Consider the following 144,179-nt stretch of genomic DNA (forward strand, 5'->3'; position numbering starts at 1 on the left):
GGCAGGAGTTGGGCGGGACATGAGCTGGCTTAGACTTAGTCGTACAGCATGTATAACCAAAAGTTATACAGCCCAGGATCAATGGAACTTGGACGTTGTTACTTAGACCATATAGTCACAAAAAACCACCTAAAGTCATCAGATAAGCACTGCAAACACATAAAACAGACCCCCACACACTACCCCAGTGATCACCGACACCCCCCAACCCCATAAAAATCGTAATCACATCTTTAAAATTCAACCTTCAGACCATCATCATCTGGCAGCCCGGCATAGGAAAACCTAGTCATCCAGCACAGAGGCAGCTTATGCTGTCTTGGGGGTGGGTTAGGGACTCATGGAGAGGAGGACCCATGCCCATAAGCCCCTATAATCACTGCATTGATACTTAAACATGTGCATTCTTCTATACACCCCCAAACCCTTTTGTACTGGCATATAAGTGGCTCCTGCAGCCATAAGGGCTATTGGGGTGGTAATAAGTGGGTTGAGGGGATTCTGGAGGTGGTTTGGGGAGCTCACTATGACCTATAAAGGAGCTGTAGTGAGGAGAAGACATGGCACCCTTTTTGTGAAGTTCACAGCAGTGCCCTGTAAGGTACCCCACTATTTAGGTGGCATGTCTGGGTGTTCAGTCCATCACTTTGCAGACCCCTCCCACGTCCAACAGGGCTTGTTCTAGGTGTTTTTGACTTGGATGAAAAGTTGGCCGAAAATGTGGTATAAAGATGAACAATCAGATCGGAAGGACGTATACTTAGACGATTTTTGAAAGAAAAAAAAAATTTGGACGTATTTTTCGAAAATGTGTCCTAGGCTGTTTTTTACTTTGGAGGACTTGCGACTTAAACGAAAACGGACTTAGACGTTCCTTTTGATTATGTCCCTCCACCTATATTGTATTGTATTGTAAACTGTTCAAAATTGTTAAAACACATGCAGACCGTGAAAAATTGCAGGAAGGCCTTACGAAAATGGAAGAATGGACATCCAAAGGCAGATGAAATTTAGGGTTCCTTTTATCAAATGGTTATAAAGGATTTTACTGTAGGCCGATGAGGTAAAACCCTCAACTGCAGTTTGATAAAGTCAAAATTAATGTAGACCAGTGTTCTTCAACCTTTTTACACCCGTGGACTGGCAGAAATAAAATAATTATTTTGTAGACCGGCAAACTACTAGGACTAAAATTTAAAAACCCCATTTACGCCCCATCTCTGCGAGCTCGGTCCCCGCAAACCATCTGATCCCATCTGCGCAAGCCGCAGTTATGATTTTATATTGAACGTATTTTATTAAAGTACAAAAAGAAACAATATTCTGAACAATTGTGATTTTATAAATACAAATATACAGAGCACGGACCAACAAAACCCCTGTCTCCCCTCCCCTTCACATATATCCCCTCTACTATCAAGAAAACTGAACAAGCCAAGTTCATAGAAATATCATGCTACCAGAATACTGCAGTTCCCAGTTATGTCTCTAGCAGGATATATATTTCAAATCTGATATATTCTAATCACAAAATAGAAATAAAATTATTTGTTTCTACCTTTTGTTGTCTCTGGTTCTGCTTTCATCTTCTTTTCACTCTCTTCCTTCCAGTGTCTGCCCTCTCTGTCTCTTCAATCCAGCATCTGCCCCTTCCATCTACTGTCTGACCTCTCCCCCTTCCATATGGTATTTGTCTTCTTTTTATGCCCCTCTCCCCTTTCCATCCAGCCTATGCCCCTCTCTCCTTTTTACACGATTCACTCCAGCTTCACTGCTCTCTTCATTTTTATATCTCCTACACCAGATCTAGCATCTTTGTCCCTCTCAATTTCTCTGCTGACCCCCCTTCCCATCTCATTCCTGTCTCTCCCCTTCCCCTCCTCTAATCTCCCTGCAAGCTGTTTCCTTCCTTTTTTCTTCCCCCTTCCCTCCTCCCCCTGTCCAGCAGTAACCTTTCCTTTCCTTTCCCTCCTCCCCTCCCAGCAGCATCTCTCTTTCTCCCTCTCCAGGTGCAGTAGCAGCTGTCCCTTTTTCCCCCTTACCCAGCAGCTTCCCAGACTCCTTTCCTTCCTCCCCTCCCAGCAGCATCTTTCCTTCTCCTTCTCCAGGTCCAATAGCAGTTGTCCCTTTTTTTTTCACCATGCCCAGCAGCTTCCCAGACTCCTTTCCCTCCTCCCCTCCCAGCAACATCTCTCCTTCTCCCTATCCAGGTCCAGTAGCAGCTGCCCCTTTTTCCCCCTTACCCAGCAGCTTCCCAGACTCCTTTCCCTCCTCCCCTCCCAGCAACATCTCTCCTTCTCTCTATCCAGGTCCAGTAGCAGCTGTCCCTTTTATTTTTTCACCATGCCCAGCAGCTTTCTCCTCTCCCAGCAACTCTCCTTACTTGCCAGCGCTGCGATTCAGTAAGGCAGCCTTGGGTCCTTTGTTGGGTCGCACCGCCTCTGAGGAAAACGGAAGTTTCATCATCAGATTCGGCCCGAGTCAGCAAAAGCTCCAAGGCTTCCTTCTTCAATCACTGCGTTTGTAAGGAGAGCCGCTGGGAGGGGAGAAAGCACAGTTTGAGGCTCCCTATTATCTCTCCGGCCCTGTGCAAAGGACAGCTTCTCGATCTTGCCGGTCCTGCGCGGACCGGCAGGAAATTGAAGAAGTTGATCTCGCCGGTCCTGCGCGGACTGGCAGGAATTTTCTGCGGACTGGCACCGGTCCGTGGACCAGCGGTTGAAGAACTGTGATGTAGACAATTGCAAACTGATGCACATTGGGAAGAATAATCCACATCATAGTTATCAGATGCTAGGGTCCATCTTAGGGTTCAGCATCCAAGAAAAAGATCTAGGTCTTACCCAGTATGGCTATTCTTATGTTCCAATTTACTTGGAGGGGGGATTGGACATGTTGGAGGGAGTTAGGAAAGGGATCAGATTCCTTGGATAGAGCTTACAGGAGGAATGATGCAGGGTATATTTTAAATTGGTTTTTGGATGTGTAAATTCTTTGATCTCAAGACAATGTTACACAATGAGCATTTGCCACATTTGCTATTTCCTAAACTTGTACCGAGCATGTGGAATAGGGCATCAGTTCTTCAGGATTCAGTAATCTTGATGGAACACGTTTATCTTTCAGGTTTTTGTTTCTAGAGTAAGCTGTCACAAGATTTTTGTCTCTGAAACATTGATGGCCTTCAAGAATTTTCCAATTGGTTCTGATTTTCTGGATATCCTTGGATAGATGTGTGTATCTTAAATATCGGGAGCAGAGCGATTAGTAGGTAGGAGAAGATCCTCTCTATGACAAGACCTAGCCTTTTTGTATCCTGCCTTAATGGATGCTGCTGGGTAGCCACATTGTTTAAATCTCATGGCCATTTGGTGTGTATTATTTTCAAAATCAGAATTGTACGTACAAATCTTCTTGAATCTTAAGAACTGAGAGAAAGGTAGGTCCCTTTTTAGCAAAGGATTATGATTGCTGGAAAAATGTAGATATGATTGAAGTCTACAAAATCCTAAGTGGTGCAATGGGTACAAGTGAATTGATTTTTTTACTGCATCAAGATTTACAAAGACTAGGGGACACTTGCTGGATTTACAGAGTAATACATTTAAAACCAATAAAAGTGAAAATAGTTAATCTTTAGCATGTGTTGCCAGAGGATGTGACAAGAGCAGTTAATGTAGCTGGTTTTAAAAAAGGTTTGGACAAATTCCTGGAGTAAAAGTCCATAAACTGCTGTTGAGAGAGACATGGGAGAAGCCACTGCTTGCCCTGGATCGGTAGCATGGAATGCTGCTACTATTTGGGTTTTTGCCAGGTACTTGTCACTTGGATTGGCCTCTGTGATGACGGGATACTGGGCTAGATAGACCATTGGTTTTATCCAGTAAGGCTATTCTTATATTCTTATGTTTATAGAATCAGGGTCTTACTGTCTGCAAAATAGGTAGCAGTAAGTGCTAATGTGATAATTCTCTTTAATAGCCACATACTAATGGTAATATTAGCACATCCAAATTGAAGATCTTTTGTAGACCTCAGCGGTGCAGCTGCACCACTGAGGTCTACAAACGATCTTCAATTTGAATATCTAAGATGTTTGTTTTTGATACTGTTTGACTGGAGACCTTAGAAAAAGCGTGTGTATTATATTTTCTGCCTAAAATATTAGCACATGACATTAATTTTAAAAAAAAGAAAAAGGAAAATCAGCCATTTTACAGCTATGGTAAAATGGCCTCAGTGTGCACGAAAAACACATAAAATAATAATAATAATAATTTATTTCTTATATTCCGCTATACCGTGAAGTTCGAAGCAGTTTACAATAAAGATACATTTGTCAGTACATGGGATGCAAGTGGGTTACAATACAAGTGGTTTATTATCAAGGTGCATTTTGTCAGTGTAAGGGATACAGGTGGGTTACCATAAAGATACATTTAACAGTACATGGGATAGAAACGGTTTACAATAAAGATACATTTAGTCAGTACATGGGATGCAAGTGGTTTACATTAAAGATTCATTTTGTCAGTACATGGGATACAAGTGGGTTACAATACAAGTGGTTTACTATCAAGGTGCATTTTGTCAGTGTAAGGGATACAGGTGGTTTACCATAAAGATACATTTAGTCAGTACATGGGTTACAATAAAGATACGTTTTGTCAGTACATGGGGTGCAGGTGGATTACAATAAAGATACATTATGTCAGTACATGAGATTCAAGGTGGAAAGTATAATTAGTTTTGGGCCTTGGAATTAGGGGGCGAGGTGGAAGAGTCATGGCGAAGAAGAGTTAGGTATGGGAATTTAGAATTTGTTAAACAGTCGAGTTTTCAGGGATTTTCTAATGTCTGCGTATGTAATGGCCTCAAGTATGGGCTTACCAAGCCATGTGTTCAGCCTAGCTGCCTGGAATGATAACATTCTATCTAGAAACTTTTTGTATTGGTAAGATTTCAAGGAGGGGTAATTAAATAGGTTTGTTCTGCCTCTTGTTGGACTCGTTGGGGGAGAACATGGGCATATTACGGCTACTTTATGTCACAGCTTAGTAAACAGATCCCTTCAGTTTTTAAAAACATTTCTCTTGTTTATCTGATTCATTTTGATATATGACTTAAAAATATTTTATGCATGAAAACATATTTTCCACACATAGAATCCAGACAGGATGCATATCATTGATTCTTATGTTCCTAAGTTCTCAACTCAAATGTATTCACATAAAAAATGTACACTCATAAATGAAATAGAACTAAAGAAATGAAAAATACATCTGTAGTCTGTTGCGGAAAGCAGTCAAGGGCTTATTGACCTTGTGAGTAGAGTAGCAGTGCTCAGCCTTTAATCCTTGCTGAGGTTATTGTTCTCCAATGAGCTTCTCTCTGAGAAACAGATAGCATTTACCTTTCTGGGGAGAGTAGGTGGATTAAGATATGATAGAGAGTTGTGTTTAAGAGACACAAAAAAGGTTGATAAGGTTGGACTGACCGTATTTCACAGATCTATTTTCAATCCCTGGAAATTCATGATGGTTGAGAGAGAGAACAGAGCTCTTAGATTGCCACAACTTCAAGAACAACCTTTCCCTTTAAACCCTTCTCTTTTTTAATTGAATGCTCAACATCTAAAAGCTTCATGTCTTTTTAATTTGCTGCAGGAATTACAATAATTAGTCATCTGAGAAATTACAAAAAATTCAGAGAGAAGTCGGGGAATTTATTAATACTGTGCCACATATTGTATCACACTGTTGTGCTGGGGGAGACCTTATTTGCAATCAAGAAGAACACCAGATTCATTTGGTGTGATATAACATTAGCTGAGCTGATGTCACCTGCTGGTAATATTTATTGGTTGGTGGTGTGGGTGAAATGGGGGAGGGGGGGTTCAGAGGGTGAGGGGAATATATGACGTGATATCAAAGGTCTGTAGAATAAGGATTGACAAGTTTATAAGAGGAGATAAGAAAGGGTTAACAGACAGAGCTTGTAAGAAAGAAAAAGGTTTGGGGAGGTTTCTGAGGTAATGGTGGTGGAGCAGTCATGGGTTGGATGTTGTGGCAGGTTGGAAGGAGTTTTGTCTGGAAAGGGGAAGAGTAGAGCAGTCTCTTTAGGAAAAAAAATATATCCCTCCCTCCATCCCATGTGTGCTGGTGGTATGTTTTGTATCAGTGTTGGGGGGGGAGGCATGGCGGGTTATAGGTTTCATGTGGACTTGGATGGGTTTGGTTGAGCTTTTGGGGTTTGGGGAGGCAGTCATAGCTTTGGGTGGGGTGGAAAATAGGGTTTGGCCCAGTTGGAGCTCGGAGATAAGCAGTTAATACATAAATAAATGTAACACTTATAGACGATACCACTGTGAGGGGAAGCATGGCCTGGTATCACTGTGAGTCACGTATGGGGGAGGGGAAGCATGGCTTGACATCACTGTGGGTCATGTTTTGCATGAGGGGAAGCATGGCCTGGCATCACCATGGGTCATGTTTGGGGGAATGTTATAAGTTTAAAGACTTAATGGGAGCCAGTTTCAACACCAAATAGCTCCCTGAGGGGGTGTGAAATATGCATTGGGGATTTATTGATTTTGTATTGTTTTATAAGTGAAGATAATATTAAGATAGATAATAAAGCTGCGGCCAAATATTTATTCCAATAAAATTGAGTTGTGCGATTATTGATTGATCGTGTTTAGCTTTAATTTACAGGTGACAGAGTGCGAATGCTAATGTTAGATTCCTTCATAGTGTAACCTAATATAGAGCAGACAGTTGATAATGCTACTCACTTACTAGTTTTAAATGATCTGAGGGTATTTCATTTTGTTACACGAAGAGAAAAGCCCTCTACTTTCTTAATTGAAAAAAATTAGAGACAATCAATAGCTCTAGAATATCCAACATAAATGTGTAGAGTTGAACTTTAGGCAGCTAGTTTCTGTGGAAACTTCCACATGAAGTCACCTCCACCAATGTGTTTCTGAAGCATCAAAACTCTAAAGCAGGGGTGCACAATACGTTGATCGCAATCGACCGGTAGATCGCGAAGGCAAAGTGAGTTGATCGCGGAGCCCATCCTGGGCTCTGTGATAGACTCACATTGCCTTCACAATCTACTGGGCCGATCAGCCTTCCTCTCCCCGACATCAATTCTGCCGTCGGAGAAGAAGTTCCGGGCCAGCCAATTACTGCCTGGCTGGCCCAGAACTTCCTCCCCGAAGGCAGAATTGACGTCGGGGAGAGGTATGCTGGTTGGCCCGATGCTTCTGTAGGGAGAGCTTGGGGTGGCGGTGGCTTGGGGGAGGGCAGGGAGAAAGAAAGAAAGGGGGCAGACAGGGAGACAGAAGGAAAGAAGGGAAACAGAAAGAAAGAAAGGGGGCATGAAGAGAAAAAAAAAAGAAAGGAAGGCAGGGAGAAAGAAAGGGCAGGGAGAGAGGAAGAAAAAATTAGGGGAGGGAATGAGGTCTAGAGGAGAGGAAGCATACAGGCTGAAAGCATATAGGCTGAAAGAAGGGAAGAAATATTAGATGCACAGTCAGAACAAGAAAGTGCAACCAGAGACTCATGAAATTACCAGACAACAAAGGTAGTAAAAATTATTTTATTTTCAATTTAGTGATCAAAATATTTCAGTTTTGAGAATTTATATCTGCTGTCTATATTTTGCATTTTGGCCCCCTTTTACTAAACTGCAATAGCGGTTTTTAGCACAGAGAGCCTATGAGCATCGAGGGCAGCGCAGGGCATTCAGCGCATCTCCCTGTGCTAAAAACCGCTATTGTGGTTTAGTAAAAAGGGAGGGGGTATATTTGTCTATTTTTGTATAGTTGTTCCTCGATGCTCATAGGCTCTCTGCGCTAAAAATCGCTATTGCAGTTTAGTAAAAGGGGGCCATAGTGCAAAATACAGACAGCAGATATAAATTCTCAAAACTGAAATATTTTGATATTTGCCTATAATTTTTAAACATGCACACTGATTAGTGTATTTTATCATCTACATGTGTACATATATGATCAACCCACACTATGTCCCTAATCTACCTAATATACACCTACTGACAAAGTTTGCACCATCATATCAAAAAGTGCACTTATATGTTGGTCAGTATTTTTTATGAGGCCATTTATATGTGTATGTGACCATATAAATGCAAAAATGATTTTATAAATGTAACCCTGGTCTCACTCAAAGAGTCTAAGAGCACCAGCTAGTTCTTTGGATCAAGTACCTGTGACCAAAGCTCACAAAAAGGAAGTCTGTGTTTGAGCTGGGCGAAGACTGGGGTCAGATTAAGCCCCACTAGGCCAGAGGATAATCATTGATTCAATCACTCCATACAGTCCTTTACTCAAATGGAATAATTCAAGCTGAAATTGAGGTGCAATTGATTACTTACATTTTTACTTAAATTCTTGATTTGTAGTTCTAACTGTCAAACTTTAACATCTTGGTTTCAGAGTACAGAAGTTGGTAAAAGCTCCTATAGTAAAGTTGACCCAATTATGCCTTTGTTGTGTTTCCCAACCTCTTCACATAAATCTTCCAATTTTCATGGTGAACCGCTCCGGGTCCCACCCTCTTCCCTCAGCCTAGGACTATGCTATCTTACCACCAAGCTAAAACAATACAATGAGGCTCAACTACAAATGTCATTGCTCACTCTTCCTTTACCCCCCCCCCCCCGGAGGTGGGTATCCAGACTGCCTGTCTCTGTCCCCTCCTAGTGCCCACCCTCAGGTGTAGGGTCCATCTGTATTAACGCTCAGTGAGCCACTCTAGGTCTCACCCTCAACCCTGGACCACCCTTTCTTCCCCACTAAGCTGAAACAATTTTTTGCTTGCTCTGCTATCAAACTCACTCAGACCTCCATTACGCAAGCTAGAAATACTTCCAGGAGTCTCTTTCAGTATTGTGGCCTCCGGAGGGAGATCGGGATAACCAAAAGCCCTGCATCTACTCATCTTAAACTTTTAATACACTTGTCCATCCTCCCTTTCAGGTCAGGATCCTCCATCTCCTTTCACTTAATATTAGTGACTCCACAAAATATCTTTCCCCCCCACACACACACACACTCTGTAGTAGAGGCATTCTTGAAAGGGGCACATTAGAAAGAAACATAGAAAGATGACGGCAGAAAATGACTATAGCCCATCAAGTCTGCCCATTCTACTGACCCATCCCCTTAAGTCTATGCCCTAACGACCAATTCCTTAACTTGACCCTTGTAGGGATCCCACATAGGTATCCCATTTATTCTTAAAGTCTGGCACGCTGCTGGCCTCGATCACCTGCACTGGAAACTTGTTCCAATGGTCAACCACTCTTTCTGTGAAGAAATACTTCCTGGTGTCGCCATGAAATTTCCCGCCCCTGAGTTTGAGCAGATGCCCTCTTGTGGCCGAGGGTCCATTAAGTTATATCTTTATGGATATATTCTGACATCTCCTCTGCCCCTCTACTTACCTGTTTCTTAAATATTTTGAATAATATCTGACCATTAGGAATGCACCAATATTATTCCTGTATTTTTTTTTTACAGTATAAGGATAGGGAAGTTACTGTATGTCTCCCACTGAACATCTGCTCACATCTTAATCCCTCTCTCTGAATATCTCATAATACCCTACAAATCTTCTTTAGATCCTTGTCAACATCTGTAACAAATCATCTGATAACTTTAAAATTCCAACTGTTGGAATTTTAAAGTCAATGGGTTGTACCCTCGGATTCATGGAATCCCGATATATAATGAAATATCAAATCTGATTTCAAGTTAGACCTTTCTCTCCCTCAATAAGTCCTTTTCTAATAATAAATGTTTGGGAAATCCTGACTACCTCACTCTTTTTCACAAGTGGATGCCCATATATACCAACACATACCCTCTGTACAACACAGAGCTGAATTATTCAATTTAATACCCTGTTGTATTTAAATTAAATTTACAACAGTTTAGATATCTAAATGTAACTATCCTTTTTTCTTTGATATCATTTGATATTTAAAATTGTAAAGCTGCATAAATAAATTTACAAAAGAAATACAAAAGGAATCTTAACCAATAAAAAATACGAGTGAACAACAGTAATAAGAGCAAATGGCAAATTGTTACATAGCTCAAATTATGATAGAAATTAATCTCAAAGTAAATTCTATTGAATATGAAGTAAGTTCACAAATGTTAAAAAAGGATAGCATTGTCTAACGGGCTGATCTAGATTGGGAACAATATGGGGCTTATAATAATAATTAAAAAAAAACAACATCTAAAAAGTGGCCTAAATGGGTACTTGGACGATCAAAAAGCCTGATCATCCAAGTACCCATAATCAAAGCTGGTTTTAGACGTATCTAAAACCAGCTTAGGCCTTTCCCCTGCCTCTAAACGCACAGAGAAAAGAGGCGTTTTTAGAGGTGGGGAAAGGTCGGCCGGTGGGCAGGAAGTGGGCCGACCTACACCTAGACGTACAATACGCATAACCAAAGATTTTGACAGGTTGCCTAGTTGGCACTAATACGTTGTGACTTAGACCAAGTGAAAACAGGTATAAGTGCCGAAAAAGGGGCCGCTGAACTGATGGCGGCTGGCGCGATCAGTTCAGCGGCCTAGCAACCTACCCACCCCCCCACCGCAACCATCGCGGCAGGAGAGGTGCCTCATCTCCCCTACCGCGATGCAATCACCCCTCTACCCAAACTGCCGCAACCCGCAGCAGAAGAGATGCCCAATCTCTCCTGCCGCGGGTTGTGGCAATTCGGTAGAGGAGTGATCACATCGCAGCAGGGGAGATGGCCAATCTCTCCTGCCGTGATACATCACCCCCCCCACACACACACTATCAGGGCAGGAGGGAGCCCAAGCCCTCCTGTCCTGGTGAACTGCGACCATCTGCTGACATCGGGGCAAGAGAGAGCCCAGGCCCTCTTGCCCCGCAGCACCTCTGAACCCTCGAAACGATCAGGGCAAGAGGGAGCCCAAGCCCTCCTGCCCTGGCGAACCGCGACTCCCCCTCTGACATCGGGGCAAGAGGGAGCCCAAGCACTCTTGCCCCGCAATCCCCAACCCCCCCCCCCCGCCGAGTCCAATGGAGCCAGGAGGGAGCCCAAGCACTCCTGGCTCGACAACACCCTCTAACCCCACCCCCCCCACTAAAATACAGGCAGGAGAGATTCCAAACCCTCCTGCCCTTGACATAACCCCCCACGACTGCCCCCCGAACCCCTGATCGGGCCCCCTGCCGACCCCACAACCCCCCACCCCACCCCCCTTCCCCGTACCTTAAAATTGTTGGTCGGATGGACGGGTGCCAAGCCCATCTGTCTGACAGGCCATCCATCTCGGGAATGGCTGGCTTTAGGGCCTGATTGGCCCAGGCAGCTCAAATCCCGGCCACAGGTGGGGCTTGAGGCACCTGGGCCAACCAGAATCGGTCCAGTTGTCTTAGGCCCCTCCTGTGGGTGGGGCCTTAAGCACATGGGCAGGTTGGGTCCATGTGCCTAAGGCCCCGCCCACAGGAAGGCCTAAGAGAACTGGGAGTTTCCAGATTGCCTCACTTTTCATCTTCATCTTTGCTTCACCAATTCCAGTTGGCCCAGGCACCTCAAGCCCCACCTGTGGGTGGGGTTTGAGCCATCTAGGCCAAACAGGCCCTAAGGCCAGCCATTCCCGAGATGGCTGGCCTGTCAGATGGACAGGCTTGGCACCCGTCCATCCGACCAACAATTTTAAGGTACGGGGAAGGGGGGTGGGGGTGGGAGGTCATGGGGTCGGTGGGGGGTCGCGGATCAGTGCGGGGCCGATCGGGGGCTTGGGGGGCGGTCATGGAGGGGTTACATTGAGGGCAGGAGGGCCTGGGATCCCTTTTGCCTGTATTTTAGTGGGGGTGGGGGTTAGAGGGTGTCGCCTAGTTAGGAGGGCTTGGGCTCCCTCCTGGCTGGATCTTGTGGGGGGAGGGGGGTTGGAGATCACCGGGTCAGGAGGGCTCTCCTGGCCTCATCAGACTCGGTGGGGGGGGGTTGGGGATCGTGGGGCAAGAGGGCTTGGGCTCCCTCTTGCCCCAATGTCAGCGAGGGGGTCACAGTTCGCCAGGGCAGGAGGGCTTGGGCTCCCTCTTGCCCTGATCATGTCGCGGGGTTCATGGGTGCCACGGGGCAGGAGGGCTTGGGCTCTCTCCTGCCCAGATCATTGTAGGGGGGGGATTCTGTAACCGGTGTTGTTTTTGACAGACACCGGTTATAGAATCCAGCTTTTAGGCGAAGGACTGGCTCCTCCTTCGCCTAAAAGCTCTTGTTTTGGACGTTTGGGGCTTAGGATTTTTTTAGGTTGATTATATGGTGTAAGTTTAGACGTAGTGGTGGTCTGGGCATTTCAACACCTGAATGTAGAGGCAGGCCATTATAAAAAAAAAAACCTCCTTTTGGACGTTTTTTTTTGATAATGGACATTTTCCCTGCTTCTACTTTCAACGTTTAAGGCCTTAGGCCAAAAGGGGACTTAGACGTTTTTTTTTATTATGCCCCTCCACGTATCTAGGTTACTCCAAACTCTAAGAAATGACGATACCCTATGTTTTTAACATCAAAAATTAGCTTTTATTTTAAAATAGCATCCTAATTTGTAGCATGAAATAATTTTTACAGAAATTTGATATTGGTGATAAACCCCCCTTTTACAAAACCAAAGCATGTTTTTTTAGCGCCAGCTGCAACGGCAATGTCTCCGACGCTCATAGAATTCCTATGAGCATTGGAGCTGTTACCACCGCAGCTAGCACTAAAAACTGCGATACAGTTTTGTAAAAAAGGGGAGGGGGAATGTGCACCCAATTATTTTGATAGAGTACTATAGAGTGGATACTTATTTTTCACATAATTCAATAAACAAACAAACATGACATTGATTTTGACTGTGCATAGGGCTCTTCTCAGCAGTACACATTGAAGCAACAATAAAATTATGAGAAACAGTTCTTGCCATTTACTGTTGACTTTCACCATGCTCAATCAATGTTGCATGACAGGAGGAAGAAGAGCAAAGGTTGAAAGATGTCAGACAATTTGTAAAGGTTAAGCATTCAGGTATGGTAAAACCCAGCAGGATTCATTGTGCTACAGAAAATATTATTTTGTTTCACTACGGAGGTGGCATAATCAGTTCTGCTACTGGATGTAAACTCTAATGTTCCGAATCGATGCCTTGTTCAAAAATGCAAAATTTGTCAGCCCATTGTCCATATTTCTGTACTTATGTACTGCTTCACTTTCAAATATTGTACTCAGACAGGGGAAATATGTGGGTTTTTAAAACTCTGAACAAATATTTGGGGGAAAAAATAATCAAAATATTTATTGCAAGCATTGAAAAAATAACTCCCTCTACTAACTCATAGTATGGGTTTTACGCCGTCAGTGGTGGTAACTGCTTTGATGCTCATAGAATTCCTATGAGCGTCAGAGAATTTACCACCGCTGCCGGTGCTAAAACCTGTCCTTTGCGTTAGTAGAGGGAGTTGGTAAAAGAGGGGGGTAAGTGTATAAAATACTGCTATTAACCTTAAAAATAGACAAACAGGGTAGCCTGAATTCATTAATAGATTTTTAATACCCCTCACCTCTCAACGTACTCTTCGGTCATCTAATCAAAATCTGCGAACAATTCCATCACTAAAAATTATCAATACTATGTGCAATAATATTTTCCCTGTTACTGTCCCCATGCTCTGGAATTCAACAACAGCTCACCAGCGAGAGATTCACACGTTAGATAATTTCAAGACCAGCTTAAAAACAATGCTTTTTTAAAGATGCTTTTGCAGTATGATTGTCCTTTTAAGGACAATCTTAACTGATCACTAGCCCATTCTCTGTGGCAAGTATAGCAGCTCAGAAAAAAAAAAAAATGTACCCCTTACATTTTGATTTTTCCTTAATTATTCTTTTCTCTCAACTTATTGTAGTTCTACCCTTTTCCTTTCGTGTCAGTTTGGTTTGTGAGATTTTGTACTTGTCTTTATTGGATATTAATTAGCTTTTAATTTTAATGCGTCTGAATTACCCTGTTTTTTGCTTTTTATTGTAAAGCCGCTTTGGAATTTTGAAAAGGCAGGATAACAAATTTTTAATAAACTTGAAACTTGAAGATTTTGTAGAAACTCCATAGATGTCTACAGATATGTACTTCAAACAAACCGCTGCATATTCCTAGGATAAGCAGCATAGAATCTATTTTGCTACTTGGGATCTAACTAGGTACTTGAGACCTGGGTTGGCCACTGTTAGAAACAGAATACTGGGCTTGATGGATCTTCCATCTGTCTGAGTATGGCAATTTTTACGTTGATTCTATGTTAATTTCCTTAATCTATGACTGCTCTTAGCATAGTTCAAGGTATGTTTATATTACTGGATTAGTAATATAACAAACTGTCGCTAGCTTTTACAAAGCTGCAGTAGAGGTAGGTAGGTAAATGCTCCGACGCTCATAGAGCATTTATCTTGCAGGCCCACGGTAGGAACCCCTATTGCAGCTTAGTAAAAGGAACCCTAAACTAAACTAAACTAAACTAAATCTTAGGTTTGTATACCGCGCCATCTCCGCAAGCGCAGAGCTCGGCACGGTTTACAGAAGTTAAGAGGAAAGGAACTACAATGAAGGGATAAAGGAGAGGGACTAAGAAGATAGAGAGGGACTGGATGCTAGAGAACGGGAGGTAATTAGATTTTTGAAAAGAGCCAAGTTTTCAAGTGTTTGCGGAAGGATTGGAAGGAGCTTGAATTTCTGAGCGGGGGTGAGAAGTTGTTCCAGAGTTCTGTGGTTCTAAAGGGGAGGGATGTTCCAAGTTTTCCTGCGCGGGATATACCTTTTATAGAGGGGAAAGACAGTTTCAGTTTTTGTGAGGGTCTAGTGGGGTGTGGGTTTGAGGAGTTCCAAACCCTGTATTACAAAAAGAATTCCTCTGATATTTACCCTCCATGGTTGGTGTTGCTTTATAACCCTCACAGAAAAATGTGGGATGTATTTATCAATGTGGTTACCATAAAGCCATGCTATTTTGCCACTGACTCGAGCCTTTTTTTTTTTAGCACAGGTCCCACTTTATGCAAAGAGACCCAATTGCTAATAAATTGGGTTAACAGTAAAATAACAAGTCTTAAAGATAGCCCATATTGTGGGAGTGTGTGGCACAGTGGTTAGAGATACAGGCTCAGCACTCTTGAGTTTGTGAGTTCAAACCCTGTGCTACTATTTGTGACCCTGGGCAAGTCACTTAATCCCCCATTGCCCCAGATACATTAGGCAGAATGCGAGCTCACTGGGACAGATAGGGGAAAAATGCATGAGTACCTGAATGTAAACCACTTGGAGGGGCATAATCAAAAGATACGCCTAAGTCCATTTTGGGCCTAAGTCACTAGTCGCCCAAAGTCAGACATGGGAAAAGGTCCTTTTTCGAAAAATACGTCCAACATATTTTTTTCCCCCGAAAATTGTCTAACTGTGTGTCCAGCCTTCTGATCGTCCAGACCTCTAAATCGTCCATCTTTATACCCCATTTTCATCCAAAAATTAATCGTAGTCAAAAACGCCTAGAAAAAGACCTTTTGGACATGGGTGGGGGTCAGCAAAGTGATGGACTGGCCATCCAAACATTGTACCAGAGTAGTGGGGTACCTTACAGAGTACTGCTGTGAACTTCACAAAAAGGGTGCCAGATACACATCTCATCACAACAACCTTATAGATCATGGTGAGCCCCCCCCCCAAAAAAAGAAAAAAACAACAACCCTCAGAACCGACTAGACCCACCTGTCTACCACCCCAATAGCCCTTATGGCTGCAGGTGCCACTTATATGGCAGCACATAAGGGTTTGGGTTTTTTTTTGGGGGGTGCATATGTTTCACCATGCATGCAGTGGTTATGGGCCTGGGTCCTCCTCTCCATGGTTCACTAGCCCACCCCCCAGACCACTTAAGCCACCTCTGTGCAGCTCTACTCAGCTTTCCTATAGCAGGCTGCCACGTGATGATGTTCTGGAGGCAGATGTGCAAAGTTGTTATTATGATTTTTATGGTGGGGGGGGGAGGGTGGGCAGTGATCACTGGTGGAGTGTGTAGGTGTCTTTACTTTGTCAGTGGTTATCTGGTCACTTAGGATACCTTCTTGTGACTTAGTCCAAGTTCCGTCTAGGTAGTGTTGTAAAACATTTGGTCATAAATGCAGTACGACTAAGTTTAGGACAGCCCACGGTCCGCCCAAATCCCACCCTCACCACTCCTCCTAAAACGCCCCTTTTAGCTCTGGGAGTACTGCAGCACTGTGAAGGTCTAAGTTATTTTTAGATACATCTAAAACCCAGTTCGATTATCGGCATTTGGACGACTTGTCTCACTGATCGTCTAAGTGCCGATTTAGGCCGGTTTTTAGATGTATTTCCGTTTCAATTATGAGCCCCTTTGGCTATAAGTAGCGTATAAATACTTAGAATAAATAAATATTGAGAACATCCACCTTTAAAGTTATATCAGAATAATCACTGCTGGCTGGTACTAGGACACCAGAACTGAATATCTAGGTACAGACTGACCACCAAAATCCATTGGAATACTATTGATACTCGGTACACTGTTCCCTATAAGCTGAGCAGGAGTCTTCCAACAACTTAGGTGGCAGTGGGAAGTGGTGCTATGGACAGGCAGGTAGGTTTCCTGGAGTCCTGCAGAGCTTGCTCTCTCTCTCACTATTGAAAATGAGATAATGAAACAGCTCCCCGCCCCCCTCTCCCCCCCACATAGGCATTTGAATTGGGGGGCACAGGGGTAATGGCCTCCCCAAAAATTAGTGATGGTTCGGTTCCCTCACCTTACCACCTGGCAGCTGTAATTTAACATTTTTAAAAATCCTCCTCCCCCCAACGGGACCTTGTGGCATGACCTTTTCAGCCCCCCCCCCACACACACACACTTGCCCACCCCCCAGGTCACTGTTATTTTAAAATGTTCAGGCAGCCACGGTGCATGAACCTTCTGCTGTCGTATTGCCCTGAAAGTCTTAATTTAGCAGCTGCCCTGCCCTCCTAGGCGGGAACAGGAAGTCACTGCTGAATTAAGACTTCCACAGCAGGCCGATGGCAGAAGGCTCATTTCGTGGACACTGTGCCACAGCTGTCAGAACATTTAAAATAACAGCGACTTGGGGGGGCAGGTGGGGGGGAGTTCAGAGCTGAAGAGATTGTGCTGCATGGACTGGACAGATGCTGCATGGATGGGGTGCTGGGAAGGGAGAGAAAGAGAGATGGTGCCAGTGGGGGAGGGAAGAGAAAAAGAAAATTGTACATAGGTAAATGGAGTAGGAGGGAAAGGGAGATGATATGCATGGGGAAAGGAAGAAAGAGGGAGAATTGTTGACATGATAGTGGTGGAGAGGATGGAAAGAGATACATTACACTGGGAGGGAGGACAGATGACTTAAAGAAGGGAGAGGTGTCAGATTCTGGAGAAGGGTGATAGAAGATTTGTCAGATCACTGGAAGGGGAAAGAGAGATGCCAGACCAGAGAAAAGAAAGAGATACCAGACTGCGAGAAGGAAATGATAGAGATATTAGACCATGGAAAGAGGGATGGAAGGACAGAGAGATGCTAGACCATATGAGGGGATAAGTACATAAGAAGTTGCCTCCACTGGGTCAGACCGGAGGTCCATCTCACCCAGCGGCCCGCTCCCGCGGCGGCCCACCAGGTCCTTGACCTGTGAAGTGAATTCTTAACCTTTATAATCTACCTCTACTTCTATAACCTACCTCTGCTGCTATCTGTACCCCTCAATCCCTTTATCCTTTAGGTACCTATCCAAACTTTCCTTAAACCCCTTTACTGTGCTCTCACCTACTACAACCTTCGGAAGAGCTTTCCATGCATCCACCACCCTCTGGGTAAAAAAGAACTTCCTAGCATTGGTTCTAAACCTGTCCCCTTTCAATTTCTCCAAGTGACCCCTGGTGCTCGTGGTTCCTCGCAGTTTGAAGAATCTGTCCTTATCCACTTTCTCTATGCCCTTCAGGATCTTGAAGGTTTCTATCATGTCTCCTCTAAGTCTCCTCTTTTCCAGGGAGAACAGCCCCAGCATTTTCAACCTGTCGGCGTATGTAAAGTTTTCCATACCTCTTATCAGCTTAGTCGCTCTTCTCTGGACTCCTTCGAGTACTGCCATGTCTTTCATGAGGTACGGCGACCAGTAATGGACACAGTACTCCAGGTGCGGGCGCACCATTGCACGATACAGCGGCATGATAACTTCCTTTGTCCTGGTTGTGATACCCTTTTTGATGATGCTCAGCATTCTGTTTGCTCTCTTTGAGGCTGTCGCACACTGCGTTGATGGTTTCAAAGTTGTGTCCACCATCACCCCCAGGTCTCTTTCAAGGTTGCTCACCCCTAGCAATATTCCCCCCATTTTGTAGCTGAACATCGGGTTATTTTTCCCTACGTGCATGACCTTGCATTTCTCTATGTTGAAACTCATTTGCCACTTTTTTGCCCATTCCTCCATTCTCGTCAGGGGGATAAGGGGGAAGACAGAGATTTTAAACCACTGGAGAGAGAGAGGGAGGCGATGGTGCACAGTAATGGGTGTGGCATGGAAGAGAGAGAGAAAAAAATGCTTCTTATAGGATAGATGGGAATAGGGGAGAAGAAAGAGAGAGAGAAGATGGTACTCATGGATAGATGGGAAGGGAAGATAAGACATGGAAAAGTAGATTTTGAGAATAAAGCAGGAAAATGTAAGAAAGTTGAATGTTAAAAGTTAATGCCAAAGATGAATGTAGTCCAGTTATCAAGACCCAGGCTAAAGTCACATTCACCAATTCTTTAAACTTGCTTATAGGGAAGCCTCAGCCCCACCACTCCACCGCTAAATTAATGTTTCATTGCGGGAAGAATTATGTGAGAACTCATCATTGGCTGCCTGTAGCATTTTTTATCAAAAGAGTTTTCCATCCAAAATATATTTTTAATAATAAATATATGGTATTTTAAAGAAACTTATTTAGCTTGTACTTAGCTTGTTTAATCAGCCAACGTCCGGGAGTGGAACCCGACATGCATGTTTCGCACTATAAAAGTGCTGTATCAAGGGTCTCCCAAGAACGCCCGTGTCATCCGACTCCACCAATTTTAAGTTCTTGGGCGTTCTTGGGAGCCCAAGCTCTCCTAGCCATGGCGACCCCCCGACTGGAATGGGCCAGGAGGGAGCCTAAGCCCTCCTGGCCCTGGCGACCCGCTATCCCTCACCCCCCACTATAATACGGGCAGGAGGGATCCCATGCCCTCAATAGAACCCCGTCCCCCAACAACTTCCCCCCCAGAACCCCTGATTTGCCCCCACACCGGATTGGCCCAGCCGTCTGAAACCCCGCCCAGAGGTGGGGCCTAAGGCGCCTGGGCCAATCAGAATAGGCCTTAGGCCCCTCCTGTGGGTGGGTTTTCAGATGGCTGGGCCAATCCAGAGGGGGGGCCAATCGGGGGATCTGGGGGGGGCGGTTGTTGGGGGAGGGGGTTGTGTCGAGGGCAAGAAGGCCTGGGATTCCTCTTGCCCGTATTGTAGTGGGGGGTGGCGGGTGGAGGGTAGGGGGTCGCCGGGGCCAGGAGGGCTTGGGCTCCATCCTGGCCCAATCCAGTAAGGGGGGTCGCTGGGGCCAGGAGGGCTTGAGCTCCCTCCTGGCCCAATCCAATCGGGGGTGTCGCCGGGGCCAGGAGAGCTTGGGCTCTCTCCTGGCCCGTTCATGTCAGAGGGGGTGTTGCTGGGGCCAGGAGGGCTTGGGCTCTCTCCTGGCCCGTTCATGTCAGAGTGGGGGTCGCCGGGGCCAGGAGGGGTTGGCTCTCTCCTGGCCCGTTCTTGTCGGAAGGGGGTCGCTGGAGCCAGGAGGGCTTGGGCTCTCTCCTAGCCCGTTCGTGTCAGAGGGGGGGGTCAGAGGGGACCAGGAAGGCTTGGGCTCCCTCCTGGCCTGCTCGTACTCAGCCGGGGGGGGAGAGGGTGAGGGGGGGTTGGGCAAGATCACCGGGGCAAGAGGGCTTGAGCTCCCTCTTGCCCCGATGTCATCGGGGGGGTTGCGTTTCAATGGGGCAAGAGGGCTTGGGATCATTCTTGTCCCGATGCCATCGGGGGGTCACAGTTCGACGGGGCAAGAAGGCTTGGGCTCCCTCATGCCCCGATGTTGGGGGGGGGTTTCGCAGTTCGACAGGGCAGGAGGGCTTGGGCACCCTTCTGCCTGGATCGTTGTGGGGGGGATTCTGTAACCGGAGTTGTTTTTGACAGACACCGGTTACAGAATCCAGCTTTTAGGTGAAGGACTGGCTCCTCCTTCGCCTAAAAGCCCTTGTGTTGGACGTTTGGGGCTTAGGCGTTTTTTTGGTTCATTATGGGCAAAAAGTGTAGATGTCGTGGGGGTGTACTTGTAGACGTAGTGGTGATCTGGGCGTTTAGTAGAGGCAGGCCATAATCAAAACAAAACTCCTTTTGGACGTTGGAGACCGCTGACCTAAACTATACCCCACAGGATATTTGCAAAAAAGCCATGACATGTGCTTAAATCAGGCTTTGGTGAGTATACAAAGTTTAGAAAATCCACTCCATCCTGATTTGAATCACACTTTTGGTTGCAGTATCAGGGGGTGGGGCGGTGCTAGGGGGCCCAGTTTACTTGTGTGCCTAGGGTCCCTCGAAGAATTAATCCTGCCTTGTCTGTGTGCAGTACAAAACCAGAGAAATAGAAAGAAATATTTTTCTTCCTGAGTAGTCACAAGACTCCTAAACTGCCTCTTGGAAATTTAAAAAAAAATGGATATTCATCAATAAATTATAATTAAATCTTCCAAAACGGAATTCCTATGGAACCGCAAAGAACACTACAACTACACCCGTCTTTCACTGTGCTGGGACTCGACTACCATAACTGCAAAAGACCAAGTGTGCAGCCTATCGCTTTCCAACCATATCTCTCAGGTGGTATCTTCCTCGTTTTACTACCTGCGACAACTCCAAAAAATAATGAACTACTATCAAAGTTTGACTTCACCCAACTACTCTATGCTTTAGCATTCTCCTGCAATGCCCTATTCAACAGTCTCATGGCGAAGAACGTATGACGTCTCCAACATGTAGAAAACATTGCAATCAGTCTTCTGAAAAACCTCCATGCCTGCGACCCTGTCTCCAGGCTCTAGCAGCAGCTCAATGACTGCCTGTAGCCAAACATTGTGTCTTCAAGGGCCTGATGCTAGCATTCATATCCTTGCACAACATGGCACCAGGCAATGTAACATAGTAACATAGTCAATGACGGCAGATAAAGGCCCAAATGGTCCATCCAGTCTGCCCAACCTGATTTAATCTAAAAATTTGTTGTTGGTTTGTCTTTTTTTTTCTTCTTCTTCTTAGCTATTTCTGGGCAAGAATCCAAAGCTCTGCCCAGTACTGTTAAGTTCCAACTACTGAAGTCTCCGTCAAAGCTCACTTCAGTCCATCTATACCCTCCCAGTCATTGAAGCCCTCTTCAGCCCATCCTCCACCAAACGGCCATATACAGACACAGACCGTGCAAGTCTGCCCAGTACTGGCCTTAGTTCTTCAATATTTACTATTATTTTCTGATTCTAGATCTTCTGTGTTGGCAAAGCTTCCTCCGTACGTGCCAAAGAGGTCCCTCCTCTCTCAGGATGAAATACATCTCAAAACGCCCCTTGGTCGTGCCCTTCAACTGCAAACTGCCATAAAATGTTCCTACTCCCACTTCATACCGAGCCACTGCAATCAATTGCCCCCGTAGATCAGATCCCTTGAAAGACTCCTCAACTTTAGGAAAGCAATAAAAATATACCTCTTCACCTTACTCCCCTGCCGATGATGGATTACAAAGAAATGCACATTGGTACTAGATTCCAGTATATGTCATGTTAGGATAGAAATTTGTATTGAAAAATCTTCAACTGTAACTGGCAAATTTAAACTGTAAACTGTACATTATGTACAGTATTTTGGTATTAGATCTCTTCTGTGTGTGTGAAGTTAGGATAAAAACTTGAATTGAAAAAACTTAAGGATAATTATGTCAAATTGTAACCTGTATATATATTGGTATTAGACCCATAGTATTGTATCGAGTTAGGATAAAAACTTGTATCGCAAACTTGCAATTTAATTATGGCATAACTGTATATGATGTATGTTTAACCTGTTATGAGATTTTGGGGGAAATCAGGATAGGAAATGAATTAAATAAATAAAAATGTCTATGAGAATCAGGAGCAGGACAGAGAATTCAACGTGCTGGCCTATGCTAAACATTGCTATCGTGGTTTTGTAAAAGGGGAGTGTGTGGGGAGGGGGGAGGAGGGAGGGTAAATTAGCGCAGGTCAAAAAAATCCAGATATTCAATGCAGGTCACCAGAAATGGCCCAGCATTTAACATTCAGGTTAAATGCCCGCGTCCGACAAACAGCATACTCCCTGGCACTGGATGAATATTCATCCAGCATGTGTTTACCCCTTGTAAACTTCCACTCTGCCATTGTTTTGGTTCTTATAACTTCTACTGAAAGTCTGTTCCAGGAATTCACTGCTCTCGTAGTAAAATATTTTTTTTTCCATATCTTTTGTGCTTTTCACCTTTCATGTGAAGTCCTCTTGTTTTTCTTAGAATATTTTAGATTACATTGGAAAGCAATATTCTTTATTTTTTTAATTCCCATTTTCATTCAGAACACTTGTCCTTTCCTAACAACTCCAACGAGCTTTTTTTGTTTGTTTTATTTTGCTTTTAGAGTATATTTTAAAGCCTGCATTGTTAACTGTTCAGCAAGCAATTTCAATAAGTCAAAGCTATTCTGATTTTTTTTTTTTTTTAATTAATAGCAGTCAACAAATTACAGGCTCTTCAAGCTCCACATTACACAGCTTTGCACAATAAAGTCATTTTTTTTCCAGAAAAGAGTTTTAAACCTTGTCCAGGTTTTATGTCTCCTCTTGTGGCACAAAACAGGACAGGATTATGTCAATGACAAAGTGTGGATTTTAACAAGATAAGGGATGAACATCCCACTCTTGTTATTGGTGATGTACAATATAAACTGGAACACTGTTTGACTGGACCCATAAATTTGCACATAAAAGTGTCTTCTATTCACATTAAAATTAATATGAATTCCATCAGATTCCCAATACCTCATTATTTCTTTTTGTTTATTCAATATATTGAGGACCTCTAATTGCTTTGCACTGGAACAGTAAATCAGAATATGTAAACTACTTTCACATTTTATTACAACTTTCCATTGCTTTCATCTTTTTTTTTTTTTTTTCAGGCTGATCACCAAGCTAAGCGCACTCCTGGCAAGCCACATATTAAACAAAATAGTGAACCCCATGTGACTAGGGATTTGTAAGACTGGCACTGTGTGTGGCACAGTGGTTAGAGCTACAGCCTGGGTTCAAATCCCATGCTGTTCCTTGTAACCCTGGGCAAATCACTTAACCCACATTGCCTCAGGTACATTAGATAGAATGTGAGCCCACCAGGACAGATAGGGAAAATGCCTGCATACCTGAATATAAACCACTTAGGCTATAAGTGGTATATAAATATTAATAATAACTAAAGATTTAGAAATGGTCTAGAACAATGAAATCACTAGAAATTAAGTTTTCTAGTTGCTAACATGTTCTCATTTACAGTATAATACTTTTCTTCCTTCTTGATAGTACAGTGGAACCTCGGTTTATGAGTAACGCGGTTTGCGAGTGTTTTGCAAGACAAGCAAAACACTCAGCAAACTTTTGTCTCCCAAACCGAGCAATACCCCTGATAAACGAGCACTTACAGCTTTAGGAAGCGCTGCTTCGGGGGATTCCTCTTCCGTCCACCGGCCAGCCTTCCACCCCAGGTGCCTTCCGCATATTGGAGAGCCTCTGTCTGAGCCCACGCAGCCGAGTGCCGTCCCACCTGCACGTTGTGTATGATCACGCACAATGTCAATCATCGATGTGCGTGATCATACGCAACGTGCAGGTGGGATGGCACTCGGCTGCGTGGGGTCTCACAGGCTCTCCAACATGCGGAAGACAACCGGCGTGGAAGGCTGACCGGCGGACGGAAGAGGAATCCCCCTGAAGCGGTGCTTTGTGGGCTCAGGGGTTCTCCAGCGCCTGGTGGACAGACGAGGCATCCCCCCTGAAGTGGACTGCGTGGGTTCAGGGGTTTTCCAGCAGCTGGTGGACAGACGAGGCAACTCCCCAAAGCGGCACTGCGTGCGCTCAGTTCTCCAGTGGCTGGTGGATGGAGGAGGCATTTCCTTCAGATGGCGCTGCAGCACCTGGCACCCGAGAGGTACACACCCCTGGGCCACCCCTCGCCACTTCCTTGGCACCTTTTGGGTTGTGGAACGAATTGTCAGCATTGCCATTATGGCCTATGGGAAAAGTTGCTTTGATATATGAGTACTTTGGATTACGAGCATGCTTCTGGAACGAATTATGCTCATAAACCAAGGTCCCACTATATTTCATATTCCTTGTTGCTCTGAATACATTATATCTACCATAGTCTTTTCTGTGATTTAGAATTTCTAGTAAGGAAGGCTGAACTGGGTATTAGTTTCTGGGACAGGAAGGCAAGAAACAAGTTGGCATGTGTGTGCTTAAAGGGTCACATAGACAGACCTTTGAGAAAAGTCTGCTTAACAGCAGTTATATCTCATACACCCAAGGGGGTCAGCCACAATCTCTCATTGACTGGCATCCCAGTCCAGTGGTGACAGGAAATGCTTCATAAAATGTCTGCTAATCCCACAGCAGCAGGAAATGATGTTTTATAAAGTGTTTTCTGCTGCTTCTGGACTAGGAGGCCACTCATTTTGACTCTGAATACTAACCACCTGTGCCAGAGGCAGAACAATGGGAGGGGCCAGGTAAAGCAATGGGCAGACTGGGCAGAATAATTGGCAGGGATGGGTGGAACAATGGATAGAGTAATGGGTGAAGTGGGGCAGGCAGGAGCCTAGGGAAACTGGCTAATGGGAATCTTAGGCCATTCCCAGTACATCCCAGAATGCACTGCAAATGGAGCCTAAGATTAAGGTTGACCTAAGTGCCTAAGGCCCCTCCTATGAGAGGGGCCTTAAACACCTAGGCCAATAAGGGCCTAAGGCTCCTCCCCAGTGCATCACACAATGGGTAGGCCCGCCATACCTAAGAAGGCGGGTCAGCTGGCTAGAGGCAGGAAGGATGTTTCAGTCTGGTCAACATTTTAAGGTAGGGGGTTCCTAGGGGGCTGATGGGGTCCGGGGGTAGAGGGGGGTCCAATGGGGGGATGTCCACAATGTTCAGGAGGGTGGGGGTTCTGGCAGGACGGACTGGACATCACTCCTGTCAGCTATGTACGGAGGCGGGGAGGTTCTGGCAGGAGGGACTGGGCATCTTTCTGCTGGTAGTATTTGAGGGGGAGGGACAGGTTGCCACTAAACTTATCGCGGCAGGGAGATCCCTTGCCACAATAAGTACAGCGGCAACTCAGTTCTCTAACTGGCACCTGTGACATGGACACCGGTTAGAGAATTGGGTTATTAGGTGGGCTTAGGTGTCTTCATCTCCCCTACCGCGATGCCATCACTCTTCTACACGAACTGCCGCGACCCGCGGCAGGAGAGATGCCCTATCTCTCTTGCCGCTGGATGTGGCAGTTCGGGTAGAGGAGTGATGGCATCACGGTAGGGGAGATGAGGCATCTCTCCTGCCACGACACATCACTCTCCCCGCTCCGACAACATCGGGGCAAGAGGGAGCCCAAGCCCTCCTGTCCCGCGATCTCTAATCCTGCCCCCCCCCGAGTCCGATCCGGCCAGGAGGGAGCCCAAGCCCTCCTGGCCTCTCGCCCCCCGCCCCCTACAAGATTGGGCAGGAGGGAGCCCAACCCCTCCTGCCCAGGTGGACCTCCTACCCCCACCCCAATACGGGCCTGAAGGATCCCAAGCCCTCCTGCCCTCGGTTTTTAGACGTATTTCCATTTCAATTATGAGCCCCATAGTATATATTAAAGCCAATTATGATTGTACATCTTCAATAACTAATCCTTAAAAACAACATAATACAGAACAACGTTCAAATTAAATAGATAAATAATTACAGATATGAATCCATATATAAATCAATAAATAACGGATCACTTGCCCATCTGTTTTCTAGGCCTGGGAAGTCCCTGTCCAGCTTAGAAATCCCAAAAAAACCCAAAACCCTGAATCATCCTCAATCACCTTTTTCCAGTTGCTGTACCTTTTTTGGGAAAATACTGCTCACCCATGAAATGGTATCACGTAAAGCACATCATTTTCCAGTGTGGTATTTGTAGCAGGCTAGATTAAATTGTCACTATGATTTGCCATATAGAGTATGTGGGAAATAGTTAGTATTTTGCTATATGGGACGTTTTTGTTTATTCTGTGCAACATCACTTGGAACAGGAACTTATTTACATAACTAGGCACATATGCCTCAGGGACTAGACCAACATATGGCAACTGCATATCATTTTCCTCTTCTCGGTCATCCTTACAAATAGCAGACTTGCTAGCACTGCATAATTTCTCCTCTCAGCAAATGCTGGCTTCATTGGACCTTTCTGAAGAACCTCTCTGTGCTTTTCATAAGATCAGAGCTTCACAGGGGTGTTTCTTTTTAGATGGATGTAGAATATTTGTCTAAAGCCCTGAAAATGAATGTTTGTGCCTAGAAAGCATAATAGCACAGAAATGGCATGGCATGGACGTGCTTCGGTCCGGCAGTTGTTACACCGCTGCGTTTGGGAGTGTGTTGTCTCTGCTCGACACCCATGTTTTCTTCCTCTTGAGAAAGCCTTTTGAAACACGATCTGTGTCGAGGAAGCAGAGTGTGTATGCAAATCAAGAACTTTGAGTGACTTATTGTGTTGGGGTTTTTGCCTTTTTGATTTTTGTTTTGAGACTACATTTATTGTGCATTTCACTGTGGATTTTGGGGATTTGGCGATACACAAATTTTGATGCCAGTTGGTTAAGGACATCATTGCACTTCATGCCTTAGTGCCCCCCTGCTTGGATATCACAAGTGCTTATAAAGATCCATTGAGTTAAGTAATTTAATATTTTTTACATCTTTAGTCATGATTTTATATATTATGAATGTACTTACAATGGAAGCAGGGATGGCTTGTGCAGTGATGTAAGGAGTTGAACATCTTCCAGCCTCCCAGTGGCATTTTTGCATGTTCACGTCACTGAGCACAGATCAATTTAATTTATGTTAAATTCTGTTTATTTAAGGGCTCCTTTTACTAAGCTGCGCTAGCGGTTTTAACACATGCATAGCGCTACAATGCCACGCGCCCTAGACGCTAACGCCTCCTTTGAGCTGGCGTTAGTTTCTCCACATAGCGCGGGGGTTAGCGAGCACTAAAAACACTACCGCAGCTTAGTAAAAGGAGCCCTAAATTCTCTAGGGTTAGGATGGAATGCTTCCACCTTCACAAAGAAGAAAAGGTTTTTATTTTTGTTTTTTTATTGGGTGGACCTGGAAATCTCTTTCTCATATTAGCATTCTGGGCTGCAACTCTCCCTTTTGTTGTCTCCTGTTCACACCATTTCCCCCCTCTTGCTATAACTTGCCACCTAAAGATAGGTGTTGAATGCACATAAAAGTTATAGAATACTGATGCATATAAATGCTAGGCATTGTTCTATAATTTACTAGTGAAGAAGTGCAAAATGATGCATTTGTCATTTGTCATTAGCCTTGTTAGTTTTATTTTTGTGATTTTGCTTTTATATTGTAATTTTATCATTATGTACATCGCTTTGAATTTAGATAAAGCGATTAATCAAATCTGTATTAAACTTGAAACTTGAAACTTGATTTGGGGTGTAGAAATCCAAAAAGCAGTATTTATTTATTTAAACATGTATATTCCGTATATCCTGCCATTCTATGCAGAGTACAATGAAATATCCAAATAAAATATCACCTTCTCATGCAATACATATTTCAATAAAACAACAGAACATAATAATACAATGGGCTTATTACAATACAACAAACAAACATATAACAATAGAACCAACAATAAATAGACAGCCACAAAACAAATAAGACCAGCATGCACTAGCAGTGGCTTAGCTAGGGTGAGAGGTGTATAGGGCAGTGGCATCACTCTCTCCCCCTCTTTCTGCTGCCCCCCCCCCACTTCCCCACTCCCCCTGCCACGTGCGCACGCACCTCTTCCCTACCACGTACCTTTTAACTTCCCCGATGCAAGCAACATCACTAACTCACTGCCCGCATTGGCGTCGGCTCTCCCTCTGATGCGGGACCCGGAAGTGACACCAGAGGGAGAGCTGACACTTGTACGAGTAGCAGGTTGGAGCTGCTGCTCATACCAGTGAAGAGATCGAGGTACAGTGGGGGGAAGTGAAAGTGCGCGGTGGGGTGAGGAGTGGGAATGAGAGGTGGACTGCCCCTCCCTTACTATTTCACTGTGCACTAGGGGTGAGAAACTTGAATGCACAGAGCAGGAGACCTTGGGGTGATAGTGAAATGATTAGTAGTACAGTCAACTCCGCTTAAGTGCAAGGCCTACGGACCGGATCACCACGTGCACTTTAAGTGTAGTGTGCACTTAATAGGAGTACCACTTTTTTGTCAGGCAGTCATTTAGCCAGTATCGGCAACAGTGAACAGTGCTGAGAGGAAGGTACTGGTGAGTGCTTGGCGTGCTGGCGTAGGTCTCCCATCTACTTGCTGCCTAGGACGGCTCGTGATGCTGTGACATTCCGAGGATGGGGGTGGGGGATAGTAAATAATGTGCAATAAATGCAGAGGGTCCATGATTGCATTTAACCAGAGTCAACGTAACGTGAAAGAATAGAGGTGGGACCTAGGACATCAGTGTGCATAAGCGGATTGTGTGCTTATCAAAGTGCAAATATCCGGAGTTTATGTCCATTAACTTTAATGCAAGAAAATGGGACCGTGGTGGTCAGGTGCGGATAACCGAAACGTGCGCTTATCTGACGTGTACTTAGGTGGAGTCGACTGCAGTAGTGAAAGTGTCTGAGGATCTCAAGGCAGTGGCTGTAGTTAGAAGAATGGTAGGCTGCATAGAGACATAACTAGCAGAATTACGGAGGTGTTGCCACCCCTGTACAAGTCATTGGTGAAGCCCCACTTGGAGTATTGTGTCCAGTTTTGGAAGCCTTATCTCTTCAAGATTTGAGGAGATTCAGAGAAAGGCTACAAAAATGGTTCAGGATTTGTGCCATAAGACATATGAGATGAGACTGAAGGGCATAAATATGTATACAAAGCCCAGAAACCTAACTAGAAATTATATTTGCTTTCTTCAGCCCTTATCAGGATCTAGTTTCTTAGAAATAATGGAAGATGAATTATATATGACCATAGAGCTTTTATCTGTGAATACAAACAAAATAGCGCATTACAGTACAACTATTTAATTTTTGATAACATGTAGAGAAAAATGCTGTGCTTAAGGCGATGTAGGTGGACTTTGCCTACTTTATGGCCAATTTGCTCCTAGAGAAATGGGAAGAGGATAGAGTGTGGAATAAAGTAAGTGCTCATTTTCTGTTGAGAATAGGGCTCCAGGGACTTTCAGTGACTTTTTTTTAACCTACATGAATGATTGTACATGCATTGTGTAAAATCTAATAATGCAGAATAACCATAAAGGGTTCTTTTTCTTATCTGTCAGTTCATAGTTTTCAAAAGCAGAATACAACTTTAAATGCATAATCTTCAAGGAATACATTTGTGAAAGGTATTAGATTGTAATAAAGAACTTTCACTGTAACCCCCCCCTTCGCCCCCCTCCCAACACATAAATCCACATATTAAGGTCGAAGCAGTCGGTGGCTATTTAAATGCCTACTGCCATGGGTGAAATAAATCCAGAATTTCAGCGGCAATATCTAATTAGTGGCTTCCGCTATTTATCCAGAGCAGCACTGACCAGGTACTATACAGTTAGGATCTGATTCTATATATAGTGCCTAAAAATTGGAGCTGATCAGATCAATGCTTAATACAATTCTATAAAAGAGACACACCAAATATAGAATCACACCTAGGAAAAAGGAATGGGTCTTGTAGACTGCCTTTTTGTTGCTGTGGCATTTCAAAGTTGCCATTCAAACGGGTGGGCACTGGAGAATTAAATGACTTGCCAAGGGTCACAAGGAGCAGCACTGGGGATTTGATCTCACAACCTCTGGCTGAAGAGGAAACAGCTCAACCAGTGAGCCACAGCCTTTCCTCCTTTGTAACAGTACATGTCACTAAGATTTAAGTGTACCCATTTAGGCCCCCCCGTCAAAAAAAAACAACAGACCCCATAACCTGTGCCTAACTTGTGCACGGATCAGGTATATTCTTTAACAGTGCACTTAACTTTTAGGAATGCCCACAATTGCATCATGCTCCTCTTCCCTTTTTGAGATTCATGCACCAGAACTGATGCACACCACCTTATAGAATATGCTGACCAAGTTGTGTGTATAACTTTTAATTAGTACCAATTAGCATCAATTAGTCTTGTTAAACAATTATATTGTATGCTCAAATTGGATTTGTATATGCAACCTGTGGTGCTAAATACATAATTTTTTTTTTTTTTTTTGGGGGGGTAGTGATAATAATCAGAGCACTGAGCAGCTAGCTCTCAGGATAAAATAAGGACGGCTGCTATCTAGTCTGCTCTGCCTAAAGATCTCCCCAGCACTATCATCGATACAGATAGCAGGATAAACTCTATTATAAAGCAACCATGTGTTTTTGCCTGAGATTCCTATTTTCTGCCCTGCTTTATAACTCTCGTAGAGATGCAAATAAGGTAGTTCAATGAGTATCTGCACATAACTCTTGGTGATGGCCCCAATATGGTGGAACTCCCGAGGGAATTAAAACTAGAAAAGGACACTAAAAAGTTTAAGAAAGGAATAAAGAAGATACTCTTCACAGAACACTTTAGCAAATAAAGAAACAATTAGAGGGAATAGCAACATGGGGGAAACAGGCTACCCACTTGGAACATGACAGGGTGAACTCATGAATAATACAAAAAATGATGAATCTATGACAAACAGAAAATATAATAAATGTAAATAGAAGGAATATATACCGTGTTTCACTGAAAATAAGACACTGTCTTAGAGTAATTTGGAGCCCCAAAAAGGCACTAGATCTTATTTTAAGGAATGTCTTATTTTTTTTTTTTTTTCATGTAATGATCATCTCTCCCTTACTCTCCTCCATCCCAATTCTTCTTATTTTCTTTCTCTCCTCCACAAGTGCATCTTTCTTCCCCTCTCACCCATACCCTTGTGCACCAATACCTTATAACGGCAGCAATCTACTCAGGCTGCTTGGCGGCCTTCTATCTCCCGGGCATTCTTTTGCCACATTGCTGATGACATCAGTGATGCGGCAGAGGAACGCCTAGGAGTTAGAAGGCCACGAAGCAGCCAGTGTAGATTGCTGCCAATGCTGTTATAAGGTATTCCTGTCTCGCGGTTTGGATGGAAGGGAGAGACAGGTTAGCGGGGGGGGGAGGGGGGGAAGAAGCACTGCTGCTGCCAGCAACTAGGGATTATTTTCGGGGGTAGGGCTTATATTAAGACCTACCTCGAAAATCATGCTAGGGCTTATTTTCAGGGTAGATCTTATTTTTGGGAAAACACGGTAGTATATAGGTAAAATATACATATATTTAACTCGTGTATTGCAACACCTTTACTGAAGCTCATGCAAACCGCTCTGAATTGACTCCCCAGTCATTAGTAATGGTACAGAAGCTTCTAATAAACATAAATATAACTCTGTAACTTTTCACATCCCCAAGGAATAGATATATAGGACGTCTAAATCTGAGTTTGTATGTTTTGGGAAAGACATCCAGAAATCCAGTAGAGAAAATGTCCATTCTCAAAACAGCAAGAAGTTTATCTTTTATTTAATGACCTATGTAGACGTTTTGGTCATTCTCGAATATAAATGCGTCCATATGAAAAATGCACAAAAGAAAGTATTTTCAGACCTCAAAGCAGCCAGAATTCTTAGCGAACTGTTCGCAGAGAGCTGAGCACAGTAGAGAGGCACTCTAGCGGGTAAAGTGGTACCTCGGTTTACGAGTGCACCGGTTTGCGAGTGTTTTGCAAGATGAGCAAAACATTTGCAAAATCGGCGCCTCGGAAACTGAGCGTGCCTCAATTTACGAGCACCCCGCTGCGATCTGAAGTCCCCCAGACCCATCCGAACCCGCTTCTTACTTTCATCTCGGCCTCGGCACTGGCACCGGCATGTCCTGTGCGTTGGTGCCGGTGCCTGAAGATCAGCCTCCTCTTCTTTGAGCATCTGCGCATGCTCAAGGCCTGTGAGTTCACGCTCTCTCCGAGATTCTAGCATGAACTCGCAGGCCTTGAGCATATGCAGATGCTCAAGGCCCAGCAAAGAAGAGGAGGCCGATCTTTGGGCACCGGCACCAAAGTACAGGACATGCTGGTGCCGGTGCCAAGGCCGAGATGAAAATAAGAAGTGGGTTCGGGTGGATCTGGGGGACTTCAGATCGCGACGGAGGGGTGCCAGATCGCGGCGGGGGGAGTGCCCGGTCGCAGGGGGGGGAGGGTGCCGGATCACGGGGGAGGGCCTTCAAGGGGAGCAATACCGGTTCTCGTGGGGGGAAGATAGAGCAGCGCCGCTGGCCTCGGGGGGGTAGGAACATATCAAAGCGAGTTTCCATTATTTCCTATGGGGAAACTAGCTTTGATAAATGAGTATTTTTGTTTACGAGCATGCTTCTGGAGCGAATTATGCTCGTAAACCAAGGTACCACTGTACTGCAGTGACTGTCACATTTCAAAGTCCCAGGCACGCATGTCACTATAAATTGCTTACATTGTATGGTGAGCCCTCCAAAACCCATCCAAAACTTACTCTACCCACTTGTTCACCACAACAATAGCCCTTATGCCTGCAGGTGTCATCTTAATATAGGTACAGTAGGTTTTGGAGGACTCGCCACACAATAGAAGCATGATATGGTGACATCTGTACCTGGAACTTTTAATGTGAAATTCACTGCAGTAACCTTTAGAGTGCCTCTCTGCTCTCTGTGCTCAAATGTCTGTGTTAACATCTGAAGCTGCTTGGGCACAGAACTTTTCAGCACCCCTTCCTAATACAGGCTAAAATATACTTTTGTTTTAAACATCTTTGGATGGTGGGAGGGAGGTTGGTGACCACTGGGGGAGGAAGGGGGGTTATGCCCTAATCCTACCAGTTGTCATCTGGTCAGTATGGGCACCTTTTTAACATTTAGATGCTTTTAAAACAGGTCTAGCTGCAAACGTCTAAAAAAAACCCCAAAAACCCAGGACCTTTTGCTAAAGGTTTGATTATACCTGTCGAGCATCTATGTCCTAAGCCCACCCTAAACGTGTCCAAAACATGCCTCTAATAGCCCCCTTAACATTTGAATGCACTGGAGACAAAACAACCAGAAAGACATCTAGAAAGTCTGTTTTGAGAATGCCCACTTGGACGTTTTGACAAGTAAGACATCCAAGTGCTGGCTTATGCTGGCTTTTGGACGTCTATCGTTTTTTATAATGAGCCCCAATGAATTATTAAAACAACAGTACAGGTTGGAAAATTTTCAGGATACAAGATAAATTGGAGTAAATCAGAAGTTCTTCCACTTAATGTACATTGTACAAAAGGTTTGTTTGATTTATTCCTCTTTCTATGGAAGGAGGATAGAATAAAATATTTAGGCATTTGGATAAAAATTATGCTGGAAGACATAATGAAAGTGAATGAAATTTTTTTATTACAGAAGGTAACAGAAGTGTGTGAGCAATGGAATCCTTTATATCTTTTGTGGTAGGGGAGAGTCCAAACTATTAAAATGATGATTTTGCCTGTGGTTTGTTATCAAATGGGTATGTTACCGTTTTTTTTTTCCCAAGGGTCCTTTTATAAAAAATTAAATAGTATTCTTACAAAATTGATTTAGCTAGGTAAAACTCCTAGAGTTGCTTTAGTATCTCTACAAAAGCCAATTACAGAGGGAGGGGTAAATTTTCCCAATTTTTATAGGTATCATCAATCCTATATTATGTGCCAGGGTATGTATTGGGTTCTCCCAGAGCTCACTGAAAATATCCCAGATTGGTTATGGTTGGAATGGTGACTCATGTTTCCTCTGCAATTGTGCCATGCTCTCAGTATCAAAATGCCTAGATTATATAAAGATAATACAATATTAGTAGACACATGGAAAACCTTAAGATATGTGAGTAATTTAACACCTATTCCAATTCACAAATCAACAAATCAAACTAAATGGCTGAACTCCAAGATTCAAATTGACGGATTTAAGATCATCTGGAAGCATTGGATGATAGCAGGTATACGTGTATTAGATGATGTTATTTCTAATGGTAAGCTGCTTGATTTTTCACAGTTGCAACATAAATATGGCAACAATAAATCACAAAGTTTTAGATGGATGCAACTGAAGCAGGCCATTCAGGTGTGGTTCCCTGAATGGAAAAATCTTAATAATCAATATAGCTTAGAGTTCTTATGCTTTCAGGTGGACTTCCTGGGGCACCAGGCCGCCCAGTGGTATAAATTGTTAACTGGATTTATTAAAAAGAAACAAAAAACTGGTCTGAGAGACATTTGGAGCATTGAGGTTAAGCATCAAATTTCTGCGTCTCAATGGACACGAATTTGGACTTGGAGGATGAGATGGACAGTGTCTGCATCTATGAGACAAACTTGGTTTTCTCTGTTACATAGAGCATTATGGACCCCTATTCGGTTACAAAAGTTGGATAGCTCTAAGTCTAATAGATGTTGGCACTGTCATCTTGAAGCAGCGACTTTAGATCATTTATTATTCTATTGTCCATTTATTATGGCTTTTTGGAAATCAATTTGGGGCCATATTAATTGTTTATTAGAAAACCCGGTGGCATTGACCTATGATACTATATTATTTGGCATGTCAATGAGGGCAACGAGTCAGATATCTTCAAATAATAACAAGCTTTTACTTATAATGACAGGGGTCGCTATACAACAAATTACATGCGATTGGAAAAACTGGAGTAGATTGAACTATAATTTTTGGTGTAACTCGTTATGCCATATATATAAAATGGAAAGAGCAAAATCTACACAGAAGGGGTATTTAAGGAAGTTTCAAGATGTATGGGAGCCGTTAACAAAATATTGTACTGAATAGATACCATTTTTCCCTTAAATTTACATGTTCGATACTGGGGGAGGGTGGTATTATTAGTTTATTTTTTAACAATATAAGAATGATAGGGGAAAAATTTTATCATATGATACATATGTTTTATATTTGCTATGGAAGGGTGGGGAGGGAGGGAGATAATTTATATGATTTGGACTATTGCTGATTATTAAGTGTTCTATTTAATGTTAAAATGTTTTAACTCACTGTCACACTTATTGTAAGTTTTAAAATGAATAAATATTTTATTAAACAAACAAACAACAGTACAGGAGGGCTCACAAAATAAAGAGAAGGATTGGTGGACTATTCTGAAAAATATGAATAAAACAGCCATTTGCTATTTACAGTACTTTATAATATACTGTAGAGCCTATATTGACAAATAAGAAGTTGATAGAAATTTAATGGAATACATATACAAAATTGTTAAGAACAGTGAGCTATACCTAGGTGATTCTGATCTGTCAGCTGTTGATTGGGATTGCCTAGTGGCAGTGTATGGTTTGCAGCTTGCATAGAAAAACTGGTATAACAAACATATGTAGATTTGTAAGAAAGTGCTGGAAAGAATCACTCATCTCATTGCAAGTTTTGATGGCAGATAATTTCTACACAGAAAGCCACAACAAGGTGGTACATCTCATTCATTGGAAACTTTAGTGTTTGTCTCATATGTTTTTTTCAGATTGGCTTTGTCAAAACATGTACCATGTTGGATTCTGTCCTAGATTGCGCTATTGTTATCCATACTTGAGATCCACACTTGCGCTATTGTTATCCACACTTGAGATAACAAATGTCCAGAAATGCACACCATTAAAAAGTGGATGTTTGGGAGTAGACAATGGTAATATAACATAGAAACAAGATGGCAGATAACGGCCAAATGGCCCATCTAGTCTGCCCATCCCAAGTAGCCATTATCTCTTTCTCTCTCAGAGATCCCACATGCCTATCCCAGGCCCTTTTGAATTCAGACACAGTTTCTGTCTCCAGCACCACTTCTGGGAGACTGTTCCATGCATCTACCACCCTTTCTGTAAAAAAGTATTTCCTTAGATTACTCCGGAGCCAATCACATCTTAACTTCATCCTATGCCGTCTGATTGCAGAGTTTCTTTTCATAGTAACATAGTAACATAGTAGATGACGGCAGATAAAGACCCGAATGGTCCATCCAGTCTGCCCAACCTGATACAATTTAAATTTTTTTTTTTTTTCTTCTTAGCTCTTTCTGGGCGAGAATCCAAAGCTTTACCCGGTACTGTGCTTGGGTTCCAACTGCCGAAATCTCTGTTAAGACTTACTCCAGCCCATCTACACCCTCCCAGCCATTGAAGCCCTCCCCTGCCCATCCTCCTCCAAACGGCCATACACAGACACAGACCGTACAAGTCTGCCCAGTAACTGGCCTAGTTCAATCTTTAATATTATTTTCTGATTCTAAATCTTCTGTGTTCATCCCACGCTTCTTTGAACTCAGTCACAGTTTTACTCTCCACCACCTCTCTCGGGAGCGCATTCCAGGCATCCACCACCCTCTCCGTAAAGTAGAATTTCCTAACATTGCCCCTGAATCTACCACCCCTCAACCTCAAATTATGTCCTCTGGTTTTACCATTTTCCTTTCTCTGAAAAAGATTTTGTTCTTTGTTAATACCCTTTAAGTATTTGAACGTCTGAATCATATCTCCCCTGTCTCTCCTTTCCTCTAGGGTATACATATTCAGGGCTTCCAGTCTCTCCTCATATGTCTTCTGGTGCAAGCCTCCTATCATTTTCGTCGCCCTCCTCTGGACCGCCTCAAGTCTTCTTACGTCTTTCGCCAGATACGGTCTCCAAAACTGAACACAATACTCCAAGTGGGGCCTCACCAATGACCTGTACAGGGGCATCAACACCTTCTTCCTTCTACTGACTACGCCTCTCTTTATACAGCCCAGAATCCTTCTGGCAGCAGCCACTGCCTTGTCACACTGTTTTTTCGCCTTTAGATCTTCGGACACTATCACCCCAAGGTCCCTCTCCCCGTCCATGCATATCAGCTTCTCTCCTCCCAGCATATACGGTTCCTTCCTATTATTAATCCCCAAATGCATTACTCTGCATTTCTTTGCATTGAATTTTAGTTGCCAGGCATTAGACCATTCCTCTAACTTTTGCAGATCCTTTTTCATATTTTCCACTCCCTCTTCGGTGTCTACTCTGTTACAAATCTTGGTATCATCTGCAAAAAGGCACACTTTTCCTTCTAACCCTTCAGCAATGTCACTTACATACATATTGAACAGGATCGGCCCCAGCACCGAACCCTGAGGGACTCCACTAGTCACCTTTCCTTCCTTCGAGCGACTTCCATTAACCACCACCCTCTGGCGTCTGTCCGACAGCCAGTTTCTGACCCAGTTCACCACTTTGGGTCCTAACTTCAGCCCTTCAAGTTTGTTCAACAGCCTCCTATGAGGAACTGTATCAAAGGCTTTGCTGAAATCCAAGTAAATTACATCTAGCATATGTCCTCGATCCAGCTCTCTGGTCACCCAATCAAAAAATTCAATCAGGTTCGTTTGGCACAATTTACCTTTTGTAAAGCCATGTTGCCTCGGATCCTGTAACCCATTAGATTCAAGGAAATACACTATCCTTTCTTTCAGCAACACTTCCATTATTTTTCCAACAACTGAAGTGAGGCTCACCGGCCTGTAGTTTCCTGCTTCATCCCTGTGACCACTTTTATGAATAGGGACCACATCCGCTCTCCTCCAATCCCCAGGAATCACTCCCGTCTCCAGAGATTTGTTGAACAAGTCTTTAATAGGACTCACCAGAACCTCTCTGAGCTCCCTTAGTATCCTGGGATGGATCCCGTCTGGTCCCATCGCTTTGTCCACCTTCAGTTTTTCAAGTTGCTCATAAACACCCTCCTCCATGAACGGCGCAGAATCTACTCCATTTTCTCGTGTAACTTTGCCAGACAATCTCGGTCCTTCTCCAGGATTTTCTTCTGTGAACACAGAACAGAAGTATTTGTTTAGCACATTTGCTTTCTCCTCATCACTCTCCACATATTTGTTCCCAGCATCTTTTAGCCTACCAATTCCATTTTTTATCTTCCTCCTTTCACTAATATATCTGAAAAAATTTTTATCTCCCTTTTTTACATTTTTAGCCATTTGTTCTTCCGCCTGTGCCTTCGCCAAACGTATCTCTCTCTTGGCTTCTTTCAGTTTCACTCTGTAGTCCTTTCTGCTCTCCTCTTCTTGGGTTTTTTTATATTTCATGAACGCCAACTCTTTTGCCTTTATTTTCTCAGCCACTAGGTTGGAGAACTATATCGGCTTCCTTTTTCTCTTGTTTTTATTGATTTTCTTCACATAAAGGTCCGTAGCCATTTTTATCGCTCCTTTCAGCTTAGACCACTGTCTTTCCACTTCTCTTATGTCCTCCCATCCTAACAGCTCTTTCTTCAGGTACTTTCCCATTGTCAAATGAAAGAGTCTCGACTCATGCACATTTATATTATGTAGGTATTTAAACATCTCTTTCATATATCTCCTCTCCTGCCTTTCCTCCAAAGTATACAGATTAAGATCTTTAAGTTTGTCCCCATAAGCCTTATGATGAAGACTAGAGAATGACACGGTGAAAAAATTGGTCCCCGTCACCGCCCCGTCCCCGTCTCACCATCCTCTGCACCGCCCCGTCACCGCCATTCCCTTCACCGCCCCGTCACCGCCACTGCCACCCCATTCACCGCCCCGTCACCGCCACTGCAACCCCATTCACCGCCCCGTCACCGTCACCGCTGCATATATAAAAGCCTCAAACGGGTACGATTTTAAATACTTTTCTTTATTTACGTATAAAGGAAACATTCTTTAAAACTTTAAAACTTAGTTAAATATTAGTTAATAACTATACAAAAACAAACACGACATGTACTTTTAATGCTTACAATGTTAGCCTACATGGTAAGTAGATGCGGCCGCTGTACCTAATCGCGGCAAATCGTGTACCTAATCGTGTACCAAATCGTGTACCTAATCGCGGTTACTATGCTAATCGTGATTAGCATAGTGACCGCGGCTACGGCTGCAAGTCTCCCCTCCCCCCAGCGATCACGGCAGGAGGGCACCCAACCCCTCCTGTAGACCCCCCCCAACGGCCCTCCCGACAATCGCAGCAGAAGGGTACCCAACCCCTCCTGCTGGACCCCCCCCCAACGAACCCTCCCACCCCGGAACCCCCTTAGTCTTACTTTCCAAGTTGGACCGGATGGCTCCTCACACGTATGGCCAGCAGGCTTGCCTCCATCCAAATGAGGCGGGCCCGCCCCTACCCTGCCCAACCCACAGGATCCTAGGGCCTGATTGGTCTAGGCACCTAAAGCCACTCCCGCTATAGGAGGGGCCTTAGGTGCTTGGGCCAATCAGGCCCTAGGATCCTGTGGGTTAGGCAGGGGAGGGGAGGGGCGGGCCCGCCTCATTTGGACGGAGGCAGGCCTGCTGGCCAGACGAGCGAGGAGCTGTCCGGTCCAACTTGGAAAGTAAGACTAAGGATGGTGTTTCGGGATGGCGGGGTTTGTTGGGGGAGGGTCCGGCAGGAGGGGTTGGGCACCCTCATATTGGCGATATAGGGGGCCGTTGGGGGAGCTGGCAGGAGGGGTTGGATATCCTCTTGCTGCGATCGTCGGGAGGGCCGTTGGGGGGGGGGGTTGGGGTAGGCAGGAGGGGATGGGTACCCTCCTGCCGCGATCGTTGGGGAGGGCTGGTTCTGTCGGCATGAAGGGCTGAGCACCTTCCTGCCGGCGATCGTCGGGGGGGGGCAGGTTCTATTGGCAGGAAGGGTTGATCTGACAAATGAGGAGCCAGTATATTGGGGGGCGGAGTCAATGCGGCAACGTGCAGGTGAAACACAGGTAAATAGCGGTTCCTAGAAGGGGGGACATTGGCCTGCGGGGACAAATCTATTCACCGTTTTTGCGGGCGGTGAAAGGAATTGTCCCCGCGTCTGCGGCGATTTGCTAATGAGGTCACCATAACCCGCAGCCAAACCGCAGCCACGAAGCGGTTCGCTGCGGGGATCGCTCCCCGTGTCATTCTCTAATGAAGACCACAGGGCAGGGCAGGGCAGGAAAGTGCATGTGATATATTCTATATGCATTGACATTGATATTTCCATTAGCTAAGGAAAGTATCCCAAATAGAAGAAAGCTACCTTTTGGGTTCTGAAGTGATGATGATAATAATAGCTTTATTTATTTACTAGTCTTATAGCCCGTTACATTAACGGGTGCTAGAATATATGTGTGTGTCTCTCTCTTTATTTCTTTCTCTCTCTCTATCCTTAGCCGCTTTCTTTCTTTCTGTCTTTCTTTTTCCTTGGCTGTCCATCACCACCCCTTGCCTGCTCCCCCTGTCCATTCTCCCTTCCTTTTACCTCTCCTGTGTCCACCACCACCCCTTCACTGCTCTCCTTATGCAGCAGCAGCCCTTCTCCCTTTGTTTTACCTCCCCTCTGTCCATCAGCACCTCTTTCCTTCTCCCCCTGTCCAACATTAGGCCTCCGTTCCTTTTCCTTCACCCCCCTGTCCATCAGCACCTCTTTCCTTCTCCCCCTGTCCAGCAGTAGGCGTCCCTTCCTTTTTCTCTCCCTCCTCCTTCTTATCCCTATGATACACTTACCTTGCTCTGCCCCTGATCAGAGGCTCCCGACAGCCGCCCAGTTGCACCCATTGGAAAAGTTCCCTCTGCGGCATCCCGCACCCCTCCTGACGTGACTCCCGCTGTCTTTCTTTCTGTCTGTCTCTGTCCCCCTTTGTCTGTTTGTCTTTCTGTATATCTCCCTGCCCCTGTGTCTTTTTTCTTTTCTTTCTGTCTCCCTTCCTCCCTCTGTCTGTCTGTCCGAAGCAGCATTCCCACCCCCTCCATTTCCCTCCCCTCACACCAGTTCCCTGTGCACCTGCCCCTGTGTCTTTCTGTCTCCCTTCCTCCCTCTGTCTGTCTGTCCAAAGCAGCATCCCCTCCCCCTCCATTTCCCTCCCCCCACACCAGTTCCCTGTGCACCTGCCCCTGTGTCTTTCTTCTTGTCTTTCTGTCTCCCTTCCTCCCTCTGTCTGTCTGTGCAAAGCAGCATTCGTTCCCCCTTCCATTTCCCTCCCCCCACACCAGTTCCCTGTGCAGCAGCATTAGCGTTTCCTCTACCCCCTTTCCCTTCCCACAGTTGCGACTACAAATGCGGGCCCGAGTCCTTTGCCGTCCCCCCCTTCCCTTCCCGCGGGCCCGACTCCACATGGCGATTCAAGCAGCTGTGCAGCAGTCTTCACACGCTGCTTCGGGTTCTTCTACTGCCCTGATTTACTCTGGCACGTCCGGAGCAAATCAGGGCAGTAGAAGGGCCCAAAGCAGCGTGTGAAGACTGCTGCACAGCTGCTTGAATCGCCAGTCGGGCCCGCGGTAAGGGAAGAGGGGGGGGGGCAAATGACTCGGGTCCCGGGCAGCGGAAAGTTGCTAGGCTCGTCGGTGGGGGCGCTGAGTGGCCGCAAACCCTCTCCTCACAGACCCCTCCCCCCCGGAGGAACGGAGATCGGCGGCTACAGCCGTTGGCTTCGGCGTCTTCTATCCACTGCGGCCAACCCTAGCGGAAACAGGAAGTAGTCAGAGAGGGCGGGCCGCAGTGGACAGAAGACAGCAAAGCCAGCGTTAGCGCAGTGCAGCGCTTTTCTCTTTATTTTTAAAAGCGGGTGAAGCGGGTGAGCCGGCAAGAAGGAGGAGGTTTTGGTTTTGGCAGTGAGTGAGGGCGGGAGGGGGCAGTGAGTGAGGGCGGGAGGGGGGGAGTCGCCGGCTGTGCTGTGCTTTCCCGATCTGTCCGCCGCATACGCACTCTGGCCACGGACCTACAGATCACGGATCAGGGATTACAGATCACGCAGGTCTGAGTGCGCATGCGCGGCTAGCGTTTTATTAAATAGGATAGCCGGTCTACTTTTCAGTTCAAGATGGTTTAAAACAAGAGAGGCTGCAGGAACGCAGTGAAGTTATATCAAGAGCATGAAGTAGGAGTAAACAAACAGGCGTGTAACATAATTATATATATCAGAAGGCAGGAGCATGCAAATAAATGTAGAGGAAATCATTTGAAGATGTTTAAACAAATTTGTCAAATAAATGGATTTTCGTTGATCTTTTGAATGATTGGTATGACGATGAGTTAAGTAATAAGTCACTTAGAGTATTGTTCCAGACTCCTGCTTGGAAGGAAAGTGTCTTGTCAAGGAATCTTTTGAATTGGCATCCTGTAATGGTTAGGGCTGGTCCTGCTGTTTGGCATATCAGTACATGTGGTCAGTCCATCTTCCGCAGTCTTCTGCCCTCATAATCCCTCTTAAAGCCTTCTGTAGCACCAATTCTACCCTACCTGCTCTTCTACGGCCCTCTCTCTCTCTCTCTACCACACTCTACTTTCTAAGCCCCTGTTGCTCTCTAACTTCTATACTGTACAGTCCCTCCTCCCTCATATGCCAAAGTTTGTGTTCTAGTGCCAGTCTGTGTGTATGTATGTGAATGTGTGAATTGCTATACTGGGACAAACAGAAGGTACATCAAGCCCAGTATTCTGTTTCAAATAGTGGCCAACCCTGGCCTCAAGTTCCTGGCAAGATCACAAGGAGTAAAACAGATTATATGTTGCTTATCCTAGGAATAAGCAGTGGATTTCCCCAAGCCATTTCAATGTTGTAGGAAATTATCCAAACCTTTTTTTAAGCCCTGCTAAGCTAAGTGATTTCACCACATTCTCCAGCAATTAACTCCAGTTTAATTACATGTTAAGTGATGTAATATTTTCTCCAGTTTGTTTTAAATCTACTTAGTAGTTTCATCACATGCTCTCTAGTCCTAGTATTTTTTAAAAAAGAGTAAGCAAGTGAGTCACATCTACCCTTTCCACTCCACTCAGTATTTGATATTGTAGACTTCTATCATATCACCCCCTAAGCCGTCTCTTCTCCATGCTGAAGAGCCCTAGTTGCTTTAGACTTTCCACATAGGGAAGTCATCCCATCTCTTTTATAATTTTTGTCATCCTTCTCTGTACCTTTTCTAATTCCACTATATCTTTTTGAGATACAGCAACCAGAATTGCACAAAGTATTCAAGGTGCAGCCATATAATAGAGCAATACAAAGGCATTATAACATCGTCATCTTTGTATCCATTCCTTTCCTGATAATTCCTAACATTCTATTTGCTTTCTTAGCCACTTACACACATTGAGCTGATGATTTCAATATATCCTCAACAATTACACCTAGATCCATTTCCTGGGTGGTGATTCCTAACATGGAACACTGACTATCATATAGCTATAGTTCAGGTTCCTCTTTCCCACATGTATCACTTTGCACTTGCGCACATTGCTCCTTCTGTCAGTGTTTGTATGGATCTGTGGTTATATCCCTGTTTATCTTTTATTTATTAGAAAAAATACTTATAACTCACAAATTATACTCGGTGGCTTACAAATAAAAAGTTAATACAGACAATACATAAAAATATCATGAAAACATCATTATTAGAGGTTAAATCCAATTTTTTCTTAAATTTTGCCATCAAATGTAAGCTCCAGGAATAAAGTTGGTCTCCATTTATTTGCCAGAATAAATATGTTTTCAATTTTCGCTTAAACAATTCTACAGTTTTCAAAGATCTTAAAAGTTAACGGCAAGTCATTTTGTAACTTAGATTCTAATACCTTAAAGCTGATAAGCAGTATTCTTCCAATCTGATCCCTTTAATGACAGAATTTCTAAATATCAGCAGACAGCTCCGCGCAAGTGATATGGAGGTGCATTTTTGACACGACGTCTAAATCCAAGTTTAGATGTTGTACGAAACACACAAAAAAACCAGTGCCGCACTAATTTTTAAAACTAGAAGACATCTATCTTGTTGTTGTTGTTTTTTCAAAAGTAGATGTGTTTGCCTTCAGTGGACCTGATTCTCTAAAGGATGCCGATATCGGCAGCCACCTAAGCGGCCACCGATCGCGCGTCAATCACACATCGGTGTCCTGTAGAGAATTGCATCTGCTTTCACTAACAGATCCCTTAAATGCAGGCCAGCATTTCAAGCCGACAGAGATGTGTAGGGATGCTTATGGATGTCCAAGGCCACTTTCAGTGGAGACCATGCCCATGCCATGCCTTGGGCATCTGTAAGCATCTCTACGTGCTTTCTTAGGCACACAACATATGCCTACAATGTAGGTGTCTTTACCCTCCTGCATTATTTTTTTTTAATGTGCGTCCCGGTTATGAGATGGTGGTAGGATGCCTTCCGCCACCTACGGTACTGGGGTTTAAGAAAGGATTGGACAATTTCCTGCTGGAAAAGGGGATAGAGGGGATTACTGCACAGGTCCTGAACCTGTTGGGCCGCGTGAGCGGACTGCTGGGCACGATGGACCTCAGGTCTGACCCAGCGGAGGCATTGCTTATGCTCTTATGTACAATCAGGATGCATGTTTATAGAATCAGACTTGGTGTGTATTTTTTTGAACCATTAAAAAAAAAAACTATGTCCAAAACAAAAACACACAGAACAAGCCTTTGGGGATATAAGAGAGGCCAGCATTCTTAGAGCAGTGGTGCAACCTAGGGGGCACTACAGTGAACTTCACATAAAAAGAACCACATACACATCTCACTATAATCACCTTATATTGTATGGTGAGGCCTCCAAAACCCACTGTACACCAAATCAATAGCCCTTATACCTACATGTAACACCTATATACTTTTCTTTTAGCCCATCCTCCCAAAGGAGCTCAGAATGGGTTACAAATCCAGAACTGAAGACTACAAAAACCACACTGCATTGGGATATAAATTCAAAATCAGAATTGGCCCAAACGTCCCTTTCTTAGAACTGGCAATTTGGCAGCTCTCATTGTCAGGTAAGCTATTTTATACATAGATGCACATGTCATCCTTATAAAATAGATGAAACCTATGGGGCTCGTAATCGAAAGAGAAAAACGTCCAAAAACCGGCCTAAGTCAGCCCTTGGACGAACATTTCTCAAAAACATCCAAGCGCCGATAATCAAACCATGTTTTGGACGTATTTCTAAATGACTTAGGCTGCTCAACGTCCAAAATGAAACGGGGAGTTTCAGGAGGCGTGTCGAGAGCGGGAGTTGGGCGGGACGTGGGCTGGCTTAGACTTAGTCATACAGCATATATAACCAAAAGTGATACAGCCCACAATCGACGGAACTTGGACGTTGTGACTTAGACCATTTGAAAAATGGTCTAAGTCACAAAAAACCACCTAAACTCACCAGATATGCACTGAAAACACATAAAACAGACCCCTCACACCCCCATAAAAATTTTAATCACAACTTTTAAAATTCAGCCTCCAGACCTTCATCACCTGGCCGCCTGGCACAGGAAAGCCTAGTCGTCCAGCACAGAGGCAGCTTAAGTCATCTTGGGGGTGGGTTAGGGACCCATAGAGAGGAGGATCCATGCCCATAAGCCCCTGTAATCATTGCATTGATACTTAAACATGTGCACTGCCCTATATATCCCCATAACCCTTTTTTACTGGCATATAAGTGGCTCCTGCAGCCATAAGGGCTATTGGGGTGGTAGATAAGTGGGTCTAGGGGATTCTGGAGGTGGTTTGGGGGGGCTCACCATCACCTATAAGGGAGCTGTAGTGAGGAGAAGCCATGGCACCCTGTTTGTGAAGTTCACAGAAGTGCCCTGTAAGGTACCCCACTATTTAGGTGCCCTGTCTGGGTGTTCTGTCCATCACTTTGCAGGCCCCTCCCAGGTCCAACAGGGCTTGTTCTAGACGTTTTGGACTTGGACGGACAGTTGGATGAAAATGTGCTTTTAAGATCGACGTTTTAGCGGCTTGGATGATCAGATTTTCAGGACGTATAATTGGACGATTTTCGAAAGTCAAAAGACGTTGGACGTCTCTTTCGAAAATGGGACTTAGGCTCTTTTGACTTTGGACGACTTGCAAAATGGACGTAAACGGACTTAGACGTCCCTTTCGATTATACCCCTCCATGTCTCTATCCCCCTCTTTTACTAAGGCACACTAGCCGATTTAGCGCGCACTAAATGCTAACGCGACAATAGAATAGAAAAGACGTGTTAACATTTAGCATGCTCTAAATCAACTAGCGTGCCTTAGTAAAAGGACCCCTATGTGCCTTCCCTGTGTAGATATCCTGTTATATGATACCTTCATTATGAACCAAGCAACATTATTTCATTTCACTTCATATATTAATATGTATAATATGCCTATTTCATTTTTCTAGGTAGAAAATTAGTCATTTAATCCTATGTCTAAACATTTTTTTCTATTTATATTCCAATTCATATCAAAAGGTTTGCTATTCAGAAATGATTTTTCTATATTTTAAAAGTAAAATTAACTATAATGGGCAATCTTATTGATTCTAATTAGGTAGCAGGAAATAAATTATTTGATCTGATATATTAAAATGTATTTATTCCCAGTCCATCACATGATTAAGCCAACAAAACAGTCATCTGTTCTTAGTGTAAAGGTGCTAAAATCCATAGAGCATTAGAGAAACTATTTGCATCCTATGCTAAAAATAATTACTCACAGGCCTGGCAGATCATAATCATTTTTTCATAAGCATACTTTACAAAAAGCTTTATTAAGCTAGGTTTGGGTACTTGGCATGGAATCTAGCTACTTTTGGGGACCCAGCAAGGTCTCTGTGACCCGGCTTGGCCATTATTGGAAGTAGGATAGTAGGCTTGATGGATGCTTGGTCTGACCTTGTGGGCCAATATCTTGTGTTCTTACTCTACCAATGTAATTGACAATATTCTCTGTAACATCGCTGTCTATGTACAGTCTCTTCCTCTGTAAACTGCTCTGAACTGCTTCTGATATTGCAGTATACAAAATAAAGTTATTATTATTATTACTGTCACTCTTAAAGCACATGTAATTGGCAGTTTTGTAACCATGAACATGCAGTTGAACAGGTCTTCTGTGCATAAGTGCAGTGAAAATAGGCACTAAGGCTCCGATTCTGTAAATTATGCTGGTTGTGTGGCAATCGCACTTAGTTTAGTTTATCATTTCTAGCCCGCCTTTATCCAAGGTGGGTTGCAAAATGCACATACATAATAAAACAAATAAACACACATACACAATTAACAAAACAGCTCACCCATAATAATCAAACTTCTCAACAAATGACATGCCCCATACCATATTTAGGCGCCATTAAGAGAATCATGGCTACCGGTGCCTAAGGAAAAAACTTAGACACCAGTAATATAGGCCAGGGATCTAAAGGCCCACATTTCCGGTGCCTAAATTTTTTTTGAGAATTGCGCATAGCGGTGCCTAGTGATGCCTAAGGTCATCTCTGCCCCTAAACATGCCTACCTTAACCTTAGGTACTCGGCGCCACGGTGTAAGTGCGTTTCCAACAGCTACTCCGGTAGGCATCTAGTGGCACCTACTATTTTTTAAAAATATGTTTTTAATCAGTTTTAAATGTTGTGTTCAATTACCATGCCAATCAAAGCAGATTACATAGAAACATAGAAACTGACGGCAGAAAAGGGCCACGGCCCATCCAGTCTGCCCACACTAATGACCCACCCCTACCTACCTCTATGAAGAGATCCCACATGCCAATCCCATTTTGTCTTAAAGTCTGGCACGCTACTGGCCCCAATTACCTTAGTTGGAAGTTTATTCCAGCGATCAACTTTCTGGTGTCACTATGAAATTTCCCACCCCTGAGTTTCAGTGGATGCCCTCTCGTTATCGCGGGACCTTTGAGAAAGAAGATATCTTCTTCCACCTCGATACGGCCTGTGACATATTTGAACGTCTCGATCATGTCGCCTCTCTCTCTGCGTTCCTCAAGTGAGTATAGCTGCAATTTATCCAGCCGTTCCTCATACGGTAGATCCCTGAGACCATCCGAGTGGCCATTCGTTGAACTGACTCAACTCTCAGCAATTTTGTAAGGCACCGGTAGGCGTAATCTAGGCACCTTACCGGCACCTAAATTTTCAGTGTAATTTACAGAATTTGGCCCACAAAGCATAAGTACACTACATACAAGGGAGCAAGTAAGTACTCAAACCCCCCCCCCCTCTCTTTTACTAATGCGTGGTTAAAGTTTCTACCATGGACCAGAGTGCTAAATTCTCCGATGCTGCTCTGATGCTTATAGAATTCTATGAGCGTCAGAGCAGTGTTAGAGCAGCGTCAGAACATTTAACGCTCTGGGCCATGGTAGAAACCTTTACCGTGGCATAGTAAAAGGGGGGGGGGGGGGCGGTAATTTGTAACTGCATGATGGTATATATGTGAATGAAGCATGGGTGGGGCACAGGCATGTCTCAAACATGTATGTTTAACTTCCAAAATACTGTAGGTACATGCACTGCTTGTTTCATTTTGGCACACCTGTCTATGCTTGCCAATGATCTAATTTAAGTAGGCCTGCCCACCTCTAAGCTTCCCAATACAGGTTTATGCCAGTATTATATAATGAAATCTGGGTACCCAGATACTGTTATAAAACAGGCACTCCTCACACAACATCGAGGCACCTAAAAGTTGGTGTCCAGTTATGGAATTTTCCCCTATGAGTTTTCCACACACACAATTTTTATTTTAAATATAAAATTGCATGTAAAAAGTAAAAACAGTGGAAAAAAAAGGTGTTAACTTTCCATGGGGAACTTCAAGCTGCTAACACATGACTGGATGTTTCCAGAAACTTACAGTGGACATTGCATAGGAAAATATACCTCCTGAATCTACAGTCCCATAAGAAATAAGACTTCCTCCCTCCCCCACACACATACAGTACACACATAGAAACCCAGTCCTTTCTGAAGTTTTAGGTTTATTTAGATCTTTATATACCACTCAAGCAAACTTTCTGAATGGTTTACAATTAATATTTAAGTATGAAAAAGAACTACATACAATGATAGGAAAGAAATATCCAAGTATAGAGAAGATAGAACCATACATTTATTAAATTATTAAACACCATCCTTTTCACAGACTACTTTTGCCAGTAATCCAACATAGAAGAGATAGTTGACTAGTCCTCATGAGGAACATAACAGGAAGAACACAATCAGGGAAATTCTATAACCTGAGCCTAAGTAGGTGTGGGTATGCACCCTGCCGATGCCTAAGTTAATTGAAAAATGCCATCAGAAACAGCAAAGAACAGCAGTGCTGAAGTGCCTACTGATGCCTAAATATAAGATGGCTGGCAACATGGCTAGATAGCCACTTTAGGCCGTGGAACACCAAAGTAGGCATGGCCAACACTGGAAGTGGCGTTAGATGGGCTAAAGCAACTACCTAGCAGCAATTCACTGCAATATAGGCGGCTGAAATGTAAGCCTGGAAAACCCTGACCTACATTTCAGTCGCCTATCTATGCCACCGCGGGATCCTAAAGTCAGGCCACAGCAGCCATAAGCTGATTGCAGCAGGGCAAGTTATCTCCTATCAGCTGAGCTGGCAGTGCTCCCTGAAGCCGTAGCTTCAGGGAGACCTAGCAGCTCAGCTGATCGGGGGGAAATACCCCTGTCACGATCAGCTGAGTGGCTGCGGCAGGTGACCCCCCTGGCATCAGCAGGAGGAATACCCACTCCCTCCTGCTTGAACCACCAAAGCAGCCCCCTGCGATAGGCAGGAGGGATGCCCACTCCCTCCTGCCTGCAGGAACCCCTGAACCCATGACCCACCTCAACACCAATACCACCAAACTCCCTACCCTGATACCTCCAAACCCCCACTGAATACATGAGCCCCCCAACTGCTGATACTCCTGAACCCCCACCCTGACACTCCCGAACCCCAATCCCTAATCATTTTGTTCCATTTTTTAAATCACCAAGCAACAAAGGTAAGAAAAATGATTTACTTTCATTTTAGTAATCTGATAATTTACTTCTACTGTCCATTTGCCACTGTATGAGTATAGAAGGAAATGTGAGGGAGGATGTTTTATGCAATTAAAAATTTTAATCACAATTAATTCTGATTAATTGATGTGCAACTCTACTTTCAAGTATTTAAAGATATATATCATATACCCCTGTCCCTCCTCTCTTCTAGAGTATACATATTTAGGTCTTCTAGTCTCTTATCATATCTCTTTCTGTACAAGCCCCATACCATTTTCATCACATTCCTCTGTACCGTTCCAAGTCTTTTTATATCCTTAGCTACATATATACAACTTCCAAAATGGAACACAATACTCCAAATAAGGTCTCATCAATGAAAGTACAGGGGTCATCAACACCTCCTTTAGTCTGCTAGTTACACCTCATAGAGTGGTATAGAACATTTGAGCATCCTTCTGGCTACGGCCACCTCCTTCTCACATTATTTTGTTGCCTTCAGATCTTAGACACTATTATTCCAAGGTCCCTCTCCCCATCTGTGCATATCAGCCTCTCACCTCCTAGCACACATGGCTCCTTCAAATTTCTACTCCCCAAGTGCATCATTCTGCACTTCTTCACATTGAATTTTAACTGCCAAACATTAGACCATTCTTCTAACTTTTGCAGATTCTCTTTCGTGTTATCCACTCCCTCCGGGGTGTCCACTTTATAACAAATCTTGGTATCATCCTTAAACAAGGCAAACCTTATCTTCAACAATGTCACTCACAGAATCAGCCCTAGCACTGATCCATGAGGCAATCCATTCATCACTTTTCCTTTCTCCAAGTGATTTCCATTAAACAACACCCTCTGACATCTATGTATCAACCAATTTCTAAACCAGTTCACCACTTTAGATCCTAACTTTAGCCTATCAAGTTAATTCAGGAGCTTCTTATGAGGAACCATGTCAAAGGCTTTGAACAAATCAAAGTCAATTACATCTAGCTCACATATCCAATTTTGTGGTCACCTAGACAAAGAATTCAATCAGATTGGCATGATTGAGCACATATGTGTGCACAAATTTGCACATGTACACTACATAGTTGGTAAATAAATGTATATTGATACGTATTGTAGAATATAGTTACTAACAGGGATTCATTCAGGCCACGTACATAAACAAAGTTGACATAACATAACAAAAAAGTATTAAATCGGAGAAAAATAAACCTCAATTGTGAGAGGTTGGGACTACACAAGTACCCAGCCCTCAACACATCATCACGGGTTTATAAAAAAACTCCGCATACATAGAAATAAATCGGGCTTCCATTCATATCAAGTTACATTTTTTTCAAGAACTTTTTTTGTAGCTATAAACACCCAATTCTATGTGTTATATATGTCAATAATTCGTGACCCGAACCCCAAGTTTGACTATAGAAGCAATGAAGGCTACAGCTCCGTTTCAATTATGTAAGTCGTTTTGGAGGTACAGAGTATAACAATCACAGTTAAGGAAAAAGTACACTCATCTGAACGTATGACATTTCAACAAGGGCTTTCAACTCGTAGTCCCGACAGAAAAGACTTTCTGTTTCGCCCCAGAACGGGCTACTTCAGGGGATGTATGCCATCTTTGAATGTCTCCTTGCTTCTTACAATCCGATGGAAATGAAGCCAGCTCCTCTCAAAATGGAGTTATGTTATGTCAACTTTGTTTATGTACGTGGCCTGAATGAATCCCTGTTAGTAACTATATTCTACAATACGTATCAATATACATTTATTAGTCATTACGATTGTATCCCAGAAATTTGTTAGTTGTACCACTACATAGTTGGTCCATCTGATATTGTCGTTCTTTGGTTCCACGTCTGTAAGAACCTTTTGAGACTGAGCTGTTGCCCTCATTACTGTTTTAGATAGATTGGGCTTCTATTCACCCTTTTTGATAAACGAGATTAACTGTATGCTGAAAATATAAATCCTTTTGGACATGATTGAAATGAAAGTATATATGTTTGTACGGAGTTTTTTTTTACAAACCAGTGATGATGCAAGCGGCTTAGGGTACTTGTGTAGTCCCGGCTGCTTGCAGGTGAGGTTTGTTTTTCTCCGTTTTTTGTAATTATTATTTTATATACAAAATTGTGTTATGTCCGTATTTTTTCTGATGTGGTATGAATGAAACTCTTCTACTAAACTTAATATACAATATGTTTTGGATTGGATTATTTTTTGTTATACACGATTGTATCCCTTGATACATTTAGTTGTTTTCCCTTTAAATAATACAGTAATAATAATAATAATAATAATAAAAAACCTTAACGTCCCTGTTATTTATAGAGTGATGTTCAATTTAATACATTTTGTAGACAGGCTATGATCTTCAACATGATTGAAAAATCTAACATTTTGACCCTCTTGAAAAAATGAACAACTTCATTATAATTTCAGTACTTTGACAAATGTAAAACACATCTAAAGACTCAGCAGTAATGCATATTTTCAGCCCACTCAACTGGAAAAAAAACAACCATATCCCATGACAATAATACTCACCTTTGCTCTCCTTTAGAAACTCAGGCAGTGTTCTGTTCTCTTTATTACAAGAAAAAAAAGTTATACTTTGTTAATAACACAAAAATGACTAACATAAAGATGTTATTTGGGATTCAAGGGGTCTTTTACTGAAGTGCAACAAAGCTTTGCAGTTACCACGTCCACAATTGGCAAAATTAATATGCAGTAACTGCAAGCCTCTTATTAATAAATAGAGAACTACCCAGCATTTACTCTCATAATCAACAGAAAGAAAGTAAATTTTGCAAATTTGAACTGTGCTGCAGTGACTTTAATACCACCTGACTATGTGAGGCTAAGGGGGTAGCTAACAAGCTGTATTAAGGCTGTAATGTGTGTTATTTGCTCTTTAATGCATGTTACATGGTAGTAATGTGAGTTTAATTATCATAATGGATTACATCTTCAGTTAGTATGGGATACCTACTAATGAAATGCAAAACATGTAAATGTATGTAAAATAGATCATTAGTATGGAAATTCAATAATGCGATTTGTAATGAATATTATGAGCAGTGTTAATGCAGGAAAAACACTTTAAACAAAAGACTAGGGCCATGTTTCCAACCTGGGAGTTTGGGGATATAAAGCCCACTCTATATAAACACTCTATAACGTACCCCAGGGCACTTTTTAAAGGGGCCAGCAAAATAGCTCCCCTCCCCCATTAGACCCCTATCCTGAGGATCTTCTCAATATGACCTCCCCCCCCATTCAGAAGTCCACCTGAATGGAGGGCCATCCCAATCAGCCAATGGCTCCCTACTCTCCAATAGGTCCAGCAAAGTCTACCTTGGAAATCCCTGAAGTCTAGTGGGGCCTGGGCAGAAGCAATCCCCAGTCACTCCTGCCCTTGTAGCATGATTCCTAGTGGTAATACCAGTACAATTGTTAGCCCATTGTTGGTAAGGGCAGAAACAGCTGGGGTTCTCTCTATCCCAGACCCGACTAGACAGGGGTTTCTAAGGAGAGCTTGTGAGGTAGGGGCCTTCATTTCTTATTTTAAAGTCACGTGTCTATCCATTTTAACCAAAATCTAAATCTGAAACACAGATATACACTACCTTTCCTGCAATCAAACTAATTGAGGCTGATACTCAGCGCTATTTAGCTAAACAGCACATAACTGTATGTCTGTGATATTCAGCAAGAGATAAACAGCTTAGTGGATTGGCTGATCACATAGACAGTCACTGCCAATATTCAGCAGCTCGCCAGCTAAGTTTGGCGGACAGATAGAGCTGCCTAAAAGGGTGGTCCAACATTATGGAATGATTTGCCTGATACAGTGCATATTTTCTCTTTGCTGTCCATGTTTAAAGCCCAACTAGAGGCCTATCTATTTTGAAAATTATTCCTGGGCTTGATTGATTATTCGGGATGGGGAGGAATCTGTGACCTGGTGTTCTTTTCTATCTTTTTAATTTTGAATTGTATTCCGTTTGTATGAACTGTATGTCCTTTAAGTGGTTAAGCAAATCTAATAAAAATCTGAAACCTGTTCTATCTTTGGCCATTGAGACTTAGCTGGATATGCATTAAATATTTGTCTAGCCAGTATGTCTCGGCTGGCCAAAAATAGACTGGAAATTCAAGGCTGGTCACCAGATACAGCACTGCAATGAATTTATGGGTTCAACGCAGACCATGGGAGATCACTAGAGATTTCCCCACAGTTTGAATATTGGGGGGCTAGAGTCTAAACTTCTCCATTTTAACACTTTTAATATCTTTCCTAAGTTCATCTATTAATTTATCAAAATCTTCAACAATAGTCTCAAAACTGTTATCTTCTGTGGAGTATTCAAAGAATATAGGAATGGAGATCTTTGAATTTTGAGCGGGGCTCAAGCTCTGTGGTTTCTACAGGATAAGTGAAATTAGCATATTTTACAATTTGGCAAATTTGGAACTCTTCTTAGATGCTTCACATAGTATCTACATATATAAAAAGCAGCATAGACCAGCAATTACTACTCTGGGGGCCACCTTTTTTCTTCGATATCCTTGTAAATGTATAGTACATTATAAGTCGCATAAATTTGTTTTCTTTGAACCCTCACAACTGACAACATTCCTATCACTGTCAAGCCTGGAGAAAGCGCAAGATGGACAAAATGATAAATGACTTCCTTGCACAGATTTACCTATAACTGTTTTTTCTTATCATTGATGATTGTTTAAACTCCGTTTTTACTTAATCTTGGATTTCAAATGATGAGGACTTGAGTGAGATTTAAGATAAAAACTTTTTTTTTTCCTTTTATATACTATATATTAAGTTTGAACTATTTTCTTTTTTTATTTCTTGAATTTTGCTTTCTGTACAAGTATATACTTGATTGTTATATTTGAAAAATTCACAAATAAAAAAAAAAAAAAAAAAAAAAAGCAGCATTTACATATGTAGATTACACATACAAGTACATCTTGATTTCAGATTAATGCTTTTAAGATGTGTAGATGCCCAATATATATGCACAGATTCAAAAGAGCTTGGTTTGGGCAATCTAAAAATTATGCATATATTTCCTATTTTACAATGGGAAGGCACAGGTATTTTCAACAAATTTCCCCATCAGCTTCTGCAGCTCTAATGAGAAGTGCACACATTTCGACTAAAGGCTTGTTTTGAGCAGGGCAGTGTAGTTGAGTGTAATTGTTATCATCTTTGAAATGTTTTGTTTGTTTGGTTTTTTTTTTAGGGGGGTGGGGGTGAATTCAACCTCAATTGATCAAACTTATACATACAGTGGCTCATTTTCAAAAAAAGAAATGTCCAAGATGTGGCATAAAGGGGCAGATAGATGTTTTTTCCCCCCAAACCCTTCCAATTCACTCTTTTCAAAACCTATTTTCTAGATGGATTTCTATGGTACTTGTTCACAGTGCATCTAAATTTCAAGGGGGTGTGTTAGAGGCATGGTGTGGGTGGGACAAGAACAGGCTTATAATTTGGAGGTTTTTCTGCAATAATTGACATGTTAGAAAATGTCCAGAGCGAAAAAGGTTCCCAAACTGACCAGATAAAAACTAAAGGGATGAAGACATACTCCCCCTCCTCCCACAGACACACTCCCCCAGTAGTTATTGACCCCCCTCCCATCCATCCCCAAAGATGTGATTGAAACAGTACATACCTATCTGTATGACAGTTTTCTATATTATGGCCAGTCCTAGTAGAGCAGCAAACAGGTTTCTGGAGTAGTCTGGTGGGCAGTGTGGTCAACCAGAGAGATAGGAACTCAGACCCATACTCCACTCTAACCATTACACTTATGGTGGAATATGTGAGCTTCCAAAATCCACCTAAATTCTATTGCCCTTACCTGTAGGTCACACCTGCAGACATAACGGCTGTTGGTGTGGTGTACAGTTGGGTCCAATAGGGTTTGGGTGGATTTTAGAGGGCTTACGAGTCTATACCCTATAAGAGGGTTATGGTGAGATGTGTATCTGGGACTTTTTATGTGAAGTGCCCCCTAAGGTGCCCCACTGTTCTACTAGGTTGTCTATGTTGCCAGTCTATTAAAAAAGAGGGCCCCTCCTACATCCCAATAGCTGTTTTATGTGCATTTTTCTTTTGGATGTGTTTGTTTTTTGGGTTTTTTTTATTTTTTTTTTTAATGGTTCAGAAAGATAGATGCACTGAGGACATGCACATTTGAGAAATGACCATTTTTGAAACAAAAAGATCGGTGTTTTCTGTTTTTTAAATGATCATGTTCGTTACTGAATCTTTGTACATCTTCCACAAATGTCCAAACTCAGATATGGACGTCATATCGAAAATGTCCCTCTTAATCAACTGGAATACATTTCATATGGTATTTGCACATGAAGATAAAAATTAACACATACATGTGTCATCACCTATGCTTACAAGCAGAAATTGCTGATTTGGGAATTTTGTGCTTGGAAGGTGTGTTTTTTAACCTAATAATTGAGAGGAGGGGCAGATTTTTATTATCTCACAGGATGCTTCACAACCATTCTCAGAAATATTGGCTCACACCTTAATAGGCTGATGGTCCTGAAGAAAATTAACATCATCTCCTAAATGTTGCAAACTTTCAATGAATGATACAGCACGCCAGTAAGTAATATTCATTTTGCATAATAATGACCTGCTATGTATGCTTTTGCATGGTTTGCAGCTTATTTTTATTTAACTCTCATTAGGAAAAATAAAAGCTTATACTACTGTAAGCTAGACAATTTGTAAATAGCAATTTATTGCCATAAATGCATATTAATTAGCGAATAATACATGTTATTGCTATGATGTTGTGTAGTGGATTTGTGATGGTTATAGCTTGCATCCCTAGCTTGACTGTTCCCTCTAAGCTGAGCGGGAGTCATCCTTCCTGTAGGGGGTGCTGTTTTACTTTCACATTTTTAATAATGAAAGACAGGCGAGTTCTGCAGGACTCCAGGACTAGGACCTGTTCCTAGTTAGGTTACCAGATTTACCAAGACATGTCCTTCTTTTAGAGGTTCCACGCTGCTCCCAACGCTCATAAAGTTCCTATGAGTGTCGGGAGCAGCGCGGGCCATTCAGCACAGCTCTCTGCACTAAAAACTGCTAGCGCAGTTTGATAGAAGAGGCCCTTAATGTGTTTATAACAATTCACGTGTTAAGTCACGTGTTAAGTGACTTAAGTCACGTGTTAAGTCACGTGTTTATAACAATTCAATGACTCAATCCTGAGATCTTACCCTCCCCCCCTTTATGTATTTAGGGCCCCTTTTATAAAGTTGTGGTAGCGATGCTGCTGCAGTAAATGCACCAAAACCCGTATTGCGACTGCTATTAATTATTTCTATAGTGCTAACAGACATTTGCAGCGCTGTACAGAGTCACGAAGGAGACGGTCCCTGCTCAAACAGACAAGACAGACAAACAAACGCCATGGATACAATTAAGGGGGAATAGTTAATCTCATAGAAGTTGAATGGACTTCAGTGCATTAATCGTAGCAGCATCACTACTATGGCTTTGTAAAAGGGGTCCTTATTTATATTAGACTAGCTTGATATTTCAGGATCCATTAGGATCACTTTCAGTAGTTTGCTTGAGTTTTCATCGCACACTTTTAGACCTTGCTTTGTATTTACACTTTTAGACCTTGCTTTGTATTTCAGGGGTAAGTAACTCTAATCAAGTGCAACAGTTGGATTTAAAAAATAAAAATCCACACTGCATATGCATGAGATGTATTTGCATGTACTTCTTATATTATATGTAAATGCATCTCATGCATATTCCTTACAGATATGCAGAAATCTGGCTGTTTAGAGGCTCTTTGGGAGTGGAGTTGCCTCCCTGTTGGGGATGCCATTATTAGTCACTGAAATTACCTTTATTAAAAGAAAAAATAGTATTGTTCACATTTCACCCTCACATTGTATAGAGCTTGACATTTCACACTAATGCAGAAAAGGCATCCTGCAGAATTCCTATTATAGATGATTATTATGCTATTTTAGTTCCCTCAGTGAGGCTAATTTGAGAAAAAAGAAATATATTTTTCTCATTTGTATGTTGAATCTCATTTAAGCCTCTGTTCATAATTCCAATATATTTACAACTATTTTATTTTCCTTTTGAGGTCTTAATTTTAAACACTAGGCAACCAAAGAAAGAATTGTCCATGAAAATTACATGCCTGGAAAGAGAAAATGTGGCTAAAAAAAATGTGTTCATGAGGCCTTCAATTCAAATACTTGCTAATTTAGGGCTGTAATTATTAAACCGTGATAATGTTTCATTGTTAACGCATATGCTTTAACAGTGAAAACTATGCACTATGACTGGGGCCTCAGTAGGGGAGTGACCAGGAAAATACAAATAGCAGAAGCATAGAAGAAGCAGTCTTCTGTGCCCTACTGTCTAAGGCAGTGTTTTTCAACAAGTGAGCTGCTTGTTGGGTGTATGCAGCTGTGGAGGGTACGCAGTACGGGTCTCCCCCTCCCCTTCATCCAGCAGCATGCCTCCCTCAAATTGAAGCTGACCCGGAAGACTTCCCTCCAGTGTCAGAGCTGACGTTGAATGGAGCCTTCTGGGTTAGCCGAGTTGGCCTCGCAGTCAGGGCAACACCAAGCTAACTCCAGCAACAAAGAGTTATCCGTCTTCTTCCACCCTTCCACTACTCATCAGGGATTCCAGAGTCTATACAAGGCCCGGCACTGGCACTAGCACTGGCATTAGCTTAACTGATGCAGAGCCTTCAAGTCTATCTGCTCGTGAGGCCCTGTTGGGTCTGCCCCTCTGATGCGAACGTGTCAAAGTGAGTGGAGCTGACAAGGCCTTCCAGAGCACGTGGACATGAAGGCTCTTAGTTAAAGTTAGTATCAGTGTCGGACCCTGCGTAGACTCCAGATTCCGTGTCGGGCATTGGTAGGGCAGCAGAAGGAGGAAGGTTAGAGGAGGAGAAACCCTGGACTTGCCGGGGATGGGGGGAGGAAGGACAAAGGAAGCAATGTTGGACTGAGGGATGTGGGGAAATGGAGAGAGTTGGTAAGGCTGGCTAGTTGGCTGGCTGAATGGAAGGGTATGGAGAAATACTGGACATGGATGGAGGAGAAGGGGAGGAGGGATATGCTTCTTATGGGATGGAGATGAAAGGAAGAACGAGAAGGAAATGCACATGAATGGAGAAGAGGGAAGGGGAACTGAAGAGAAAGGGAAGATATGCACATATATAAAGAGGAAAAGAAGAGAGAGGAAGGAGGTGCATATGAATAAAGTAGAATAGAAGGAAATATAGAGAGGAGATGCACATAGCTGGAAGGGAAAAGGAAGAGGGGGAAAGATGCGTATGGATGGAGGAAGGGAGGGCATGAACTTGGGACACAGAAGGGAGGAAGGGAATAGAAAAGGAGAATTGTTAGGCATGAGTGTGTGAGTGAGAGGGAAAAAGATGGTGCACATGGGGAAAGGAAGAAAGAGGAAAATTAGGGATAGAGATGCATGGAGAAGTAAAGGATGAGAGGAAGAAATGTTGGATATGGTCATGGAGAAGGAAAGAGTGGGACAGATTGAAAGGGATGCAAGGGGGAGGAATGTTGGACATAGTGGTGGAGGGAATGGGGCGAGATAGATATGGCATGTGTTGGAGAGGGGTGATAGAAGGAGAAATGTTGGGCCCCATTCTGGTGGGCAGTGGTGAAAGATGCTGCACATGATCCAGGGATGAGAGAAGGAGAAATGTTGGATGTGGCATTAGAGGGGGTGGGCGAGATGCACCGTGGATCTCTCTTTCTCTCTCTCTCTCTCTCTCTCTTTCCCCACTCCCTTTGCAGCAAAGAAGGGAATGAGAGAAAGACAGATGGACAGTGAGAGAGGGAGACATGTTGCCAATGGGGGTAGAGGTGAGGGGAAGAAAAGTTGGACTCATTGACAGAGAGAGATGTTGGTTGGGGAAGGGAATGAGGTTCAGAGGAGAGGAAACGTGCAGGAGGCAGAAAGAAAGAAATGTTGGATGCACAGTCAGAAGGAAATGCAATCAGCAACTAATACAATCACCAGACAACAAAGGCAGGGAAAATGATTTTATTTTCAATTTAGTGATCAAAATATGTCAGTTTTGAGAATTTATATCTGCTGTCTATATTTTGCACTATATTTGTCTGTTACATTTGTTTCTGAGGGGACATTGCATATTTTAAAGTCATCTGCCTTGACCTCTTTGAAAAAAGAAATGAATATAAATAACATTTTCTCTGAGTACAGTGTGTTTTGTATTTTTTTTAATTTTGTGGTTACAATTATGTATTGTTAATAAGATTATATTATGTGTATATGAAAAATAAATGGAACAAATTGCATTACAATTAGTACTATTATTATGGGGGTGGGGTCTGGGGCAGAGCTTGGGCAGGGGTACTCAGTTGATATTTGTTAAACTTAGGGGGTACTTGGCTTGAAGAAGTTGAGAAACACTGGTCTAAGGCACTGTATTTAGGATCCAATTCCAGTCTATTTAAAGGTGTGAGCTCAAATCCCGTGGAGGGGCATAATCAAAAAAAACGTCTAAGTCCCCTTTTGGCCTAAGTCCTTAAACGTTCAATGCAGAAGCAGGGAAAATGTCCATAACCAAAACAAACATCCTTGTTTTGATTATGGCCTGCCTCTACTAAACGCCGAGATCACCACTACGTCTATAAGTACACCCCCACGACATCTACACTTTTTGGCCATAGTGAACCAAAAAAACGCCTAAGCCCCAAACGTCCAACAGAAAGGCTTTTAGGCGAAGGAGGAGCCAGTCCTTCGCCTAAAAGTTGGATTCTGTAACCGGTGTCTGTCAAAAACAACACCGGTTACAGAATCCCCCCCCCACAACGATTCAGGCAGGAGGGTGCCCAAGCCCTCCTGCCATGTCGAACCACGAAACCCTCCCCCCGACAACATCGGGGCAAGAGGGAGCCCAAGCTCTCTTGCCCCATCGAACCGCGACCCCCCCCGACAATATTGGGGCAAGAGGGAGCTCAAGCCCTCTTGTCCCGGCGACACCCCCACCTCCGACACGAAGGGGCCAGGAGGGAGCCCAAGCCCTCCTGGCCCCGGCGATTCCCCCGACTGGATTGGGCCAGGAGGGAGCCCAACCCGGCCCATGTGTCTAAGGCCCCACCCATAAGAGGGGCCTAAGGCTCCCGGGCCTATTCTGATTGGCCCAGATGCCTCAGGCTCCACCTGTGGGCATGGTTTCTGCCGCCTGGGCCAAGCCGGCCCCATTCTGGACCCGGCTGGCCTGCCGGCGGACGGGCTTGGCACCCGTCCGTCTGGCCAACTTAACAGGTACAGGGAAGGGGGTGGGGGGTCATGGGGTCAGCCGGGGGGGTTACGGGTCACCGGGGGGGCCGATCTTGGGTTCTGGGGGGGCAGTCATTGGGGGAGGGGAGTTGTGTTGAGGGCAGAAGGGCCTGGGATCCCTCCTGCCCATATTTTAGTGAGGGATGGGGGGTAGGGGGTCGCCGGGGCCAGGAGGGCTTGGGCTCCCTCCTGGCCCAATCCAGTTGGGGGGAGGTCGCCGGGGCCAGGAGGACTTGGGCTCCCTCCTGGCCCCTTCGTGTCAGAGGGGGGGGGGGTCGCTACCACACCTTTGTAAAAGGACCCCCCTGACTTGTACAGAAGAAAAAATGTATGCATATCATGAGCATAGAGTTGAGAAACAGCAAAAGGTAAATTGAGTAGAACCAGTGAATAAGGATGAAGAGTGGTTAAGAAAGACTCCAACCAAAATGGAATAATTAAGAAGAGTGAAATCACTGAGATTTTGAAAAGAACAATAGAAAAGCTAGAAATGGAATCAACCAGGGTATAGCCATGCATTTTAAGTTAAAAGAAAAAAGTAGGTCATGTTTTCATTGATAACAGCAGGATCAAGAAAAATCAAATAAAGCAGAGCACAAACATTTTGCTGAAGATAAGGAGCAATTGTCATTCTGAAAGGTAGTTTCCATGGAGTGATATTGATGGAAGTTAGATTGCAGTGAATCAAATAGAATGTTGATGGACTAGAAAAAAAGTTGGATGAAAACTGATTGGTATAGATTTCCAGCTACAAAATGAAAGAAAGATCACACCAGATAACTTGATGGGAAAGAAAGATCTGTGGAGGGTTTGTCAACAGTGAGGGAAATGACATCATAATTCAAGTTGTCCACCTCAAAACAGAACATGGGGATGAAAAGGAACCATAAATAGAAAAAAAAATAAAATGGGAAAACTTTTATAACTGCATCATCTAATCTAACAAATGATAATGTGTATGATATCACAAAGAAAAAAAGAAAACAAGACAAATGAGATGCAGAGTAGTAACTAGATTAATAAGTGACTGGAGTAAAAAAGGTAAACTTGCCTAGTAAAGTATTAAGATAAAATTGTCTAGTTTAACTTATGATTTGTTATAATGCATATATTCTATTCTATTCTATATAACAGTGGACCCAACACTGATCTGGAGGACCACTAGCCAGTAGGGTTTTTGAGATATCCCTAATTAATATACATGGGGCGAATCTCCATTCCTATCATCTTCATTACATGCAAATCTCTTTCATGTATATTCATTAGGGCTATTCTGAAAACCCGACTGGCTGGTGATCCGCCAGGACAGGGTTGGGAACCATTGCTATATAACATTTATAGCCCACTCTAATCTCCAACTATATTCTAGGTGGATAACAATATTTTCTCATTAAATAATTTATTTAATTTTTTAAAATTTATAAAGATACAACATATCAAATCAAATGAAAAATCTAAAAAATACAAACCAAAAAGCATACAACAGAAAAAGTCGTGGAGGGGCATAATAAAAAAAACGTTTAAGTCCCCTTTTGGCCTAAGGCCTTAAACGTTGAAAGTATAAGCATAGAAAATGTCTATTATAAAAAAAAACATCCAAAAGGAGGTTTTTTTATAATGGCCTGCCTCTACGTTCAGCTGTTTAAACGCCCAGACCACCACTACGTCTACACTAACACCATATAATCAACCTAAAAAAAGCCTAACTCCCAAATGCCTAAAACAAGAGCTTTTAGGCGAAGGAGGAGCCAGTCAAGAAGCCATCAAGAGGGATACCCACTCCCTCTTGCCAGCAGGCCCGCCTCTTCCAAATGTCAGGCCTTTCCCTTCCTGGTGCATCTTTGGATGCACCAGGGAGGGGCCTTAGGCCCTGATTGGCCTGAATACCTTAAGCCACTCCTATGGGAAGAGCCTTAGGTATCTGGGACAATCAGGGCCTTAGGCCATCTTCCTGATGCATCCTGGGGCGGGGGCGGGGCTTGCAGTTTTGCTTTGGGTTTTTTTTTTTGATGGAGCAGATATTGTGTATGTGTAACACATGCACAGCATCTGTGTTCATAAAAAAAGCAAAGGTATGGTAAATATTATAAATATATTAATTTCAGGGCTGAACTATTGGTAAGACATATAAGTGACTGGCCTTGACCAGTTGCTTTTTTTGGATCACTAAAAGTCATTGCTTTTTTTTTTTTTGTGCACTGCAAAGCGATGTTAGTGCATCAATCACTTGGCTAGTTTGCATGGCATTATAATATTAAAGAGTTTATTTGCATGGTCGGATTTGATAATGAGTGGAAAACTATGTGGTGAGCCATTTTGTGCATCAGGTCTGCAAATCTGATCATCACTAGCATCATATGACTGAATAATGAGTTGGGTGAATACATCACCTTCTGTGACCCATATGGGTTAATGGCTCAAAACTCTGAGGAAAACAAAGAAAAATCCAACGAATCTGCAGTAAAAAATTAACACCAAAAACAAGAAAGAAACTACAGATGCAGTTTCTTGTTTTTGGTGTTCAAAACTCTGAGGCACTTTTCCCTTAAATAATAGTGAAATAGTGAAAATAAGAAGGAAGGATCATTTAAAAAAAGGGAATTACTACAAATATAAGAATACCTGCTAAGGAGATTGATAAATATAGTGGATTATATGATTGTGATTACTACATTGTTTGAACCACTGAGTTTCAGATATATCAGTGCACAAATATAACGTATGATTTACTGAGGGTTAGGCTAGAGGCCAGCATTTCCTCCCCTCGAAGGTTACCTGGCTCCTGAAGAAAGCTTTGGACTCTGGTTATTTGACTAAAAAACAATTTAAATATATCAATGTTCTATATCCTAAGGTACCAGTTTTGTATCTTCTTCCCAAGGTGCATAAGTTAATGGTTAATCCCCCGGAAGACCTATAGTTTCAAGTAAGGGGTCACTATTGGAAGACTCTTCCACGTATGTAGATAAATTCCTTCAGCCTTTTGTGAAAGTAAGCAATTCATATATTCAAGATACCACAGATTTGTTTAGGAAGCTAGCGTAAATAAACTCTAAAAAATACTTTTTTTTGGTCACGATAGACGTTTGTTCTCTATACACAATTATTCCTCAAACTGAAGCACTACACGTGTTATAATATAATCTGGAAATGCGCTCAAGACCGCACCTAGTTCCCATGGAATTTATTTTGGAACTGGCAGAAATTGTTATGACAGAGTTTTTTTCCTGTTTGAAGATAATTTGTTCCGTCAAAAGTCTGGGGTTGCCATGGGTATCACCATGGCACCTTCTGTGGCAAATTTATTTATGATTGCCTTTGAAAACCAATGGGTCTACACATCTAGATATTTTTCTAAAATTTCAACATGGTATAGATACATTTATGATATATTTTTGTATGGGAAGATACAGAAGAGGAATTGACCAGCTTCCTCAGGTATATAAATCCATGTCATCAGAATGTCAAATTCACTCATACTTACAATAAGACAACGATATAATTTCTTGATGTAACTGTGACCTGGCATGAAGATGGTTTTCAAACCAAAGTCTTTTGGAAAGAAACAGATAAGAATTCTGCATTCCATTTCTCTAGCTTCCACCCATTAAGTTTAAAAAGAAGTCTGCCTGTCTGCCTTATTCTCAGTTTATCAGTTTGAGAAGAATATGTTCCTTTGTTATAGAATTTAAAGATCAATCGAGGATTATGAATGAGAGATTTATAAAAAGAGGATACTCGAATAGTGTCGTCAACACAGCCTTTAAGAGAGCTTTATACAATAATAGAGATCTTCTATTAATGTCCAAACATGATAGTACAAGATGTCAAGACAATAAGCAAGATAATGTCACCTGTGTTCTCACATATGCCAAGAATAGCCCGACTGTAGTAAGAATTTTAAGGAAACACTGGCAGATGCTGAACATTGTAGGAAGATTTAAGGATCTGGACCTGCGTATTGCGTATCACAGGTCAAAAAATCTTAAAGAAATTATATGCCCTATTATAACTCCATATATATCTACAAATAATGTGGGCTCTTGCCAGATGTGTAAGATCATGGAATGTACATGTGTGTTCATTAATCCAAAGGATAAGAAAATTTATAAGTTGAATTGTTCCTCTAACTGTAAAACCACTGGGGTTATTTACATTCTTAGATGCCCATGCAGCCTCATCTATGTAGGACAGACATCGAGAGCATTCAACATTAGATTAAATGAACATAAGAGTAACATCACAAGAGGGAACGTCACAGCTCCCCTGGTAAAACACTGTCAAGAATATAAACATGACTTTAGCTCTTTTAAAGCGTTGGGGTGACTTTAAAAATGTTCTTGCCCAGATAGAACAACGCTGGATTCTTAAATTAAAATCAGTTTATCCTAATGGGCTTTTCAAAAACCTAGAGTGGCAACACTTTTATTAGTTCAACTGAGTAATATATTTTTGAACAGGTGGTGGTGCTATTGAGATTATTTGTAGTTAGATGTTGAATACCCAGCATGAACAGATAATTCAACCCTGCCTCTTTAAAAGTAAATGTGCTTCGTGCACGCACTGATGCTCTGTTGAATCACCAGCTTAAATAGAGGGTGTGTTGCCGTGTTTGCTTGTTTCCTTGGGGCCAACGCGGCTTTGAAGTTTTGAAAAAGTTAACATAAGGTAAAAAGATTGGCTTGTGTTAGGACTAGTACTGTTTGATTTAATTCAATTTAAGCTTCTAACTTTTAACTCTTGTTTTAGTGTTTCCTAAGTCACTTCCCTAAAGCAGCGGGTGCTACAGTTTTGCCCCACAAAACAAAGGCCTTGTAGGATATTGATTACAAGACACGGAGCCAGTTTGGCACAGGACGTTTTGAGCTAAGTACCTTGTACAATATATGAAGAACTTTTTGTTTGAATCGTCACAAGTTTGAATGAATTAAATGAACTTAATATTTTGCTATGAACTTAACAGCAATTTAAAATGAACTGTGGGCTTATTTCAGCCGAAGTAACTTCTTTTGAAATACTTTTTAACATCCCAGCACTTTTTTCTTTGCACTTTCTGCTCTTTTACTAAGAACTTTTAGTTTTTTTAGTCTTAAGCACTATAGCACTTTCAACTTTGAGTTTAAATGAAATGTAGGATTGATAAATTTAAAATAAGGAGTTAAGAAATACCTGAAACATAATGAAATAAATTGAAATGCAAGAAGATAGTTAAATTGATACTCTAACAGAAGTTGGTATTGAGCCTCAAAAAATGATATGCAGATTCTTAAACTAAATTCTTAAATTAAATTAATTTAAAATAGATTATAAGTTATATGTTAATTCTCTACTAAATTAATTAAAATTAGATCAAAAGTTATGTTATTTAATTAATTAAAGTAATAAAATAAATATTTTGGTAGGGAGGTGGGGAACTAGCCTGTGACGTTATAAGGAGGCAAGAGTTTAATTCATTCTTCTCTTGAATGAGTTCCAGCTAGAAAGATTTACTCCTATGTATGAGGCATTTCCCCGTATTAATTAATCAATAATTTAAATATTTTAAATAATTAGATTTAAGGTTTATAGTAAATTTGAATAAATAACTTTAGAATTGGTGTCTCTTTTTGATTTTTGTGAATGGTTTTTGAGATAGATTTATTGTCACAGATTGATGGACTGTTGAGATTTTGTCCATGGTCTCCCTCGTTGTTTTCTGCCTCTCCTTCCTCTTCTTTGTTGAAAACTTTGATTTTTTTTCCTAAAAAAGTATTTCCAGAACTTGTGCTGCTTAATGAGTTTGCACTGGAAGAAGATGTTAAGAACATAAGAAGTTGCCTCCGCTGGGTCAGATCATAGGTCCATCGCGCCCAGCAGTCCGCTCCCGCGGCTGCCCATCAGGTCCATGACCTGTAAGGTGATCCTTGTCTAAATCCTTTAATCCCTCTATCTATATCCTTTTATAACCTATCTCTATCTCTACCTCTATCTATATCCCTCGATCCCCGTATCCTTCAGGAATTTATCCAATCCTTCTTTGAAACCCAGTAGTGTACTCTGTCCTATCATAATCTCTGGAAGCGCATTCCAGGTGTCCATCACCCTCTGAGTAAAAAAGAATTTTCTAGCATTGCTTGATTAGAGGATATATTTTGTTGAGATGAGGATTGTTCCTGTCTAGGGACCATCCAATGATAGACTTTGTTGTTAAGATAGTCTTTTTCATCTTTGTGAAACTTTTTTAGTTTGAATTTTTTAATGTTTTCCTTAAATTTATCTAGATTTTCATTCATTTTTTTCATTTGATTTTCAAAAGTTTCTATCGTATTAGCTTCTTTTAGAGAAGTTGTAATTTTATCTAATTCTACTTTATGGTTTTCTATCATTTGTCTGCTTTTTTCTATGCTCAGTAACATTAAATCGAATGAACACTTGTTCAGAATCATGTTCCATTTCGATAAAAATTCAGGATCATCTTTAAAATTATGTGGCTCTTTGTTGACTCTTAAGCCTCTTGGTATCCGTTCACATTTACAATATTTGATAAGAATGCCACTGTTAAGTTCCAATTTAACAATCTTTTTGTTTTTATTTCAATTGATTGGAATAATTATTTCATAGTTTCCTCCAGTCTGAGAATTGATATCAAAATTGGAGGGGATACTGATTAACGATTCTGTTTGTTGAAGATTGAAACCGAAAGTAATGTTTCTGTTGCTTGAAGACATACTGGTATCAATAGTGGTAAAACCGGTAAATCAAATACAAAAACGGGTGTACATAATGTGGCCAGGCCAGGACCCAGGTAAGATTTATTTGTGCGCCTTTTATATGGTGGGTGGAAGAAAAAACCCGGACACTGGATTTCTTAACTAAAACTTAATTTGGTTTATTAAGGCAAAAGCAAAAATTCCCAAAGTGAACAATTAGTTCTCTCAGGCCTTGATTATGCAGTTCCTGTTCACTCAAGTCCCGTGCACTGCCTCTGTGCCTCAGTCCAGGGACTGGATGGTCCTCATCAACAAAAGGATAGATCAAAAATCAAATAGGCCTTTCAGTCCCTTCAATGTCCCATATTCTCCTTTTTCAGGGTAGCTGGCTTCTATTGGCCACAGTTCTTGACCGTATGGCTGAGAACTGCAGGTGCCCACCTTCCTTTCAAATAGCTTTTCAGTCAGATAGAAAAAAATGTCCTCTATCCCACTATTTTCCCTTTTTAGCACTTTTTTACCTTTTAGGACATTCACAGCTCTGCCTTGCAGGCTGTGTAGAGCAAGCCTCCCTTTTCCAAGGTCTTCTGTCCAACCCGATATGCCCCTAACGTCCTTTAGCTTTAGGGGAAATGAGGCTTAAAGAAACCCTGTTTTACTTAGGCATGGCTGCCTTATCACTACTTGCAGCCTTACTCTGGCTCAGGTTTCTTTGGCAGAGACTTGTCTCCTTACTGAGGAGAAAGAAAGTAACCACACACTGTTCAATCATATGTCCGTGTCTTCCTCCAGGACACTTTCTACTAGGTCAGCTTCACTGTACATTCTGTATCCCTGGGACTGGAGGTTTCTATTAAGTCCTCCACTTCCTGCTTTATTTCCCATCCCCCTCTCTGAGTGCTTGTGAGTTTGCCTGAACAGGTCTCTTCATCATCATAATAAACTTCCAGCCCTTCACCCCAAGACTTAATTGGAAAGTTACTGTACCTCCTTGGAGTCAGGTTTTCTTTCCTTGCTGGCTGGCCCCGTGGACACCCTTTTTCCTGGTGGATGGGAGAAGTTTGGAAGCTGCCCTCCTTGTGTGGTGCTCTGCTTCTCCAATTGGGATCAGCTGTGTCTCCTTGCTCTCCCTGCAGTCTTGCTACTTGAGGCTTATGAGCCTGCAGATCACGGTGGCTGACTCCACCCCCTTCTGGGTTGGTTTTACGTTTCTCCTTAGCTCTGGGAAAGGAGTAATAGAGGATAGACTCTGTTTTCTGTGCCCTCCCTGCCTGAATCCCTGGTGGTGACCTCACCTGGCTTTTCTTCCCTGCTGTACTGAACTAAGGCTGTTAGCAGGGGGTCCAGGCTTTATTCTGGGGATTACAGGTTTAAGGGCTGCACTTTGAGCTGGGCTAGCAGTCTTTTAAACCATGACAGGAGCTTCTGTCACAATAATAACTAGTCAAAACTAACACACTCTCCAACCCAGCACCAAAAATGCTAAATTTTAACAATGAAGATGGGCCTCAGAGACCTTAGATTCAGGCAATGAACTGCTAGAAATGCTTGCAGGTCAGTATCTCAATCATCAGCCCAAACTTCAATGAATAAATATTCTAACCTTTAAACTTTTTATATATTTTTTTAGTTTTGTATTTCATATATTTTGTATATTTTAAACTTTTTTTTACTTGAAATAAATAAGAGAGAGTGCATAAATTTTCAAAAAGCACTTATCTTTGTAACTGTTATTTCATGTGAACAGCACTGCAGAGAGAAACCCAATGGGGCCTCCATTTCACCCTAATAGGCTTCGTCAGGGGATGGAAAATAGCAGTACCTAGAGGTTAAAGAACAATCATTTTCATTTGTAATAACATAATTTAAATTTAAATATCTTTAAAATTTAGTGCTAAACAAAGAAAACAGCAACTTACGGAGCACAGCTTTCTGTATGGCTCAAAAAATTCCTTTCAAAATGGTGCCGTCAGCTGAGAATGCCGATGTTTTATAGAGCCAATCACAATGAGTTATGTCATATTCATAAAAGCCATAAACCGTAACCTGTCAAAATAATTTCAAACTGATAAAGGATAATTTTAAACTAATGGAAATATCGTGACATTCTTATCAGAAAAGTTTTTTTTTAATAGAAGGCAGAACACTCTGTCCTATCATTGAGTCCATTAGGAGCCAATGTTTGCAAAGTAAAGATCCAATAGCATTCCCTGCATTTTTGAGCCATACAGAAAGTTGTGCTCCGTAAGTTGCTGTTTTCTTTGTTTAGCACTAAATTTTAAAGATATTTAAATTTAAATTATGCTATTACAAATGAAAATGATTGTTCTTTAACATCTAGGTACTGCTATTTTCCATCCCCTGACGAAGCCTATTAGGGTGAAACGGAGGCCCTGTTGGGTTTCTCTCTGCAGTGCTGTTCACATGAAATAACAGTTACAAAGATATGTGCTTTTTGAAAATTCATGCACTATCTCTTATTTATTTATTTAAAGTAAAAAAAGTTTAAAATATACAAAATACAGTGGTACCTCGGTTTGCGAGTAACCCGGTTTGCGAGTGTTTTGCAAGACAAGCAAAACACTCAGCAAACTTTTAACTCGCAAACCGAGCACTGCCCTGATCAAAGAGCACTTACAGGGGATTCCTCTTCCATCTTCCGGCCAGCCTTCTACATCGGGTGCCTTCCGCAGGTTGGAGCACCTCTGTTTGGGCCTGCACGGCCAGGTGCTGTCCCTCCTGTGCGTTGCGTGTAACGCACACAGCGTCAATCATCGGCATTGTGCATGTCGTGCGCGGTGTGCGGGTGGGGCGGCGCTCGGCTGCGTGGGCTCGGGTGGGAGCTCTCCAGCATGCGAGAGGCATCCGACGTGAAGGGCTGGCCGGCGGATGGAGGAGGCATTCCTCTGAAGGCACTGAGAGGTTCTCCGGCAGCTGGCATCCCCCCCCCCGAAGCGGCACTGTGGGGTTCTCCGGCGGCTGGCATCCCCCCCCCCGAAGCGCACTGTGGGGTTCTCCGGTGGCCGGCATCCCCCCCGAAGCAGCACTGTCGGGTTCTTCTTCCGATGACGGACGGAGGAGGCAGACGGAGGAGACGGCGCTGCAGCACCCGGCCCCGACAGGTACAGACCCCGGGTTCTGGAACCAATCGTTGCTGTTGCCACTATTGTCTATGGGGAACTTTGTTTTGATAAACGAGCATTTTGGATTACGAGCATGCTCCTGGAACGGATTATGCTCATAATCCAAGGTACCACTGTATATGAAATACAAAACTAAAAAAAATATATATAAAGTTTAAAGGTTATTTAGAATATTTATTCATTGAAGTTTGGGCCGATGATTGAGATACCGACCTGCAAGCATTTCTAGTAGTTCATTGCCTGAATATAAGGTCTCGAGGCCCATCTTCATTGTTAAAATTTAACATTTTTGGTGCTGGGTTGGAGGGTGTGTTGGTTTTGACTAATTATTATGTACATCCATTTTTGTATTTGATTTACTGGTTTTACCCCTATCTTAGGCCCCCATTTTATCAAGCCACATTAGGGTTTTTTGTTTTTTTTATTATCGGCCACTGTGGTAAAAGCTGCAAAGCTCATAGAATTCCTATGACCATCTGAGCTTTTACTGCAGCGGCCAGCGATACAAAGCCCTAACTCAGCTTGATGAAAGAGGGCCTTAGATATTTTCTATTTCCTTTTGTTCACCTGCCACTTGCCCTTCACACATTCTATTCTTTCTCTATTTGTATTTTATGCTCTCCTACTGGTTGTTTTCTATCTGCAATGCCTCTTTTCTTTTCTGCCCTTTTCTCCCACTATCATTTCTTGCTTTTTATCTGTCCATTTTCTTCCTCTCCGACTTGTCTCCATTCCCTCTTGCTAATAATCTCTAGGCCTGGTGATGAACCTTCTCTTCACAGCATCCACGACCACTTTCATAGGACACAATTCTTAGTTCTTTCTCGTCTCTTTTTTAACTCGCTGGAATTCCAGCGAATGATTGTCCCTCTTTGGAAATCTGTGCAGCATATAGAGTGCAAAGTCCAGCTCTTTCTCAAACCCCATGCCTAAGTTATCTTGTTTTTATTCTTACCCTCCAGATAAACATAAAAGTGCTTTGACTCTTGCAAGTGAAATCAGTTTCATGTCTCTGTTCATCCAGCCTTCCCTAGTCAGCAAAGCTCGGATTAATATGAGCCTGCAGCTTTTGTTTTGTGACTATTTTTCAGTAGGTAATGGAATTTGTAAACCTCAACATCTTTATCCTTTGACAGTTTTCTGTAATACTATAAACACCTGGAGAGACTGAGATTTTTTTTTTTTACTTTATTGATACTAGTAGCAGTGTCAGAGCAGATATTTTCAAACAGAAGAGTCCTTGAATAAGAGAAAGCTAATTCTTTGAGGTCACTTTTCAAAAGCACACATAAATTCAGAGAGAAATTTTACATTATAAAAAGGCAAAGCAAAAAAAAAAAAAAAAAACTGCAGGGAAATGTACAGGGTACAGGAATTTATTAAATAAAACCAATAAAATCACCAAAAATCATAAAAACATATATCACATATATAAAATGAGTACATGAACTACAATATATTTATATCCAAAAACTGGTCCTAATATTCATGTGGTTCGGTCCCAACACGGTCCGTGTTTTGAAGAAACACTTCTTCCTCAGGGGTCCTACGGAGAATTGTATTAGGAACAGGTATAAATATCACAGTACAAATGTCATATAATGTGTGTACTGTTGTGATTATGTGACATCAATAGTGAGTATAGAATCTATATTAAAAAAGATTTGATAAGTACAAGACCAATATGAAATGAATGTGATATAAAAAAAATAATAAAATAAAGAATGAATAAAGAAAAAATGATATCCTGTGGTGAAAATGTATAGAGGGAATGATAGAGTATCTGATGAATGAATAGAAAGCTAAAAAGTTAAAAGTAAAAATAAAATAAGAATTGCCAGTAAATTATATTCGAGGTTGTGAAAAGAATGAAGACGAGACAAAAACTGCAATTATATAACGTGACCAGACTGTGGAGACAGAAAATTAATGGAAAGAAACCATATATAAATAGGCAAATACACGTACCCGAATATTGGTACATAGAGTATCAGAAAACCAGATAGGATTAAAAACCAAAATCTATGCAGATAAACAACGAGCCCAATACTAAAGGGAAGCATTACACCTGTCATTAGTTGTTTAAAATCATAAAGAATTCACATAAAATGGCATAGGCACTCCAATTAATAACAAAAGTACCAGCATGCTGGCGGTGCATAGCTCAGAATGCACATGAGATAGCGTAAATGTTTTGATTAATGAGAAATTTAATTGATAAGAAGGAGCTGGCATGTCGGCCGTGCCTTACTTCTGTTACTGAGAACCGATGAAATCACATGGGCTATTTATTAAATGGTAAAAATGCCAGCATACCTGCCCTGCAGAACATATACGTTAAACGTGAAGTCAGTTTAAAACTTTTAGAGAGCCCGTGTAAACTAACCACAAAGGCAAAAGGCAGCTGCAAAACAAAAAGTGAAATATCATATATACTCGAATATAAACTGGGATTTTTGGGCCAAAAAATTGGCCCAAAAATGGGGGTCCCGGTTTATATTTAGGTCATCCCCCAGTGATCACCTGAAATCCTCCTGGACTTCCTGCAGGCCTGCCTTAGGCCGGGACAGGAGGGATCCCTCCTGTATCCTGCCCCAGCCGACACTAATAATTACCACCCTCCCTCCTTCCCTCCCTCGCGTACATGTTCCCTGGTGGTCCAGAGTGTATGCGCTGAAATCCTCCTTTCTAAAGGTAGTAGCCAGCGGTGCACCTGGGCCGGCACACAGGAGTGAACTTTCCGTGCTCCCAGCCGGCCCTGCACCGCTCCTTGATAGGCTACCATGAGAACTGCGAATCCCGCGAGAACTTGTGGCAACCTATCAAGGAACAGTGCAGGGCCAGCCAGGAACACGAAAAGCTCACTCCTGCATGCCGGCCTGGGTGCCCCGCTTGCTACTACCTTTACAAAGGAGGATTTCAGCACATACACGCTGGACCACCAGGGAACAAGTATACGAGGGAGGGAAAGAGGGAGGGTGGTAATTATTAGTGTCGGCCGGGGCAGGAGACGGGAGAGATCCCTCCTATCCTGGCCTACCACTAGGTGGTTTAAATTAAGGGGAATGGTTACTATAATCTGCTGGCTGGGTTAGAGGGCAGAGGGGAGTACGGGACAATCAGGCCATTGTGACATCACTGATGAGATTGGCTCTTTTTAGGTGGAAGAGGGTACAGGGAAGGAAGATGGGACCGGGGGGATTGGCGGGGAGGCTTGGTTCACAGCCTGGTAGGGAATGGGACTGAGTGCAGGGCTTGGAGGAAAGGGTGCTGAGTGCAGAACCTGCTAGGGCAGGACACTTGAACATTAAGTCACCCGACTTATATTCAAGTCAACCATTTTTCCTCCTTTTTGGAGGGAAAATAAGGGTCATAGAAACATAGAAATAGACGGCAGATAAGGGCCATGGCCCATCTAGTCTGCCCACCCCAATGACCCTCCCCTACCTTTCTCTGTGAATAGATCCCACATGTCTATCCCATTTGGCCTTAAAATCAGGCACGCTGCTGGCCTCAATAACCTGAAGTGGAAGACTATTCCAGCGATCAACCACCCTTTCAGTGAAAAAGAATTTCCTGGTGTCCCTGTGCAGTTTCCCGCCCCTGATTTTCCACGGATGCCCCTTGTTGCCGCGGGACCCTTGAAAAAGAAGATATCTTCTTCCACCTCGATGCGGCCCATGAGATACTTGAATGTCTCGATCATGTCACCCCTCTCTCTGCGTTCCTCGAGTGAGTACAGCTGCAACCTATCCAGCCATTCCTCATACGGGAGATCCTTGAGTCCCGAGACCATCCGGGGCCATTCTCTGGACCGACTCCAGTCTCAGCACATCCTTACGGTAATGCGGCCTCCAGAATTGCACACAGTATTCCAGGTGGGGCCTTACCATAGATCTATACAATAGCATAATGACTTCAGGCTTATGGCTGACAAAACTCCTGCGTATGCAACCTATGATTTGCCTTGCCTTGGCTGAAGCTTGCTCCACTTGATTGGCAGTCTTCACGTTCTCACTGATGATCACCCCTAAGTCTCGTTCTGCTTCAGTTCTTGTTAGGATCTCGCCATTAAGGGTGTAAGTCTTGCATGGATTTTGGCTGCCCAGGTGCATGACTTTGCATTTTTTGGCATTGAAGCTGAGTTGCCAGGACCTAGACCAGCGCTCCAGTAGGAGTAGGTCGTGCATCATGTTGTCGGACATTGAATTTATGTCTGTTGTGCTTTTGCCCACTACATTGCTTAGTTTGGCGTCATCGGCGAATAATGTTATTTTACCTCGCAGCCCTTCTGCCAAGTCTCTTATAAAGCTGTTGAATAGGATCGGGCCCAGGACCGAGCCCTACGGCACTCCACTGATTACCTCCGTCATTTCGGAGGGGGTGCCATTCACCACTACCCTCTGAAGCCTACCTCCAAGCCAGTTCCCAACCCATTTCGTCAATGTGTCGCCCAATCCTATAGAACTCATCTTGCTCAGCAATCTGCGGTGTGGTACGCTATCGAATGCTTTACTGAAGTCCAGATATAAGATGTCCAGGGACTCCCAACATCCAGCTTCCTCGTCACCCAGTCAAAGAAGCTGATCAGGTTGGATTGGCAGGATCTCCCCTTAGTAAATCCTTGTTGACGGGGATCCCGTAGATTCTCCTTGTTCAGGATCGTATCCAATTGGCATTTGATTAGAGTTTCCATTAGTTTGCACATATTGATGTGAGACTCACCAGTCTGTAGTTTGCTGTCTCCATCTTGGAGCCTTTCTTGTGGAGTGGAATGACGTTAGCCATCTTCCAGTCCAACGGGACGTTACCCGTACTAAGGGAGAGATTGAAGAGCGCGGATAGTGGTTCCGCCAAGACATCACACAACTCCCTGAGCACCCTGGGGTGTAGGTTGTCAGGCCCCATTGTCTTGTTAACCTTAAGCTTTGACAGCTCACAGTAGACACCGCTGGGTGTAAACTCGAAATTACTAAACGGGTTATCTGCGTCAACCCTTGTCTGTAGCTGAGGGCCGAGTCTTGGCGCCTCACGGGTGAAGACTGAGCAGAAGTATTCATTTAACAGTTGGGCTTTTTCCGAGTCCGCTTCTACATAGTCTCCGTCTAGTTTCCTAAGATGTACTATCCCGCCTGAGTTCTTATTTCTGTCACTGATATACCTGAAGAAGGATTTATCTCCTTTCTGGATGTTCTTCGCTAGAGACTCCTCCGTGCGGAATTTGGCCTCCCTAACTGCTGTTTTGACGGCTTTTGACTTGGCCAGATAGACTTCCCTAGAGTCCTGTTTCCCTGATTGTTTGTAAGAGATGAATGCTTTTTTCTTCTCCTTGATGAGGTCCGAAATCTCCAGAGAGAACCACTGTGGCTTATTGTTCCTTCGCCGTTTACTTACTGATTTAACATAGCGGTTTGTTGCTTCTTGTATGGTGGCTTTCAAAGTTCATTTCTTCCATGTTATCGGTTTCTGCTTGGCTTTGTAGCGCTTGGTGAACGAAGTCTCCCATTTCTTTGAAGTTTGTGTCCTTGAATTTGAGGACCTTGGTCAGTGTGGTAAATTTAGTGAAACCTTTCCTGAGATTGAATCATACCATGTTGTGGTCACTGGAGGCCAATGTGTCGCTCACCGAGACCTCTGTGACACTTTCTCCATTGGTAAGTATCAGGTCCAGTATTGCCTGATCCCTTGTTGGTTCCAACACCAGTTGCCTGAGTCTTGCTCCCTTCATAGAGTTTAATAGCCTCCTGCTGCTGCCGTAAACAGAGGAAAGCATGTCCCAATCCACATCAGGCATGTTGAAGTCACCTAACAATACTGTGTCCCCACGCAAGGTGATATTCTCTATATCTCCGATTAATTCCATATCTAGGTCATCCTGTTGTCTTGGGGGTCTGTATATTACGCCAAGATGCAGGCATTTGTCCTTCCCTCTGGCCAAATTTACCCAAAGGGATTCCCCAGTGTAGTGGACATCTGTGATTCTGGTGACCTTAATGTCATCTTTAGTATATAATGCTACACCTCCTCCCATTTTGCCCTCCCTGTCCCGGCGAAGCAAGTTGTAACCCGGTATGACCATGTCCCACCTGTGGGAATCCGTGAGCCAGGTCTCAAATATCGCCACCACATCCAGGTCGTCATTCCTCATTTCTGTTTCTAATTCCAGGATCTTGTTTCCCAGACTGTGGGTGTTTACGTACATAGCCCTCCATGTTGTATGTTTGTTATGTCTCAGTGGGGATGTTCCCGCTTGAGCTATTTGGACACCTTTAGCATTATTCGCATGTTTTGTACTTTCCCTAGACCCAGAGTTACAACGTGCACCTATCCCGGACTCCCCAGACCCAGAACTACACTGTGTTCCTATCCCAGACTCGGAAATTTGTGTACCCTGTGGGGGTATTCCCGCTTGGGCTACTTGAACTCCTTTAGTACAATTTGCAATGTGTGTTCTCTCACTGGACCCAGAATTACAATGTGTACTCCCTCTAGACCCAGAATTACAATGTGTACTCCCCCTAGACCCAGAATTACAATGTGTACTCCCCCTAGACCCAGAATTACAATGTGTACTCCCCTTAGACTCAGAATTACAATGTGACCCAGAATTATAATGTGAGCCAACCCCAGACTCGAAAGTGTGTATACTCTCCCCTGACTCAGATCTGTGTTTACTTATCTTAGTCTCAAAAAAGTATTGGCAGCTTAGCTCACCAGGTAGGTTGTTTGTGCCCGTACCCTCCCCCAACTTACCTAGTTTAAAGCCCTGTGTAGTAGGCGGGCTAGACGGTGTCCAAGGACGTTCTTCCCTCTTCTGGTCAGGTGTAACCCGTCTGGTCCCTGTAGTCCTTGCAATGCCTCTCCATGGTGCAAGAACTCAAAGTTCATCTCCTTGCACCATCCCTGCAGCCAGTCGTTTGTCCTCTGGATGCTATCCTCCCTGGCACTGTCCTTGCCCCTTACTGGGAGGATCGAGGAGAAGACCACCTGCGCATCCATCCTCCTCAGCTTCTCACCCAGGGCTCTGAAGTCTTCAGGTATGCTCTCCAGGGTGCTCCTGGCGGTGTCGTTGGTTCCGACGTGGATGAGAATCATGGGGAAGTAGTCACGGGGCTTGATGAGTCTGTCCAGGCAAGCGGTTACATCCCAGATCCTGGCCCCTGGCAAACAGCAGACCTCTCTTGATTGCAGGTCTGATCTACAAATTGGACCCTCGGTGCCCCTCAGCAGTGAATCCCGTCTGCTGAACAACTTCCTGTTCCTCGTTGTCAGGACCTTCCTGTAGCAGCTGGTATCTGTTCCTCAGGGTGATTTGTGGTGTCGATGTAGAGAGAAAGAGACAGAATAAGGTCTTCTGCGTTTTCCTGTGGAGGAAGTCACCAGCTACCAGGAATCAGCGTCCCCAGCCACTTCCTGTATTCCGATGGTTGGTCTCAAGTTTGCAGGTTTGGATGCTTTGGGTGTCTCTAGGATGGTCTTGTCAGGTTCCTGTTCGGCGATCTGAGACAGCTCCTGGATGACTCCGTCGATGAAGGTCTCGTCGTCTCGGATACATCTTAAGTGCTGAACCTCCTCTCTCAGGCTCCTCAGCTCTAGCAAAAGGCTTTCATCTGGCTGATCCATTCCTTCCGTCTGTGTGGAGACTGTAGACATCTTTGAGGGGATGGCCTCGGTCTGTACAGAGACCTCTGCCCTCCGTCCTGGCTTCCCTTCTATCTGTACGAAGACCATAGCCATCCCCTGGGTACTTTTGGTGACTGGACTGCCTGTCTTGATAGAAGTCTTGCTGCTTCTAGTTCTACCTGCCATTTACAAAAGTTGGTTTTTTTTTATATATATTTGTTAGGATGGGGGCTGTTAAATGTTGTCAGAAAGTGTTGAGGTTGGAGGGAGAGGTACCTAGTTAGTTCTTGGTCTGGGAGATAGAGTAGTTAGTTAATTGTCAGTTAAGGTTGCCTGCTTGTTAGTGTGCTAGTGAGGTCAGTCTGATTAAATGTTAGAGGATAGTGTGGTCTGCCTGTTAAAATGGTTTGGGGATAGAGTGATTAGTGTGGTCCGCCTGTTAAGTGTGAAAGGTTTAGTTGCTTGTTGGTTAGATAGAAAGTTGAAAGTTGAAAGACTTGGAAGAAAGTTTAAGAAAGAATGAAGTCAATTGGTTAATTAGCTAGTTGTGGAAGTTAAGAGACCAGCTAAAGTTGATAGCCCTTCCTTGATGCCCTTCGCAAAGGCGCTCTCGCTAAGGCGGCTGCGCGCCGTTGGCTCGTCCCCTTTTATGGGGGAGTTTGGCTGGTGACGTCGGGGGGTGGGCGGAGTTAGCTCTCGCCTCTTCCCCTGCTAGCGCCGCCTTTTCTGCTCCTCTCTCCACTTCTTCCTGCTAGCACACCCTCTGCTCCACTCACTGTTCTGCCATGTGCTCAAGACTGTTCTACCATGTGCTCAGGACTAGGCACAGCTCCTACAGTCTCCCTTCGGCTGGCCTTGCACTGTGGACTCTCTGCTGTTGGCTCGTCCCCTTTTATGAGGGGAGTTTGGCTGGTGATGTCAGGGGATGGGCGGATTTAGCTCTCGCCTCTTCCCCTGCTAGCACCGTCTTCTCTGCTCCTCTCTCCGCTTCTTCCTGCTAGCACACCCTCTGCTCCACTCACTGTTCTGCCATGTGCTCAGGACTAGGCACAGCTCCTACAGTCTCCCTTCAGATCAACTTATATTCAAGTATATATGGTACCAGTGTGATGAAGCAAAGCTTAGAACCACTGCAGGTGCCTACAAGGAGTGGAACGCAAATGCGAGTGCAAAGACCCTAGAAATTGAAAAGCTAATAAAAACTAAAGTGAACCAACCAGAACATAAAAACATACAAAAAAGTAACTCCGTATTGAGTTGCTGATGTACAGCAATTTGTAAAGAAAAGGGAAAAAAAAACTTATTGAAGTTGAACAGGCATAGAAATTTCCTATCTAAGGTGTTGCACTATGTAACACAAAGTGCGAAGTGAAAAAAACGCTGCAGGAGATAACTGATGATATACACAAGGCGTAATGACGTATGAACGTTAACTGTAAGGGAAAGTGAAATTTGAAACTGACAATCAAGAATCTGATAGGATGGGAAGTGTGTCTGTGGTAAAAACGGACCATGTGATACATGAATAATACAACAAAAATAAATATTGGCAGGGAATTAGATTTAAAAAACCAAAAACTAGGGGAAAATGATGGGAACAGATGACTAGAGTTAAAACAAAACCTTGAAGAGTGAAGGAAAAAAATTTACATAACAGGTGATCTTAAAGGATGGCGAGACAAAAGTCACTATTTGAAGAATATATAAGATGATGATGCCTACAGTTTTAACCAAGAACAATATAAAATGGATATATAGTGATAATGCCTAAAAATTTGAACAAGTCAAATGCAAAAGTCAATGTAAAAATATAAGTATATGGAAAGGAGGTTAGTGGATAATCACTATATGCAATGGAGGTGAAGAATATGTAGGATTGCACCAACTAGAAAGCGATAGCACAGTAAAAGATGAAGTAAAGTGCTTGGACATGTGTGTGACATAGTTAAAAAAATTTTTAGACACTGAGGAGCGCGATCCAAGATGGCCGCTGAAGCAAGCTGCTGAGCAAGCTGCTGGAGCGGACTACAATTACCTGCTCATTTTTAGAGCATTTCCTTAAAAACAAATTTCTCAATTATGCCGAAACGGAGGGGAAGGAGCACTGGAGGAGCCTCACAGCGCTCCGGAACACCTACCTCCGGTAATATTGAAGTGCTGCTGAGGCGAATGCAGGGCATTATGACAACGTCAGGGACATCGCAACTAGAGACACTCCAGGCAAATGGATTGGAGGCGTCTCGGCGAAGTTTGGAGACCACGTTAAGCCCCGACGCCAGACCTCCTCCTTTGCATCCCTGAGCAAGTATGCGTTCTCCCCTGGAGGCTTCGCGGAGCTGTGTGGGGAAACTGACTCGGGCTCACAGGTTTTCCAGGAGAGCCCGAGTATGGACGGGGCTGCTGCACCAACAGAAACTGGACCTTCTCAGGCAAGTGGAGGTGGAGGAGAGTTCTCGGCTGGTGAGCATAACCTTTTACATTTACATTTGCAACATCTTAATATAGTTAAACCCCAAGAAGTTACTTTGGATGCTTTGTGGGACCTGGTAGCCAATTTGGTGAAGACAATGAACATTCAGCAGGTGCAAGTGGAGAGGAGGTTTATAGATCATGAAAAATAAATTACTTTGATAAAACAAGATATTGGTGACTCTAAGTTATCTGTAGATAGTATCAAAAATGAATTAAAATCTTCCAAACAACTTCAAGAAACTTTAATTAAAGACAATGTGAATTTAAGAAGGAAGATTGAGACATTTGAAAATTTTTCAAGAAGTAATAATATCAGACTGATTAATTTTCCAAGAATTACAACAATTACTCCTCGTGAGATGTTAAAACGATACTTGATGGAAATATTGGAAGCTCCTGAAACTTCATTACCTCCACTTGCACAGGTGTATTATTTACCCAAGAAAAATTTATCTCACCAACAGGAAAATAGCCAAGGACCAATAGATGTATCAGCTTTATTGGATTTATCAGACAGAGAAACGGCCACTCCTGCAACATTGGTAGCAACTTTAGCTTTATCGAAGGATAAAAATTGGATTTTGAGACTTTTCTTTAAAAATCGATCAAAATAATTCTTGGGACTTAAGATACAAATGTTCCCGGACTTGGCTAGAGACACACAAAAGCGAAGAAAATAATTTATTATGTTAAAACCAGGAATAATAGCTCTTGGAGCAACTTTTTACCTTCGTTATCCTTGCAAATGTATTATACAGTATAATTCTCAAAAATATGTTTTCTTTGAGCTCTACCAATTGACTTCTTTCCTCTCTCTATCTCGGCTTGAGAAGGAAAAGAAAGGAGGAGTATAGAATGGATTTAGATGCCCATATCAGCTAACTTGCATCATTTTTCCTTAGTTTATTATTTCCTAGTATTTCCGTTTATATATTACATTTTGGATCTTTTGAGGACTTGAGCTGATTTAAGTTTAAATTAATTTCTTTGAATTTATCTTATTACTAGATTTCTTGACTTACAAGCTTTCTGTACAAGTATTATTTTGAATTGTATTTTTGAAAATTAATAAATAAATTAAAAAAAAAATTTTTTAGAAATATGTGAAACCATAAATAATGCCTAGACAAAATAAATAAAAACAATAGTGCAATAAATAAACACATACAAATTAAAATAAGCTTGTGAAAATGTCTAAAACATATAAACTATATGGTACATATAAACCATACATATAAACGATACAAATCAATCAATAAATACCGATCATTAGGATTACATAAAACCTTAAAAATAATAATGGACGACAAACTTAATAAATAATTAATAAAAGCATTCAGGAGACAACCTAGGGCTCCTTTTACGAAGGCGCGTTAGCGGTTTAATGTGAGTAATAGCACACATTAAACCGCCTGCCGCGCTAGTCACTACCGCCTCCTCTTGAGCTGGCGGTAGTTTTCCGGATAGCGCGTGATGAAAAGTCAAGCGCGCTAAAGCCGCTAACGCGGCTTCGTAAAAGGAGCCCCTAGTGTATCATACAAAATACATGAAAGTAAAGAGAAAAGATAATGATACAATTATGAACACAATCAAATACTAAAAGTGTGGAATGTGTGAGCCATACAAAACATTTTATGCATGAACAATACATGATACCTGAACATGACAGGTAATGTGAGGATTTTGAATCATAAACATAATGGAAATGTAAGTACGTATGAACAGAAAAAAAATTGAGTGATATTAAACCATATGAATAATGAACAGTAATTGAAGCTCTAGGCGAACACAACAATAATTAATGAGTAAATAATATGAATATGATGACATATTAAAATATGGAGTATTAAGGATTTAAAAAGGTAGCATCAATAAAAACTGCTGTAATGAGCAAGTCAGTAAAGCGTATAAATATGCCATAATTGCAAGCAGACAACAAATGTATTCAAGTGTATAATATGAAAACCTGAGAAACATTAAACCTATATATGTGGTCAGTATAAGAGGCCTGAATAAGAAACCTGAATAATCCATTCCCAAGTAATAACAGTCAAGAATTATGGTATGACTAATCAAGAATAAATACATATATAAAAATGTAACAATTTGAATCAAAAATCTGTCTAAAATTGACTCTATAGATTGAAATTATGAATCATAAAAATCACAATAACGGACAAAAGTCAATGTCTGAGTTGAGTCCTGCTGGTGCAATGGTATCTAATTCAAAGATTGGTTGTTTTTGTGTTTTACATTATAAAAAGGCACCAAATAGGAACATATTATGTAAAATACTAACATTTTATGAGAACATTGGAGCTACTATGTTTTGCTTGTATGTTTGTTATTTGATGTTTATGACTGTATTTTGTAAGCTGCTTAGGCTTAAGCAGATAAGAAATTTGTAAAATAAATAAAAGAAAATATACTGGAAGAAGCAGATATATATACATGTAGGCAATTAGGCATGAACTAGAATAATTATTCATGCCTAAATGACAGAAATACACACAAAAAAGGTAAATTCTCAAAAAGGTTGCCAAACATTAGGGCCCTTTTATTAAGGTGTGCTAACCGATTTAGCTAATGCTAAGACATCCATTATATTCCTATGGGCACCATAGCATTTAACACGTGCTAATCTTTAGCATGCGCTAAATTGGTTAGTGCATCTTAATAAAAGGACCCCATTGTGCATTGGGATGATGCACATAAACCCCTAATTCTATAAAAAGCGCATGGACATTTTAACAAACTATTATTGGTGCCACCCTCAACCCACCCCCTATTGGTTCCAATCCCCTTCCTATGTACCCTTCAGTTCTTATCCTCTCAATCCTTCCCTTCCACCTCCAATGTACCCATCTTGGTTCAGATCTCCCCAGCCTGGTTCTGATGACCCTTCTTCCCCCCTAGGACTTACCCAGAGGTGATCCTTATTTGTCTACTGGAATGGGTCAGGAACCAACCCTCTCTTTTCCTGCTCCTTGCAGCTCTGGATTCAAAATAGCTACAATGACTCTGGTGGCAAGTGAAAGATTGCAATTCAGACAGTGAGCTTCAACAGCAACTGGGATGGGGGGAAGGGGAGAATGAGGGAGCATTGCACCAATTTGTGGAGATGCCAGTGTTAGAAAACTGGAACGCTCTGCCGGAGTCTGTCATAGGGGAAAACACCCTCCAGGGATTCAAGACAAAGTTAGACAAGTTCCTGCTAACCTGAATGTACGCAGGTAGGGCTAGTCTCAGTTAGGGCGCTGGTCTTTGACCAGAGGGCCGCTACGTGAGCAGTCTGCTGGGCACGATGGACCTCGGGTCTAACCCAGCAGCAGCAATTCTTATGTTCTTATGTTCCTAGCATTGCTCTATCTGACCTTTGAACTGAGAGGGACGGCTTTGGAGCACTGAGGCTAATTTTTGGCTCATTATAGCCCTGCAAGATCCTCCCCTAATACTGCCCCTTCTGCCTATTTCTAATAGTAAACATTTTCAAGACTTCATGTCCCAGAATGCAAAGTTTTGACATTTTAAACAGTTTCTTACAAATGGGTCCTATCCATCAATGGAGAGAAGAATGTAGAGAGACTGCATCAATAAGAAGTAATTTCATTCAAAATTTTTTTAATGTATATAAAGTGTATATATAGCATGGTTTATATGCATAAAAATGTAATTTATAAAACTGTGCAGGGATATACATGCACGAGAACTAGGTGTATGGAAAAGTAGTATCAACATTTCTGCAATCTGTACTTTGACACTCCATAATTTAGATTGTGCAGGGACAGAATTGCAATGTACATGTATATGATGTAAAATGTATGCATGGTATTGTGTGCAAGGGCAGACTGCAGTGCCAGGTAAGACAAGCCACACATACTTAAAAAATTACGGTAAAACAAATAATAATTTATTAAAGGTATACGGAAAGGCTCTTGTTCATTTCACAAGTGGGGAGAAAACAATATTCAAAGCAAATTCTGTAAACACAGGAGTCTTTGAGTGGTCTGCTCCTACAGGTCCACAGCATACATGAAAGTCTCTTGGTGCAGCAGTGATTCTTACTAGTTTTGGGGTCCAGAATTACCAGTAAAGTTTCTAGCAGATGCACAAGCCTGGTTTTCAGCTGGTCAGGTTAAAACACACAAACTCAAGGTTCCAAATTGAACTTGGACCATCTGAGCACAGTGGTTGCAGTTTCTCAGCTTTGGGGTGGAGGCGTCTGGAGTCATAGCAAGCTATACAGAATGTGGGCAGTGCAGCCACACAGGGTGCAAGGGAGTTGTGGGCTCCAAAAGGGTGTCCTGTCCATTGCCTTCTCTGCTTGGCTGTGATGCAGTGGGCTGGATAGGAGCTCTAGAGCAGAGGTTCCCAACCCTGTCCTGGAGGACCACCAGGCCAATCAGGTTTTCAGAATAGCCCCAATGAATATGCATGAGAGAGATCTGCATATAATGGAGGTGCCAGGCATGCAAATCTGCTCTATGCATATTCATTAGGGCTAGCCTGAAAACCCGATTGGCCTGGTGGTCCTCCAGGACAGGGTTGGGAACCACTGCTCTAGAGGGCATATTGCACAGGGCACATTTCTGGCTCCGAAGAATCCTTGAGTCATCTACAGTGGGTTTCATTGCCACCCTCTGGGCCACCTTAACCATGCTCTGACCTGGTCTTTTATACTTTCTGGGACATGCCCTCTTGGCTCCACCCCTCCTGTGTCATTTCTCCCTTGGGTGGGATTAGGATTTTAAGATAGCCCTGACACTGGGAGGGAATATTCTTAAGGGAAGTGGCAGCTTCCTCTACGGGACCGCGTCGGACGAGCATGAGCGCATGCATGTGATGTCATTACGTTTCATCCTTGCATGTGCAAGTGTCCTCCTGATGCTTGCCCGAGGATGAGAACAGGTTGAGGGGGCGGGGCTGGGGACAAGGCTAGGGCAGAACTGGGCGGGATTGGGGCAGAACTGGGCAGGGCTATGGGTCCAGATTTTACAGGAATAAAATCTGGTAACCCTATATAAAGGCATATAAGCATGTGTTTTTATAAAGTATTAACCTAAGTAACAGAAATTGCACTTACATTGCTGGACCAGACATTTACATCTGCCTAGATCCACTGTAAAATTTCATATCTATACTGTATTGTTTAAGTACACAAATAGATTGATATATTTTATAACATACATGCATACTTGCAGACTCTACATATTCTCTGTCCAAATTCCACCCCTGTATATGCTCACTGCAAATTATATGAAATCATGTCAAAGTCCATGCAACACAGTATGGCCACAGATGTGAGTAAAAATGACTATTAAATTAACCACACAGGCTAATTTAGGTCACACCCAAATTAGCCTAGTTACTGACAAATTTAGAAACCTCCTCCCTGTACCATCAAAGCATTGAGGCTCTAGAGTAGAGAATGACACGGTGACAAAATTCATCACCGTCCCCGTCCCCGCGGATAACTGCGGGAAATAATCCCATGTCATTTTCTAGTGTCTATTTCAACCTCGGTCCTTCTACACCAGCATTCTTCAAAGCAAAGCTTGCGGGTCAGTGGTTGTGCCCAATTATACTCTGATTCTTCCCTATCTCCTTAAAGAATGACATGAAGATGGTTTCCCGCGGTTATCCGCAGGGACGGGAACAGTGATTCATTTTGTCACCGTGTCATTCTCTACTCTAGAGTTCTGCATGTCTCTTGGGTCTTGCGCATGGAACAAGGAGCATTTCTGAAAATGCTGCTCTGGAAGTTCTGGATTATAGTTTCCGACCTAACCCCCATCCTTTACAAAGCTGTGCTAGCATTTTTAGCACCGGTTGCCGTGGTAACAGCTCTAACACTCAATTGTAGCCGGCACTAAAAATGCTAGTGTGTCTTTGTAAAGGAGGGGATAAGAGCCTAAATTTGGCTTTCAGAACCTAATAAACTCACAAATCTATAATGACTCAAGCCTTATTAGTTAAAAATTTACAAAACAAATAGATTTTAATTTGTTGTCTAAATTCTCCACAATTCTTAAGAGCACAAAAGCATGGAAGAAATATCATTGCCTAGTCTAGCAACCTGAAAGTGCTTGCATTCATCCTCTAAGTGAGGGGAAGACAAAATGGTTAATGCTTCTAGTGAACCTTATCAAAGGTACATATTCAAAATGGCTTACAAAATAAGATGGAGTCATTTCATACAATATCTTACACAACAGGCAGGCAAACTTAAACATAATTCTAGCCCGCACAGGTAGGCAATGAATTTTAATGTAAAAAGAGGAAATACAATCTGTCTTTTTCAAAGAAAAAATTAGATGCAGCTATTTGAAACCATTTCAGTAACTGTGAACAGCACAAATAATCTTGCAGTAATATAACAAATTCATTAATGAAACTTGTATAAACAACCCAAAACTGTTCTTCTGTAAAATAACTGAATACAGCAGAGCTTTTTATCCCTTATAGAATCTACCCCTGTGTTTTATCTTTGTAATTGTCTGATAATTGCTTTCCTTTTGTGTGGCTACAAAAAAATATGCCTTAGTTATATTCTCAAATCCATGTTATGTTTTCCATCCAAACAGTGCTCTCACACACAGCACGTGCACTTGGTAAGCTTTCACAAATTTTGGAATCAAAAGGGCAGGTGTATTTTCATTTGAAAGCTGATGAAAATTGGAATGCTAAAATAAACTGTAAACTTTAACCAAGAAAGCAGTTTGAAAAATGTTACCCCCTTCAATATTTACCCCACCCCCTTTTACAAAACCATAGAAACATAGAATATGACGGCAGAAAAGGGCCTACGGCCCAACAAGTCTGCCCACTCAATATAACCCTCCCCTCTAAGTTCCTCTTTGAAGTGAGCCCACGTGTTGGCAATAACAGCTCCGATGCTCATAGGAATTCTATGAACGTAAGAGCTGTTACCGCCGCAGCCGGCTCTAAAAACCGGAGGGGGGGGGGGGTTTAATAAAATAATAAAAAAAATCAGTGAACTCTACTCTCATTTGGAATATTCTACCAATTGTTGCTCATTTAAAATTTAATTCTCTACAAATGAGATTTATTTAGGTATCTGGAAGTTTGCCAGCATTAATTGCAGACATACTTTCTAAAGAAATGGACATTTCCAGCTGGCCAGGATCTAATTATGCACAATTAAAGAGACTGAAATACAAAATTGCAGTACATTTGAAAGGTTATTTTGAATGACTTTCCAAATTTACTGCACACAGTACACTTTTCAATTTTATTTTTTTATTTATGCAGGGTGATAATAGCTTACCTATTGTCCACTGTATCTTTTCAACATTACTACTGAGGCCAAAACGTTTATTACAAATTTTAAATAAATGAGCCTAGACACGGTGATGCTGATCATGCACATTAAATAAGTTTTCTATAATAATCTGTGAAACAATCTAAGTAACAAAGGAGACCTCATTCCACCCAGAAAAGTATATACCATATTGACTCGAATACAAACCCATCCAAATATAAACCGAGGTAAGGGGGAAAAAAGGTTGGCTCGAATATAAACCAAAATCATGTTGAGCCATTCTACAAAGACTAGGGGCTCCTTTTACTAAGCCGCGTCAGCGGCTTTATCGCATGTGACTTTTCATCACGCGCTAACCCCCGTGCTAGCTGAAAAACTACCGCCTGCTCAAGAGGAGGCGATAGCAGCTAGCGCGGCTGGCAGTTTAGCGTGCGCTATTATGCATGTTAAACCGCTAATGCGCCTTCGTAAAAGGAGCCCTAGATATCCTTGCCAAAAGTTTTAATAAATTGATTAACTTTCCCCCCTTAAATACCCCCTTATTTTCTTCCCTATCTTCTCCATTCTTCTTAACTTGTACTTAAGTTGGTGTATAGTCATTGTACTGTCCAAATGTATTCCAATGTGAATGTTGGCTTGTAACCCATTCTGAGCTACTGGGAGGACGGGATAGAAATCGAATTAAATAAATAAATTGTCATTTATAAGGTGTATCAATACACTGTGCTTAGGTGGAGGAATTACAGAGGGAATGATAACATAAGAATTGCTATACTGAGACAGACCGAAGGTCCATCAAGCCCAACAGTGGTCAACCTAGGTCCCAAATACCTAGCTAGATCCCAAGTAGCTTATCCTAGGAATAAGCAGTGGATTTCCCAAGCCATCTCAATAATGGCCTATGGACTTCTCTTAAGAAATTATCTAAACCTTTTTTTAAACCCCGCTAAGATAGCTGATTTCCCCACATTATCCGGCAACAAATTCCAGAGTTTAATTGCATGATGTGTGAAGAAATATTTTCTCTGGTTTGTTTTAAATCTACTACTTAGTAGCTTCATCACATGTCCCCTAGTCCTAGTATTTCTGGAAAGAGTAAACAAGCGATTCATATCTACCTTTTCCACTCATTATTTTATAGACCTTTACCATATCACCCTTGAGCTGTCTCAGATATTGGTGCTTAGATGGTGGGTTGGAGTTTGGAACTGAAAGCATTTTCAAAGAAGTAAGCTTCAAGTCTGAATTTGAATACTGTCAGAGTCTAGTTTGTCTGTCTTGCCTAAATTGTAAGCTCTTTTGATCAGGGACTGTACTGCATATGTCTACTGGTGCTTTAGAAATGATTATTAGTAGTAATTAATAGTGTTAATAAGAATATAAGAGTTGCCACACTAGGACAGACTGCAGGTCCATCAAGTCCAGTATCCTGTTTCCAACAGTGGTGCAATGGTTGGAGCTACAGCCTCAGCACCCTGGGGTTGTGGGTTCAAACTGTGCACTGCTCCTTGGGCAAGTCACTCAGTTCTCCATAGCCCCAGGTATGTTAGATAGATTATGAGCTCACCGGAACAGATAGGGAAAATGCTTGCGTACCTGATTGTAAAACCACTTAGATAACCTTGATAGGCAATATATAAACACCTAATAAATTTGAACCCTGGCAAGATCCCAAGTAGTAAAACAGATCTTATGCTGCTTAACCTAGAAATGAGCAATGGATTTCCCCAAGCCATCTCAATAATGGTTTATGGACTTCTCTTTTAGGAAATTATTCCTACCTTTTCTAAATACTATGCAATAGCACCACTGAGGTCTTTTGGTATTAGTGGCATGCACTTCCAGGCTACAGATAATCACTTTTCCCTTAATTCTATAACACTGGGAAAACATTTATGTGCAATGGGCCGGATACTGTATACTGCGGCCAAAGTTGCACGCACAAATTACATTACATTAGGGATTTCTATTCCGCCTGTGCCTTGCGGTTCTAGGCGGATTACAATAAAGATGATATCTGGGCATTTCCAGTAGAATTACATTACAGGAGAAGTGTTAATTACAGGTAATAGTGAAGAATTACAGTACATTCAATATCACAGGAGATGTTACATAGCAACTGAGTCAATTTACAACTGGTGGAGAATAAGAATTACAATATATTCTAGATTACAAAAGATGTTACATGAGCTGAGTCAAGTTTCTTCGGATGGAGAGTAGCATCATATGCCTATAAGTGGAGGTGTATTTATTGTTTTGATGATTGCATGATGTTGGTTAATTAATCTGTGCGCATTGCTGATTTGTACATTCAATTTAATTGCTTAACAAGCCAATCAGTGCCAATAATTGCCAATTAACAAAGAATTATTAGTACTAATTAGAACTTATATGCATAATACTCTTTTATCTATCAAACGTTATCTAAAACCCATAATTTCACTTTATTCTTATCTCCTAAAGACCTCCACTTCCCTTTGGTAACTCTTTACCCAATGTTTATTACCTTAAAAAATTCTATGTCATCGCTTATTCTATTCCTTTTAATTTGAATGTAATTCTTATTTTTAGTTTGAATGTAATCCGCCTTGAACCGCAAGGTAATGGCAGAATAGAAATCACTAATGTAATGTAATGTAATAACTTTCTAAGCACATTCTATAAAGTGGTACAAGTAAATTCTAGCCTGTGGATCTCAAAAAGGAGTATAATCGGGGGAGGAGCACGGGTGGTTTATGGGCATTTCTAAAAGTTAGGAGCATTGTTATATAATACGCCCGATCCATGCACAACTTGGCTTTCATTGGTATAAAGGCCTGTGCCTAAATGTTAATCATGTGGACATACAGTACAATATACTACATGTGATTCTATAAACCTCGTCTAACTCTAGATGTGTTTTATAGAATTGTACTAAATACTGACCTTTTTGGCACCAGTTTTTTTTAGGCGACATAAAATTTACCCCAAAGAGAACAAAACTGTGCATATATATTACAGAAAGCTAGCAGCAATGTGCACAACTTAAGTACTTAATTAATATCTATTTACACAAAAAAAGAGAAAGGCCCTTGGTGCATCCTTTTGTTGAAATTTCCTGCTAAATATTATGTTTCTATTGATGGGAAGAATTTTCTATTTTTTTGAACCAAAACGATAATCTGAATTTATAGTGGCTAGAGAAGGGGGAGGGGTGGTTATAGGTTTGATATCTCCTTTCGTAGTTTAGATTTGAGTACTCTATTCTGGGTGGTAGATTTAAGTACTCTATTCTGCTTAATTTTTGAAATTCTTGTATTATTATCTTAAGTTTTTACTTAATTTTCTTTATTCTTGGATCAAAATTGTGGACTAAATAATATTGTTTTTTCTTCTTTTTCTTTTACTGTAGTTAATCATTGCGATTAATTTGCAATCCTTATGCAAGTTAATACTTGTTTATGAAATTAAAAATTTTTAATAATGAAATTAAAAAAAAATTAATTAATATTTATTTGGAGCTAAGGGGCAATAATAGGTGTTAAGTGGCAATAGTTATCACTGCATGACTTAAATTTACACTTACATGTATAACTGCATGGACCACATCATTGATCCCCTTGACGGACACGAGCTGATGAGGACCAGTCAGCACGGTTTCAACAAAGGCAGATCGTGTTTGACAAATTTGCTGCACTTCTTTGAGGGAGTAAACAGACAGATGGATTTTCAGAAGACGTCTGACAAGGTTCCGCATGAACGACTATTTCGGAAAATTGCAAGCCATGGAATCGGGGGTAAAATACTCACGTGGATTAAAAACTGGCTGGAGCATAGAAAACAGAGAGTGGAGTAAATAGGCAATATTTGGACTGGAAGAGCATCACCAATGGGGTGGATAAGTGTAAAGTGAAGCATGTCGGTAACAAAAATCTCATGCACGAATACAGGATGTCCGGGGCGGTACATGGAGAGACCTCCCAGGAAAGAGACTTGGGAGTTCTGATCAACAAATCGATGAAGCCGTCTGCGCAATGCGTGTGGCGGTGAAAAGGGCAAACAGAATGCTAGGAATGATAAAGAAGGGGTTCACGAACAGATAAGAGAAGATTATCATGCTGCTGTACCGAGCCATGGTGTGCCCTCACCTGGAGTACTGTGTCCAGCACTGGTTGCCGTACTTGAAGAAGGACATGGTACTGCTCGAAAGGGTCCAGAGAAAAGTGACTAAAATGGTTAAGAGCTGGAGGAGTTGCTTTACAGTGAGAGATTGGAGAAACTGGGCCTCTTCTCCCTTGAAAAGAGGAGACTGAGAGGGGACATGATCGAAACGTTCAAGATACTGAAGGGAATAGACTTAGTAGATAAAGACAGACTGTTCACCCTCTCCTAGGTAGGAAGAATGAGAGAGCACTCTATAAAGCTGAAAGGAGATAGATTCCGTAGAAACGTAAGGAAATTAAGGAAGTTCTTCTTCACCCAGAGAGTGGTAGACAACTAGAACGCTCCTACAGAGTCTGTTATAGGGAAGTTAGCTAGCAAAACCTTTGAACAGTTCACTTAATGTTACAATGCTCCTTTTATGCCCACAGCTCTTGACAGAGTTACTGTACTGTATATACTCAAATATAAACTGAGATTGTGGGGCCAAAAATGGCCCAACAATAGGGATCTTGGTTTATATTAGAATCCTTTTCCCTCTGCGATGATCAGTGCAGGTGTCCTTTCCTCTACCGGATGACTATTGGCAATAGGATCTTCCAAATCCCCTCCCCCTCCCTACCCCCACCCCCACATGCTAAAGTTCTGTTCTGTCCTGCATACCACCCCTCCCCAAGCCCGGTGCTACAGTCTGTCATACGTACTGACCTGATCCCCCGCCCTCAGCCGGCGTTACACTTACCCATGCTGCTCCTCAGTCTTGGAATGACCTCCCACTCTATATAAGAGAAAAAAAGAATTTAGACAAATTCAAGACTAAGCTTAAAAGTTTCCTTTTTAATGATGCTTTTAGTGATTAAACGATTCTTCAATCTATCTTTATCTTATATTTCTATCTCTTCAAGTTTGCCTTCCCTCCTAATGTTTTTACCTTTAAATATTAAATTTAATGCAGATTGTAACCTTTAAATAACTTTCCTGTTGTATTTACATTATATTTACTTTTTTTAAAAATTTATTTTTTATTTTTTTATTTTTATGAAACACTGTATGTCTATGTAATATGTAATATGTTACCCATGTTTTTAGATATTTTTAGCTATTTTGTACATCGCCTAGAATGTAGAATAGGCGATTAATCAAACTATATAATAAACTTGGAAACTTGGAATTCTGAAGACTCAAAATCGGACACAAAACTAGCACAGCTGAATTTAAAACAAGATGTTTCTCACAAGCATGGGTACCAGCGGGTGATACTGACCAGATCAGGCTTTACTGAGATGGTCTTAAGGGGAGGACTTCTCTCCTTGAATTCTGTGGGTAGCCCACATTGTTAAAACTTCCAGAAAAGGGGCTGCTGCAGTGGTGTGTGCTTTTACCAGTGCATAACTGTTTGAGTGAGAGTCTCCATGTGCTCTCACCTTTGACTCATACCTCCTCCCTGTGCACTGTGCCGAGTGCTGGTCGCTGCATCTCCTGTCTCTCCAGTCATCACAGAGTTGCTGTACATCCTGCACTCTGCTCGCCTGTATAGTGAGGGTCTTGGAGTTGCTCTCTTCAATTAGGTCAGACCATTTCACAGCTAGAGGTGTCAGTCTCCCCTTTCTTCATTCAATAGTGTGTTTCATTTTATAGCCACCTGATGGGGTTGACCAATCCCTTCACTAATGTTTTACTTTGTAGAATATATTTTAAAATTTATCTCTGATTTGAAGAAGGATCGCCTTCAAGAGCTAAGGATGCTCTTCTTCCTAAGTGAACAACTAAACTTAAATACAAAAAGTGAGTGAAAAGCTTCTTCCTAAGTGCCATTGACTCGTGCTCGAGTCCTAGCAACTTAATAAATTACAGATCTACAAAGAAATTGGTTTTGTACTAGTCTGATAAGGTCCTCTGGCATATATGGGGAGGATTTATATTACAGCCAGCTACTTTTAAGGGGAATGCCTTGAGAAAGCTTGGTGTGAAACATAGACTCTATATTGGAAGAGTCTTCCCCTAGCTGCAAGAGTTTTGGAATTAGGAAAGATAAGTATTTAGATACTAATTACAGCTATTATTAATGTTAAGATAAGAGATATGTTGGTTAAAGACCTTTTCAAATTGCAAGTACCGGTAGTTTATGTGAGAGACTAATGATGATTGTGATATATTAAATCTGCATGGCAAAGTAATAGCCTTGAGTATGCAGCAGCACCGGTGAGGTCTTCTGAGCTATATAATCTTCATGGGTTTTTGTACGAAGTTTAATTATTCTCTGAGGATATATTAATTTGGTGTCCAATTGAGACATTAATAACAAAAGGCACAAAAAAAGAAGCACACGGGGCCTTCAAGTTCTGAGCAGTCAAACTTCCTGCAGGTGTAACTTGCTATACCTTGGATACTGATTGTTGGAAAGAGTCAATATTTGGTGTTATCTGTGTGGCTATCTTTCCATTGTTCTCTGACGCAGGCGGATACGCCACAACATAGACCGTGTCGGGTCCTTCAGTAAACGGAGGTTTGACTGCTCAGAACTTGAAGGCCCCTTGTGCTTCTTGGTTGTTTTGTACTTTGACTCCCTCTCTTTTGACTATTAATACCAAAAAGGGCATTTTTTACACCTGCAGTAGAAATTGCCTTAGCATGAAGGAAAAACCCAGAGAAGGATACACTAAGGCACCTTTTGCTGCACCTTCGTATAAGAACCCCTCAGTGACTCTCCCAGGTTCACAAGGATCTGAAGTGGGAACTGAACCCAGTTCCCCTGGTTCTCAGCCCACTGCACTAACCATTAGGTGACTCTTCCACTCCAAAACGAGATACCATAGATTCCCAGCAAGTGTAGAGACTGGACTGAGCTGTTAGATCACCTCAAAGGGCACTGGATCACGAGGAGGTGAGCAGATGACCTAGACCCATGCCCAAATACAGGTATACCTTGAAGGGGAAGGGGCAAAAAGCTTTCTATTTAGACAGTAGCATATAGTACACTCTTCTGAAATATATTTTCCTCAAAATAAATAATAAATGAAAATCCTATAAACATAGGAAACAAAATCAAATGAAAAAAAAAATTTGGCTTACATACTCCAAATTCTTACAAACATAAATGTTTCCGTCTCTTGCTAAAATTATCTCTTATGTGTTTAATTGGCACCAATTATATATCAAGTGGCGGATTATGCAAAGCTTCACAGCTGGAGAGCCGATTAGAACACTCAGCTCCAGAAGTCAAACTCTGGGCAAAAGATGGCGATTTGGAACGTCAAAGTGATGACCAGAATTCCTTCCTCAAACACTGTTCCAAATCCTAGATCTGAACAAAATGTTAGATGGAAATTATGCACAGAGGGCCAGATTCTCTATACTGCAGCCAAAGTTGTGAGCAAAAATCTGTGCGTATTGCTGATATGCACGTTTAACTTAATTAAAGCCAATCAGTATTGATAATTGCCAATTATTAAGCAATTATTGGCATTATATGGCACTAATTAGAATTTACATGTCCAACTTTCTAAGCATATTCTAGTGCATCGATCTCAAAAGGGGGTATAGCCAGGTGAAGTGCATGGGTGGGTCATGCACATTCCTAAAAGTTAGGCACACTTTTATGGAATATTCCCAATCTTCATACAACTTAAGGACAGGTATTTCGGCCTGGTTTTCACTGGCATAAATTACTGCATCTAAATGTTAGTCATGTGGACGAGTGCTACATATGATTCTATATGTGCCTAACTCTGAAGGTGGTTCTATAGAATCGCGCTAAGCGCCAACGTTTTCAGTGCTGATTTTAAAGGTAGCATATATAAAATTTACCCCAGAGTACCTGCATCAGGTTCACACATTCTTCAGAGCAGATGTAAATGCCACTGGGAATGGATATGCAAAAAAATGGATATGCAGAATGGATATGCAAAAAAAAAAAAGCAGGTCACTCACAAGGTCCCATGAAAAATAATCCTTTATTAATACAAACATCCAATGCGGTCCAAATGTCACCTATATATGGGTAGCCTCAGGGATTAGTACTCAAACAAAATAATAAACACATAAATACAATTATAAAACCATAAGAACTCAAACACTTATAAAGAGCTAACCAATAAATATTTAAAACTTTCCCAAAATATTCTGTATATGGCAGCTAATGTGTGCATATCTGATGTACACTCACAACTTAATTGATTAATTGGCCTAATTGATGTTAATTGGCAGTTAACTCATAATTGACACTAATTGGGACTTATATACTCAAATATAAACCATAATTTTGGGGCCAAAAGAATGGCGGTCTCTGTTTATATTCGAGTCCTCCCCCTCTCAGACCTTTCCCAGGGCCTATCTTAAGCCCTGCTAGTCCAGTGGTAAATCAGGGCAAGAGTGATCCTCCTATTCTCTTGCCATGTGCAGTATCACTACTCAAAATGGGTGAGCAAGTTTATTTATTTGGATTATTAACTGCTTTTTCATGAAGAGATTCACCCAAAGTGGTTTACAATACATTAAATGCTAATCAGGTGCTCTTAAGTATTCTCCCTATCTGTCTTGACAGGCTCATAATCTTACCATGGTACCTGGGGCCATGGAGTGTTAAGTGACTTGCCCAAAGTTACAAGGAACACACTGGAATTGAACTCACAACCTCATGGTGCTGAGGCAGCAGCTCTAACAACTAGACTAACCCCCCCCCCCTCCACTCCACAGTAATATCATGAGACTGCCTTGAGTTTGGTTTATATTCAAGTCAACTTTTTATCCCCCCTTTTTGGGGGAAAAAGGTTACCTCAGTTTTTATTTGGATGGGTTTATATTAAATTATATACAGTAATAAAAAGTTGTGCTTTTTGAGATATGTGCATAATTATGTAAAAAATAAGCTGCTGTTGCAGTGCTTGAATTTGAAAATAGGATGTGGCCAGGGGTGGATTGGGTGCATTGGAGTGGGATTAGGAGCATTGTTATAGAATACGTCCGATGAACACTTAAATTGGGCACAAGTATTTAGACCTGGTTTTAGCTGGCCTAAAAATGCCTGCGCCTAGGCTATACATCCCATACTGGCACTAAGCATGATTCTGCAAAAAAGTGCTTGCACTTTCCAGAATCGCACTTAGTTGCCACACTAATCGGTACTAATTTTTTTAGGCATGATATATAGAATCAAGTCCTTCGTGTACATGAATTTATCAGAAAATACATACCCCCTCTATTTTTCTAACGCATAGCGCGGGTTTTAGCGCCGGCAGCAGCAGTACCTGCTCCGACGCTCATAAGAATTCTATGAGCATCGGAGCAGTTACTGCCGCTGCCGGCGCTAAAACCAATGCTGTGCGTTAGTAGAAGAAGGGGATAATGACAAATCTGTGCAGTCTAATATAAACATTGTAGTGGCCTTTCCAAAATATATCAATGTGCATATATGATAATCTATATTCAAACAGCATGTTAAAAATAATTGTAAAGAGTACATGTTATTAGTAGTGTATATATTCACAGACCACTACCCAGTGCAAAATAAAAACTTGAAATAGTCCAAATTACATATCTAGTTAGGAAGTTAATAAAATTCACACCTCCCAGCTGTCATGGAAATTCAGCAGTGCTTTAAGAAACCAGGGAACATTTACTTTTAATGTAAGACACAAATTAAAACAACAGCTAAAAGCCTAAGTGCTCCCTTTTAAAGAAAGAAATATATAAAATGCTTAGCAAGATTGGAAGAAGCAGCTATTTGTAATGTTCAACACAACTAAAAACAGCGACTTAAAGGCAAACTCCTCCATTTAAAAAGCAAACGTATCTGGTTAGGATAAAATACATACCTCCTGGTTGTCAGAAAAGTACTCAACAGTGCTAAAGAAAGTCAATAAACACTAAGGGGTCTTTTTATCAAGCTGCGGCAGGGGTTTAACACTCATAATACCACGTGTTAAACCGCCTGCCGCGCTAGCCGCCAACGCCTGCTCAATGCAGGTGTTAGTTTTTTAGCCGGTCGCAGGGGTTAGCGCATGATGAAATGCCCGACGTGCTAACCCCGCTAGCACGGCTTGATAAAAGGACCCCTAAATTCTAATACAAGACACATCTTGAAATACCAGCTAAATGCCTAAATGCCCCCTTAAAACAAACAAATAAACAAAAAAAAAACCAATCCAAAATACACTGGAAAAGTAAAATGCTTTGTGCCTCTTATACATGCTAGCAAAAGCTCTGAGGCCATTTAAATCCCGATGGGCAGTTACCTCAGCGGCCCACGCTAATCAGCTAGGTTAAAGAGGCTCTTAGAAAATAAGAAAAAGAAAACCAATTATCGATACTTCTAAAGTTCAGTACAGCTGAAAACAATAATAAGAAAAACCTTTTTTTAAAAAAAATTATTTTTGGTGCAAATCTAAAGAGTTTCTCTGTTGCTGACTATAAAACACAAACAGCCACATTCTGTAATTGGCGCCTACAAAGATAGGCAGCTTTAGTTAGGTGCCTATTGCACATCAACCACTCTTAGGTGCCCTTTACTGAATTGCGCTTAGTGGTGCCTAACTTAAAAACTTAAGCACCTGGAATGTAGGCCAGGGTTTTAAAGACCTATTATATAGGCGCCTAAATCATTTACATAATTGTGACTAGCAGCATCGAAGTCGCTCTCCACCTTTAAACATGTCTATTTTATTATTGGGTACTAGTATACACCATGCAATAGGTGTCTATCTTTTGTAGAATCGTGCCTAAGAAGATAGGCACCTTAGGCCTGGATTCTCTGATTGGCACTGGTATTTTAGGCACTGACAAGTGCCCATACTTAGTATAAAAATAAGCAGTTTATTTATTTGGTATTTATATACTACCTATCAAGGTTAGCTAAGTGGTTTACAATCAGGTACTCAAGCACTTTCCCTATCTGTCCCAGTGAGCTGACACTTGAAAACTTGGCTCTTTTCAAAAATCTAATCACCTCCCGTGCTCTAGTATCCTGTCCCCCTCTATCTCCTCAGTCCCTCTCCTATATCCTTTCTTTGTAGTTCCTTTCCTTTCAAACTCTGTAAACCGTGCCGAGCTCTGCGCACGCGGAGATGGTGCGGTATACAAACCTAAGGTTTAGTTTAGTTTAGTTTAGACACTAGTGCTTGGGATACTGAATTGCGAGTGCAAAGGTTCTTCAGGAATCCGATTGCTGCAATTTGTACATGGAGATTTTTTTGTACACGGAGATGTTTTATGCTGTCAGTCCATTGAATAATGTAATGCAGTAGTCCTTGATTTAATAATGCATTGCAGTAATCCTTGAAGGAGAGTACGAAGGCATAGAAAAGTTGTGTAAAGTCTGGTTCAGAGAAATAGTTTCTTATTTTCTGTAGTTGTCATAGATAATAGAATGAAGATGAGACCACTTGCAACATATGGTCAGTGAATGATAAGTTAGAGTTGAGAAGTACCCCCTAGGCTGTGGACTTGGTCTTTGGCAGTTATGGTAGATAATTCCCAGAGGAGAGAGGGGTGGTTGTAGGTACAATGTTCTTTGTGGAGCCAAAGGAGTTCAGGTTTTGAGGCATTTAGTTGGAGCTTGTTTGAGGACATCAAGATTTTGATTTCTGAGCGACAGTTTTGAAGTTTTACAATCTGGAAGTCATGGCTCTCTCCTAGTGGTAGGCATAGTTGGATGTCATCGGCAATGGAGTGAATCTTGATTTGGTGTTTGTGGGCTATATCAAGTTCAGGTGTAATGTAACGATTAAACAGCAGAGGGGATAGTAGTGCTTCTTGTGGTATCTTGTGGTATAGATTAGTTTTTTTAAATAAATAAATAAACTACTGACAATTCAAACAAAACTTCAAGAAAGCAAAAGCTAAGGTCACATTCATCTTTTTATAAAGCTAAAGTTTTTACTCAAACATCAACTATCAAGATGCTAAGAAGTGCAGTGCTACTTAAGAAACACAATAAAGAATATCTGATCAGAAATGAGAAGCTGACAGTCTGTTATCATAGATCAGTTAAATTGCTATACTACAAAAATACATTATTTCTAGTGTTATAAGTAAAGCACTAACTTCATTTGAACTGGTTTCAAGAAACCCTATTAGACAATTAACAAAATCACAGAATCCACATATTGCCACATATTACTGAAACCCCTAAAAATGGGTTTGGGGATTGAATGTAAACATATCTGTTTTTTCGTTGTTGTTTTTTTTTCCTTTAGTCGTTTACTCCCCTCCCCCCTTTTCCAAAACCATAGTGCGGTAACAGCTCCGATGCTCATAGAATTCCTATGAACGTCGGAGCTGTTAAAGCCATAGCCGGCGTTAAAAACGGCACTACAGCTTTGTAAAAGAGGGGAAGGAGTTAACTTGGAATAGATCATTTTGTGTTACAGTCCAATGCCACCATCATGCTGGTTTCACCTTTGTATATTGCTTTGGACTGCCAGAATAAGAGCTATTTTAAATGGAAATAAATATGTACCCCTCCTATGAGTGTCAGGAGCAGCATGGATCATTCAGCGTGGCTCCCTGCGCTAATACCCAGTATCATGGTTTAGTAAAAGGGGGGAGGGGGATAATTAGCAATTAATACTGACTTTTTAAACAAGAAATAGGTGTAATTGCTATCTTCTGCTATACAACTTTATTTTTTATATTTGGGAAAAATTATCAACGCTTTCTCAATGAATCATAGTTTATGTTGGATGAACCCTATCTTCACATAGATCAGAATAAAAGAAATGGGAGATCTGCTAGTATTTAAGAGCAGATATAATAACATCTGAAAACCTGGCTATTTTCAAAAATGTAAATTTTGCTGCTCTCTATATAATCACTAATTCTCATTGTATTTTCCTTCTTTAAACTTCTTGTAAACCATGCTGAGCTCTATCTTTATAGAGATGATGTGGTATATAAGCTTAAAGTTTAATTTATCTTAGTTTAGAGAAAGCTTTTTAGTGTAATTAACTAATTTATATAACGTGATGAATGCCTTGCACTTTGCACAGACTATCTATAATATCCCTTGTTACAAAATGTAGTGGCTTCAATAACATCAATTATTGTGTTTGCTTATGTAAATATGACGGGCAAAATCAAAACATCCAGACATCTAAAAACCTGCCTAATTGGCACTTGGACATCCTAATTTGCCAGAATGTCCAAGTGCCGATAATCAAAACAGTCTTTCTGTATGTCTAGCAAGGTGTTCCAGCCTCTGTACGTTCGGAGCACGAGATGGGTGTGATGGAGGCGTGTTATGGATGGGCTTTGGACAGTCTCAAGGGCGGGTTAAACATGGACATCTTGCAGAGATAATCATACATTTTGCAAGACATCCTGGATGGAAGAGTTTATGGACTTCTCCAATGCAGCCAATTTAGTAGAACCCGAACGTATAGAATGAGATTTAGAAAAGGAAATTTCCAAATACCTGCTACAACTTATAACATTTAGGCTGACAGCTAAGGGGTGAGGATACTGCCTGTTATATAAGAAAACTATTCCAAGGGCGGAGCTGTCAGGGATCCCCAGAACTCATAAATATGAGAGAACCCAAACTAGAGAAAATACATGACATGGGATGTTTTCTCACATTTGTACATGAGGATGGGGACAAATTCTATCTTCGTGTCATTCTCTGGGTCTGGTTACAACATAAAAATAGTAATACTGGGTCAGAGCAATGGTCCTTCTAGTCCAGTATCCTGCTTCCAGCAGCGGCCAATCCAGGTCACAAGTTACCTGGCAGAAACCCAAACAGCAATAAGATTTCATGCTATCAATCCCAGGGCAAGCAGTGGCCTCCCCATGTTTATCTCAATAGAAGACTATGGTCTTTTCCTCCAGGAACTTGTCCAAACCTTTTTTAAACCAGTTGATAGAATCTGGCTAAAATATGATGAGGTGTCAGCCTGATTGGTAGCATCTTTACTTGCTAAATTGAACTTATCATCATGCTCAATGGATCTTTGTCCATCAACAGTCTTTAGATCTTTATCTCCAGAGATTGTGATATGATTGACCTATTTCATGAGCCAAGGTTTTCTTTCCCTTATGATGGGAAAATTTTATTAACAAACACCTTTCATTAAGGCAGTGATTCCCAACCCTGTCCTGGAGGAACACCAGGCCAATCGGGTTTTCAGGCTAGCCCTAATGAATATGCATGAGAGAGATTTGCTTATGATGGAAGTGATAGGCATGCAAATTTGCTTCATGCATATTCATTAGGGCTAGCCTGAAAACCCAATTGGCCTGGTGTTCCTCCAGGACAGGGTTGGGAACCACTGCATTAAGGCACCATCTTTGGATGTCACTTTACCTTCCAACTACAGACCTATTGCAAATAATCCTTTTTTTTTTTTTTAACAAAACTTTTGGAATCTATTATGCTGTATCCATGCGATTATCCAACTATCTGAATAAATTTTCCATTTTACAGTTTTACTAACATGGATTTTGGTTGTTTCATAGCTCAGGCACCTTACTAGGTTGTGACGTTTCCTTAGTAGAAGTAAAAAAGTGTTAGTGTTGCAGTTTGATCTTTCAGCTGCATTCAGTGTAGTGGATCATGGGATTTTATTAACTAGTCTGGTCAATCTGGGAATACGTGGTGTACTGAACTGGTTTAAACTGGTTTCACTTGTTTGAACTGGTTTCAAAAATTTCTGCAAAATTGTTTATATGCAGTGAAATTTAAAAGCTGAAACGCCACATTTTTGGACTCCAATTTGTGGAGTCCCTCAGGGCTCACCACTTTCCCCGATAGCCTTTAACATTTTCATGAGTACTCTTAGTTCCGTTAAATTAGATGAAGCTGAATACTTGTGTTCATTTGCGCACGACATTTCCTTTCTACTGAAAGTAGACTCAGATATGCAACCTTGTCTGACTACAATTGTGAATTTAATAACTAAAGTTCAGCATTAGGATAATAGATTCTGCTTGAAATTAAGGGCTCCTTTTACAAATGTGCGTTAGGGCCTTAACGCGCGGAATAGCGCGGGCTACATTGCCACACGTGCATGCCGCTACCGTCTCCTTTTAAGCAGGTGGTAATTTTTCAGCTAGTGCGTGCTATAGCGCATGCTATTCTTGTACATGCGGTAAAAACGCAAGCGCACCTTAGTAAAAGGAGCCCTAAATTTCTCTAAGACCAGTCTTTTCCTACAGTGTTATTCTCAGTACAACAGATAAGCTAATAATTGAGCATAATACCAAAGTACTGGGGGTTTTGTTAGATTCTATGTTGATATATCAACCACAAGTGAACAACATAGTCAAGAAATGTTTTGCTTTAACTTAAGCAGCTAAGATCAATACGATTTCTGTTTAAGTAGTCTCATTTTGCTATACAAGTATTAACTCAATACAGGTTTCCCTCCATATCTGCGAGTTTGGCATTCACAAATTTGGTTTATTTGTGAGCCTCCTGCCTTCTAGACTCCTCCACACCTTACCTTAAAGCCCTGGTGGTCTAGAGGGGTCTAGCAGTGAAACAGGGCAGGAACAATCTTCCTTCACTCCTGCCCCATGAAAGATTTGATAATAAATGGTTGTCACAAGTTCCTGCTGCAGCCTCACAAGACCACAGGAACTGCGGGAACTCATGGCATCCATTTTTGATTGTGGCTTTCATGTGTATGAAGATTGCTCTTGCCCTGCTTTAAGGTAAGGTATGGAGAGGTCAGGAAGACAGGAGAGGGGTGGGACTTAAGGTTTGGGGGGCCCCTACAGTTATTTGCAAATTACATAGAATTTGTGAGAGGGCTGTGCCCATAAATCCTGCAATTATAGAGAGGGGAATGTATATCATACTATCATTTCTTGATTATTATTATAACTCCATGAATGTTGGAATTATAGCTAACTTGTGGAACAGATTGCAGTTAGTAATGAATATAACTGATTGTCTTGTTTGTGGGACATTTAGATTTGAGCATGCGACTCCACTTCTTAAAGAGCTTCACTGGCTCCTGATTCAAAAGAGAATACATTTTAAAATGTCTTGCTTTGTTTTTAGTCTTCCATGGAATCATTTCTGAAGAACTGGTCTTATATTTATATTTCTTTCCTGATAAACTAGATTGGAGATTGTCTCGGAAGTTTGATTTGTGCCTAAACAAATGTTAATTGGCACCAGTCTGTGATCCATGCCTATTTTATTACCTGTGTGCCTAAGTCACCTGGCATGCAACCCCAAAGGGGTTATGGACAGGTCAAGGACTTTTCCAGGATTAGGCATGACTAACCAACAGTAGATAGATACAAGCATTTATACCAGCCTTTGGCAGGATTTAAATACTTACACCTAAAGTTAGGCTCAAAATCAGGGCAGGATTAAAGGGTAGGCTATGTAGGCACATGCCTGAGCCCAAAGAGTTCAGGGGGGCCTAGAACATTGCCTGCTCCAATGGCATCAGTGTACCTACCTCCAGGCTCAGCAGCAAATGTCCAAGTACTATCTCCTCCTGCCTTCTTCAATATTCAGTGCAACCGACCTCACAGTCTTCAAAAGGTCATGTGCAGCGGTTCCTACATGCTGCCCACAGCTGACCCGGAAGCCTTTCCCCTGATGCGTGTAGGAACTGCTGCCTGTGGCCTTTTGAAGACTGTGAGTTTGGCTACACTGAATAATGAGGACAGGAGACGGTGTTACTTGGACTCACAGGAGAGAAGACATGGGGGCAGAGGTAGGAAGGGGGCAAGGCCATGAAGGGTCAAAGACAGGAAGGTGGCAGGCCAATTAAGGTCCAGGTCCAGCGGCTCTCAGTGTACTTAGGTGAAGAATTAATCCTGCCCTGCTCAAAATTGACTTACCAGTAAGTTAGTATTACTGTATATATAGACAATTTAGGGTAGTGCTGCTTTTATAGAATTTGCACTTAGCGCATATCATTTCAGCACCTATCTTTGGGCACCGTTTAGAGAATTCAGCCCTTAGTTCTTTTCTCTTTTAATTTGACTTCCTAAACTGCTTAAATTGATAAACACAGGGAGAAGGCATATAAAAGAGTAATGTTGACAACTGTACCAAAATGGAAAATTATGAACTGTTATGTTTTCCCAGACATGTCAAAAAGTAATTCATGATTAGGTAACATAATCAAGACCTATAATTAATTGCACGGAAAATCATTTACAGCAGTTCCTGTCTGTTTCGCCACTAATTGGCAAAATGATTACCAATGTGTATAATCAACGTTCATTCAAAGGCTCTGGACCATAGTAAATTCATGTGCAAAACAATTTACAGTCTACTGTAGATCGTCTCTACTGCCACAGTCAATATTTGTAGCTTCTCAAAAATCAATTGTACAAAACAGCTTTTCTCCAAAAGCAGCAGAATCTGTCACATAGCACTGTGATTGTCACTGTTCAAGGAAACTTTTAAATTAATCCTCTCTAGCAATGATTAAATAACATTAAATTAAAACATATTGCCCAGCATTATTATCAAAGCAGAAAATTTAAGAAAACAAGTCAGTACATCTGAAACTCTTCAACTCTAGAAGGTAATTTTAAATTTTATTTGTGCCTCTCTACTGTATTGCCACAGATTTTACTCAGTTTATGGCCTTTTCTCTCTCTCTTCTGCTACTGCTATGAACCTTTCTGAATTTGTCTTATGTAAGATTGAATTTTGCCACTGTTTTGGGTCTTATCACCTTTTTTTGAAAATGTATTCCCTCATATTCCATATGCTAAGGGGCTCATAATGAAAACTTAAACATGTCCAAAATCCCGCCCAAGTCGGCACTTGGACGACCTAAAAGACAAACCAACTTTCTAAACATAGTGCAAGACTTTTTATGCCTCTGAATTACACTGTGTTCCCAGAGCTGAAAGTGGTATATCTGGAGGAGTGGTTAGGGCAGTATTTGGGAGGGATGGCAGCCGACCTAGACTTAGTTGTCCTGTAGGGATAATCAAATGTTTTAATAGAAATCCTGGATGAAACTTAAACGTGAGTTAGACGATGTAAAAACAGGTATAAGTGCCAAAAAATGTATTCAAAGTGACCAAATAAACATTGTAGAGACAAAGTAATAACCCCGCACATTCCCCCAGTGTTCACTGACCCCCCTCACTCCCACAAAGATAAGAATAAAAAAGTACATACCTGTCTCCAGAACATCAGCACCTGGTATATGAAAGCCTAGAACAGCTGCACACAAGTGTCTTAAGTAGCCAGGGGGATGGGCTAGTGAACCATAGAGAGGAGGATCCAGGCCCAAAAGCCACTCTAACAGCTACATTTATGGTAGAACATGTGTGCCCATCAACCCCCCCAACTCTATTTTACTGCCATATTAAGTGCCACCTACAGTAATAAGGGCTATTGAGGTTGCAGACAGGTGGGTATAGTGGGTTTGGGGGTATTTGGGGGGGCTCACCATAAGGGAGTTCTGGAGAGATGTTTATGGGGCACCCTTTTTGTGAAGTTTACAGCAGTGCCCTGTAAGGTGCCCCACTACTCTGTTGCCATGTCTGGGTGGCCAGTCCATCACTTTGCTGACCCTTCCCACATCCATAAGGTGTTTTTCTATGCGTTTGGACTTGGACGATTTTTTGGACGAGAATGTGGTATAAAGATAGACGACTTGATGGTTTGGACGAACAATAGCCTGGACATCTAAATAGGCGATATTCAGGAAAAAAAAAAAATTCTAGATCTATTTTTTGAAAATGGGCATTTTCCCACTGCCGACTTTGGGCATCTACTGTAGCACCAAACGCCCAATTCGGACTTAGACGTATATTTTTATTATGCCCCTCTATGGGTTTTTATATGGTATCATAATGTGACAGACATTTCCTATGCCATATATTTCTGTAGATGCAATCAATGTTATAGAAAAATTGCATGAGTGTGCTCATACATTACAGGAAAAATGACATTTAAACAACATGAGAACATAAGAAATGCAATATTAAGGGCTCCTTTTACGAAGCCGCATTAGCGGCTTTATCGCACGTGACTTTTTATCACGCGCTAATCCCCGGGCTAGCTGAAAAACCACCGCCTGCTCAAGAGGAGGCGGTAGCGGTTAGCGCGGCCAGCAAATTAGCGCGCACTATTACACGCGTTAAACTGCTAACCCGGCTTCATAAAAGGAGCCCTAAATTCTCAAGCCCAGGATTCCATCTTAACAGTGGCTCATCCAAGTCACATGTATCTGGTAGAGAACCTCAAGAATAAGAAAAAAAAAAAGTAGAAAAAGAAAAAAAAAAAGATCAGATCCATCTTACTTATTGCCAAGACTGAGCAATAGCTTTCCCAGGTCTAGATAGTTCATAATGAATTAAGGACTTTTCTTTCAGGAACTTGTGTAAACTCTATCAGACTAGGCTAATTGCTTTCACTACATAGAAACATAGAAAAAGACGGCAGATAAGGGCCGTGGCCCATCTAGTCTGCCCACCCCACTGACCCTCCCCTATTTATCTCTGTGCAGAGATCCCACGTGACGATCCCATTTCTTCTTAAAATCAGGCACGCTGCTCGCCTCGATCACCTGAAGTGGAAGTCTATTCCAGCGATCAACCACTCTTTCGGTGAAAAAGTATTTCCTGGTGTCACCGTGCAATTTCCCGCCCCTGATTTTCCATGTATGTCCTCTTGTCGCCGTCGGACCTTTGAAAAAGAAGATATCTTCTTCTACCTCGATACGGCCCGTGAGGTATTTGAACGTCTCGATCATGTCTCCCCTCTCTCTGCGTTCCTCGAGTGAGTATAGCCGTAATTTATCCAGCCAGAAACATCCACCAGAAACAAATTTCACAGTTTATACTGAGTGAAAAGGCATATCTTTTCTCTGAAGTAAGATCTAGTTCTAATAGTATTTGAACAATTAAATCATGGTTTTCTTATTTACCTCTTCTTTCTCAACTCATGATTTTATTTTATTTTTTTTTTACATCTTTTAAGTCTTCTTTCAATAGTTTTTTTTTATCTTGGCTAAAGAGCTCTAACCTGTTCTATGGCCTTTTTCATTTTGATACTCTTCTCTGAACTTTTGTTGGTTCCACTATATTGGATCTGATATTCAGCAGAACTTTATGCAAGTAGGAGTCACTCTTACCTAAATAAGTCATGCTTACGCGGGCCAAATGCAAATTTTCAGTGGCATTCTCCTGATATTGACACTGAAAATCCAGAAAGCATTGGCCTAGTGTAAATCCTGGGAGTAATACACTGAAAATCCAGTCAACACCATCCCAGTCAGTACACATCCTTGGGGAGTGGCCTACTGTTTATAGCAGCTGTCTCAGCACCCTGAAGTTGTGAGTTTGATTCTCGCTGCAGCTCCTTGTGATTCTGGGCAAGTCACTTAACACTTCATGGCCCCAGGTGCAAAAGAACTGCCTAAAATATGTAAACCACTTTGATTGTAACCACACAGAAATAAAAACAGTATGCATGCCCCATCCCATCTCTTTAGCACTTAACTGGACTGTGCCACTGAATATTTGCTCTGACTCAGCTGATTAGTGCAGGGTGTGCAGTTAGAAAAGAGCTGGGAGTTATTTGGTGACTGGCAATATTCAGTGCCAATGTGAACATAATTAATTGAGCTTGCGGGATCATATAAATAGCAGTCTTACCTTTGCCTAGTTACCCATGTGGATATCCGAATATTGGCTGTGCCTGAATAGTTTCCAGATGCCAACAAAGACCTGGATATTCAGTGCCCAGATAGAACATGGCAATAAACATCTGGGTCTAATGTAGCCTATGAAAATCAGAATTTAAAGAAACACTCTGTCAAATGATTATTGACCCCTGTAGTTTCAGTAGCAAAATTCAACCTCTGAATAATGTATAACTCTATACAGGGTGTCTAGGTAGAAAATTAGAATATAAAACAGAGGGAAAGGATAAATGGCCATAGAGATCTGTACTGGGACTAGTGCTATTTATCATATTTATAAATGATCTGGAAATTGAAACAAGCGCGGTGATTAAATTTAAAGTTATCAAAACACATGAATACTTTGAAAAATTAGAGGAAGACTTTAGGAAATTGGAAGACTGGGAATCCAAATGGCAGATGAAATTTAATGTGGAAAGTGCAAAGTGATGTACATCGAGAAGAATAATCCAAATCATAGTTACCTTATGTAAGGGTCCAACTTAGGAGTCAGCACCCAGAAAAAAAGATCTAGGTGTCACTGTAACTCTAACTTTGTCTTGAATCCCTGGAGGGTGATTTCCCCTATAACAGCCTCTGGAAGAGCGTTCCAGTTTTCCACCACTCTCTGGGTGAAGAAGAACTTCCTTATGTTTGTACGGAATCTATCCCCTTTTAACTTTAGAGAGTGCCCTCTCATTCTCCCTACCTTGGAGAGGGTGAACAACCTGTCTTTATCTACTAAGTCTATTCCCTTCATTATCTTGAATGTTTCGATCATGTCCCCTCTCAGTCTCCTCTTTTCAAGGGAGAATAGGCCCAGTTTCTCTAATCTCTCACTGTTTCTCTCTGTAATGGAGGAACTGGAATAATTTTACCAGAAGGTGGAGAGGTATGCTGTAAAGCTAGATGATCTGGTCTTCATCATAAGGTGTATCGGGACAGGCTTAAAGATCTTAATCTGTATGCTTTGGAGGAAAAGCGGGAGAGAGGAGATATGATAGAGACGTTTAAATCCCAAAAATACCAAATGCCAATGATGCAAACGGTCAGATGTTTTAGTGACCAGGAGTGCAAAATAGCTTTTTCACACAATAGAAATTTGAATGACATTTTGTGTAAAGCTGATGTATGGACTACTCAGGAGGGTAGGGTGGGACATTTCCGCTGTGGCAAATGCGCAGCTTGTGATGTCATGCAAGAAGGCAGCATAGCATTGATTCCTGGGAGAAGAGCAGTGAAGCTAAGATCCTTGACCACATGTGAAACGATAGGAGTGGTCTATGGGATGATGTGCCCCTGTGGGCTTTCTTACATTGGCCACACTGCCAGAAGTTTTAAGATATGGTTGTTTGAACACCGGTCTAACACTGCACATCATAAAGAAGTTGACATCTTGACCCAACACTATGTCAAGGAACGACACCGTTTTGAAGAATTTAACTGTTTTGTGTTGGAACATGTTCCTACTACTTTGCAGAGGGGCAATGTGAAACATTTATTATATCAGCACGAGCAGCACTGGATTTTTTATCTGGACACCTTATGGCCTAAGGGTCTTAACCAGCGGGTTGAATGGGTCGCGTTTTTGGGATGATTGACATTATGGGGATTACGTCATTAGCTGTTTTGTTCTACCTGGATTGGATGTGGCTGCCGAGCCCGGAAGTGACTCCGGAAGTGGATTCTTCAGGGTTTTTTTAGCATCGGCTATTTCTTATGCCAACATACACGGAACAGAAGCAGAATTTTCAGCTATATTCCCTGATGAAGTCTCGTGGGAGGCGAAATAAGGTCTTGTTGGATATGGACATGGTCCATGGAGCATTCATCGTGTGAATGCCATTGTCATCTTGTCTGGCCAGACATCTTCATCTATGGCATGTGGGACCATGAATCCTAAGCTAAGTGAAACTTTTGGGTTTTTCTTTTCCTGTGCACAGTGATGGGTTTTGTCAACCTTTGATAAATATATTTCAGTGGTGGTGGAGTTTTTTGCCTATGATAGTAAATTAAGCAGATTTGAACGCTTATTATTTTTGATTGTTGGCTGCTGACATATAAGTTTTGAGGCTTTTTCTCCACCTTTTGAGGAAATGTTTATCGGGAGTGTGTAGCCCATCTCTGGCGAGCAATATATATATTTTTTGGATTTGTGTTACTACTCTGATTTTTTCTTGAGAGACGTTTAAATACCTACGTAGTGTAAATGTTCATGAGTCGAGTCTCTTTCATTTGATAAGAAGCTCTGGAATGAGCGGGCATAGGATGAAGTTAAGAGGTGTTAGGCTCCGGATTAATCTAAGGCAATACTTTTTTTACAGAAAGGGTGGTAGATGCGTGGAACAGTCTCCTGGAAGAGATGGTGAAGAAAGAGACTGTGTCTGAATTCCAGAAAGCCTGGGATAGGCACGTGGGATCTCTTAGAAAGAGGAAGAAACATAGAAACATGATTGCAGATAAAGACCAAACGGCCCATCCAGTCTGCTCATCTGCAATAACCATTATCTCTTCCTCTCTCTAAGAGATCCCACATGCCTATCCCAGGCTTTCTTGAAATCAGACACAGTCTCTGTTTCCACCATCCTTTCTGTAAAACAGTATTTCCTTAGATTGCTCTTAAGATAATGGTTACTGGGCATACTGGATGGGCCATTTGGCCTTTATCTGCCATCATGTTTCTATGATCTGGAAAATAGATCTAGATAAAATAATATTAGTCTTGGCTTACCTGAGACACTGAAAGATGGAGAACTGCTCATCATGCTGTAAAACTGGTTGTCAGAGGAACTTCTTGAGGGCTTCCCTCTTGACACAACTGCAGATTGAGAGAGTGGATCGCATAGCTAAATGACTTAAGGGTCTGCCAGAGCAAAGATAATGTTTGCCTGGATCCTCAGTTTTGATGTAAATGATCTCCTACTTCGGAATTTGGGGCAACTTAAAGAATTAAAGTTCCAGATTCAGTGGCTTTGATTCTATATAGTGTGTCTAAATTTAGGCATGGTTTGGACATCCTCGTAGGCATGATTCTGCAAAACTTAAATGTCCTTTAGAGAATTGTGCTCAGTGCCCCATAGATGTCCTTTAGAGAATCATTTTTTAGGCAGGAGTTAGACATCCAACCAATGTCCTTAACGTTATAATGTTTTATTATTATGACATTATTAGAATAATGATTTTATGCTGCTTTTTATTAGAATTGTGAAATGCTGACAACACACTTCTTTTATTTATCAGATTTTTTTAAATCTGTATAATCTTTTTATTTTTCTTCTGTGACAAAGAGTGAGTGGGATTTGAACCAGCAACCTCAGGGTAGAAGGCTGTAGGTCTAACCAGTGTACTACCGAGTGAGCTAACAAGGTGCACAGCAATTGTGAAACTAGGTCTTATAGACATTGTAAAGGAGGTCTACTTTTGAGTGTGGTTTGGGCAGCAGATAGACGTGAGTTAGGTGGACGGGACTTAGGCAGACTTTGGACGTCTTCAATGTGATCTGACAAATAGGTTTATTGGTTTTTATTTTTGCTTTATTAAGCTCAAAATATATTTAATAATGCACCACTTAAACAGGGCACAAGAATACAGATATCTTGCTTGCAAAACCTTCTATTTTTGTGGGCAAAAAGCAATGCTATTTGCTAATTATAGAAAAAGATCCATTAACTGAAGCAAAGCACATGAAAAAGATAGCTTTATATTTCTTCCTAAAAAGCTACCCTTTTTTCTGAATACAGAGTGCTGCAAAGAGCTAATTCTTGAAAGAAATGCATTAAGCAAGCAAAGCACATGTATATATATATATATATACATAGATAACTTCATTTACAAAAGGTTATAAACAGAAAAAAAGAGATACAGATCTCCTCAGTATGGTTTGTAGTTCATTGCAAATGGATGTCTCCATCTGCAAAATGGTGACCTCATTGTGAGATCATCAAGGTGCACCTAGAAGTTAGAATGCCACAATGTAAAACAGGAATATGTGCTGGGGAGCTGGTTTGGATTCAAACCCATGACCTTTGGAAGATGGGCATAGGGCTTTTAACCATTGAGCCACAGCAGCTTCCATTCAGGGATCTCCTAAGGTATGATCTCTTCAGGTATCATATTACTGCCACCTGAAAGAAAGCAGCTCTGGTTCCGTGGCTCAGAGCATTGCTTTCATTGTCCAAAAGTCATGGGTTCAAATACCCCCTCCACATCTCCAGTACCTTTACATCGTGCCCTCTGTTGCCCAGTGGCATAACAGCAGTCCCAGAGAGGGAAATCCCTCAATCTGCCACAACACCATGATTTATAACATCAAATGCAGAAGCCACATCAAGAGATATCAATACATATCATTTTTCCTTACAAAATCCTTTCAAAATTCATCACATAGGGATTTAAAAAAGCAACTCAGTGCTGTTTCAGACAAAAAACAAATTGGTAATCATCTAAACCAGTGGTTCCCAATCCTGTCCTGGAGGACTACCAGGCCAGTCGGGTTTTCAGGACAGCCCTAATGAATATGCATGAAGCAGTTTTGCATGCCTGGCACCTCCATTATATGCAGAACTCTCTCATGCATATTCATTAGGGCTATCCAGAAAACCCGGCTGGCCTGGTGGTCCTCCAGGACAGGGTTGGTAACCACTGATCTAAACAACCACGATAAGACACAAAATCCTCTAATTGTTGCAACAAAATGTCTCCATTACTTTAGCCAAAAGCATAAGATTTGAAATAAGACAGAAATGTTCACCTTTGATGTATCTAAAGAAGATCCCTTATAAACTGGGCAGATTGCTACCCGCTTCAGCATATCTGGAACAGCTCCTGTTAAGGGAATGTTTAACAATTGCAACCATTGATGGAACAATCTCAGTCTTCATAGCTTTTAACACTGCTGGTGCACCTGCATTTGGTGGGCTATGTGAGTTACTCACTGACTCTATAGCTTGAATAACTTTCTTTGTGCCGCCTGATGAAAACTCTGTCCAGCCTTTGTGTCATCAAATACATCCTGAGTACACGAAGCAAACTTAGCACTCAGTGCAAGTGACTTATAGTCAGAAAATAATCTGCAAATTGGTCACAGTTGGGAAAGTTGTTCTTATTCACCACAGGGGTTACTAGAGAATTAACAATAGAAAATAATTCCTTAGACCCAGAAGGTGCAGAAGCAATTCTATTATCAAAATACTCCTTCCTTATGGACACCACCAATTGTTTAAAGTCTGCCAGAGCTAATAGTCTTGCTGTGTAAATGCATCAGGACATTTTTTTCTACACCGCACTAATTTACAAAGATCTCATTTAGTCTGCCTCACTTCATTTGAATACCAAGGACAGTATTTTCTCTTTGTACAATACACCAACTGTAAGGGAGCCACTTTTTCTAAAGAAAGTTCCAAAGATGAATGCCATGCAGACATAGCGTCGGTCAAGGGCATATCACTGCACACAGCCAGCTGAGGAATCCATACATATTTGAACTCTGCAATTTCATGAAACCTCACCACCTGAGGATGACTTACATACAGAAAAGTTTTCGTTGATATGGTAACGGAAACACACTTATGATTAGACCATGGAACTGCTACCACAAAAGGATCCAAATTTATTTCAGACGAATGGCTTTTCTGTACATATATTAAGACCAAAATGTGCCTTCTCTCATGAGTTACATCAATTACCAGCTGTTCCCAGCCCAAACTATCCATCAAAAAATCAAACTCACTCACTCAATCATCTATCCCCAACTTATCATATTGAAGATTAAAATCTCCCAATACAATAGCATTCTGATCTATCAAAGAACAATCTGCTAAAACCTCAATAAAATAGAGAAATCATTATAAAGAACCCCTGGAGAACAACAAAGTAATACAATTTTCAAAGTTAGAAGATTTCAAAAATAGGAGCTCAATATTATCCTCCATAACAAATAAATCAGTCTATCCAAACCCAAATTCCCCCACAAAATCGCTAATACCCCTCCCCCTCTCTAACTTGTGTAAAGCCAGGCAACAGATACATAAGATAGAGGAACAATTTAAGCTAATACCATCATATCAGAATCTAACATCCAACTTTCAGTAATATAAAATACAGTAAAACCTTGGATTGCAAGTAACTTGGTTTGCAAGCGTTTTGCAAGACAAGCAAAACATTTTTTTAAATTTTAACTTGATATACAAGCAATGTCTTGAAATACAAGTTCATACAGTATACATATATCACAAATGAGCCAATGGTTCTTCTCTCTCTGATGCTGCAGGAGCGTAGTGACTGTTCTAAATGAGCGAGGTCTTGCAATACAAGTATGTATAGTATTTTGTATTACAGTTTTTGGAATGAATCGTCTGAGTTTCTGTTATTTCCTATGGGGATATTTGCTTTGATATACGAGTGCTTTGGATTAAAAGCATGCTTCTGGAATAAATTATGTTCGCAAACCAAGGTTCCACTGCCTCAGCACCCTGGCATCAAATCCTAGTACTGCTCCTTGTGACCCTGAGAAATTCATCTAATCCTCCATTGCCTCAGGTAAAAATAAGTACCTGTATATATGTAAACCTCTTTGAATTTGCCTTTCTTTTCTCCTAATAATAAGTGGTTTGATTAAGAATTATTGACTACAAAATAATGTGCAGGCAGAAATTTAAATCAGAAAACAATGCAATTAAATGGAGAAAGATTCATTATTAATATAAGATGTTGTTAAAAACTAGGAAACTGAATTGTTGCACTAAACTAATTGGATCCACTAATCCCGATGTTAAAATGCTACTTGACATTTTAAATTGTTTGACAGATCTTCAAAGTATACAAGCTTGTAATTAGTTAAACTTCCCGCTGCTACTCAATTAGGAGATAACATTTTGGATATTAGAAATGGTTTTAAGGATTTGAACGCAGACTTAACTGACTTCTCTAGTTGTGCTCAAAAACAATTATATCTGGTAGAAAGAATATGGTTAGATTTTTCACCATTACAATGCAATACATTTAGGGCCAGATTCTGTAAATAGCACCTAAATCAGCTAGCACCTAGAAAAATGGCACCAGTCACATGTCAATCACACTTGGGTAGCATTTACAGAATCTCAACTAATGGCGCCTAACAAAAAACGTAGGCACTGGTAATGTAGGCCTACATGGTAGATACCTAAGTTCTTTAGAGATTTGTGCCTAGCTGCACCTATGTCTGTCTCCACCCCAAAACATGCCCACTTAGGTGTTAGGTAGGCACCTACCTGATTTTAGAATCAGGTAGGTACCTACCAGCCAATTTATTTTTTTTCCATATTATAGGCTTGTTAAAGCTCAAAATTGAAGCTATTACAGTTGTATTGGCAATTAAAGTATTTTATTATATTTATTTTAAAAATTTATATACCGTTTAAACCTAAACAGTTTACATATCATTAGATAATTCAGTAAAACAAATAAAATCAAACAAACATTAACATATAATCATCAGAAAATCACATAAAGTGCCCATCAAAAGAACAATCGCAAAGATCAGTGCCTAGAAAAATGCTTTAACAAATAACTGCGTTTTTAATAGTTTTCTGAAATTACCCTTGTCATAACATTTTCGTAATTGACCAACAAGTGAGTTCCACAATTTGACCCCCGCACAGCAAAAGGCCATTTTACTGGTCGCAGCATAATTTGGATTAGCATTTGTTTTTAAGAACGCTGAGTTCGCAGAATGCAGAAACCCAGATGGTAAATAATTTGACATCATACTTTTAAACAATTCAGGTATGGTCCCATACAAGAATTGATGATCATTATTGCTTTATATTGAGATCTAAAAACAACAGGAAGCCAGTGCAATTGTTGGAGATAGGGCGAGATGTGATCATATTTAGATATGCCTGTTATCAATCTTGCTGCGGCGTTCTGCCTAAATCCAGCGTTCTGCCTAAATCCAGTGGTGTACTAAGGGGGAGGGCGGTCCGTCCTGGGTACGGTCTTCCTTGGGGTGTCCACACCCCTACTCCTCTCTACCCCCCTTCCTACTCCTCCCCCTGTCACAAGTGCATGCCCATGTCCCTTCTCCACACCTTTTTAAATTTGGTGTAAGCAGTGAAGAACTTACTGCCCGCGTCGGCTTCAGCGCTCTCTCTGACCTCACTTACTCCCAGAAATGATATCAGAGAAAGTGCCAACGCCGATGCACGCAGCAAGTTCTGAAGTTAAAAAGGTACGGGGAAGGGGCGTGAGTGCATTCATGCAGCAGTGTGGGCAGGGAATGGGGCAGGAGAGGGGTGCCACTGCCCAGCGTGTCAGTGATCCTCATTAGGCCACTACCTAAATCGGCGATTTAGGTGCCTAGCTTTAGGAACCTTTTAAATAATCTGGCCCTTAATTCCCTTTTTCAGAAATATGTACAGTACATTCATATTGTTGGTTAGATTATTGAACATCTTATATTATGAAAAAAAGATTTTCCTTATATTAAAATGCAATTATTTATCTGGATTCAATGGCAATTGGATTTAAGAATTTTCTCTTCTACTTCGTAAATTAGGAGAGATTGTGATTAAACCAATTCTTAAAGACAGAAAGAAATCCAACCAGGAGGTATCTAATAGACCCATAGAATTAATTCATTTGTCATAAATTTTGGTAACTTAGCAAGTTATGAATTTTCTGGATAGGTTCAGTATTGTACATTGCTTTCAATCTGGATTTAGGGCAACATTTAGTACTGAAACTGTAATCTAGGTTATGTATGGAAAAACAGGCACTTCTACAATTTGACCTTTCTTGTGCTTTTGACTTAGTAGCTCATATTTGTTTTGCAGGTCAAGTCTATAATTGGTTGAAAGGTTTGTTGATTTTTTTTGTCCAGTCAATTTTATTAGGTTAAAATTGGTACATATTTTTCAACTCAGAGCTCTCCTTGTGGATTACCTCAAGGTTCTCCATTATCGGTAATATTTAATATCTTTCTGAGTTTCTTGGGATTTGTACTGGAGAAAAATGGATTGATAGTCTATACTGTATATATGCTGACAATATTTCTATTTTAGTTCCTTTAATCTTTTTTTTTTTTAATCTTTATTAAATTTTCAAGGCTAATAAAAAGTGCATAAAATTATAAATACATTAATAATCAGAATCAGCACTTACAATCCATCAGTAACAATACAAAATGAATTACCCCCCCCCCTCTTCCAGTACATTCTATCAAGGAATAAAACAAAAGAGATAAACCTCTCCCACCCTTCCCTGGATGTGTGTATAGATTTAAAGGAAATTAAAGGTAAAAGACAACTATACCGAAGTAACAAAAGTCGTTAATAGATCCCAAACTAATCTGAATAAATTATTATGCTCCAACCTGTCAGCGTTCATTTTCTCAAACTTGTAACATGAACATAAATTTGCCCACCAAAAGGTAAAACTAAACCGATTTCAATTTTTCCAATTGCAAGTAACCATTTGCATGGCAACCCCGGTCATAATAATGAAAAGCCGGCCTTTACACCGATCCAATGGGGGTTTACAATGCAATAATGTCCCACAGATGACTACATCATAGGTTAATGCTATTGATGATTCCAGTATGTTATTAATATGTCCCTATACCGACTTCCAAAAATTGAGTATCAAAGGACAATAGAACAACAAATGATCCAGTGTCCCTATTTCAAGATGACAGTGCCAGCATCTATTAGATTTAGAACTATCTAACTTCTGCAACCGAACTGAGGTACAAAAAATTCTGTGTAACAAAAAAAAAACAGGTTTATCTCATAGATGCTGACACTGTACATCTCATCCTCCAAGACCAAATCCGTGATCATTGAGTAGCAGAAATCTGCTGCTTTATCTCAATGCTCCAAATGTCTTTTAGACTAGTTTTAGGTTTCTTGTTCAAAAATTCAGATATTAATTTATACCACTTGGCTACCTGATGCCCTAGAAAATCTGTCTGGAAGCAGAGGCCTAGCAAGCTATACAGATTTTTTTAAAGTTGCGCCAATCAGGGAACCCCTTCTGAATGGCCTGCTTCAACTGCAACCACTTATATGCTTGAGACTCTGTAATGCCAAATGATTGTTGCAATCCTTTAATCTAACTGAAATATTGTTGAAAGTTCAATAAAGAATGCAGTTAGCTGAGTCTTGGAAGTAGAAACACAGTTTGAAATTGAATCCTGATAAAACAAAATGTATATACTTTGGATATAATATTTGTAATCTTACCTCATCTATTCATATTAATCAAATGGTATAAGTTGGAATCACCTATTAAGATAGTAAGGGGATCACGTGATGCCAAAGCACTGAACAGATTTGCCTCTATTCAGCTCCGAGCCATGCGGATATGATGTACTCTAAAGAAATCCTAATTCTGCCCTTTTGGAATACAAAATCCCAATGATTCGTGTCTTTGTCTGGGTAAACCATCTCAACATGACCACCAAATGCTAGAGAGGAGTAAAGGACGTTATGTCACCACTCTGCTGCCCAGGCTCGGGACTCTACATAAAAGGTTGAACATAAAAATTACACTGACATGTGACCCGGACTGGAGTCACCCTGCAGGAATGGAGAGATATGAGGAACACAGCGAAACACAACTCCAAAGTTATGTCATAAGGTGAATTTTACTCTTGTCAAAAACACAGTCAAGAATGGCAAACAAAAGTAGTTAATCAGTTTTGTTCCACAGAAGCAAAAACCAAAATCACATTACCAAAATGCAAAAATAAAAGTTCAAGTTTTTCCTTCTTTTCACCAGAGGAAAACAAAACAATGTTCTTGAGCACTGGCTCTCCTTAGAGCTAATGGCCAGGATGTGCTCTTCACCTGCTCCCAAACAGGCAACCACTACTAAAGTCCTCTGCACTGCTCTAGGCACTGTTTGCAGATATTCAATAGAAGCATCCAGCAGAGTAAGAAGCCCTGCTGGGTAAAACAAGAGTGTCCCAGGTTTGCCTTACAATTAGCTTTTCAAACAACTATTCAAAATGCCCTCCCAGAGTGTTAGCAAACCTCACCCCAAATGAGTACTCTTAGCTTCAACAATTTAAACCCCCAAAATGCTGAGCTCCCAACCAGAAAGTCCCAACAAAACTCACAGTGCAGAAAAACAAAAGATGATTAGCACCTGGCAGTAAGTCCAACCTGCATAGGTTCAGGATCCTCAAAGAACTCCTCAGGCAAGCTCCCTTGAAAATCCATCGGAGTTTCTTCTTCAGTGTTCTGCAGATCCAAGGTGTCTCCAGCCTCAATTACCTCCTTAGGTGTACTGGTATCACCACTGCCTGAACCAGGGGGTCATCCTGGGAGAGGAACTTGATCCTTCTCCCTAGCTTGCCTGTCTCTCTTCTCCCAAGCTGCTGGCTTTTCTAGAGCAGGGTGACGCCCTGATCTAGCTGAGTCAGCAGGCAACAGCACCGCTCTTGGGCTCCCCCTGTGGTGACCTGGATGTTGGCTGCCTAGTGACTTTTCAGAGAGTTCGGGCTCCCCCTGGGGGTCAGCTGGGAAATTACCATGCTCCAGATCAGGACAGACCTTGTAATTTCCCTTCCTGGTTTTGTTCTTTACTTTTCCCTCTGTTTTAACTGGGACCTTGGCAGACCTAGCGTCTGACTGGTCACAAAACACAGGACTGTAAGATGGCAGAGGGCCATGAGGTACCCATGTTCACACTTCATGAGGTCACAGGTTCTGTTACTTTGGTAATGGAGGATAAACTAGGGAAAATCCACACATTCATGGAGGATACAAAGGAAAGTCTCGATTCTCAAGTGAATCACCTGCAGAGAGCTGAAGATCGCAATCGCATAGCTCAACAGGAGGAGCATACTGACAACTTTGAGGAGCACATTCATACCTTAGAATCAGCGAACAAATTACTCTCAGATTGCACTGAAGATCAAGAAAACAGAGGGAGATATAACAACTTACAATTTATTGGGATCTCTAATTCCATCTGTGATGTGGATCTCTGCTCCTGGCTAGAAGGATAACTTCTCAAAGCTCTGGATTTACAAGAGATTGTGGTACACTTCCTAATAGAAAGAGCGCACCATGTGGGCCAACAAAGGGAGGACAAGCAGAGGCTGTGCCCAGTTATAGCCAGGTTTCAAAACTTTGCCATCAAGGAAAGGGTACTGTTTCAATATCGTAGGGGAAAAGATCTGCGTTTCGAAGGACACAAGATTCTCATATTCCAAGATTTTTCCCCTCAAGAATCTTCTTGACGGAGGGCTATGGCTCCCTACTGTAACAAATTGTTTAAACACAATATACACATTTTTCTGCTGTACCCAGCCCATTCCAGAGTCGTCTAAAACAATAAAGTCTCTTTTTCAGATACATCAAAAGACCTGGAGCTTTTCATAAAGAAGCTTCCTCCAGTTTTGGATACACATAAAGATGCAACTTGATTTTATGCATCCCACCATCTTTTTGTCCCTATTTTGCCACTGAACCAGTTTGAGATCAGTTTGAACCTTGTTTTCAGCCTTTGTGCTGCAATTTGTTTATTGTTTCAAAGGGTTATTTCTGAACTTCCTTGCATAGACAGCTATGATCATCTTTATCTCCTTTCTGGTTACCAGAGAATTCTATTATCACAGACAAAATTTGTCTCATACTTACCATATTTCTTTGGGTAGCTCTGGAACTTTGTGCGGGTCGTCCTACCATCATATCTCATTGGGAACTTCTCCTTTATTATACCAGGCAGCCCTAGCCTATCATGAATCTCTGCCAATGTTATATTATTTTATTTAAGTAATGTTGGTTAGTATTTTATATCATTTGTATCATGCGGTGGGTTTCAACTACCGCTTTTTGATGGCTACTGCCTCAATCTACAGGTATGACACGGGGCTGTTGTATATAGATTTACTCATAAGAGTTGGGTAGACTTTATAGGCTGGGGGAGTTTGGAGAGGATGGGGGCGGTGAGTGTGGTGTGTGAGTGTGTCGGGGGTTGTGTGTTGTGTATGGATGTGGTTGCTCTAGTTGGATTTTGGGTTACACTGCATAGCATGCCTGCATGGGTAACCTTTCTCACAGTGTTTACAATGCTATGCGGCTCATTGAAGAGGGGAGACTTAGCTGGGACATCTCCATCCTCTGATCTGGTACTGAGTGTTGAATATTTTTCAGGTATTATGATTCCATTATACTCCCATGGTTAATTTGACTGTGAAATCTCTTAACGTGGATGGTATCCATTCCAATAAATGAACTAAGATACTAGCATACCTAAAAAAGAAACATGCAGACATAGAATTTCTTCAGGAATATGGTGAAACATCTCAAACTTAGGAAGGACTGGGTGGGACAGTTAGGTTTTGTATCATATAATAATAGGAAAAGGGGGGGGTCATATTAATACACAAGAATATTCCCTACCATATTCATAAACAAATCAAAGATCCTAATGGTAGGACCATCATTTTGATTGGAGAGCTCTGGGGACAAAATATAGTGTTATGCAATATTTATGCCCCAAATGCCTACTCTCACAATTTTTTTTTTGTGCCTTGTAGGAATTCTTGCTCCTTTTACTTCTAGTTCGCTGCTGATCATGGGAGATTTCAACATTGTTGTCAACCTGGCTTTAGACTTTAAACCTGCAAAACCTGCAGTTAGGGGGCATTTTAACAGGGGAGTGAACTTCATAATGCAAGAATTGGATTTGATAGATGCCTGGCAGACCCTCCATCCGGAGGAACAAGACTTCTCATTTTATTCACACCCTCACAGTATTTACACCAGAATAGATTACCTGCTCTTATCTGAGGCTCTCTTTCCAAAGTTAGCTAAAGCTAACATGATGACTCTCATTCTGTCTGATCATGCTCTGTTAGGGGTCACCTTGCAATTCTTTCAGTCTCCTACAGGGAATATTTTGAGAATGTCTCTCAGTTTGTACCTGGATACAAATTTCCATCATTATCTACATAAGAAGTGAAAGGACTACACCCAAACTAATTCTGTAGAGGATGTAGACTCGGTTATTTATTGGGAAGCAGTGAAAACAGTTATGCGTGGGCATATCCTAGCATACTCTGCAGCCTTAAAAAAAGCATGAAAAATAACTCCTTTCCTTGACCAAAGAATTATAGAGCTTACGCACCATTCACATTTCTCAATTAACACCAACATTGAAGGCCATTTTAGGACAAATTAAGGCTAAAATTAACACACTCCTGAATCTAAGAGCTGTTAGGCGTATTTATTTTTATAAATACAAGTTATACATGTGGGTGGAATAAAATGGGACGCATGTTGGCAAACTTGGTATGTCCTGCAAAAGCCAAACATATTACCAATATCAAAGATAAATTGGGTAATTGCCAGAAGATGTAGTAAGAGGGGATAGCATAGCTGGTTTTAAGAAAGGTTTGGACAAGTTTCTGGAGGAAATGTCCATAGTCTGTTATTGAAAAAGACACGGGGGAAGCCACTGCTTGCCCTGTATCAGTAGCACGGGATATGGCTACACCTTGGGTTTTGGCCAGGTACTAGTGACCTGGATTGGCCACCATGAGAATGGGCTACTGGGCTTGTTGGACCATTGGTCTGACCCAGTAAGGCTATTCTTATGTTCTTATGAACCTCTAGCAATTTGTATAAGGCATGACCACATATTTGGAGGGGCTAGGTGTAGGTGATTATGAATTCCGTGTCATCAAGTTTGCAGATGGCATGCTTCTCTATGTCAAACATGCAAATATGCACATTCCCTAGCTAATGTCTAACATAAATTCCCTTGGAACCTTCTCAGGCTTAAAAATCAATTATGATAAAACAGAGGCTCTTTTGTTACACAATCCAGGAACAGATACATGGTATGCTAATCTGGGCATACGCATAGCCCCATAGAAATTGAAATACTTGGGAATTATACTATACAGTAACTCCAAAAAACTTTATGAAGCCAATGTAACAACAGCTATAGGGAAGATTAATTAGATGACGTTATGTCTAATGGAAATCTGCTTGGTTTTTCACAACTGCAACAGTCATTTGGAATTTTTAATTCTCAACAATATAGGTGGTTGCAGTTGAAGCAGGCTATTCAGAGTGGGTTCCCTGAATGGAAAAATTTTAAAACTTATTTTAGCCTGCAAATCCTTTGCTACCAAACTGATTTAGTAGGACATCAGGCTACTCAGTGGTACAAATTGATTTCTGGACTTTTAAATAAAAAGCCAAAAAATAGTCTTAGAGACATTTGGAGCATCGAGATAAAACAGTATATTTCTGTGTCTCGTTGGCCACAAATTTGGACTTGGAGATTAAAATGTACAGCGTCAGCATCTATGAGACAAACATGGTTATTTTTATTACATAGGATTCCAAGGATTCCTTCAAACAAGATCATATAGAGTTAAGTCAAAAGATATTTTATCCGAACCCTGGACAATCCCCTGCGGAGTACCACAAGGATCCCCACTATCGCCCATACTATTCAACCTCTTCATAGCTTCCTTAGGCACTGCCCTAGACGCCCTAAATATAACTTCTTTCAGCTACGCAGATGACATAACCATCATTCTCCCATTTGACATCCAAGACCCCAGCTCCAATGGACACCTAAAAACAACACTGGAAACAGTAGAAAAATGGATGATGAACCATAAGCTGAAACTGAATGCGGAGAAAACCAAATTCCTACTACTAGAGAAGGAACAAAAGCCATCTATAACAGAACTGGAAGTAAACGCAATCAAATATCCCATACAGAGCACTCTCAAAATTCTAGGAATACAATTAGACAGACGCTGCACTATGCAGACACAGATACACAAAGTCATACAGAAGGCATTCTTCACCATGCGAAACCTAAGAAAAATAAGAAAGTTCTTTACCAAAGAACACTACAAGATCATTGTACAATCCCTCACACTCAGTACCTTGGATTACTGCAACAGCCTCTACCTACCATGCCCAAACAACATGATAAAACAACTACAGACCGTTCAGAACACAGCCATCAGACTCATCTACTGTCTCAGCAAATTCGACCACATCACTCCCGCCTATGTAGACTCTCACTGGCTTCTGATAAAAGCAAGAACTCAATTCAAGTTCTATTGTCTACTATTTAAAGTAACCTATGGGACTGCCCCCTGTTACCTAAACAACCGCCTATACCGCTACCACTCATCCAGATCAAGAAGAACTCAAAACCTATTCACCTTCCCCCCTCATAATGGAACCCGACGTAAGAAACTATACGACAGCCTTCTAGCGACACAGGCAGCGAAAATTGACCCCACCATCACCAAACTAATGATCAACACAACAGACATCAAAGTGTTTCGAAGAGAAATCAAAACGTTTCTATTCAAAAAACACGTCCTTACCAACTAATATCCTCCCCTTTCGCACAAGCTCTCCCTCTATTGAATAACACATTAGTCTTCTCCTAGAACCTGTCCTTCCAAACATATTCTGACTCCTATATAAGCATTTACCTCACCATCCAACAAACTTCTTACGTCATTATTAGGTAACTTCTAGTCTGTAACCCGTATATACTGATATTCTCTACTGTATCCTGTTACCACTTGATTCTCTGCTATGTAATTCTTACAATTGAATCCTCTACCACACCATGTAAAGTACATGAATCACTGTTATGTAATTTCTCAAGATAATCGTTGTTACGCAATTCTCTCGGTAATGTCCAGATCTCTTATAATTTGTAATCCGACTAGAACCGCAAGGCACAGGCGGAATAGAAATCACTAATGTAATGTAATGTAATGTAATTTTCTGGACCCCAGTTCGATTAAATAGAATAGATAGTTCTAAGTCTAATAGATGCTGGCATTCTCATATTGATATAGGGACTTTGGACCATCTGTTATATTTTTGTCCATTTATATTAATATTTTGGAAGTCAATCTGGGGACAAATAAATCTAGTTCTAGATTCAAATGTTCCATTATCATATGAGGCTATAATTTGTGAAACAATTGAACATGTGAAACCCACTCTAGATAAATATAAAAGTCGTCTATTTTTGATCTTAACAGGTATAGCCATTCAATTAATTACAAATAATTGGAAGAACCATGATAGAATAAATTATACCGTACTTTTTGGTGGGTGAATGTGTGCACTTCATATAGATATGAACGAATTAACGCAGAGTGTAGGGGGTTTAGTAAGGTATTCAATAAAATTTGGAGCCCATTGACTAAATTTGTAAAAACATAATTATGTATTTTCATCATCATATCGTTCTTTTGGTTTATTCATCTGTACACATCCAGGGAGGGTAGGGGGGGGGTTTGGAGGGAGGGGAGTAAATATTTGATATTTGAGTAACTTTATTCTTCTTTTGTACTATATCTTAGGTAATATTCTGATATTATTAGATGCAAGAATCTGAAATTATTGAATGATATTTATGTTACCTGAACAGGAATTAGTGTAATGTATGTAATACCTACTGTTCTTTTATTTGTATGACACTGTTTTTGATTAAAAATCAATAAAGAATTTAAAAAAAAAACCTTTCTGCCTTAAATGGTGCTCCTAACCTATATTTCTGATGGGCCAGGTAGCATTAGTAAAAATGGTGCTCTTCCCAAAACTCCTGTATCCCATTCAGACTATACCAGTATACAAGATCATATGAACAGCAATGCAAACTCAACATTCACAATTTTCTTTGGAACTCTGAAGCAGCTAGAATTAGTTTTCAGTAACTGTCCAGGGCTAAATCAAAGGGTAGTTTGAATTTACCTGATCTCTGTATGAACAATTGTTCAGATGGATCTATGAACACTTAGGGCCAGATTCTGTAAAGGATGTCTAAAATTTAGGCATTGTTTAGACCAGGGATCCCCAAAGTCCCTCCTTGAGGGCCGAATCCAGTTGGGTTTTCAAGATTTCCCCAATGAATATGCATGAGATCTATGTGCATGCACTGCTTTCAATGCATATTCATTGGGGAAATCCTGAAAACCTGACAGGATTCGGCCCTCAAAGAGGGACTTTGAGGATCCCTTGTTTAGACGTTCAGCAGGAAAATGCTGAGTATGATTCTATAATGCTTAGACACACTATAGAGAATCGTGCTCAGCGCCATTCAGCAAGTCTAGACACGTCTAAATAGATGTTCTTTGTAGAATTGCCTTTTAGGCATCACATAGACATCTATGCAACGTCTATAATGTTATCGCATCTCATTATTATGATGTCATTAGAATGGTGATTTTTTGCTGTTTTTCATTAAAATTGTATGCAGTGAAATGCTAGCACCACCATTATATTTTATTTAACTTTTAATCCTTTTTTTATTTATCTTGCTTCTGTCACAGGGAACAGAGTGGGATTTGAACCAACATGTCAGGGTGCTAAGGCTGTAGCATTACATCACACATATTCAGCTAGCAAACTGCATGTCAATTCCAAAGCCAAGCTTATATCCATTTGATTTACAAGCAGTCATTTCTCTAGTATAAATATCAAACATGTACCTTCAACACTTGTGCAATTCCTCTTTTTGCCTCTATGTTCCTCTACTTTTTACTAAGAGGACTGCTTGCAAAAGCAGGTCTACTTTTGAGCGTGAGCTGGGCGCTAGATAGGCTTAATTTAGGTGGACGCGACTTAGGTATCACTTAGGCATGCTTGAGGCGTCTGCATATAGGTGAAAATGACTTCTATTTTTTATGTGTAATAATGCATTACTTGAGCAAAGCATATGACAAATATATATATATATATATTGCATACTAAAGCTCTTTCCAAAAGATTAAGAACATAAAAGGAAATAAATGGCTACAGAAGTTCAGAGCAAGTGGACGTGCCTGGTGCACAATCTTGACATCATTGTGACACCATCAAGATGCACATAAATGGCAGAATGCCACAAAAAAAAAAAAAAGAACATGTGCTGGGGTATCTGACCATCCTTGGGATTTTAACTCATGACCTTTGGAAGATGGAAGCAGTGCCTTTAACCACAGAGCAACAGGCACTTCCTTTTAGGTAGGGATTTCTGCCATGAAGGATGATGTGAGATCATAGGCATCTTAAGGTAAAAATAAGTTTCCCTCTTGACCGTGGAAAGGGCAGAGTGCTAATGTAAATGCCAAAGTCCACAAATCATACTCTCTTATGAGACCAAAAAGGAGCTATTAGGGTACTGGGGGTGAATTAGAATGCATGACCTTTGGAAGATGAAAGCAGTGCCTTTAACTACTAAGCTACAGAACCTTTTGTTTAGTCAGAGTTTCCTATTATTTTGTAGTGACATTCTTCCATCTAGGTGAATCTTGATGATGTCACAATGATGTCAAGATTTCCACCAAGCACATCTACTAGCTTTGAACGACTGCAGCCATTGGGAGCCAGGACACGAGGCGGACTGCGGCGGCGTCTTAGTTGTTGATTTTTCTTCAGCTCCGGAGGAGAGGAGAGGGGAGGAAAGCCAGAAAAGAAAGAGAAGCAGCAGGCAGGCAGTTCGGGGTCGCGGCGAGAGTTAGCTCCGCCCACCCCCGCGCGTCACAGGTCGCATCGGCCCGGGCTCCCCTTTGAGAGAAAGGGAGCCAGGACACGAGGCGGACTGCGGCGGCGTCTTAGTTGTTGATTTTTCTTCAGCTCCGGAGGAGAGGGGAGGAAAGCCAGAAAAGAAAGAGAAGCAGCAGGCAGGCAGTTCGGGGTCGCGGCGAGAGTTAGCTCTGCCCACCCCCGCGCGTCACAGGTCGCATCGGCCCGGGCTCCCCTTTGAGAGAGCGCCTTCGCGAAGGGCCTTGCAAGGGACGAGCGCTACACACTCAAGAACACCAGAGGAGAACAGACCGGTAAGGAATCGACAAGCAGAAAAGATAAGGAAGAGACAGACACAAAAAGAAACCAACCTGCACATACAATCAAGGTGAGGTAGAGCAGAGACAGCACACACGAGAGAGACAACAAGGCAAGCAACACAAGGAAGCAGCAGGCAAGGGACACAAGCACACAAAGGCACAGGCACTGTAACACAAACAGACTCACTCAAACAGGAAGCAAGAAATGGAAGCTCAAGGAAGTCAGAAGATGAGCTTTCCTGTCTTCTGTATCGACTGCAATATGTATGACTACCTCCCTTCGGGGATCCAGGCATACATTTGCGATCGATGCATGGAGAGGGATAGCTTGAAATGTCAGGTAAGACTATTGGAGGGAACAGTGATGGAACTCGAAGACAGAATCCGAGCACAGGAGAAGATTCTAGTGGAGTACAGCCCAAACGACGAGGTCAAGGATCTAGAAATGTTCATAGAGGAAGCCCATCAGCACCACGTAGAGATCCCAGGGCTGGAAAACTGTACTCAGGAAACCCATGTGAGTAGAGAAGACACCCATGCAAACACAGAAGAAAGCGAAGACGAGGTAGGAGACAACCGCACACCAGGAGGAATAGTGAGAGCACAGGAAGATGTCCCCTCGCTCAAAGAACAGGGAACAATTTCAAGAGTATCATTGGAGGAAGAGGACTGGCACTACTCCAAGGACGTAGACCTACGCACCCCAAGGAACTCCCGAATAAAGAAGATGGGGATCATCGTAGGAGACTCCATTATACGACAAGTGGACAGCCACACCGCAGGAGGAAGAGAGGACAGAGTCGTCACCTGTCTGCCTGGAGCAAGAGTAAAGGATGTGACCAACAGGATCTCCAGGATCATAGATGGCGCAGGGGGAGTGGACACCGCTGTGCTTATCCACGTGGGAACAAATGATGTGAGCGGGCGGAAGTATGACAGGGAAGAGATGAAGGGTCAGTTCCGCTCACTCGGAAGAAAACTGAAGATCAGGGAGGTGAAGGTGGCCTTCTCTGAAATCCTCCCTGTACCAAGAGCAGATGGAAAGAGACAAGGGGAATTGCAAGCAATCAACGCCTGGATGAGACGATGGTGCGAAGACGAAGGCTTCGACTTCGTGCGAAACTGGACGGCGTTCTGGGGAAAAAGCAAGTACTACAGAAGGGATGAACTACACCTCAACAAGGAAGGAGCAAGAGTTTTGGCAGGCAACATGAAGAAAGCAATAGAGAAGGCTTTAAACTGAAGGACAGGGGAAAGTCGACAGTCGACCACCGGTCGATGGTATGGACAACAGGATGCCCCGACGTAGGAACAAAGGACTACTACTCATACATAAGAGAGGTCGACCTCACAGCTAACAAAGGAGAACAAGCAGGAAGGGACAACTCAGACACAGGAGGGGAAGACCACACAGCAAACATGGAAGATAACACAGGAGCAGTAAAGGATACCGTAAATAAAACTGTAAGGACAGCCAAGAGTAGAAGGTCCAAAAAGGTAACACGAAGGGAACTTAGATGCATATATACAAATGCTAGAAGTATAGGAAACAAAATGGGAGAACTAGAGATGATAGCAAGACATGAGAACATGGATATCATTGGCATAACAGAAACATGGTGGAATGAAGAAAACAAATGGGACACAGTACTACAGGGATACAAACTATATAGAAGGGATTGAGAAGGGCAGAAAGGTGGAGGTATTGCCCTATATGTTAAGGAAGAAATAGATTCTGTTGGAATGATTACAACAGACAGGAAAGAGAAGCTGGAGTCCCTCTGGATCAAAATTCCTGGTCAAAATGGCGCAGATACAAAAATTGGCCTTTACTATCGTCCCCCAGGACAGGCGGTAGACACTGACTCAGAAATGATGGAGGAAATCAAACAAGTATGCAGGACAGGCAATGTAGTTATATTGGGAGACTTCAATCTCCCAGGAATAGACTGGAAACTAGGAGCCTCCAACTGCGGCAAGGAGGCCAAGTTCCTGGAGGTGCTAGGGGATTGCTTCCTGGAGCAAATGGTAAAAGAGCCGACAAGAGGCGACGCCATCTTGGACTTAGTCTTAAATGGTCTCAAGGGACCGATAACAGAAGTAGAAGTCAGGGCTCCATTGGGAACGAGTGATCACAATGTAATCAACTTTAAACTGGACATCGGGAAAAGGAAACATGCCAAAACCTTAACCACCACCTTAAACTTTAAAAAGGGTAAATACGATTGCATGAGAGCCATGGTAACAAAACGACTCGAGAAGATGGTGGACAAACTTGAAACAGTAGATCAGGCATGGTGCCTATTGAAAAATACTATTGCAGAAGCACAAGATCTCTACATTCCGAGGATTTCTAAATATCGGAGAACTAAAGGCAAAGGAGAACCGGCATGGCTTACCATACAGGTGAAGGAAGCCATAAAAGAAAAGAAGGACTCTTTCAAAATATGGAAATGCACGAAGACAACCGAAGCCTGGAACAAACATAAAGATGATCAGAAGAAATGTCACAAAGCGGTGAGGGATGCAAAACAGGACTATGAGGAAAAAATAGCCCGGGAGGCCAAAAACTTCAAGCCCTTTTTTAGATACGTGAAGGGGAAAAAACCTGCAAAAGAGGCAGTGGGACCCCTGGACGACAAGGGAATAAAAGGGTACATCAAGGAAGATAAACAAATCGCAGACAAACTAAATTCCTTCTTTGCCTCCGTCTTTACGAAGGAGGACACCTCAACAATACCTGAAGCGGAGAAACTGTTTACAGGAGAAATAGAGGACAGCCTCACCACAGTTGAAGTGAACTTGGATCAGATATACTACCAGATCGACAAACTTAAAAGTGACAAATCCCCTGGACCGGATGAAATTCACCCGAGAGTCTTGAAGGAATTGAAGGTTGAAATCGGAGAGTTATTGCAAAAACTTGCAAACCTGTCAATCAGAACTGGACAGATACCAGACGACTGGAAGAAAGCAAACGTCACACCAATTTTCAAAAAAGGATCGAGAGGAGAACCGGGCAACTATAGACCTGTGAGTCTTACGTCTGTCCCCGGCAAGATGATTGAATCGCTGATCAAGGATAGCATAGTTCAGCACTTGGACACACACGACTTGATGAAATCCAGTCAACATGGATTCAGGAAAGGGAAATCGTGTTTGATGAATTTACTCCAATTCTTTGAGACCGTGAACGAGCAAATTGATAGTGGAAAGCCGGTGGACATAATATACTTGGATTTCCAGAAAGCGTTCGACAAAGTTCCACACAAAAGACTTCTCAGGAAACTACAAAGCCATGGCATAGAGGGAGATATACAAAGATGGATAGGCAAATGGCTGGAAAATCGAAAGCAGAGAGTGGGCATAAATGGGAAGTTCTCTGACTGGGAGAAAGTGACTAGTGGTGTACCCCAGGGCTCGGTACTTGGGCCGATCCTTTTTAATATTTATATCAATGACTTGGAAAACGGAACATCCAGTGAGATCATCAAGTTTGCAGACGACACAAAACTCTGCCGGGCAATCAGATCGCAGGAGGATAGTGAGGAACTCCAGAGCGATTTGTGTCGGTTAGAAAAATGGGCGGAGAAATGGCAAATGAGGTTCAACGTGGAGAAATGCAAGGTAATGCATTTAGGCAGTAAGAATAAGGAATACGAGTACAAAATGACAGGTGCAACTCTGGGAAAAAGTGAACAAGAAAGAGACCTGGGTGTACTGATAGATAGGACCCTGAAGCCGTCGGCACAATGCGCGGCAGCGGCAAAGAAGGCAAATAGATTGTTGGGCATGATAAAGAAAGGAATCTCGAGTAGATCGGAGAAAGTAATAATGCCGCTTTATAGGGCAATGGTCAGACCTCACTTGGAATACTGCGTCCAACATTGGTCTCCCTACCTAAAGAAGGATATAAAACTGCTGGAGAGGGTGCAGAGACGAGCAACTAAACTAGTGAAGGGTATGGAGAAACTGGTATATGAGGATCGACTTAAAACACTGGGATTGTTCTCCCTTGAGAAAAGGAGACTGCGGGGGGATATGATCGAGACCTTCAAAATACTGAAAGGAATCGACAAAATAGAGCAGAGAAGATTATTTACATTGTCCAATTTGACACGGACAAGAGGACATGAAATGAAGCTAAGGGGGGACAAGTTCAGGACTAATGTCAGGAAGTTCTGCTTCACACAGAGAGTGGTGGACATCTGGAATACTCTCCCAGGGGAGATTATTGCGGAATCGACAGTCCCAGGCTTCAAAAGCAAACTAGATGCATATCTCCTTGAGAAAGGCATATAAAGATATGGTGGCTATAAATAAACCAGGTGTATACCTGGCGGGGCCTCCGCGTGTGCGGATCGCCGGACTTGATGGACCGAAGGTCTGATCCGGAGATGGCGCTTCTTATGTTCTTATGTTCTTTTGTTTTCTTAGTCTTTTGGAAATGAGGTTTAGTATGCAATATATATATTTTTTCATATGCTTTGCTTGAGTAATGCATTATTAAACATCTTTTTTATTATCGAATAGGAGTCCTTTTAGCCTAAAAATAGAAGTTTAGTATGCATTATATTTTTATCATGTGCTTTGTATAAGTAATACATTATTAAATATATTTTGAGCTTAATATCAACTTGGAGTCCTCTATACCCCCAAAAATAATAGCCCAGTTCACCTATAAATGGATGCCTATGGCACGCATAAGTGATGCCTAAACCACGTCCACCTAACTCGCATCTACGTAGCGCCCAGTTCACGCTCAAAAGTAATCCTGGTTTTGCAATGCCTACATTTTAGGCATTAGGTAGATACGTTCAGGTGCTGAGCGGCATGCAATTCTCTAAATTTATGTCCAAGTTAAAGCCACTCCCATGCCACACCTATGCCATGCCCACACCTAATTTTAGGCACAGCTATTCTGGATGGGCATCCACGAAATTGTGGACATCTATTTATAGAATCGCATCCAGCGTTTAGATGTCTAAGCTCCAATTAAGGCTTGGTTAAAGTCATTAATTGAACTTATTATCCACATTATTAGGACGCCTAAGTCGATGGACATCCACATTGTGGATGCCTAAAGTTAGACATCCTTTACAAAATTTGGCCCTCTATGTCCACTTCTTTGAGTATGCTTTCAATTCCAAACTCCATCCTACCTTCTAAGCACCAATATCTGCCTTTTCATTCCCTCTGTAATTACTCCACCTGAGCATAGTATATTGATGTTCCTGCTTGTCCAGTTTGCCTGTCTTGGCTAGATTGTAAGCTGTTTTGAGCAGAAACTGTCTCTTCTGTGCTACGTATGTATAGTAACACTACAGAAATGATTAGTAGTAATAGTTGAATGTATTATATAATTAGAAGTAGTAGCTGAATACATTGTATAATTTGAGTTGTGCTGAAACTATGGCTCTTTGTGTTCTACATGATGACTATTCAGTCGTCATCCATAAAGCTGTGATCTATCCAGGCATCTGGCAATGAGTTTTGGTCTCTAGAAAAAAACAATCTCAAGATTTTTAATGCATTGATATTAATGCACACAGTTTTAGTTCCCTGTAAGAAACCATTTATAATTAATAAGTAGCCATCTGGGGTGGCATGCATTTTTTTTTTTTTTTTTATCAAAATCTAAAAAGTCCATTAATTAAATTAATGGCTCTACATAAGTCTGGACTACAAGCCTAAGCATTTACCCTGGATACCCCCGCTTCATTTTAGTTTGTGCACCTCAGCAATAAAATGTTATTCCTGCAAAAAATAACATAAAGATTAAAAGTTTACAGAAAATTTAATTAAGTACACAAGCTTTATGCTGACTTGTTCAGTCCCATCACATTCCATATAGTGGTAAAGTTGCTAGAGTTTTTTTTTCATATCTAATTACTATTGATGCAAAATAAGCATAACACTATGCCTTAAATAAATCTCTTACACCAGTGGTTCTTAAACATGTCCTGGGGGACCACCAGCAAGTTGGGTTTTCAAGATATCCCTAATCAATATGCATGAGGTAGATTTGCATGTCTGTTACCTCTATTATATGCAAATCTGACTCATTCATATTCATTAACCTAAAGCCTAAGCTTGGGGTTTTCTTCAGTTAGTTAAATAGCTGCCTATTGGATAACTCAAATTCTTAAAACCAGCTGTTAAATATTTAATACAAACAAGTATTATCTGAATCAATTCAGTTTTAATCTTATCTCCCATAGTTCATTTCATTACAGTACTTTTACAACTTACCAATACTTAATTTATTAATAAATATCAGAATAATTTAGTCAGTGAACCCAATCCCCATCATTCACACTCACTTCCAAACTTTCACACGCATACTACATTCATTGTGATTACTTTTATCCAAAACTGGATCTTGGTTAGTTCATGAGTTTATTAGTCCATGATCATCTAGTCAAAGAGGCTTCAAACTGAGTTGCACAACAGTCTAGCACATGAAAATCACAGTTTCTTAAACACATAAGAACATAAGCAGTGCCTCTGCTGGGTCAGACCAGAGGTCCATCATGACCAGCAGTCCACTCACGTGGCCAATCAGATCCAGGACCTGTATAATAATCCTCTATCTATATCCTTCTATCCCCTTTTCCTTCAGGAAATCATCTAATCCCTTCTTGAACCCCAATACCGTACTCTGCCCTATCACAACCTCTGGAAGCGCATTCCAGGTGTCCACCACCCTTTGGGTGAAGAAGAACTTCCTAGCATTGGTTCCAAATCTGTCCCCTCTTAATTTTTCTGAATGCCCTCTCATTCTTGTAGTTTTCGAAAGTTTGAAGAATCTGTCCCTCTCCACTTTCTCTATGCCCTTCATGATCTTGTAAGTCTCTATCATGTCCCATCTAAGTCTCCGCTTCTCCAGGGAAAAGAGCCCCAGTTTCTCCAATCTTTCAGCATATGAAAGGTTTTCCATACCTTTTATCAATCGTGTCCCTCTTTTCTGGACCCTCTCAAGTATCGCCATAACCTTCTTAAGGTACGGCGACCAATATTGGACGCAGTACTCCAGATGCGGGCGCACTATCGCCTGATACAATGGCAGGATAACATCTTTCATTCTGGTTCTAATACCTTTCTTGATAATACCTAGCATTCTATTCGCCTTCTTAGAGGCCGCTGCATACTGTGCCGACGGCTTTATTGTTTTGTCCACTATTACCTCCAAGTCCTTTTCTAGGGAACTTTCACCCATTACCAGCCCTCCCATCATGTAGCTGTACTTAGGGTTACTGTTTCCTACATGCAAAACTTTACATTTCTCTACATTAAACTTCATCTGCCATCTCGTCGCCCACTCTTCTAATTTGATCAGGTCCCTTTGCAAATCCTCACAGTCCTCTTTAGTCCTAACTCCACTAAATAGTTTGTTGTCATCTGCGAATTTTAATACTTCACACTTCATCTCTATTTCTAGATCATTTATAAATATATTGAACAGCAGCGGTCCGAGTACCGACCCCTGCGGAACACCACTCGTGACCTTTCCGCGGGAATCCCCCCTAACCCACGGGACTCCAATGGGGATCCCCCTCTGGCCCACGGGACTCCCACGGGGACCCCCTTCTAGCCAACGGGACTCTCATGGGGATGGAAGGCTTTGGAAGCAGGGTTCATCCATATAATATAATGGACATGTCAGCCTTAGTAAAAGAGGGGGTTTAAGTTAATTACCTGAACAGAAAACAAAAAAAGGGTTCCACCAAAGAGATTCCACAAGGAAAACAGCAGCGCAAACACAAAAGAAACTGTGGAATTGATGATCCTGTCAGAAGTAATTGCTGCTTTTTATGGGGACGGGCGGGGTTGAAGGTGGATCCTGACGGGGACGGGTGGGGACGGAGAGGATCCTGGCGGGGAGGGGTGGAATTTTTGTCCCCGCGCAACTCTCTATTTCCAAGACTCCAGTCTATCCCGGGGTAGTTGAAGTCTCCCATAACAATAACGTTTCTGCTTTTGAATTCTCACTTCATCTCAGCTTTCATTTCTTCATCGTTTGCTTCAGTTTGCCCAGGTGGACGATAGTACAGGCCCATCCTTATCTCGGTCCCTTTTCTTCCCGGTATTTTAACCCATAGTGATTCCAATTTGTTGGTCGTCACCGCTGTGTCCACTCTGGATATATGTTATCCTTTATGTATAGGGCTATTCCTCCTCCTTTGTGACCTGCCCTGTCTTCGCGATAGAGTTTGTACCCCGACAGTGCTATGTCCCATTTGTTTTCTTCATTCCACCATGTTTCAGACACCCCAATGATGTCTAGGTTCTCTTTTTTTTGGCCATGACTTCTAATTCTCCCATTTTATTACTTAGGCTCCTTGCATTAGTATACATGCAATTTAAGTCCTGGTATTTTTCTGTCTTCTTTTTATTTTCCTGTGCTACGATCTTATCATCCTCTTCTTGATATGTCAACTCTTGTCTTTTGCCCATTGTGTCTTCCCAGCATTTTTCCCACTCAGTATCCTCTCGGGATACCTTCTTCCGAATCATTGACACTTGGTCGACTGTCAGCTTTCCCCTTCTTAGTTTAAAGCCTGCTCTATTCCTCTCCTGACATTGTTTGCTAGAAGTCTAGTTCCCACTGCGCTCAAGTCCATCTCTCCTGAAGAGCTTGCTTTTGCCCCAAAATGTTGTCCAGTTCCTCACGAAATGGAACCCCTCTTCCTCACACCATCTCCTCATCCATGCATTTATTGACTGTAGTTCCATCTGCCTCTTCACATCTGCCCTCGGTGCTGGTATGATCTCTGAAAACGTTATCTTCTGAGTCATCTTCAACTTTCTTCCCAGTATCTTGAACTGTTCGATCAGTGCCTTTCTACTGTAGTCTCTCCTGCTGACATCATTTGTACTGATGTGGATCATCTCTTCTGTCTCTGCTCCTTCTGGGGTCTTTTCAATTTTGTTGACGATTTCTTTTGTTCTTGCTCCTGGAAGGCAGGTTACTAGTCGATCCTCTCTCCCTCCTGCTATGTGGCGATCCACTTGCCTTAGGATTGAGTCTCCCACTAGGATCGCAGACTTTCCCTTCTTCAGTTTTCGCTCCGGTCGTAGGTCTATGTCCTCTGTGTGCTTCGGTGCTTCTTCTTCTAGGCATCAGCAGGACGTTGCCTCCCCTTCCTGTGGGTTCCTCTGTGGGTTTCTTCCTTGGCGTCATCTTCCTCTTGTTCGCCACAATTGGCAGGCCTCTCTGTCCTCACGATGATCCTATTCTTCAATTCATAAAGCATTCAGCTCAACACAAGACTGTGTTTCTCCACCTGGAGCTGTGTTTGCAAGGATCACCAATATCACAACTTCACCTACAGTACAAAATAATTCACATACATTCCCTTTCATTCATACTAAAACATCACCATAATCTTTAAAACACCATTCACCTACCAGTAAACTAAGCATGACTCGAGCAGGGACACAGGGTTCGGCACAAGCCGGGATCAGCTGACAAGCAGGAAACACACCATCTACCAGGAAATCAAACTGCATGACCTCACTTCCTCTCCATAAACCTTATATCCCTGTTCAAACAACCATTAATGCACTGGGAAGAAGGCCTAAGACTCCGGTTGGCCCAGGTGCCTAAAGCCCCTCCTCGGGGTTTGGTGATATCATGGGTTTTGGGGGGGGCCTGCTGGCAGGAGGGAGTGGGTAACCCTGCTGCCTATTGTAGTTAAGGGGGTTGTTTTGGGGATTCCAGCAGGAGGAAGTGGGAATTCCTCCAGCAGGGGGACTTGAGGGGAAGGGGGGGTTGAGGGTGGCATCCCTCCTGGGTATCTCTCCTGCTATGAACAGCCTAAGGGGTTTCGGGGGTGGCAGCAGAAGGGAGTAGGCATCCCTCCTGCCGTGTACATTCTCGGGGTGGGTTTCCCTGCCGTAGATGCTGCCACTCAGCTGATCACTGCAGGGAGATTCCCTTGCCACAATCAGCTCAGCAGCCTCATCTATTTGAAATATAGGTCAGTATTTGGTGGCCTACATTCCAGGCATCTATCGTTGCCCTAGGGAGACTCATAGGCTACTTCAAGGCAAAAATACACCTACGCCCAGCATTGGGTGAGCTTAATAACACGGAGCACTATTGAAAAGCAGTATGGCACAATATCATAGATGAAGAAAAAGGCCTCAGATTAAAGTGACAGTAGTTTATTGATTTTTATCCCGCCTTTCCCAAGGCGGGTCACAGCAGAATACAAACATAAGCAAAATCGCATATAACAATATCAACCATCATAAAAATCACAAAAATCTCATACTACATAAAATCACTACAAGGTTACCAGCACCCTCCCATAGTACATCCTAGTTCAAGTCCCATATTTCATCTTACAGAAAAGATGTTTTTCAACATTGTCTTGAAATCAGTCAATTTTGATTGCTGTCGTATGTATCTTGGGAGCTTATTCCACTCTTGGGGACCCACACAAGAAAACATACTGACTCTAGACATTGTCAGCCGCAATTGGCTCACTATCAGAACATGTAAGTCAGAGTGGGTCGCTGAACGCAATGCACATTGTGGTTCTTAGGGCAGAATGGTATCCATCAAATGTCTCGGTACCTAATTATGTATGCAAAGGTACACCATAACTAATAATTTGTAAAGAATTTGATATTCCAATTTCAACCAATATAAAGATACATAGCATTCCATCAAAGTCAAAAGCTGTCATTAATACTATCACAAGCAAAAAAAAACCCCAACTATATAAAAAAAAATTATATAAAACGGTGCAAGCTAAAGAGTAGAAAAAGCACTGGAGATTAAACACCAGGAATTCAAGTCATGTATCTGCAAATTCCCAGATCAAATCGGTTCCAGACGATAAACTGCAATATATCCAATTCAGAGTAAAAAGATCAAACAGCAGATTCACAATGCAGATTCATTTCATGCTCCTGGCAAAGATCTTTGTTTCATCAGACAACTTGGCTGCTTCAGGGAATTTAAAATTCACATCCAGTGTAATAAAATTCAAAATGGCTCCTGGTTAAAAAAAAAAAATGCCAGCACCCAACAAATCAGAAGAAAAATGACATTACAGTTTCCGGGTGTTGTGCAGTGCTGGTTTACAATACACGTCTCCCTCCGTATTCGCAGTTTCTGCACTCACAATTTTGGTTATTTGCATTTTTTTTTTTTGCTTTCTGGCTGGATTCTCCCCCCCAAATTACATCATCTATGAGTGCAGAGAAAAATTTTGGCACGTTTTTCCAAGCCCTGATTCCCAGCTTGCACAGCGTGAGAAAATTGCTGATTCCCAGCGTTTACTGTAAATGTTTTCAACTAAAATCGTGAATGTGGTCTTTTTTGTTATTTGCGGTTTCATCATATTCACGATGGTTTTTAAAAGAAAATCGCAAATAACATATGAATAAGTTATTTGCGGTTTTTCTGTATTCGCGGGTCTGTTAATTCCTTATCACCTCAAATACGGAGGGAGAAGTGTAGTGCTCTGCATGATTGGCAACATTCAAAATGTTCTGTTTTGACATTGTTTCAGATCATTGATTGAACCATATCCTCGTCATTCTCTTCTTAGTTGGGCTGAGAACTTTTCAGCACTCACTTGTACATTTTTTTTTTTTTTTTATTAATAATAGTTGGAATTCAATAAATACCAATCAAAGTTATATGTCAGGATGATCCAAACTAGGATAGTATTCTGTAAAGGGTGCCCTTTGTGGAACGACTTTTACAGAATACTTGCCAATCAAGCATTACATATCTAACTTTGGTTGTGAGCATTTATGCCTGCCAAAAGCTAGCTAATGGCTGTTAGGTATGCAAATGCAGGTATTCTATAACATTGTGCCTAAATTCTGGGAATGCCCTGAGCCCACTCATGCCCCTCCCACAGCCACACACCCCTTTGGAATGGAGCATTATGAAATTTAGACCCAGCGACTCCTCACCTCGGCGATCTTCGGGCCTGTTTCCCTGCTCCTGCACGGAGCCTTGCTGCGGCCCCCCCTTCCCCCAGCCGGGCGTGCGAGCTTTCTCCGCCCCTCCCGACTAGCCGGGAACATTCAAATTCGGCAGAAGGAACGGCGCTTAGCCGTTCGGCGTGCCAGCTAAGGCGCACGGCAAAGGCGCGTGCGCCTTAGCAAGCGCCTTTGCATAGCAACTATGCAAAGCAACTGCGTGGAACATAATCAGCTCCCACGCACTACAGCTCCCTACCTACAGCCTGGCATGACCAAATAACGGGTAAAAGATCTTCCCCACTGCTCCCGCATCCTCCTACCTATTCAGGGACTGCCAACAGGAAAACGTCTCTACTCCTCCTCAACCCCTCATCAGCAATTGGTGTCTGCCTGAGTGATCTCCTCCTCCTGCCTAGAAGACTCCACTGGCCCTCGGCCTGACCAAAATCTGATAAGTATCTGCATGACTACTCCGGCAAATCTAATTGCATGACTTTGTTTATAGAAAGTATTTGCATGATCTCTCCGATCAAGTCCTAACTTAATCTCTGCATGATTTAGTGTCCAAGCATTACTGCTTTGAAGCCTAGCAGTCTCTGTTTGTCCACTCTGTATAGGATGGCTCTACTAACAAATTATCTGATTTGGGTCCTTATGGTCTATTGGATTTGCTATAAAAGCAGGTCAGTTGCTGACAGGTGATCTTAACATTCACCTAGAGCAGACAGACCATGGTGACTCCAAAGATCTACTATCCTTCATCTCTTCCCTAGACTTCTTTGTGCCGCCTCCAGAAAAGACCCATCAAAAAGGCCACCAGCTAGATCTAGTCACTTTTTCCTCCAAAGAGCAAGTTAATCCCAAGATTTTCTGGAACCAGGCCACCTGGACCGAATCTCTATGGTCAGACCACCGTTTATGTAGCTTCCAATTCAACTGGCAAGTAAGACGCTCCCCAACCAAATCAAAGACGGCAATAAGAGCTAAGAAAATGGTAGCTAGCAGAGGTAAGGTGAATCCAGTAGAATTCTGGTCACATTATGACATAACTTCTAGTTCTGACTTGGACTCTTTTTCGGCGGATTCCTGGACCAACACAAGTACACAGATTTTAAACAAAATGGCCCCCACTAAACTAAAAAAAAAAGAAGTAAGAATCTGGACGGCTGGTACGATAATGAGCTAGGAAATGTAAAACGGGAATTATGGAAACTCGAAAGACAATGGATGAAATCAGAAGACAATGTGGGGAGATCAAATTGGAGAAAAAAACTAAACGAATACAAAAAATGAATAATAAAGAAGCGCACCAACTTCTACGCCCAAAAAATCAGATCTCCGAACTCCAGCAGTAGAAATCTCTTTGAATTAGTCAACAAGCTCTACGAGATACAGGCCTTCTCATGTTCTACCCTAGATTCCCCACCATCTGCAGACGACCTGGCCGACTTTTTCAACAACAAAATCAACAATTTGAGATCTAAACTAATAGGCCCAACAACTAAACATTTGAACCTCCCAGTTGCTCAACACAAAGATGAACCTAGGGTAGATATGATCTGGAACAACTTTACTACTCCATCCTGGCAACAATTCTCCAAATATTACATGAAATATGCCAACTCCTACTGCAGACTAGACAGCTGCCCCCCAAATATCATGAAAGTTGCTCCAGTCTCGTTCAAAGCCAAGTTATACGACTGGCTCTCCTCCCTCCTACTAACCGGTACCTTCCCTGAAGAATTAGGCCAGATTCTTATCACCCCGATCATCAAAAATCCTAAAGAATCTCCCAAACTGACCTGTAATTACAGACCTATTGCGAGCACTCCCTTCTTTGTTAAACTGATGGAAAGCTTGGTCAACCAGGAATTAGTAATATATTTGGATAAATTTAGCGTACTGCAAGACAATCAGTCAGGTTTTCGTTCTGGGTTCAGCACTGAAACTGTCATTGCATCACTGCTGGATTTCCTTCATACCATATTCATCAGGGTACCAGTGCCTTAATCCTACAACTAGACCTGAGCAGTGCCTTCGATTTGGTCGACCATATCATTCTGATTGACTGCCTGGAATCAATTGGTCTTTCAGGTAACGTGCTAAAATGGTTTCAGGGTTTTTTGAGCAAACAGTCATACCAAGTCTATAGTGACAATAAAAAATCTTGCAGTTGGGTAAATTCTTGCGGAGTTCTGCAGGGCTCTCCTCTATCCCCCACATTATTCAACATATACCTTGCCTCACTAGGGAACTTACTTCAAAGCTTAAAAATTAAATTTTATATCTATGCTGATGATATCACCATAATTATCCCATTTAGTACTCTGACCTCCGAGACAAAGATTCATATATCATTCATTCTAGATCAAATCGAACTATGGATGACCGACTTCAAATTGAAGCTAAACACAGAGAAAACTAAATTTTTCCTGGCAACCCCTAACGACAAAATCAAAGACTCTTCGATCTCCTTGAACGGTCAGGTCTTCCCTATCGATCACTCCATTAAAATTCTGGGAGTGACTCTGGACTGCCACCTTACTCTAAATGCTCACACAGATTTACTGGTTAAAAAAAATGCTTCTTGTTACTTTGGAAACTCAGAACCATCAGAAAATACTTTGATGCATTATCTTTCCACATACTGGTTCAATCTTCCATCTTAAGCTTGCTCGATTATTGCAACATAATCTACTTGGGAGCCTTCAA

Source organism: Geotrypetes seraphini, chromosome 1, assembly GCF_902459505.1.
Source record: "Geotrypetes seraphini chromosome 1, aGeoSer1.1, whole genome shotgun sequence".
Classification (NCBI taxonomy): Eukaryota; Metazoa; Chordata; class Amphibia; order Gymnophiona; family Dermophiidae; genus Geotrypetes; species Geotrypetes seraphini.